The 144,179-nt window shown below is 40.3% G+C and overlaps 2 protein-coding genes across 3 annotated transcripts in view; one reads left to right on the forward strand and one right to left on the reverse strand.

Annotated features, from left to right (window-relative positions):
• Nucleotides 1-18,010: 18,010 nt before the first annotated feature.
• Nucleotides 18,011-79,466, reverse strand: LOC308107038 (cGMP-inhibited 3',5'-cyclic phosphodiesterase 3A-like; the record flags this gene model as incomplete). 2 transcript variants are annotated; one of them, XM_080459136.1, is made up of 16 exons in its annotated part: nucleotides 18,011-18,592; nucleotides 21,406-21,667; nucleotides 24,809-24,970; nucleotides 25,057-25,260; nucleotides 25,647-25,846; nucleotides 26,102-26,209; nucleotides 27,771-27,882; nucleotides 28,792-28,929; nucleotides 29,024-29,220; nucleotides 29,481-29,557; nucleotides 29,679-29,922; nucleotides 30,239-30,354; nucleotides 30,437-30,582; nucleotides 34,510-34,752; nucleotides 45,424-45,474; nucleotides 78,543-79,466. In XM_080459136.1, the coding sequence occupies 16 exons, from the start codon at nucleotides 79,464-79,466 to the stop codon at nucleotides 18,276-18,278; spliced, it is 3,501 nt and encodes a 1,166-aa protein (XP_080315262.1). In that variant the 3' UTR covers nucleotides 18,011-18,275. The 2 variants fall into 2 exon arrangements, with proteins under 2 accessions (XP_080315262.1, XP_080315263.1); XM_080459137.1 differs by lacking the exons at nucleotides 45,424-45,474; nucleotides 78,543-79,466 and adding an exon at nucleotides 43,293-43,543.
• Nucleotides 79,467-129,628: 50,162 nt separating this feature from the next.
• The window catches only part of abhd15a (abhydrolase domain containing 15a), a 16,331-nt gene continuing 1,780 nt past the window's right edge, over nucleotides 129,629-144,179 (forward strand). The window contains exons 1-3 of the mRNA XM_080459155.1: nucleotides 129,629-130,546; nucleotides 141,136-141,488; nucleotides 142,895-144,179. The exon at nucleotides 142,895-144,179 is cut by the window's right edge and continues 1,780 nt beyond it. Coding sequence (XP_080315281.1) covers nucleotides 130,046-130,546; nucleotides 141,136-141,488; nucleotides 142,895-143,552 — 1,512 coding nt within the window. The 5' untranslated portion in view covers nucleotides 129,629-130,045 and the 3' untranslated portion in view covers nucleotides 143,553-144,179. The remainder of the gene's footprint in view (nucleotides 130,547-141,135; nucleotides 141,489-142,894) is intronic.

The raw sequence follows: 144,179 nt of genomic DNA on the forward strand, positions 1-144,179 counted from the left end.
TCTTCTGATTCTGTTTCATTGGGCTCAGCTGATCTTCTTGCGGAATTCTGCAACCTCCACTACATTTAATGCATCTATTTTTGGCTGAAGCGTTGCATAAATGCATGAGTTCCTATTCAGTCTTGTGTGCGATATAAGAAATAAGCACATACTACAGAGAAAGAGTCCGTCTGCAGCGAGCGGATTTATGTCTGTTTGCTTGTTGCTCTGCGTCTCCGTCTCCGTCCTCGTCTTCTCTCTCCTTCTATCCCCTAATCTCCAACCAGAACAGCTTAAAGCCGCCACATCTCAGCCTGGTTCTGCAAAGGTTTCTTCCCGTTAAAAGGGAGCTTATCTTTTCTGCCGTCGCGATACAAATACAACTGAACTGAATGGAACTGAACTTGTTTGTCATGTCAGCTGCATTCTGCCTAAAAAGGCCAAAGTAAATACAATGAAAAGCCTTTTCTGGTTCACATATTTAAAGCTTCAAGCTGCGTTTCCATCCGTCTTTTGCAGAGACAATCCCCGCCAACTGCAGGTGAAAGCAAGGTCTCCCCAGATCACAAATCCCACCGACGCGATCACACATATACTTTGGACTCTTTTAGAGTCACCAATAAACCTCAAATGCATGTTTTTGGCCTGTAGTAGGAAACAGAAGGTACAGACCCAGAGGTAACCTAGATTAGCAATGAAATTCTTCTGGAGCCACAAAACAGTTTTTTTAAGTTATTTATGTAGTTTTGCTAAATGTACATTCATTACGTTTCATGACAACAGTTTGGAATGAATGTTGCTGTTTAAAACGTTTGTAGCCATTTTTTAGCAGTTTGAACTTTTTTCCCTGATTGAACTGACTCAGCAAGTTTGGTTGTTTTGGCCATTTAGACTTTTTGACAGGAGTGGCTCGGCTGCTCGAGCAATCGTCTCTCAATTGTCCACATGTCAAAGTGTCCTTGGGCAAGACACTGAACCTCAAACTGCTCCCAGTGGATGGACTCGGCACCTTGCACGCCGCCATTGGTGTGTGAACGCATGTGTGAATGGGTGAACGTGACTAACGATGTAAAGCGCTTAAGGACTGCTCAAGCGGTTGGAAAGCGTTGTACAAGGGAAATTAATTTACCATTTTGACATTTTCCTTCCTCCTAATGTTAGCCATGTTAAACGTTTGGCCTAATTTTGCTCCATTCTCGACCATTTCAAACATTTTAGCAACTTTTTTTTCAAGCCATTTTTCCTTCCAACAGTTTTTTTTTCTTTAGCAATTTTAGTTGTTTGCAGCCCTTATTTAAAAAATCTCAAATTTTGCCGTTTTAATCTTTTTTGAAATAGTGATTTTAGCAGTTTTACAGCCTTTTGAACTATTTTAGCCTGGAAAGTCTTTCTGAAAATAAACCAGGTATGCAAAAAATGTTTAAATAGATAAAAGGATGAAAATTGTTCTACAATATAATTTTCAAAACGCTTCAGAGAGCTGATACAGAGGAACATGTGGTTCCAGAGCTGCAGGCTGCAGACCCATGCTCTACATTATCACTGGCGGGGAATAAGAAAAAAGTGTAGATCTATAAGTACTCATTACTCTAGTTTGAGTGTTAAACATGTAGACAATGTAACATTTTCATAAAGTCAATGTGTAAAGACACTCTGACCTTTGACTCCCATAATCCATTCAGTTCATCTCTCAGCGAGACTGAAATTGAATGGCAATTCAAAATAAATGTCCTCAAGACAATCTCTCAATATCACTTCAAAAAGAATGCGACAAACACACTTGTGGGCCGAGTAGAGTCATTTGAAGCGTCACACAGAAGGATATTATAAATGTCACATTTCACCTGCTTCCTGTACTAGGATGAAGTCACTTGCATGGTGTGTGAGTGGTGTGACTCAGGTGAGCGTCGTGAAAAACCAAACATCTGTAATAAATGTGCTAAATGGTATTTGTGATGAATCTGACGAGAAAACAGTGATTGTGAACAGATTTATTGTGACTGATCTGGGGACAAGTTCACTTAACTTGATTGAATCTGTGGGATCATCAATAAAAATTCAAATTAGTAACTTTTGCAGACCATGGATAATTTAATTAATGTGAGCAGATCCTTTTCAAATCCACACAACGACAACAAAACATTATCTTTTTATCCTTACTGTGTTTCATTCAGTATTTCAAAACACCAAATACTAAAATACCCATAAACCATCAGTGTTCCCAAGCACCACAGATGGATAGAATGGAGATATATAGGTGGAAGATAGACTACAAACAATCTATCAAACAAACACTCCAGTTTATATAGATGCATCTAAATATCCTGACACTGGAAGAACACTAAGCTCACTTTACATGAATTGTATTTTTTATGCAAAATAAATAAATAAGTCCTTCAAACAAAGAACAATGTTGCTTGAGCACACATAAAAATACAGATATTGCAAAAAGTTGCCTTTTTTTAAGTAGATCTAGTAGAATATTTTTCTCAGTGATGGTTTGGGTGTTTCAGAAAGATTGTTTCTCAGATTATTAGGGATTCTGAAGACAGCTGCAGTCTAACAGAAATGGAGGAAAGTAGAACAAAATGTACGATATTTTATCAAACAAATAATGTTTGAACAAACAAAAAAAAAGCAGCAGGATCCAAGATCTCAATCACGTTAACAACACTTCAAATCAACTCTCCATGTTGTATTGCTGGCCTCACACAGCTCCTGCTCTCTCCCCACTCCTCAGGCCATTGCAGTTGTGACTCATGGAGCAGGGACTGTAATTACTCCAGGAGATCCAGTTTGTGATTTCTTTTCAGAAACGGCACACTAACACAACACCTTCGCCCTCGTCACTGAGACAGGCTGGTTGGCTTCCTTTTTCTCCCACAATGATTTTTTCTTTATTTTTTTCTTTCTTTCTATCTGCGGGTCTAAAGCAGACCTAAGGAGCAGCGCTAGTGCTACAGGTTTGACCTACTTTCAAGGAATTAGTCCAGCAACAGCTTTATGCACACCACTATGAAACAGTGAGCCACAAAACAGAGTGAAAATGGAGCTTGGGCACATTTGTTGTGTGCACGACCAAAGTCTGTACCGCTTTATGTGAATTTTTTACGAATACTATCAGTTAATGCACTGCTGGGTTTAATGACGGCTCAGCAATATGTCGTAAAAAGACAAACGTGGCAACACAGCAGGTTCGGGGGAACAAGCGGAGAAACAGAGAGCACGTTTAGAGGAAACAAGTATAATATATACGCCTGCAGAAGACAGAAGTCTATCCAACAGGCAGATTAATTTGACAGTGTTATAATTGTGAAGCATTATAAATACAAATTCTTTACATCAAACTAAATAAAAAATTCTTAAGAGGTGTTTTCCTCAAACAGATATTTTTGTCCATTTGACTTATAAAGACGATTAAAAATAATTTTTTCAACATTAATAGTCTCACCTCTAAGAGGGTTTGTCTTTATGAACAAACAAACAAATAAACAAATGCATCACTGCCAATAAAATCTGGATTACTGAAATCTGATATTTAGTAAGTGAGTAAATCAGCCAGCAATTAAGAGTAACTCAGACTTTGTTGACATCTTTACATAGTGAACATTAAAGTATATCTTTCAGGTTTCTGTCATTAATATAATATTTTTGTTATTTTTCTCACGAGATTTTACTTTAACTACCTTAAAATGGGACACATTTCTGTACTTTCCACCTCATATAACCAGTGAAAGGAGGTTGCAGGAAGTTGTTGAATTTATGAAAGATCAACTGACATTCATAAAGGCTTGACGCTAAGGCGACAAAGATTTTAGTAAGTATCAAGTTGAAATGAACACTTCTCATGGACACTTCTCTTTTCAACCGTTATAAGCCACCAATAAGAATCCATCAGCACTGAACTGACTTACAGTATGTGCTCTACAAATTTCCTTTCAGCTCCCCTGAAGGATGTTAATCAGCCATCATTTACTTCTTGGTATGCTGCTGAAAGGGAAACTTGAAGCTGACAGAGACAATCAGCTCCAGTTCGCCATATTAGTTTGCCATATTAATATGTAGCAGCGGGGAAAATATCCAGGAGAACAGAATCCTTCCACACACGACGTCTCCGAGCAGTCCTCCAGCAGTGTGAATGAAGGACTCATGGATGGAAAGTACGACAGCCAATGAGGTGGAGCAACGGAGCCAAAGACGCGTTAATAATGAAGAGGATACAGTTGAAAGCCATTAGTAAGACTTCTATTGTAGTAGTATTAATAAAGGTGGGTAAAGTGCTGTCAGTTTGTACTGAAGAAACAACTTCTGTTACAATGCAGTCGTGGCATTGGTCAGTGGACGTTTCACGGCATCCACAATATCAGTCGAACAAATCTAAATGTAAAGTTAAGTTCCTCCCAAATAGACTTCTTGACTACAAAAATGCACATAAAAAAGGCTTAATCATTACTTCAGATTATGGCAGTACTGAGTCGTGAAAAATAGCACATTATAGAATTGCTTTAGTATCACTGATCAAATCAAGGTATTTTTTATTATATGAGGCAATTTCATATATTCATGATCCTTCTCTGTGGCTCCTGAGCCAGGATACAGTGCAGGTACTCCCAGTGTCTCTTAAAAAGTAAATAAGAATAAGTGAGTATTACACATTGGCAGAGAGGATGGTTCACCCTTTAACATCTACTACAGGATAATAGTATTTCTTAAAGAGACCGAAATTCTCCTGAAATTCTCACCAAGACGACACTGGGACACTTGAGATATCAGAAGGACTTTTCAAACCATACCTGGACTCTTTGAAACTAACAACCAGACTTCAAGCTCAGCTTTAACTCCACTTGAATTTTAAAAAGATTTTTTTTGGGGGGGGGGGGGGGGGGGGGACACCAAGACTCTTCAAAACATGCATCTTCATGACTCTTAACAGGCAGATGGAGATTCTTTATTTCAGACCCAAACATCAAGAAAAAATTTATAAATATATACACTGTATATATTTATATATACTTTTTATACTTGGATTCTTTGGAACTTTTGGATACAAACTCAATACATTTGAACTTGTTTCCTTAAAAGGGAGACACAGATTATTTAAACAAGACTCTCAAAACTAGACATGAGACTTTATACAAACCTGATCAATTCCAGGTTTGCGCAGATAAAAACAGTGATGCCACTTCATAGTTGATAATCTGCAAAACCAGCATGCAATTTAGCACACATAATACAAGACCTTGGTAAATCAAGCACCTTTGTTTATCAGTCGGCATGATATAGAACCAAAAGTCCAGCTTTTTAGTGCACAGACTCTTTAAACTGACCTCCCACACTTGAATTCTTTCAACCTGACCTTTCCTGCATATCGTTTTTCTCTCAAAACCAGCATCTTCCAGATCTGAGCTGCACATTCAAGTGTTATGATGAGGTTTTGCATTTTGTTTTAAATGTTGTGTACGTCTTGACTTTGCATCAGTGTCGGTGCTGTTTTTGTTCTTTTCCTCTGTGATGCTGCTGCAACGAGGGAACCTGACCTGGGGAATCAATAAAGTTCTATGTAATGTGATCCATTTTATCCATTTTAAGGAGTTCTCTAAATAAACTTGTTTTGTTCCAAACATGTTGTGCGATATTCCAAACGACATGAGTCACTGGGACAGCGTGACAAGGTCAGATGGAGACGACGTGACACCAACGTTTCCATGCTGTGCGTCTTTTAACGCTGAGCGACAGGAGCGTGTGGGACGATAAAAGAAAGGACAGAAAGCACTCACCTCGCTGTCCTGTGGAGCAGTCCTCTACCAGCCCGCTGCAAGGGGATTACAGAGCCAATCGGAAGCACAGGTCGCCTCCTTTCACCGGCTCCGGTCAAACTTCTCATGTGGATGCGCACGGAGGAAGAGGAGGAGGACAGGCGCCGACTGAGACCGACGTGGACCTTCACAGTTCATTTCCAGCCGACTGATTATTGTCGGGCTCACTGGGTCCACGTTCAAAAAAAAAAAAAGAGGGGGTTTAAGTCCCGTGACACAACATGTCCGTGAAACGGCCGAGAGGCGCGAGGATGCTGCTCCCGAAAGTGAGTCTTGTTCAGCGGACTGACTGAAGTGAGCGCACGCGGAGGAGCTGCGGCGCAATGAGCCAGAGAGAGGAAGAGGAGGGTGTCATAATCTACAGCTTTCTCTCTCTCTCTCTCTCTCTCTCTCTCTCTCTCTCTCTCTCTCTCTCTCTCTCTCTCTCTCTCTCTCTCTCTCTCTCTCTCTCTCTCTCTCTCTCTGTCTCGCCCCTCAATTCATTGAAGCTTTATTGAAATGATGTAGCCTGACGCATCAGTCCATCACCCGCCTCTGGAGCCACATGGCTCTCTAGTTTGGTTCAAACTATAGGGCAATTTATTTTGAATAATTTTTCTACAATTTAAGGTCAAGCACCCCCCACCCCAAACCCCATACAACAACAACAACAAAAAAACTAATAAAAACGTGTTTTTGTTTAGTCATATGTTTATGGCTTCAGGAACCAACACAGTCCATTACATTAATCCCCAGCAGCCAGCATCGCCTTCACTTAAAAGCTTTTGAATGATGTCTAGCAATGCCACAATCATCGCCCATATAGGTCACTGTGTTATGTCCAACGACTAATGGTGCCTCAATAGTCGATGTCTTAAGCCTGTACTCTTTAGCCTCTTTTGTAGTGGCTCCCTGAAGTTTTCAGAATATCTAACATGAATAACATTTTTTAAAACAAATATATGTATTCCATACTGTTTGTTAAAAACGGGTCTCATCCCCAGGCTAAAAAGGGCAGAAAAGATAAAAGAAAAAATCAAGTAAGGGATAAAAACAGTCAAAACAGCTGAGGCGGTCTGCAACCTGCAGCTCTGGAGTCACTGCATAATATCAATAAAGTGGTGATAACTCTGGTGGGGCTGCTAAAAATTGCGATTAAAAAACAACAACCCTAAAATGAAAGGAAAAGGATTTCTAAAAGACAAAAAGCTTAAAAATGGGGAAATGTACATAAATATGCAACAAAAAAAAAAAGATACAAAATGGTGAAAACAGGTAAATTGTCTAAATTATTTGGAAAAAGAAGGTTGGAACCTCTAAATTCGGAAATATGAAATCTGTACCATCCTCCATTGTAATTGAAACGTCATCAATTCAATGAGATGGAATAAGTCACAGTTTATGCTCATGTAGTTTTCATATATCAAAACCAGAAATTGCAGCCACATTAAAGGGTCAAAGGTGTTTTGCTGCTCCAGTTAAATTTGATTTGGTAGAAAGTGACAAAAACTGTTCTGTTGTTCACAAAGGTTGCAGACCCCTGAGCTAAAGGACTATTTATGTTGTACCATGCACAGAAACAAACACATGGCCTTCATACAGACTGAACTCATACAACAGAGCTTTTGGCATCCAGTGCAATCGAGGGCACTGCTCTAAATCAACCGTTTGGCCAATTACCAATAAGTGGTACATGGATTTCAGTTATATAGCGATTTCCCACCGCTTGAGCAATCCCCAATAAGAAGAACAGTTTCTGTTTTAGAAGGAAGACGAAGGAAGTCAACGATAACCATGACAAGAGGTAGCACTGATATTGATATTGACAAGGAGCCAGGACCGGAGGCAGCGATGCACTCAGCGGGGGTTCTGTAAGGTTATTAAACACCCGATTCGACACACAGCTGCGATTCAAAGACTTTTACCATTTGCTTCTGATCTCAACACTGCCCCCCGCTGTCACTGGCAGCCCTGATCCGTTGGTCCTTAGACAGACGCTTTGGGGGGATGGAATGAACACAGTGTAAGAAGGCTATGAATTAGCATTAGGATTTAAGGTTCAACATAAAAATCAATGTCAGACAAATAACGTTAAACAAATGACTTTGCGGAATAGAGCTACACAGAAACACGTATAAGACAACAAATCCTTCTGATAGCACCTGGCTGAAGACATTTACAGGAAGCAAGTTAGCCCAGTAGCAGCTAACAGCAGCTAATTCTTCCATTTCATACATCCATGATAAAATCTAGCTGCAGTTCACAGTGCAGCGTGAGAGACACAAGGAGGAAAACCTGACTCATACAATCAATTGATCACTTTTATAATAACACAGTGAGCTGCTAGCATCCTCATCATCTATGTGTCGGCTAGTAGAGAGTTTTCATGTGACGTCACACTCCCACGTTGCCACCGAGTTCCACCATTGTGGAGGGCAAGTGAATGTGATCAAACCAGAGCCGCTGTGAAAATAATGAAATTGAGATGTGTTAGGAACCTGCGTACTGGCTAATACCCACTGGGATTCGTAATGTGAACTATGATTTGGTGCAAGACAAATGGCGCTTTTCCATGACACAGTTCTAGCATTAGTCGACTCGCCTCAACTCAGTTTTGGTCATTTTCTATTGCAATATAGCACCACCACGGCATGGGTGAAGTCATTGGAGCAAAGCGGGTGTTCGACCCACTCCAGCCGTTGTGGTCTTTAATTGTCCGGTTGTTGCTTTTAAGTTTCTTTAGCTTTTCCCTACTTACTGTCCGGTGGTTTCCATTGGTGGCCACCAGCTCGGAGACGTCCAGCTCTGTCGAGCTCCCTCTGAATCCTTTCATCGGCCACCAGGCAAAGAAATATGTACACCTCCTCTTTGCCCCACAGGGTTGATTGCTGTCCATCCATCTCTGTTTGTGAGGGATCCTGTCGGTCGCCTGACTCATCTCGTGACGTCACACTCTGGCCGATCACTTGCCTGCCATTGGCTGACGTCACATTTCCTGCTCGACTCAACTTGCTTGGAACCGCAGTCGAGTATGTACTAGAATATGTACTCTGGCAACCTATTGACCAAGGAATATGAGTGAATCGTTTGATGAGAGATGAACAGAAATGGCCAAAGAAGACCTCATACAAGAAGTTTTAATCATCTTCGTACCACTGCTGAACAAACAAATTTTGTTCTGGAGCACACCAGAAACTTCTTTTGGTTTTCTTTCTTTTATTTTTTGAGTGGCGGGAATGGTGTGGACTAGCTTGAACCAGCAGTACAACTTCACGGATGCCAACTGCCCTTGAGACCAGGTGACGAGGAAGAAGGAGGGAAACAGTCATCGGGGACAAAAAAGCTGCTTATAAGAGAGACAGAGAGAGGAAACAGTCATCAGGGACGACGAGAGCGGTGGGAAACAATGTAGAAAGAACCAGCAGATGGCGGCAATGCAACTTTATGGATGTAAACTGCCATTAAACCCAAAAGAAGAAGAAGAAAAAAGTATTGGTTTCAATTCACAGCTTCTTGCCTGAAAAAAGTGTCACTCAAGTAAAGGAACCAGCTGAAAACTTCATAAAGCCCATCTGCTTCCCAGAAATGGCCTGATTCTTCTCTAGAGAAACAAAACAGGTGCCTACTGTGTAACAATAAAAGGAAACACGACAATTTCCAGTGGATTGAAGCTTGACGTTTTTCACCAACATTCACCATGAAGAAGCTGCCGGTTATCGCTCTTTGTTTGCCCTCCATAATGGCGGCGACTGACTTTCTTCTGAATGGGTGATGACGTCAGTAAAACTGCTCTATAGTCATTGCTGTGGGTGCTTCAGGCATGACAGTCTGAACACTCTTCGTTCCCTTTCTGGTGCAGTACAGATTTAGATTATAATGCATGAAGCTGCTAGGCTACAAAGAGAAGTTGCAGATTGAAAGTTTGAATCACAATCACTACAACACTTTGCTGCAGCAACGCTTACTGCCTGTATAACAAGCAGTTGCGGTGTCTGGCCAGCTCCATTTCCGGAGATGACTCCTATCTCCTTGCCAGAGAGTTCCAGCTCCTGGCATCTTGGATTTAAAATCATAAAACTTAAGACTGCACACTATCGGAACAGGTTTGTCTCTGCTGCTGTTTCTCTTTTGAACCAGTCTTAGTGCACTTTACTTTTGGGTCTTATCTTATTCAACAGAAGTCTGACCTGGTTTCTACTTATCTATTGTTCCCTTTTTTTTTTAAATCATGCTTTTAACAGGTTTTTCATATTGGCCAATTAGTGGTTCTTTTATTTAGTTATCGGTTTTCATTCTGTCAGTGAGCCTGCATGCTTTTTAAATGTGTCAGTGTGAATTGTTGGATGGCTTCCTCTGCTACGGCTGAAAACCAATAAAGTCACCTTGACCTTGTCTGGCAAACATTGTTAGCTTGATTTCTATCTTTGTGAATAAATAAATAAATAAATTGTGTAAATTTCATTCTACTGGTTGTGTGGCCCTGGGATGTGTGAAGTCCGGTATTTTCACAACAAATAAACAGATGGCAGAACCATGCAAATGTGACCTGTTGTTTGTTTGTTTTGTCAAAACGTGCTTTTGTACAAAAGGTGGAACGTGGAATTAGATTGTGTTATTGGATCAATTCCTCAGTATAGTCTCAGACAATTATCAACATTAATCAACATCATGTTGTGACTCTCCCCGATTGACGTACACAAATCTTAGACATCTATAGTCAACTGTGTACCTGAACTTCCTAACTTTGTTATATACTATAAGAACTGTATGTACGTAGAGACTGAAGATGACAGGTGTTCCTGTAACACCTGTTCTGCCACATTGTGTCTCCTGGCAGAACATGTATATATGTGTGTACCGTTTAAAAAACATCAGAAGGGTTTCGTTGTCAGGCCTGCGATTTTTTAACAGCAATCATAACATTGACAGTATTTAGATCAGGTAGGGGCACCGAGAAGTAAAGTTTAGAATTTTTGCAGGGTGGAATCATCACAAACATTTACAAACTTGAAATAATGCCTAAAATTTGATCATGTTAGGATTAATCCTGGAAAGACCTGAAATGACCAGAAAATACATCAGCATATAGTTCTGAATAAAGAAGAAAATAAAATGGTTCCCAATCAATAATTTATGAACACTCTCAAAAACTGTAGTACGAAGGCATTTTGTTGTATTTACAAAGTATTTATCCAAAGTGAAAAGTGAAAAGTCATGTAGATGATCTATGATCTGGCCTTGAGGCAGCACTGATTGAGATTTTGCTCTTACTGAATAAAATTCAATTTTGTACACCAAATGGACACATCGATTTAAATATCAGGTAAATATCAGTGGTTGGACTCTTCTGTTGAAACGGAGCTCAGATTCACTACGAACATCCCAACATCCATGATGAGAATTTCCTATTTCTCTGCATCCTGAATGTGAACTTTAGGATTAATATCTGATGACGTGGGGGCCTTTTGAGTCCAGTGAACTTGCAAAAAGTATGTTTGATATGGTTGGAGCTTTAGGACACGGTGCATTATCCTGATGGTACACTGTATTATAATGGAACAGACATGGTCAGCAACAATACTCAGGTGGAATGTGGTGTTTAAACAATCCTCAATAAATACCCTGAAAGAAGCCCCACACCATTGGAGCTGCTCTCTGGATATGTTCTCTTTGTTTTTATACATTGTTATGTTAGAAAACCCCAGTAAATCAGCAGTTTATGAAATATTCAAACAGCAACAACCACGAGACATTCAAAGTCACTTAAATCCCCTTTATTCCTCATTCTCATGCTTGGGATGAACTTCAGCAACCTATCTTGCCCCCAAACACATTTCTGAATAAAATATGTGCTTTGTAGGACCCAAAACATTTGACAATCTACTTATACATCCTCTGTTCATGGATTCCAGACACTGGGATTCCAGTAAACTGCAGTGGATCCCAACTGACATCTGATGGATGCCAGGGCGCACCTTGGACAAGTTGCCTGTCTGTCACAGGGCAAAAAAAAAAGAAGAAGAAACAAAACTAACCTTACCGTGCTTCTTTGGATTATGGGAAGAAGATTGATCGCCAAAAGAAAATCCACTCTCCGACTTTCCCCACGAGTTGTTGGAGAAACATCCCATAGGACAAAGACGGACACACGTGCAGCATTTGTAAATTTTATTATTGAACAATATTCACATTACAACATCGACACTGCTCTGCTAGTGACAGGTTCTAATAATCCCAATATATTGTATAGTTACTTTGTAATACATTATTGAGAGGCACTTCCAGTAAGTCTGGCAATAGAGGAGCTACAGTATTGTGTCTAAATTACAAAACAGTAAAAATAAATTTTTTTTTTTTTCTAAAAGTCTTTTTTTTTTTTGTCATAATATACTTTTGTATCTGTACAGTATATATTTTTTTTATACAAAGTCAAACAATATCTAGAAATAAAACGTCATATTCCACTTAAACAAATACTGGTGAATCACATAATTTTCCCATCCTGTAGGTATTGCTACATGTGTTAAGTGCAAGATATTGGAGAGAAGAAAAGATTAGACTCAGTGAAGCGCCTGTTATAGGAGATTAGAAACATACCAGTCTTGTTTGTCTTGCTTTGAAAGTTGTGAAAAACTCTTGTTTTGGTTTCCTTTGTAACAAACAAGGAACGCTGAGGACTATACTGTAGCATTCAAACAGTGTTTACATACGTACATGTGAAAATGGTATGGCACAGGAGCATAGCCCCCTTTTAATATGGCTGAAACAATAAACAATACAAAAAAGAAATGTTTTTGGTTCAAACCATCAAAAGGAAACTACAAGGGCTTCAGTCTGGGAACAGAACACTTAGTCCGTTACATTGTAGTGCTACTGGTGCCTATTGACACGGCCGTGAAAGAATAAAAGACAGCAAGTATGTGGATAACATCGTGAGCCGCGAACTGTTCGGATTAATGCTGACAGTACTCCTTCACAAACACAAAATGCATTTTCACACACAATTATAAGGTTCTGAATAACCTTTAGAAAAAAACAAAACAAACCAACATGCTCTTTTCCAGGCTCATTTTGTGCAAAACATAAAAAAAACTGCAAAGTGGAAAAAAGTTTCTTTGGTTTGCACAGTTACTTCAGTGTGCAGCAATCCCCTTCTCGTTATTTCAAAGAAACCACTCATCATGACTCAGATGAACTGAGGGTTTGGTTATAGTTGTAGACCCTGCAATTTTCTTTCCAGCCAAGTTTGCTTTGTTTTGTAAGAACATTTTGTAAAAAGAAAGATAAGTGATTTTCTGGTTTGACATGACGACTGGGACCAAAAAACCCAAACGATGACACACGTGGTCACATGTAGAGATGGTCAAGAATCTTTATGCAATTCACAGCAATAACAAATTAATAATCAAAAAAAAAAAGAATTATTACTTTTCTTTTTCTTAGTTTCTTGAGATAGTTTTTGGGACCATACTAGTAGTTTTCAAAAATTTAAAGGATATATTTCACTTATCACTGCGGAGGTATAACGCAATATGCAGTTTACTGGGAGGTTGGGTGTGGCAAATCCAGTGGCTTTTACTTTAAAAGAGGAAGTGAGGCGGATGCGTCCTGATAAATATTGTTGCATCTGACCTGCGTGTTATGCTGATGGTTGTTACACTACAGCTTAGTTGATCATTTTAAATTGTCCTGATTGTGTTTTCATTCTAGTCAGTTAAAAAGATACACTTTAATAAGGCCCTGTTTACACGACAACGTTTCAAGTGAAAACGCATCACTTTTGCATTTTTGTTTACACGGCATTGTTTGAATAAAGGCAGAAATGCTGAAAATGATGTCGTTTCTGTGTAGGCCCACTAGTGGGCGCTGTTGTTCATTTATGTAGTGAAACCACACACACACACATGCGCATGCAGGAAAACAATGTTATTGTCCATCTACTCATGCATGTGCAGGAGAATAATTCACTGCAGGCGTGGTGTGCATGTGCGGTAGCAGCGTTTCAGAAAAGTTGCATTTTCTTCAATTAACACGGAATCGGAGCGTGTTTAAAAAGTTGTGTTTTCAGTGGCTCTGATCATTATTGTTAGACAACCAAAATGCAGTCAAGGTTTTTATATTTTCACCAGAAGACGTTGTGTAAACAGGGTTTAAATCAGAGCTTTGTTTTAAACTCAGCTTGTTCATTTTTATGGAACCATCTCATTAAAGGCATCTATTGGTTTTTTTTATCCACTGTGCTTATGCACCCCTCCCATTATTTGTTATAGCTGCAGTACAGTTGTGTTAACGCACTCACTCAATTCACTTACTAATTGAACTACATTGTTAAAGCAACAATCGTCAGTGAAAAAAATTTAGCCGTTTGAGTCATTGAACAAATTTCCACAGTGACCAAAAGATATCCACACCTTGCAGACATAATCAAAACTCACAGCCCAATAGAAATTTGCAAGACGTACTTCTAACATGTTGGAAACTGTATATAAGTATATAAGAATATGCATTAAAAAGTTAGCATTACAGGATGTAGGACTGATGTAACGGCACTTCTGTCCATTGGGTGGCAGTGGTGATTGTGGTTCTCAGAGTTTTGCCAGTTTTCAGTTGATAGATGCAAAAAGCTTCAGCCATTGTATTATATACAGTTGCAGCTACGTGGCAACTATCTGCATTTTCTAGTATTGTTTGACTGAGGACACATATGCACCTCAGGACGCCATCTTGTGGTAAAGAATTATATTGCAAGACTCAATGACCTGAGGATAGTTGGCTAGTTTGCTACCGTAACAGCGCAATATATCTTGGAGATGTTTTGACACAATGTACATATAAACTATAATTGTACATACAAGGTTTAAAAGATAAATGATCAATCATGTGAAAACACCAATATGGCCCTTTGATTATACTGTCAAATTTGTATAAACAACTCTGTGAAACTTGACCAAGCCAGATGAGACTCAGTTACACACCAACACATGACTGTCTTGGAGTATTTGTCAGGAAAACTGAAACAGGCGACGTTTTGACTGACTAGATACTGGCAAAGCTTAGTAAAATTCAAGCAGAAAAAAAAAGAAAAAAGAAGAAGTCTCAGAATATCCCCAAACACATTGAGGGGGCGTGCAGGATAGTACAAGTGTGCGACAGGAAAGAATCATTGTTAAAGCACACACATTAGATTGCAAGTGAGGTATTGATGTACTGTATAGTGCGAAAGGGTATTTACAGTGCATGGAGCTCATGCATATTCACCTGTATTCAAATTCCTGTAGCATTTTGTTGTTATGTAGGTTGTTTTTTTTGTTTTTTTTCCCCCGAATGACTTGAACACTACCTTCTGTACAGAGGTTGGAAATAAAACTCAACAAAAGACTCCAGACCATGTTTGGATCCACAGCTGTGTAGATCAATCACATATCGGCTGGTGTTTATAGGTCGCTTTACTGCCTTCCAACAAACTTGACAAGCCACTGCGAGGAGAGGCGACTGGAAGACGACGGGTGTAGGAGAGGACTTGCTGCATATGCTACAAATGATCGGTCAAGTGTTTAATTAAAATATTAGACCACATTTGCTTAAGGTTTCCCGCCTGATTCACGTAAATAGCGACCCTTTCATGTGTGGATCATGCCACAAGAAGTACTTCCATTTATTTGTAAGAACTTCTGAGAACACCCCCCCAAAAATCCTTCAACTTCAACTGAAGCTTTTTTTTTTTTTTCTTTTCCAGGCAATAATACTTTTTGACAACTGCCGCACACTTTTGCAAGTGCAGTGAATAAGTAGCCAAGGGCGTTTTTGCTGCACCATTTATCCCTCCTTCGCACAATGGGCAGTTTGATAACAGTGCAATGGATACAGCTGAGGATTTAGACAGCATTACGACAGTATTAGCAAAACTCTGAGTGAGTTAAGAAACTGGGTCACATTAGGGCAACTACAGCCAGTAACAATAAGCAAACAAGCCTTTTTAATAGTTTGCCTAATCTGTTTCCATCCAGTGTGTACAGAAAACCGTTTAACAGAAGGTTTGCATGTGTTGTCTTGGTTCTCACGGCTTTCCTAGTAATTTCTTGTGTTTTTCAGAGACATATAAGTGTGATCAGTCCTCACACAGCAAATCAATGCTGTTTAATTGTCTCTGACATTTAGAACCACGGCAAAAAATACCTACGTACATCTTCCCTGGCTTTGTCTTTCTCAGGCAACGAATCCCGTAAGTCTTCGATATGGACTAAAATGTGTGTGTTTTCTTTTTAAGTATACGTCGCAATACTAAGTGAAAATAAAAAAAGTACCCAAAGACCTCTGGCTGAGAACCCACATAGGGCCCCCGTTGCTCTTCCGATGTCAGATCAAATAAATCCTGCATATCACCGCAATACATTTTGCAGGCTCGGAAACGCGGTTCATCACATGATTTGACTCCGCATGGACTGGCTCATCTTCAAAGAGTTTCATCTGGAAGAGTCAGCTGAAATGTGAGAAAAGATCGGAGACCTTTCTGACCTTTCGAAAGCAGCTACAAGTTAAAGCTTAAAGGTTTCTCCTTGTCTGCTAAGCCTCATTACGAAGGCTCTCCTGTCCTTGTTTGTACTTTACTTCCATCGCCGGCAATCAGAATCACTGAGGACATCAAAAGAGAGCACAGACCCCTGTTAAGCCATACGTAATGTCACAGGAAAGCACCGCGGATGGAGGTAAAAAAAAATAGAACACAATCCGCCGGCTTGTGATCTAAAATTCCCCGGAAATGTTACTTACTGTTGGACTTCTGATCAAAGCACATCATCATTATATCTATGTTGTTTGAAATGTTGCTTACTCCTCTTTTTCTATCTGCTACTAAAGGACAGAAACATTTGGATTTGAGTGCACATTGAACTTCGTAGTTTTCAGAGTAAATTTGGCATCTGTCTTTAACTTGTAGAGCCAATAATATAAACGCTGCTTTGGCTTTGCCGTTTCTCGGGCCTCCACCGAGCTTCTCGGTAACACACAATACCTCCTGGATGGTAACAGGCGTCACACGGTGGTAATGTCTTATTAACGTAAATCTTCTTGGGTGATTTGGAGCTGTGACTCAGCTCTGGCCTGGTCCACTATGGCTTACTGGATTACTTCACTTTCTGAAATATTTGGCCTACATACCAGCCCATAAATTATATTGAGAAAAACATTGGTGCTACATCCACTATAGAGATCAAAGAAGGTGCTGCAGATATTGACACGAGGATATTTACCCAACAGAACACGCCACATTATTAGCCAGTTTTGTGCCTTGTGAATTTTGTACTAATGCCATTAACCTCAGGGTGCGCACTGTGTCGGGTGGCTTCTTTTGTGTTGCACAAAGTGGAAGCACACTTTTTCCTGGCACATCAACGAACTGACATCTTAAATAGCAGTGAGAGAAAAGCAGAAGCAGAGGCGTGTTTCTGTCTCTGCAGGTTTCTGTCTTCCTGAGTTGTTCAGCCTGGAAAACATACAGGTGGGCTGGTCTGAGTACCAAACAAAAGGTCAGAGGAAAATAATTACTGCCCAACATTGTTTTACATGAACAAAAACACTGTTTTGTATGTTTTTCCTTGAGTGCGTATAAAGCTTTTGGAGCAACGGGACTCTTTGTTACACTTCCTGTACGTCTCAATCAGGGAACATGTTTCTCCTGTAGTACTGTGTGTGTGTGTGTGTGTGTGTGTGTGTGTGTGTGTGTGTGTGTGTGTGTGTGTGTGTGTGTGTGTGTGTGTGTGTGTGTGTGTGTGTGTGTGTGTGTGTGTGTGTGTGTGTGTGTGTGTGTGTGAAGAATGTGTAGGTGTTTTTGTCTGGATACACAATGCACAGCCACAGGCTCTTTTTTTTTTTTTTTTCAACCTTATAAAATCCAGGAGCCTCAGTGGACACAGCCTTTCCCCCGGCCTTTCATCCCATTGTCTTCAAGGAGGAGGGGCTTGTTGCACATCCTCAACTGGCTCCTTAGTGTGCTGATCGCATGCGAGCAACAAAAGGAGTGCAGGCGGATGGGATGGGTGGGGGGGGGGGGGGGGGGGGGGGTTGCGTGACTGTATATCTCACTGACAGGGTGGATTTCTTAATCAGTGTGGTTGGCCCATAGTGCAGGATGGGTAGTCTGGGTGAAGGTGCGGGTGCCAGATCCAGACCAAAAGAAGCACAAAAACTAAAACAGTCTGTGTTTATAATTCATTCACTTTTTTTTTTTTTTTTTTAGTTTTCAGCTTTTTCTTACCCTTGGTTTACTTCATCTTCTTAAATCTCTCTCTCTCTCAGTCAGATGCACTGGGTAGGCGTCGTCGCTCTCCTCAACCCTGTTTTTGATAGGCACATTTTACCCAAAACATCTTCTACAGTGTTGTGTCAAAGTGATGTGCTGGCTACTATAGCAGAGTTTAGTAAAGAAAGAAAGAAAAAAAAAAAAAAACTAAATTTAGACACTGTTCAGATTCCCTGTTTAGGAGGAGGTCACCATTCGTGAAATCACTCTGGTTCTTCCTCCTTTTCTCCTGAAGTCTCTGATTGTGGAAGGAGTTCCTCTTCCTCCATCGCCGGCACCTCTTCCCTTTCATCGAGGCCGTCAGCCGACTCCTCCTCTTTGCTTGCTTGCTCTTCCTCCTCCTCGTGAATGGCTGTGATTGGATCGGCGGGGCTGCCGATGCAGTTTGGGCTCTCTCCCTGGACGTCCTCGGGGGATTCCGTGGCGAGCACTCTTTTCCACATTTCATGGTTCTCCAGAATATGCTGCGTGATCTGGCAGAACACTTTTCTCCGGCTCATCTGTTTGATTTCCGGTCGCTCTGTGAGACACAAAGCAAACTGTTAGAACCGCTCCTGGGAAAGTATCTGATCTTTCAGGCATTATTTGAAAGAACATGGTGGGATTGACAGTATTTTGATGCATAACAGGAGAAAACATGAGAGACAGTGAAAGAATCATGATCATAGCTCTGATGTGTTATACGCCTTAGCACAGATTTCAGTTCAACATTGGAGGTATCAATAGTTTTCCACAGTGATCGCACGGACAGTAAATAATATAATAATCAGAAAACAAATAATCAAAAAAGTGTCAACAGGTATTTGACTCAATTACTGGTAGTATGTGCTGTAGCAACCTAAAATATGCTAATGGTACCCACTTGATATTAAAAGAAAAAGAAAAACAGAGATGAAGCCTTCAACCTGATATTGACTTGCCTCGTATCTATATTATTACTGGAACCTTTGAAATGCTGCGCTTTCACTGGTATAACAACCTCAATATGTTAAAGTGTGACATCAAGGATGCTGATGCGATGTTTATTTAATCCCAAATTTGATATTAACTGGCCAGTCATGAAATGCCAAATTGCCCTGATCTCACTGCCAATGCACTAATACGTGACTGCAAAATGAAGTGATGTTTGAGACCAGTAGTGGGCGCACTCGTGCATCATTTCAATATTTCATGGTCCAACATGTAATCAATAGTGTGTGATCAGGCCTTCTGAGGAGCATCATGACACATTCATAACACTGAAGTGTGTTGTGGCAGAAACCCGTTGAAAACATGCAGGACTACGGCCTGCCTCGAACCCTTATGCATCCTCATTCATAAAGTTTCAATATTTTATCAACTTTGATAAGCCGTTGTTAATGGAAGCAGTTTTGTGGTTCAAAATAACTGCAAAATGCCACAAAATACCCTCAACATCCTGAGTGATGTGGTAATCCTGGCTGCCCGGCCTTCCTCTGCATTTAAAGTTCATCAGGTTGTTGGTTCAGTTTACTAATGAGCAGATTCAGCAACTGTTTTGGTGACTACTGCCAATGGTCTTCTTAATAACTGTAAATACGTGTCTATATTTGTGTGTTGTATGTGTGTTGTTTGTTGTTTAGGTGTTATTATTGGCTTGCCAAGTCGCCCTTCAGGGACAATAAGGTTCATCTTGACACTAAGTCATTGTGACAGTGAGCAACCGTTTGTATTAAAGAAATTTTAAAAAAAGGCCCCAAGTTCACAGATTTGATGTGACCAACAGAGGAAGGTGTGTAAACAGTGAAGGGGTGGCTGTGAATGAATGGCTCGACGAATCGCTTAACTTTCATTGTGCTTCAAAGAAATCCAGTGAGTCTTCTCACAGTGACCTTTCCATAACTGTACGTTGCTTGCAATGAAAATAAGTTCTTCTGATCTTTAGGAAGTCCCTTTTCTATTGTACTCTAGCCAAATTAAAGCAAAAATGTCCTGTCACACAGGAAAGAAAAGTTATATAAATCATTTATCTCTGGCTTGCTCATATTTCTTTTGTTTGGTGCCTGGCCCTGTCATCATGTCTTATAGCCCTCATTTTCCTTGGCGTCTTGTGGAACTCGGCCTGAATGTGTTCAGTGTCTTTCTGCTCCGCCCTCGTATCCTCCTCCGTCCACCCTCTCCTCCCCTGATTACTCTTGATTGTAGTCTGGTGCGTCTCATCAAGCCTCGCCTCCCAGTGTGTCTATTTAAGGTCTCACTTTGTCCCTATGTGGGGTTGGCCCATCTGCTTTTTCTTGTGTGTGTGTGTGTGTGTGTGTGTGTGTGTGTGTGTGTGTGTGTGTGTGTGTGTGTGTGTGTGTGTGTGTGTGTGTGTGTGTGTGTGTGTGTGTGTGTGTGTGTGTGTGTGTGTGTGTGTGTGTGTGTGTGTGTGTGTGTGTGTGTGTGTGTGTGTGTGTGTGTGTGTGTGTGTGTGTGTGTGTGTACTGCAATTTTCTTTTGCTAGAAATTGAGGCCATGTAATTATATATTTGGGTCCTCCTTCAATACAACATGTGTCCTGTTACTGCTACATTCCCAAAGGTCACATTAGAGCAGTGATTTCCAGTCTGGTGTCAGAAGCCACCAGTGATCACCAGTGGCGGTCCTGAGGCTTTGCCTCTGTCAAAGTTGTAAAACATACATTTCTATGCGTCAAAGAAAAACATTCCTAAATATTTTCCCTGAAGCAAGTGCTTTCATTGCTAAGTTCCTACTTTTCATTATTGGTGAGAGTTCACTGCAATGTTTCAGCAAAAAGGGAGTCCCCAGACTTTTCTTAAAAGCAATGCTGAGGTACTGCAACAAAGTCGACAATGCTTTAAATGCTTCAGTGCGCTACTCCAAGTATTTATTGTATGGAAGCCCACTTTTGCCAGTAAAAAAAAAAACAAACCCACAACAAATCTCATGGCAAGTTGATACTAAGTCAGAATTATGACATATTAAGTCGGACTTTTGAGATATTGGGTTGAAATGATAAAATACTATAAAACATGAGTGGGTTTCCACAGTATTGTTGATATGGTGTACAGAAATTTTAATTAAAATGATTTCACTTGCTAACAGTGACAAGTGGATCCAACTGTAAAAAAAACTTTCACTAAATTCACCAAACAAACGGAAAAACCTGTAAAGAATCAGCACCAGCTCTGAAGAATTTTCTTTTTACACTTCAACAGGTCGTATGTGGTCAAATGTCCTTACAGCCTCCCCAGTTACAAAACATTCACCTCAAATGCACTCCTGTTCTGAGGAAATATTAAAGCAGCTATTATAGGAGGAGGAACAAATGTTATTTAGGTTCTACAACATGAGTAAATAACAACGATGACATACGAGAGTGGTCAGAACTTGTAGAAACATCCTCCTCTGCTGTGTCTTCCTCTTCTGCATCTTGTTCTTCTTTCTCCTCTTCCGGCTCCATTCCTTCTCCAGGTGGCTCCACCCAACATCCCGGCATCAGGCCAGCAGAGTCGTAGGAGGAGCACAGCGGCCCGACTATGTGAGTGATGAATGACTCCTGGAGCTTAGCGAGCTGCGGAGCGGACCGGTCCATGAATGGGCTGATGGGAAGGCCCAGGCTTGCCTCTTCATCACCCTAGAAGGACACACACCATAAATAAAAGTTGCCAGAGGCAGGGAACTTGATTGTACAAGACAATGCAAGCAACTTTAGTCTGATAACAGTTGTACTAATTCACGTTTAATTTCAATGCAAATTTTCTCCCACTCTTTTATCGCCAAAAGACAATAATCAACAAAACCACCTACATTCAGTGAATGCAACCACATACTAGATATAGAACGAATGTATTTAGCCGCTCGACACGTGAAAAACATGTGAGTCACATGTGACTGGGTACTACATCATGAGAGGTGATGGTATGTACTCAGCTACACAGTCATTTGCATAACTCAGTTGGCAGGCACAGAGAGTCACAGAAATACTGCCTTCGGGTACAGGCTGCAGAAATTAGGCCAAGAAGACTACAGATAGTAAAACATCAGGTTAAGCTACAGTCGCTCCGTGGGTATCGGTGTCTGAAGAGATTTGGTTTACTTTGATATTTGCGTTTTTAACATTGGCCTCCGACTTATTACTAATGGCTGCCACTTAAGTGAGTCCTGGCAGGGTGAAACAAACACCTGATCCTCATTTCCTTTCAGGTGAATTGTTTTCTCGCTCTTTTAAATGGAGGTTAAATGAAGACATGGCACTTTAGGTACCTCACTTAAGTCCCCAAAGACCGAGGCATGATGACTGCTTGTCTAAAAGACACGTGACATGTTTGGAATCTGTTCATTTTAATTGTTGCTGGTAACCTTCATGAGGCCGGTCCAACTGAACTGACGTGCTCTATATTGTTCTCGTTTTATTATTGTTTTCTGACGCTAGTGCTTTCAAAGCTACTCACAATGGAGGATAGAGGGGCAAGAGCTCCAATTGCCATGGCAACCTGAGACCTGTGTGACGTCAGCGCAGAGCACTCCTGGAAAGAGCGTGTATGTATGTAGAACCACGGCGTGATCAGAGACAGCGATCCTGACATAACTGATTATTGCAAATATGTTAGGAGATTTCAGACGAGGCATTGCAGAGCATGATGAAAATTCCCGTGTGAGCGTTTACATCAGAAATGACTGTTCCCTTATTCCATCTGTGATGATCGTCTGGGTGACTGAGAGCGAGTGAGTGCTGTCAAAGATGGCACATTCAGGTCACCCGCCTGAAAAAGGAAAACGTACGCATACCCTCTGCCTCCTGCGTGCCCTCTCTGTCTCCGTCTCTCTCTCTCTCACTCTCTCTCTCTCTCTCCACCCACCTTCTGAGACTCAGGCCCAGAGAACATACATAATTCTCAAAGCTATTATGAGAATTGAACAGACGGTTTGTGAGGAGCAGCAGAATGCTGAGCATCAGGCGCAGATCACGGCGAGGACAATCTCCTCAGTTCATATTAGAGGCTTCCAGCTGCTGTACATGATAATATGCTGATTTAAAAAAAAACAAACAAAAAAGAACCCCTCATGATGACGAACTTGTTTAGTTCTGCGCTTACAGATGATTAAAAAGAATCAATGGCTCACTCTTGCCTCATAGTGGTTGAGAAGATTTCTGTTTCTAGGGTCTTTCTGTGCAGCGTTTGCATGTTCTTGTCTGTTGATTTTCCTCCACAGTCCTAAATCATGTGTTTAATTGTAAATCTTATTTTTGGCCTCATTCTTAGCCCTCTTCATTCAAAGTTTTATTATCTTCCTAAACTTTACCAATATTTTGAAAGTAAAATTATTGATGACACAATATGATTTTTGAGACGTCAAAAAAGGTTTGTCACAGTTTGTGTTTTTTTTTTTGTTTTTCATTTGTTGAGGATGCCGGCAGCTGATAACAACGTTTTGTACTGTGAAAATACAACAACAACAAAAAAAAGAGATCAAAAAACGAATTATTACTTCATAAGTACGATGCGGGGCATGTGAGTTTGGAGTTAACCTGGTTATGACGAGGACACTTGAATGGATTCTGTGTTGGGAGCACGTACACAGAGAGCACATCAAAATGTGCGGTGAATTTGGCAATAGTGTTCTATGACTTTTGTTAAACATTCAACAAACTGTTTCAGCAAAAAACTGCCAAAAATTGGCCACAAAATGGAGGGGATGCTGGTTGGCAGCGAGCAGTAGACACCAAAAATATTCATCAGAAATTGTCTAGTTTAGCCTTAAATTTGTTGAGAAATGTGAATTATTCAGTGCTTCTGCCAGTTCTATTCACAATACCTTCAAATTCCTCGTGGTTGTCCAATATTAGTGTGTTTTTCATGGTACTGAGAAGCTCATGTTACAAACGTAAGTGGAGTGTTTATTCTACGGTCATGTTGTGTCAACCACCATGTCCACCGCACAGTGTAGGGATACAAAGCTCTATATCTCTGCTTGATGGTGTTTCAGATTTATTTATTTATTTATTTTTTGATATCATAAACAGTCTGGGTTTCATGGTCATTGTAAGTGTGCGAGCAGCGTCGACAGGATTGGAACAAAAGGGTTAATCGGTTGAGTTTAGTAGTGGTAATGGTTTATTAGGTCAACCAGATAGTTTCAATATCAATGTATGGGTTTGGTGCTCCGATTCACTTTTTTGTTATATATATTATTTTATAATTCAGCAGAAGAGGAGATAAATGAATGTGTGTGTTTCACATTTCACACTTATCCGTGACATTTGTAAAATTTTAAAGACATATGAGCATATGATACTGAGGTGAAAGAGGAATTGTAACTATAAGAAGAATTAACACTAAGAAAAAAGAAAAAAAATCTCCACAAGCCTGAGAGTTTAAAACTAATGCAAGTCTTCTTACAATACTGTTTCCAGGCAAACAATGATATCTGTGCAACTAATCAGATTTTATCTTTATGGGCTGGGGAGTTCGGAGTGGGATTTGTTGCCAGGCTACGTCCGTCTACGGTGACCTCGAACAAATTCATGAGGTGGCAGATAAGTGTTTTGAATATTCTATTTGTGTTCAGAGGGGGACATGCAGTCACACACATAAAATCTTGATGAAGGGTCCTTGAGCAAGAAGCTAAATCGCCAACGTTTATCAGAGAAGCACGACTGACTTAAAGAGTCAGTGTTTTCAGTGTCACAGTCACGTCCCGTTAGATATGAATGGTTATTCTCTGAAACGAGCACAAGCTTGTAGACGTAAACAAAAAAAAGGAACCAACATACTTGCTCATAGAACTCATTGACGATCCCCTCGGTCCACTGCAGGTGCAGCTCTTTACACTTCAGCGGCCCGTTGACATCAGCCAGCTTGATGCACATCTGGCACACCAGCAATCTGTCGTTCTCATTGGTCCAGTCAATCCCAGCCACGCCTTCGTCGCCGACCTACAGAAACACCAAGATATTAATGTCTAATCTTTAATGACACGACAGTGAGTAAATGTGTATGTAAGATGCAGGGATTGACACACCTTCGCGTTAAACTCTGCCAGGAAGTCAAAGTGCTTTTTGAGGTCAGTGGCCAAAATGGCCTCAATGACGAGGAAGCGGAAACGCTTGAACTCCACGTGTTCCAGGTTAACCAGGAAGTTATACTCGGGTCGGGACATAAAGAGGTTCCAAGCTGAAGCCGCATGATGGTTTTCCAAGACGGATCTGTCATTGTAGAGAAGAGCCTAGGATGGAGGAGAAAGTATAAAGAAACATGCTTGGAGTTTGAGTTCAACAGATCTCAAACCCAAACTATTCTGTCACAGATCTGATTCTGGGTGATGTGGATTTTACTGACTGGAGACATCACAGAGATATTTTAAATTAAAAGTATCTATTTATGCGTCGACGCTTTCAAATCGCCTGTCTTTTTGTTCTTCATCTGCACAAACTTAAAATTATAGGATAGAATGGGGGATAGAAGCCCAACGGGCTTAAACGAAATCCCCCACATCAATAAACATTGTTATTTTTATTTCCAATTTCAATTCCAAATTTTGTACAAGAAACCTGTTTCAATATCACTGGACGTTACGCCGTACACAGTTACACCATCCAGCGGCAGGTTTACCTGGGGTGCACTGGTGGCTACGAGAAAGGCGTTGGTTCTTCCTGGGTGGTCGTAGTCATGCATGGCAGCAGCTACGTACAGGGCCATGAGCTCCAGGCCGGGGATCAGACCAGCCAGAGACCCATAACCCTCCTCCAGCAGAGAGTTCATCTTGGACACCAGGAAGCCCGTGGCTCCTGGCGTGATGCCGTTCACCGAGTCTATGGACAAAAAGAAGACACGCACACACACATATCACCATGGACTTAGTGAGATAAGACTTATTAACCAATAATATTCAGGGTACTCTCCATGGCCATGTCCGCAGAATTTCTATATTCTACCAGCAACAAAGTAAATGACAAGAGAAGATATCAGATTCATTTGAACAAAATATAGAAACAGGATATATTTGATCGTACAACTACATTAATATATAAAAAAGGAGAAAGGAAAAACCCACAACAAACACGCACCATTGTCTATCCCATTCTCAGTCAGTAGGATGGGCAGGCTGGGCACAGACTGCGTGGTGAGGTACCAAACGGCATGGAGCACGTCAGTGGCGTGGATCCGGTTGTGATCTGGAGATGGTCAAAGAAAATGTTCGGTTACATCGGTGACGATCCCAACAGAACCAGAATCCTGCAGTTCTGTAACGCAAACACTCAGTCCTTATCAAATATAATAACATTAAGGCGAATTTGCTGAGGATATGAAAATACTGAATATTTGAACGTAGATGATACCGGTTTAGCAGTTGACACAGTTTATGATCCCAAAGTATCAGGGAACTGTAAAAGTTGTAAACAGGATGCATCTCACACTTTTTAGGGAGCAGATACTGTATCCTGTTTTTACACCAAGTCTACAAATAGACAAGAACAGATTGCACCTGAGTGCTTCATTCAAGGCCATGACAGCAGTTCAAGTGGACTCTGTGTACGGTACATTTTGATCTTGGCTTTCAAATGATTTTTATTATTCTTTTTGTGGATTTTTATTATGATTGATTTACAGGTAGCACTTCAACATTTTAGCAAAGTGTAAAGCCCATTATTATAATTATAATAATGATGACAATAATAATAATTGTTATTCACTGAAATAACAATTTTGAAAAAACAGAGAAACACAAAACAAAGAGATTCATCAATAATTACTAAATCAATAAATAATAAATATATGAATATATCTAAATATATATTTAATTCAGCACCATAATTCGCTCATTTGATTTAACATGGATGCGTTGGTCTTGCTCTGTTCATATTATTAATCAACCATTATCTTCAAACAATCATATTATTCTCTATTTATGCTTAATGTTGGCAGTAAATTGGATTTCAGCCCCACAATTTTATTGACGTTTCAAACGCAGTTCTTTGAGAGCAACTTTTAACTAATAATCGGATAACGAACTACCGTCATACATCTATTTACTGTGACTTCATCCAAAGTTAGGACTTTAAAATTGATCACAAATCAACACAAATAAAATCAACACAAACACACTACTCTGCACACATATATTCACAACTAAGGACAATTTAGAGTATCTAATAACCCAAAACCCTCAAATCAGATATTTGGTAGTAAAAGGAAGGTGGAGTAAAAACAGAAAACCTATACAGCAACAGGAAGAACATGCAAACCCATGCAGTGTAACTTCAACCTTTCTACTGTTACAGCCGTGTTCATCATTTCACCACAAGCACCTAACATCAGGTTTTTTTTAGGGATGAAACATGACTTTTAACAATAATAACAATAATGTTAATTTTATATTATTTATTGTGGTTTCTCTTTTTTGTTTTGCTGTAATTCCACTAATACTACTTGATATAGTTTGATCTATTACACAATCCATATTTATATTGCATGTAAGGGCAGTTCAATGACAAATTAGCAGGAATATAGAAAAAGAACTGTAAAACAATAAAGCATTTATATAATTATTTTATAATAAAATGAGGGTAATAATATTCTGGTAAACATACAATAAATACGTGCCTCATATTTCTGAAGCAGAAGGCACACTACCCATTTTAAATGTTATCTGAAGAGCAATACATCCACCTTGTGGCGTCTATAGGTAGTGATGAGTTTCCTTTTTTTCTTTTGATTCTTATTTTTTTTACTTACATGGAATATCCCTGTATCCGTTCTCCAATGCATGGAAGTAGTTCATAAACTCTTGTACAGGAATCCTGAATGTCTCAAACAGACCCGTGTCTTCAAACAGCCTATAGGACACCTGAGAAATAACAAAGAAAACATAATCACCCGTTTGAATAGTTTTGTGTTGAGACATGTGGTTTATGCCTCATCTGAAACATCCAGCCTGTTTGTAAATCATTTAAACAGTGAGCAAGCACAACATGCCACTGTTATGTCTCCTTCCATATAATCATCTTGACTCGGAATAACAAAACGAGAAAAGATTTAGAGAATGTTGCACAAGGTGTATATTGTCGTTTAGAATTCCACCCTGTTGATCCAATCAACCTTTATTTATCATTTTAACAACCGCTGTGACGTATATGTATTGCACTTTAGTGAAATATTGTTGAATTGTTTGATGTTTTCTTGCCTCCTGCATACCCAGCCTCATACAATGTGGAATTCGTCATTGTGAGCATGTTTGGTTTTTTTTCCCTTTTATATAAACAACAAAAGAGCTAAATGGCAAAGTGATAAGAAGGACCAAGTAAAGACAAGAGGGGACAGAGAATAATTATTGTTAAAAATTGAATTTTTACACAATTAAATACAATTAGCAATTTGAAAGAAATTACAAATTAAATGAACAAAAATGAGACGATACAAACTTACAATAATAAGTTGTTAAAAAAAATGCCAATAAAACTGTGTACCTAAGCCTAAATATTAGCGTGCAAAACTATGAAGTGCTTTGAAGATCACATAAACGTTTTCAACATTGATCCGAAAAAGTCCCTGGTAACCAGTGTACCAGTGTGTTATGTTACCAATGTGTTTTATGAAGCATATTTACTTCTTACTTTGTATTTACTAAGAAGAGCTGCACCAGCAGAAAAAACAACACTGCTGAACTGTTGTATTATGTTTTCTGATTAATTGAATCAGTACTGATATACTTTTTTTATCAAACCATACAGATTTGCTCTCTTAACAAACTGTTCACCTGGCTGAGGATGCAGCCCGTCTTGCCATGCGTCTTCTCCACAAGACTGAAAATAGGGAAGTTCCAGTTGTTGAGTTCAGTCATGAGAGGCTCAATCTCCGGCTCCACCGGCTCCTCTGTGACCAAGACCGGCATGTCCTGTCAGGGGGAAAGGCGAGAGAGCCAGAGGAAAACATCAGACAAGAAACATTTATAATTCCTAATTATTTACAATTACGTCCCGATGACGTACCTCGGGCGAGGGCAGGATAGGATGAAGAACAATGCCCTCTGTTGGATACTCCCTGCAACTTTCCCTGGCTTCGGGCGGCTTCTTGCCCCCCTCTCCCTCCTCTTCGTTCTGTGCAAAGTCGCTGCTGTCACTGTGGTTGGTCTCGTAGGTGCTGTCATAGGTGCTGTCGTAGTCCGAAGATGCTACCACACGCTCATCTGTGGAGGAGAGGTGTGATATTTGCTGGGATCACGTGGTTACTATTTCAAATTAAGTTTTGTAAGACCAGTTTTGATGATCTTATAAAAAAATACCATGTTGCATAGTTTCCTGATGCATATATGTTACAGTATAATCAGTCAAGTTGACTTTAATCAAAAAAAGCTGACATTTGTAATGTGAGGTGCTGCTAAATGCTGAAATTAGTGACGGGCTCAAAAGAAGCATGAATGCTGGCATGCTCTGCGCTGTTATTCACCTCGATGGGGTATTCTGTCTCCCTTGTCCGCCGATTCTACCCCGTGGCTCAGTCGATTGTGGAACGGCCTGCCACAGCTAAGACAAAGAAAACCGGAGAGATGTGTGTCTTCAAACGACCGCACCAGGATCTACATGGACCATTACAAATCTTCTTGATTTCTCTTTTGACAAGATGGTAAAGGCCCGATGGTGTTACCTGACACAGAGTGATGGAGGATGCCAGTGGGTGGTGGTGGAGCTTGGGGCGCTTTGACTGTGAGTTAAGGCTCTGTGATGGCTCTTGGTGGCCACAGAGGCAGGTACCTGCTCTGCCAGGGGCCCAGCCGGCTCTGGAAGCTGTATTGAACACGTCTTTATCGTTGGGCTGGAGGCCGGGGTGCCCTGGACAGTAGGAGATGGGCACGGGGAGCTCAGAGGTGATATGTTGGCGGGAGGGAAAGCTGAAAGAAATGGTTCCCAAATTTGAAACTTTAGACTGGCACATGGATGTCACTTATATAGCGCTTTTCCACCACGTGAGCAGGCAGTCCCCAATGGGCTTTGCACTGTTTATCACATTCCTCTTCACATTAAATCCCGTTCCCACACCATTGGAGGCGGCTGCCACGCAAGTCCACCCGTTGTGAGCAGTAACCTTCCCATTGAGAGACGACCTCTCTACCAGCCGAGACATAATGTAAACGAGGGCTTCCTTACTCAGGGCAATGTAGTGAATTCATCTCCTAACAATTTTGACTCAGATCTGTGAACACACACCTGGTCTTCCCAGTGGTTTGCTGTAGAGGTGGTTGGAAGTGATGGAGGCAGCGTAGGAGGCGGACATGGAGCGGCTCTTCGAGATGGTCATCATCACGGAGTTGTTCCACGAGTCACTGGATCGACGTGAGAGAAACGGTCAAACGGATGACAAAAACGGTCGGACAACCAGCCGTACAGACGAGATAGTGAGTTTACCCGTCGGTAGTGTGTTTGATGCTGGCTGAGCGGTCTCTGCGTACAGGACCTGGCTCTATGGTCGGCAGCCCTGTAGCTGAGGTGGTCGTGGTCCAAGTTGATGAAATCCTCCTCAACAATCCTGGAGGCAGACTCCGTCTGAGACGCTGCAAGACACATACACGCTCACCATGACTTCAACTCATAGTAGTAACATGAGACACGTCGAGGGGAATAAACCCGTGGCGTCTTCAAAAGGAGACTGGAACTTTGGTTTTCATGTCATTTCTGGCGAACTTGTTTTAATTGAAGCACGTGGGAGCAGAAGAAAAGCTCTCATAAGGCAGAGGAACAAAGGAAACAGATGCTGGTGTGAAAAGTACAACCTGTCCTGAAGTGGTATGCTCTCATAGGCTGATGTTGAGCTGATTGACTGGTTAGGATTCAGGCTTAAACGTTTTTGCTTTAAATTGTCCTTCTTGTGTCCCACTGCTCTGTAACACTATCAAAGTGCTACATAATTTGGAGATAGATACCATCAAAATCAATGTTTATGGAATACAAAATGCTTCCTTGAATGTACACTTTGGTAAGCATAAAGTGTGTAGAATGAATTCTTAGGCATGGCTGTCACAACTCTGGCTTCTTGTTTATGTTTATTGCACTCGCACTTAAACTTTTTAAGAGTTTAAATTTGTTTCAATTAAGCCAGGAAAACCAATCTTGTGATCCAGCTGAAAAAAAAAGAAATATAACACCAAAGAATTCTAAAAAAAGCAAATAACATAAACCATCATCTTTATTTCTTATTTACATCTTGCATAGATGAAAATATGTGCAAGTCCAACCATGTTTGTTTAAACTTCCTGATCGTTGTGATTGGTAAAGCAATACGTTACCATAATATTGCACTAACAGCTATGGCAGACACTTACCACATGACATTATTCTGAGTAATGTCTGAAAATCAGCATACTGGGAGTTATTATGGTAAGAGGAATGGGGAAAAATATTGCTTTTAGTAAATGTTGCTTTTTTGTTAAGATTGACCTCATCAAAAAAAAAGTCTTGCATTTATCATATCTCCCTAAGTAAGTTTTTCTTTCTTCAGATCCTCAGATCATCAGATATCTCAACATAGTTTCTGAGGGTTTATAGGTTATTGTCTTGTGGTCAGACTCGCTTTTGAAGTTAGTGAACATCGAGAAAGAGAAGGAAAATAATACATTTGATGATCAAGCTAAATAAAATGGAACAGTGTGGTGGGGCAGGAAGTTATGAAGGGGGTGTAACGCTCTAGATTTAAAGAGGGGTAGACTTTGTATTGTTTTCATGTTTGTGTATTTCCCTAAAAGGAACATAGATCTGCTGGAGGGGAAAAAATGACATCATAAGCTAAATCAAGAGGAAAAACAAAAGATAATTGATAAACTGTTAATTTAAACTATAGCAAAATGTCACACATTGTCCAGCTTTACACACCCACAGAAATAAAAAACAAAACAAAAACAAAGGCAGAAACCTGAGTAATACTTAACAACTGTACATCAAAATGACAGAAGTAAGTAATATTTCTGTCCTTAGTTCAGAGTGTTATAACAAAACTCTGCTTCCACAACCACATGCAGACTCACAAATCCCCAATCAGCTAAAATGCGGCGGCGTCTCATTGAGTTCTAGTACATGGGTGGAGCATTTGAGTCCACTCAGGCAGTGTTAAAGGTACTAGTAACATTCCTGGTAGGCTATCCAGCGTCGCATCACACGCTTTATTTAGTTTCCTTGCCGCCTTAAGTGCCCTGCATGCATTTTGAAACACCGGCCTTGTAAAACATTAAAAAGGCCCCGAGAAGCTTTTGCGTCACAGTAAGCCACATTAGAGGCCCACGCTATACCGGTGTGAGGGAGGAAACGGGGGGGATGTATGCAGAAACTATTGCATCGATGTGGGCATACACCTCTGGTTTTCATATTCATATATTATATTGTTTAATTTCTGTTGTTGTTTTTAATGGGTGCAAGACAAATGACCTGATAGGACAGTAAAGCGACCTTAGAGTTTGACCTTTGACCCAATTCTGCTGAATTATGTTTATATCATCAAATCATCATGGTCTTTGTTCCGAGATAACTTTTAAAATCTGGCTGCTCTATATCAGGTTGGGTTTTTGACTGTACAGGAAAACTCATGTTTTAATTGTGTGACATGCTGGTGAATCGTGTTTGTGATTGGACAATGGCACTCTCGTAGTCTGGAATGAGAAGCGTTTAGGCACAAAGATTTAATTCTCTGCTTTGTGATTTTCTCTTTAAATGATCATACAGTAACGGGTTTGGGGGTACAATAATAATAATAATAATATTATTATTTAATTTAGTGTACAAAATGCAAGCTTGAGGCAACACCTTCATTTTGGCCTGATGCACTTCCTGTTCTGTCAGCACTGCAGAGGCTACAAAACACAATGTGTATAGTATGTTCATAATACTACTACTATTACTACTACTACTGCCACTAATATAAAATATTAATAAATAAATACACTCGAACTTTATTTATATAGCACCTTTCACAGACGTTAGTCACAAGGTGCTTATCGGCACTAAAAACAGAAAATAAATAAATAAATACTTCAATAAATAAAACAGCGATAAAAATCATTAAAGGTATAGACGCAAGAAAAAAAAATACATGGTTATACAAAAAAATTTAAATTGAGCGGCTACAGGTCAAAGGCCTGCCTGAATAAGAATGTTTTAAAATAATAAAACAATAGATACAAATTATGATATTCTTATGTTACAATAATAATATGATTTAAAAAAAATTGTAAAGCACTTTGCATTTTGGATAAAAATCTCAATGTGCTACAAGTGAAGAAAAGGAAATGAAAACATAATAATAAAATTAAATATAAAATCAGACAAAAGTAGGCATCGAAGTGCATGACTGAGGGATTAGGAAATAAAAGCCTAAAAACTGATGAAAAGATATCCTGGCTGGTAAAAACCATCAAACGGAGGAAAGGAAGTTGAAAATAGAAAACTCAAGTGCTTTTTTGAAGCTATAGTAATGATGCTTTACTAGCAGACTGTTCAAAATCAGAGGATGCATGTATTTTAAGATGTAAGATAATCATAATAATAATAAACTTCTATTAGACACTGAACCCCAAACTGCCTGGATGAACGCAGTGTGAGAGTGGGTGGTTGGTGGTGGTTGGAGGGGCTGATGGTGCAGTCTGGCAGCCTCGCTGCCATCAGTCTGCCCCAGGGCAGCTCTGGCTACATACTGTACGTAGTTTACCATCACCGAGTATGGAGTGAATGAATAAAGCAATGTAAAGCGTCTTTGAGTCTCCTGAAAAGCGCTATATAAAACCCAGGCATTATCATTATTATCATTATTATTTGGTCTGACTTGGAGTGAAAACTAAATGTTAAGCTTCTTACCAGAATATTGTTTCATTTAAATTAGAAATTGTTTGACTTATATTCACAATTATAATGCAAAGGCTATGTTTAAAGCCAAGACGACAGGTGACAAGGTTTCAGAACTGCACTGTGAGCACAGATTTGTTTCCATACTGAAAATATTTAAAAGCGTCTCGCCTGAGCTCAGCTCGAATTTCTTTAGTTCCATGAGTACCGTAAAGCTATTGATCTATGCAACCCTAACGATGCATATTAATCATTTCACCCAGTTCTGTCAAAAACTGTTTTTTTTCCCCCTTGACTTGTTCAGAATCTTATCTTCACATAGTCTGTGACATCACAAGTAATATCTGTGCATTCTCTCCCTAACGAGGTAAATCTGTGTCTGTACAGAGGAATGTTATTCTGTAGTTGGGACTTCTACGTACAGTGTCTTTTTTCTTGTAGTGTGGTTGATGTTCAGGTTGTTCAGGTTAGGGCCTTTATGATGCTATCCTGTGAATCTCCTCTCTACGTTGGTAAAACAGCTGAGAAACTATCTTATACTCCTTTTAAAGCCTTCAGTTTACAAACTGAGTAATCTTCCTGCTGATATCCCGATGTCCCGTGATTATTATTTCAAAAGAAGGGACATAAACATGACAAAAGCAGACATTAACCTTTGGAATGGCCAATCTCTCTGCTTTCTCCGGCTCCTCAGAGTCGGAGCAGGCGTGTGCGTCCGTGGAGGCGCGTGGTCGATGTAACGGCTGGAGGCTGATCTGGGTGCTGAGGAGGTTGCTGACGGCCTTCAGAGAGCTGCAGGTGTTCGGGGGCAGTGATGGGTCCGCCAGCAGGTCTGAGATCAAACCGTGAGCCTCGCCCATCACCGCAATGTCCACCACCACACTGGTACCCGACGACTACAACACAGGGTGAGAGGAAAGGGAGAATATGAGTGAGACAACAAAGTAGGTTGATCAGAACGACGCTAAACTTCTTATCTCGATATCTGGGAGAGAAAGTGTCTAATTGTGTATGTGACCAAATCCACTGTGTTAGAGCTCCGTGTGTTTACATCTGTGTTCACACTCAAATACTTTACAGTCCCAGAAGGCACAGCAAAAACCCTAACGATGCATATTAATCATTTCAAAGTCACTGAAACTACATCACCAGATTACATTAGTTCATGGATGTTACTTCAGTATATTCATAATACTTTGACCAATCGTCCATCAATATCCTTTTTTCCCAAAGCAAGGTTAAAGCTGATCTCAGTTGACGCTGAGTGAAAGGTTTTCATCCTGGACAGTTTCCCAGTACATCACAAGGTAAAAGCAATGATCACCAAGACGCACACTCACCCATTTGGACAAAATACGCTGCTTTCTACTGACATAACTGAGAAATAAAAGACATGCAACCTTTATGTCGATGTCCTGATGGTAAATTCAATGCAGTTTCAAGGACCTCAGTCTGGTTTTATCAGAGCGAGAAGTCATATTCCATGTTGGCAAGAAAGGTTGGGTGTTTTATAGCACATATAGGGTTTTTCATCAAATCAATAAGTCATACAGTATATAGAGCTCTTTTCAGGTGTTTCTTGTTTGTTTGAAATGACACTACCGTACTGTTTTCTGACTCAACATTGTAAAATAAACTGGACACAATTCCTGTTTTTTCAAGAAAATAATGAATGAAGTTCATATTTCTGAGGAAAGCAGCATTGCAGTCATTTTACCTTACAACCATGACTTTGAATTGAGGTAAAAAACAAAAAGCTGAGATGAGCATGGAAAACATGCAAACTCCACATAGAAAGACCCAAGCTGATAATTCAGCCCAGACCTTTAAGCTGTTGTGGAGTGGTGCTATCCAATGGACCATGGAGCCACCCAGTATTTATCTTTACCATAATGAAGAAAAATCTGAAATCTTTGTAAAAGAGCGAGACATTTTCAAGTGTTTCTTTTTTATGTTCAAAAAGAAAAAAAACACAGAAAACAACAGAATTCAAACAGAATAGAAAGACCTTTGTAGTCTTGAAATTAAATGCTGTCCGTGCCACAGGTGTGTTCAAACAATAGCTTTATAATCACCTTGTCATATGGTTTCCATGTTTATTTCTTTATTTTTCATGTATATATTCATTTTGTTTTGAAATTGGCTTTATTTTGGTGGCTAAAACACTGGTCAAATGTATTGCTGAATGAATCATATGAAAGCATGCATTAACTCAGACTCCTGAGGAGAAAGGTGTGTGTGTTAAAAAGCAGAAGTTGCTGTACTTATTTCATTTCCTTTCGCACAGCTGGCTTCAAATAAATCCTGCTCCAGTGGCAAGAGACCAATTGTCTCCATCCCATCCCTTCACATAACACAACACAGAGATTTATCCCAGTGAGACAAGAGTGGCAGGCAGACCCGGCTATCGATGCATGACAAAATACTGTAAAATACTAAATATATCAGTATTGACAAGTCGATCCATTAATGAAAAAATAATGTATTGAGTTTAGTGTCTCTATTTTGCGAAAGTTATTCATCCATAGAAAAATATTATTGTGATATAAATGGATACATTTTAGTGAAGAGTTGAGTATTATGACAATGCTGATGTCCTACAAACAAAACGCCACTCCTTTGAGCTCCGCAAAGCCAACTAACCGAATACAAAGCAAATTCTGATTACAGTCGTACTGATAGAGGTTTTCCAAGGTTTTAAAGTATTCCCTTAACAAAGCTGCAGTGATTTTATGTGGAAACAAAAGGAGAGGTTGAGGCTGAAGAAACAGTCTGCTGTGGAGAGCTGGAGGTGACTGAATGTGTTGAGAGTCAGCTGAGCTGTGCCTCTTCACTGAACCTGAGATGATCCCTGTTATAAAATAAATAGTCTCATCTCGTGACAGATCAAACAGGCTTGTCTGTTTACACTCTTCTTTTTTTCTGGCGGTTGTTTGACAGGTTTTAGTTCTTGAACTGTGCCTGTTTTAATGTGTAGTTGAGTTTTTATCTGCTTTGAGATAACTATGTTGTTTCTAGTGTTATAGAAATAAAACGCAATTGTTTTGATTCATAACATCAGCTAGACAAAACGCAGTGAGAACAATTAATGCTTGTACCAACTCTAAAATGAAATCAGTCTTTGTAACAATAGAGAAGCAATATATCCTCTATTTATTCATTTAAGGGCCAAAAAATATAGTTGATATTATAACACAAACAGCGATAAAATAACTTTTGGTGTATCCATGAAGCTGGAAACTGGGATACTTACAATTTGGGGAGGTCCAATTTCCCCATTTCCAAATTTCCAGTGTTTATATATGTATCAATAAATACACAACATGGCCGCCTTCAGCAAGAGGTCAGAGGTCAGAATAAAAAAAAAAGAGACAAACTAGCATCAACTGAGAGGGGGGGATTTAAGCTTGAAAAGTAAAATGTATTTATACAAATTTACTGATGACATACACTATGTAACAATAATAATAACTGTTGTAATGAACCTTTGAACTCGCAAAAAATATTATGGAAAATATCATGTGTGCATGGAGATAATATATTTTTTCACTTTTACCAAAGGCAGTGTCACGTTGAGTGCTTCTGAGCATTCACAAAGTTACTGCTTTCCCAGTTTGACATTTTCCCCACTCCCCAACCATCTGCGAGTTTTCAATTAAAATTCAACTCTCCCATTGAAGAAAGAATCAGAAAGAAATTGAAATATTCTCTTGCTGTGTGTTCAAGAAAGTCATTTGCAACCAGCGTGCAAGGTCTTCTGCACGTTTATCTGAAGCTTCTCCTGGACAGTTTTCCCATCTGATATCCAGATGTGATACAATAAAGTAACCACTAATTTGAGTGGTGACAATCTAATCAGAATCAAAATATTTCCACGCAGGGAAAATTTCTGGATATACTGTAAATGTGTGCTCGAGGTGCAAGTCAAGGCAGGTCAACTCAGACGACCAGACCCCCCTAACACTGGTCACAAAAACAGACCTGTTCTACTGAAGGTGTAGATTGTCTGGATTCAAGTCACCCTCCGTCCCCTCACTGCCCACAGACGGTTTCAGGACTGTGTCCGATTTTACCTGTTTGCACAATTTGGTAGGCTTGCTTAAAATTGCACAGACATGAAGTCAAATACCAGGAGAAGCATACCATATGTGTAATAGATGAATTTGTGATTTATGCTGTTTGAAACTGTTTCATGACTGCAACAATCTTGAAGGATTATTTAGCAGAGAGAATTGCCAGTATTGTGGTGGAATTCCTCTTCGTTCCCCCGCCATGTTTATTTGCAAAGATCTCATTGTAAGACATACTCTGTTACACTCCTTGTGTCTTGGATTTTTTTTTCTGGATCTCTTCATTTGCTTTTTTCCATTACAAAGCTTTGACTTTGTCACTGTGACTGTGAAAATTATTCCCCCTCCCCAAATAGTTACTTGTAACACCCACACTATATGTTTGATAACATCTTACATGAAATAACGTGTGCATTAATGCACACAGAACCCACCTGTGTGCACATGATGCCACTCCTGGTGTTATTCTTAGTCGATCACCTGCAACAATGCATGCAAACTATGCACTGTCGCGGCACACAATCTGGTGCTATTAATACATGATCAACACATTATCTTAATAAATTAGGGCCCAAAATGAAAAGTACTCCCCCTTAACTCAACTTACTACTAATCATGACAATGGCTGGCAAAACATGAATGAGCCCAGGCAGCCCAGACCTGTGTACTTGTTGTGTTGGCACACCCAGATACAGTGCATTGATAGAACCATAATAATGTTAGTATGGATGCTTCTATTCCATCAGGCCCGGGGCCGAGTTCCTCCCCTACATGAGTACTTAAAGTACAGTGACCTAGATCTTAGATTAGTTAGAAATATGTACATGTTTGTATTGACTATCTTCACTGTGTTGAAGATTTGTTGTCATAATGTTGTGAATTTATGAGCAAACAAGTCGAGGAACAATGGTTTCTTTGCGGAGCACATTATTGCAGCAGGAAAACAGACCAGGCAGCTAATCAAAGGTAAAATCTTTTGGAGTTTCCAACATTTGACTGCAAGTTGTGGCTCTGATAATACTGTGAATGTACTGTGATTAAAAGTAGTCCCTCAGATTTGGTTGTTGAATAAACATGACAGTGACAAGATATGTAACAATTATAATGCGAGGTTGTTGTGTGTGCAAATGTTCTTGTTTTCTGCCGATCATACCTCCACGAGTCCTCTGAAATATCCAACTGATAGCGCACAGCCCAAACATCTTGGATGAAATGTAAATGATCCTCATCACCCATAAGAAATGGCACGCAAAGTGGACAATAACAGCTTAGACAAGAGCTGATTATACGACTGTGCGAACCAAAGCATAAATCTCCCCCTCTGCTGTCTGTGCCAGCACATGACGCGAATAAGCGCACACGGTCACTCCATCCATAAGCCTTCGCTCGCCCATCTGCCAGACCCTCGAGGCTACTACACTTGGCGGCTGGCAGCAACCTCTGCTTCTCCTACTTTCCCTGTTTGTGTGCCAGGCTTTCTCACTTTGCTTGTAATTGCAGTCACGAGCGTTCTTTATCTTTATGTGCAAGCTATTCTATTGCATTTATGAGGGTGTCATGAAACCCACCTTTCTCCTGCCCCCGTAGATGTATTTGTTTGAGTCTGCAGAGAAAACAGGGGGCTATATAAGTTAACCACCCCCTCTGTATCCAAACAACGTGACAGGTGATTCTAATAGGTTGCCTCTTTAAACAGACTATCAGCTCCTCAAAGCCGCCACAGCTCGAAGCTGTGATGTGATGAGTAAATGCATCAAGTTCGCAGGAAGAGCGTTTCCTGGAAGAGCCTGCGTCTGTGCGCGCGTGTGCGAGCGTGCACGTGTCAAATCAACCTGAACAAAACCCATTAGACCACTCCAGAGCTTTATGACATCCTGCTATTGTGACATTCAACTATTACCTGGCAGTAATGGACTATGTCAGGCTAATGTGGGAAAGGAAGTGAGATAGTAAAAAAAAAACAAAAAAAAAACTAAACAATTTGTGTATGTGTAAACATGCACACAAGAAGTTATTGGGGTTTTTTTTTTTGTACTATTTTGAGTTCCTCCGAGATTCACCGACTTTGCTGTAGTTGGCTGTATATTGAAACCTAACGTGCACATTTTACAAATGCTCTAATGCAACATGCATTTGAGCTGATGGAGTGGAGACGCGGCGGAGAGGCACGGCAAGGGAGAAGGTTATTGATTCCTCCCAGCATAAAGGCCCACGGGATACGGCAGGACGAGCAATGGTCAATGAGTAAATCAACAGCGGACACACACACACACACACACACACACACACACACACACACACACACACACACACACACACACACACACACACACACACACACACACACACACACACACAGATGTCCACATACACACATCGACAGGCACGCACATACATGCACACACAGAGACGAGCATGCAGCAGAACTTCCCCCTGGGATCAGTCTGTCAGGCTCTCAAGGTAATGTAGTACACGCTGGACGCAGAAAGATAGGCCGTAATCCCTCAACAAATGCAGCGCGCTGTTGCAGGAGACAACATTACACACCGGCCTCTGATGATATACACAGATAAAAAAAAAAAAAAAAAAAAAAAAAATAGGATCAGGGTACATCATGTTGCTAAGAATAGAAATGATGATTTCCATCACAAGGCACATCATCATCATCAGCGTCATCATCATCATCATCATCATCATCATCATCATCATCATCATCATCATCATCATCATCATCATCGTCTATTTACAGTAGAGAAGGATTCAGCACGAGCAAAAGAAAAAGCTAACAAACAATTAAAAAAAATGCTTTATGGCATGAGAGATGAGAGAAAAACCACAAAGTAGACCACCTGGTGGTTTAGTCTGAAATGTTATTCCGTCAAAGGGGGAATGCAATTTCTCTGACATGTCTGTTATACGTACATAGTTGCACATCGCTTTGTCAATACCGGGGCTCTAAAACATGCTGCCCAGTCCGCAAGAGGGTTCCTGAGGGATAGCCTTGTAAAGTAAGGAGAAAAAAAAAAATCATTATTTGGTAGAAAGAAAAAAAAAAAATTCAACTGCTGTTTCTAATTTGCCCAATGTGGGTCACACTGTTTCACATAGATAGACATTGTCTGTCTCTCCTACAAGCGTTGCTGCCTTCTGCTGTTCTAAGACATTATCTTTGTGGTTTGAGTTTTCTTCTTCCTTAAAACAACAAAATAAACTTTGACATTGTGTTTATTTACATTTGACTTATTTAAGGTCAATCAACGAAAATGTTTAAATTTCTTGAATTAATCACACGTTTCTTTCCTGCATCAATTAAGCCTCTTTGAATTTGCAGAGTATTAATGCACCGAGCATGGATCTGTAACTTATCACAGAGCAGTAGGATTCAATAGGATTCCTATTGCAACAACTCATCATCAGTAAGGTAAAACTGTCTGGCGACAGTGTAAACCCAGCTCACGGTGGCTATTATTCCCTAACAATGATCGGAAGAGTCAACATTGGCAACGCCGCTCTGAACGCTTCGTCGCCACAAACCCTCGCAGCAACTTTTCTGACACCTCCTGCTGGAAACCCAATTTGCTCGATCTACAATTGCACATGTGGCTATAGTGTTGATGATACATTTTCAATATACTGTGAAGTGCTACTAGATACAGCTTTCGAATCAGCATTGGCATTGAAGGTTGCGTTAGAAGTCAGAATTTCTGCAGCCTTTAGCATTCATGATTTCACCGAGACTTTTTCTGAAGAGAAACACTGGCAGGTAGGATTTTACAGTGCACTTTCCTTTCCATAAGATGTTTTTTATAAAAGATCTTTATTAAAAGGATGTAATCTTTGTACTTAAACTAAGGTTAGACCCTGTCTGTAGTTATAAGCCATTATGTGATCACTTGACTGGATTGGCAGATCAAATTAGGACGTGTGTCTCCTGAACTGAACTGAACTGAATTTGACAGCTCTGGTTATGAGCATAAAGTTCACACACGAAGGCAAAACCACAAGCAAAACACACGCGTTAGTGTGTGTGTGTGCGTGTGGTTTGTTATCAAGGTTTCGAGACATTAGGCACGCGTGTGGATGATGCGTATCTGAAACGATTTTTTGTTTTCCCCCCACCCTCCACTTGCTCTGTAAAGACAGGCAAAAAGCACTACCACCCATTTTTGTTTTTACTCTTTTGCTCCTTGTCACAATTATGTTTTCCTCCAGTTTCCCAGATCTGCTATTTCCCACTGTCTCAGATTTCCCTCTATAACCCCCACCCCACCCCCTCCAGTCCCTCTCCTGAGAGACAGTTAGGAAATATCAGGCAGATGGTGAGAGGAGAGAGAGAGAGGGAGCGAGAGGGAGAGAGAGAGAGAGAGAAAGAGAGAGAGAGAGAGAGAGAGATGGATAAAGAGAAAAAAGAGTGATAGAGAGATAGACCCAGAAAGAGAGAAGCTGAGTCCACAGGCAGGCCATGGTCAGTCAAGTGAAAAAGAGAACAGCTCACTCTTGCAGACCAGCTGAGCTCCTCCACGGTGGAATCTACAACTGTAAATACGACACTACGGAGGGGAGGTGCCCCCCGTGTTTTGGTGCCATTGCATCAATAGCACAGATAATTGTGAAATATGCACCTCTTTCAGGTTTAAGAAGTCTTTCTGAAGCAGTGGGAGACAACATAGGGGGCCAAGTTCATGTTCATTTTATTTTTGTTTTTTTTGTGGGATTTCAGTGCTGGGGCTGCAAATGTTCCTGAGCAGAATGATCGGTTTAAAACAACAAAAGAAACCATGTATTTTGGACGAGTGGCAGGCCAGCAGAGTGTGTTTCTTATTTTCAAACAAATTTCACCTTATCTTAAATATATGGTTGACAAAACTGATGCTACCAGTTGCTATTAATTATTAAGGGAAAGATTAAAAAAACAACAACTATGCAAACCATTGTGTTGAAGTGAGACAACGCAAAGATAACACCCACACCCTCACAAGACATTTACTCTACAATAATAGTGACAATTTCCGCGGTGGTTTCACCCTCCTGCTCACGAGCAGCAGTCTCTCACCACGTAATTGACCTAAAAACTAGGCTGTAACAAGAAGCTTAATTTAGACGTTGCTTCAAGTTGTCCTATTTAAACCACCTCATCATTACTGATTAAATGGCTTGCCCACATGAGCATGCACAGACAATCTCTCACACACACACACACACACACACACACACACACACACACACACACACACACACACACACACACACACACACACACACACACACACACACACACACACACACACACACACACACACAGACACGCGCGCGCACAGAGCGGGCACAGGTACAAACAGCACACCGGAGGCTGATTTGAACTGAACCTGTTTTGAAGGATGTGAATGGTCCTGGTGCCGTCCCATGTTACTGGCCGAGTGCCTCCTCTGCATCGTTTGCAGCCGCTCAATCCCGACAGTTGTCTGAATTAGCACAAACTCAAGCAGCTCCGTTCTCTTTCTTTCCTTTCCCTTCCTTGAACCCCAAATGTCACAGCAAGTAAGACACAACAGTCTCAAGCCAAGGCAACTGACATTTCAGCAATGTAGCCCACAAACACTTCCTCGCCCTCTCCTCTGCTCTGCTGCCTCACAACCCCCCCCACTCACCGCGTCCCCTCTCCCGCCCCTGCCTTCTTTATCTGCCAATTGCAAATGTTCAGAGGAGGTTTCAGGGATGAGGAGACCAGCGGTACAAATCAGTTGAATGTATTGAAAATACCTGGTTGCTGGGAGACATAGGGACAAAGATCAAAAGGAATCATCAATGGACCATAAAATAGTTGTTGGGGGCTCAGTTGGCTACAGTCATACTACGCCCACTACTTGTCAAGTGTTTCCTGTGATAGCAGGTGATGCATGACAACCAGGTAGTGACTAATGTCTTTTACCGGACAAGCACTTTCTCAGGAAACTGAGGAACATATTGATCTGTTAAAAGTCAAAGTTAAGAGGCTGAGTTTGTTGTTTAAAGGAAAAACTGGATGTAAGTAATCCGACTACAATGCAGTGGGTGGCAGTGGTGAGTCACCTCAGTGTTCAGTCTCCATAGTCCTTTAAGCTCCATTCACACTGCAGGTCGTGACGCTCAATTGCAATTTCTTGCTGAGACCCGTTCACACTTCACTTTAACTGTGACCTCCGTCAAAGTGCAGTGTGGACATTATCCAACCCCAGAACGACCGCATGTGCAGAAGAAGGCGTGACATCATGCTCGTCATTACTTCCTGTTTACGGACGTAAATATGGATGTCTACACCAGTCAGCGCCATGGTTGGCAAATCTAACTCACTGCTTCCAACCCAAACAACGTAAAACTCGCACACCTCAATAAAAACCCGCCCAAACCTCAACCTCAACCTCAACCTCAACCTCAACCTCAACCTCTATAGAGGTCAAGCTACAACCAAAAAAACGATTCTATGTGTAATAAAGGACACGTGACGAGCACACAACTGCTCCATATAAACAAAGTTAAAAGGTAAGAGAATTTGGCTCCCCAAGTGGGGGATACCTGCCCAATCTGGCAACACAGGTCAGCGCGTGTAGCTCCATTTTCAGGTGGTTCTGAAAAAGGAGCCGACAGAATCTAGACAAAATAATGAGGGAAAGCAGAAGGAGGTCATCAATGACGTGGAAGTCGCATATTTGCAACTGGATCGTTCAGCCGGTCGTCGCATTGAAAGACGTCGGATATGTTTCAGATTTAGTACCACATATGATTGATTGGATATTGGAATTGCAAAGTTCACAAGCTTTGACATCATAACCTATTACTTTATCATATTTTAATGTTATTGATACAATGATATTTGTATTCAGAGTACCCTTAAAGCTGGGAACAAAATATGGAAAATATCCTGTACTTATTATTGTATTAAAAACATTATAAATGAGTGATTATTTTACCAAGATCAAATGTTAAGTTACATTATAAAAGATAGTAGCTCATTATATACAGGTATATTTTGAGCAAATAATACAAACAGAGGGGTGCTCTTTCTTCAGAACAATGGAGACCTATTTCATATGGAAAAATACTGTAGGGACTTGTGTGACCAGTGTAAGAAGTCGAAGACTTGGCCATTTAAAATACAACATAAAATAGAATAAAAGGATAATGTTAATTTTACCATGATTTAAATTAAACTGTAACAATTATATAAACAGAAGCATTTAAAGCCTTTTTTGTTTTTCTTGAATTCATTATAACTGCAGTGTACAAGTCATGAAAATTCGATCTGCAGTTGCTCAAAATATCTGAATATTTTATAGAAATTGGGATCTTAGTTAATAATTTCATGAACAAATGTGTGAAACTTTTTATTGTCAGGTAGTGAATTAAGTACACACACACACACACACACACACACACACACACACACACACACACACACACACACACACACACACACACACACACACACACACACACACACACACACACACACACACTAACCTGGGATTTGCTCAGCGCTCTCTTGTAGTCCCATTCTGCTTGACACATCATCTGGAGGTAGAAGCACAAAAAGTGGAGCGACTGTCAGAGATTTGTCCTCTCCATGATGACACTATACAAACGTGCCTGAACGCAGAACCCCCCCCCCATCCTGCATCCTCCTCTACCCACCATCCTTCTCTCCATCAACCCATCTAAAAATAAAACAAGCGCAGGCACCGTTGATGAAGAAAAAGAAAAGGACACATCACCCTTAATGCTGGAGGGTTGATCTACATACAACTCTCCTCACCCCCTTACCCCCTCACCCACCACCACCACTCTCTGTCTGCCCTTTCTGCTGTAGCTTTTATTCTTCTTTAAGAGGAGAAAAGTGTAAAATTCAATTTCACACTTGACTCACACACACGGCAGGTTCTCAGTAATTCTTTCCTAAATGTGACAGGATTATGTTTTTGGGCACTTTGAAGAGAACTTTTCAAAACCGGCACAAAAATCCAGCTTGATTTTTGCAGTGAAACAGAAACATAACATTATAGACAGTTTGGAACAGTACAGCATCGGAAAAACTGCAACGGAACTCAAAAAACCTCCCCAATATCTGAAATGTACCTAAATCCATTCACCTGAAGACACCAGAGAAATCATGCCATGTGATGTGACTACTGAAGATATACTCCTCTGACCTATATTTCATGCTGCTGAAAGCTGTTGTGGTGCTGAAGGAGACCTCAGAACTTTGAACTTCCCTCAGACTGAATATATGCAATGTGGAAGCAAACATTTTTATTCTTTCTTTTTTTCTTTTTTACCGTACAGACGGACACCACATTAGTAACCACGCCTGACAGCTTTCGTTTGGTGTGATCTGGAAACATTGTAGTTATGGAGAAATTCAATTCTGTGCTATTTTGAAAACTATGTAATCCAATGTTTGTTTTAATCATTACAGGACTAACAAATTAAAGGAGCAAAGCAAGTTTTCTTGTCTTCAACTGCTGAGGGCTGTCAAATATATGGCTTGTCGGCCAAAACTGGTGATATCCAACATGTGTAGTAACAGTGAAGTGGAAAAGTTTTTCAGCTAAGATACCCATTACTTCCCATTTCTCCTTTGGGGGTTTACTCTTTTAGTAGGATGAGCGACCATAAAATATTCACTATACTCTTAAATCCATCATTCGCGTTGAAGGTTTTTTTTTGTGTGAAGGTTGTGTGTTACGTTTGAGGTTAACTGGTGTCTGTGACTGTGTGTTTTAAACAAACAGAACAGAATAGAATAGAATAGAATAGAATAGAATAGAATAGAATAGAATAGAATGTCTTTATTACCATCATACATGGGGGCATGACTGAAATATAAATAGCTGCCACTGGATGGTGCAACTAAATTAAAAATAATATATAATAAAATCTAATGTACAGGTAAACAAATTCTAAAAAATATGCATTAAGAGGCAGGATATATACAATACAGTGAGAAGGGTAATAAAATCAAATAAAAACCAATAGAATAGAATAAATATGGGGAGGAGCTTGCAATTCATATAATTAAAACCATTAAAAGTGACACTGTACATTACTGTTTTGAGTTCAGAAGCCTGATGGACCACAAGCTGTTTCTCTGCCTGTTTGTCCTGCATTTTATACATACATTGACAATAATAATCAAAAGAAAGAGGTCTTCTGCGTGTGATTTCATCAAATGGGCAACTTATACATGGAAAATGATGCTCAGAGGTTTCTATTGAATAAATGATAATTAAGTAATCAGCAAGATAAAGACAAAGGTTTGTGTCTCAGTGGCTGGAGGTACTGGACGCGGTGGCTTTGTGGAGTAAGATGGTTGATAACAGGAGAGAGACCCCTGAGCACTCAAGAGGCACGTGGTCCGATGAGTCTGAGGCTGAATGAGCTCCTGCGCTGCCTCGGCTCGGCATAAATGGGGGATGAGAGGGTTTGTCCATGATAGCCTTCAGCTTCCCTCTCATCCTCTCCACCGTCACTTCCCCCACTACCAGCCTGCCCACCCACTGCACAGCTGATCAAACCACAGCACATCTGTGATATACGGGACCAATAATAACTTTCCTAAATAATAATTTCATTATTTGATTGAACATATGCTTTAGGAGAAATTTGAAGATCTTTAATCAGTAATTGTAATTGACTTTTGACTGTAAATAACAACTAAGCCTGTATTTACATATTCCAAGCAAGATGACTGCAGCTTTTAATAATGAATTCATTATTACTGTTTATTTAATGCTATTAAGAAGTAAGACATGTAAAACATGCATGTGAATCTTGTCCGTGATACTGTGATTGTCCTGCAGGAGACCCTAATAACTGTGTACAGGCACAAACCTTATTTCTAGTAGTCTTTCAACAATTTTCTGTTTATTATGAAGAGGTAAGGATTTATAGTTACTCCACTTGTCAGATCTTGTCAGCAGTGACAGTATATGAGAATATGTGTGAGTAAATGTGGCTTTACTGAAACTTATTTTTCATAAGTGCATGTTTAAAGAGCAGATTATGTGTAGATTTAATGTACACACTCCTTGGTTATCATTATTATTATTATTATAATTATTATTATTATTATTATTATTATTATTATTATTCCTGAATCACTGGTCACGGGCCTATATTGTGCATGCTCGTGTGTGTGTGGATTTCCAGGGCAAGTCATTGCACTGATGTCATAAAATGTGATGACCTGACAGTGCGACTGTCATCCGCTGAAGATGACTTTGCCTCTTGAATGGCAGATGAGATAATCTGCCTAATACGGTGGATTAGTGTTTAATGCTGAAGATTCCCCGTGGAGGGAAATTTGCTCGTAAGAATGAAAATTATTATTATTTTTTTAATATTTTCATTCTTTTGTCATGTAAAATTCTTAAAAATGAGGTTGTGCTATTTATCGACCGGGAGCTGCATTAAAGTGATGATGTGTTTGCATTTCTGCATCGTAGCAGAAATTAAAGTTTAGAATCGCAAATGAGTCCCCGTTTTGCAGTCGAAACCATTCCAGCCTCCTCCTTCCACCCAGGCCATTAAATCCTCCTCTGTGCTCTGCTGTCCCTTGACAGCTTCCATTACAGCTCAAACACACTCCTCCTGTCGAGTCTATGAGGGGCTGGGAAATCACGGTGACCTAATGTACCTCTGAGCCCCATAATCTTTGACAGCTTCATCATTCAATCTTAATGAGAGGGATACTAATTTCACTCATTCAAACTGCACACGAGTAAACAGCAAGCGGGGACGTTTCATGCTGTACACACGTGTATCTACACCCAGCAGTCTGCAGGGGGAGCTCTTTTTGTGGACTTGAACAGTCTCGTGTAGCAGAGTTTCAGTCTTTGCAATCATCTCCTGATTTGTGCAAAGTACTTTTATTTAGTAGGTGCAAATAACCTTGCGTCGTCATCACCATCTTCTACATCCATTCACTGGTAAAAGCTCACAGGGGGCTCATCTCAGGCGATGATGGTCGAATGTCAGAAATACTGCGGACAGGTCAACAGTAGACTCACAAGGCAAACACAGAGAGACAGACAACAACAAACACTCACTTTCACACCGACGAGCAATTTAGAGTCACCAAATAACCTGAACTGAATGGTTTTTTTTTCTATCGTGTGAGGAAGTCAGAGAAGACCTATCGACAGGGTAAACATGCAACCTATACACATAAAAGCCCACGTGCGTGGAATCGAACCCGGGATATCATAAATGCAACGAAACGTTTCTCATTCTAAACTGTACTTCAAACGTCATAAATGCACATTTTTGTACGTATATCAAAACTACACATGAAACCTTTAAGCTGCGCTTGAGTCATTTTAAAGGTTAAACGTGTTTTGGCGCTCCGCTTAACGGACAAAAAAACCCGGCTGTTTCGGACGGAAAGGTTGCAGATCTAATGTGTGATTTGATGGTCACAAAAGCCACAATAAAGACCAGCATAGTGACAAAAATCATTATTTATCTGCTTTACAGTAATATTTTGAATATTCTGAATATCATAAATGTCATTAGGGTTGTATTGATGAGAAGTATTCAAGTTAAATCTTGACAGCAGTGACACAATAGGAATAGATGGGTTAATAAAGTAAAAAATTAAAAATAAATAAATAAAAGAGCTGGTTGACAAATTGATACTGAAATAGACTATGTGTGTTGGCTGATATTCTGAGAAAGTGGAATCCAAATCAGCATATAGCCGAATCCTCATCACTGAAAACTGTGCCTGAATCATTTATGTTTAAAATAACATTTATTTGATAAGCTTTGTACGCATGGTGGTGAAGTAGCATTAATCACTCTGATTATCCCTCTGGCAAGCGACACACTGCTTACTGCAGTTTATCAGGTTTATTATGAATAAATTAGGATCATGTCAGATAGTCCTGAATATTCTAATGCTGCGTGTCCTTTCACAATCTCTTTGTTAGGTCAAGATAAGTCTTTAACAACACAATTATGCAGATTTTAAGTTGTTATGACCTAATTGTCAAAGCTGTCTGGGTAGCTAAAAATAAAAGCATGCACCGGCCTCAAAGAAAATTTGGTGGACTTGGATTGTTTAAAAAAACCAAAACGGTTTTAGCCTGTGACACACACACAGCGTGGCGTCATTAGGTGCAGTGTGATGTTCAGTTCTGAAGCACTTCATGAAACTCTCCGACAAAGTGACACCGTTTAGGAGTGTTAAGGAAACACAAGTGTGTGTGTGTGTGTGTGTGTGTGTGTGTGTGTGTGTGTGTGTGTGTGTGTGTGTGTGTGTGTGTGTGTGTGTGTGTGTGTGTGTGTGTGTGTGTGTGCTGTGACGTACAGCGGCAAATACCACGTAAGTGCTGCACAGATTAATGTGTATGAATTACTTAGTGCACGTGCACGCCCACACAAACGTGCAAGTACAGTTGAGGACACTCACGTGCATTGACGCACACATGAACACACACGCTCTCTGTCACGACTCAGACACGCCGGCCCCGAAAGGCCCAGCGAGCCAGATCAAAACCTCCTACCGGCCAGCAACTGCTCTCACGAGATCTTAGGAGAGGCCAAAAAAAAAAAAAAAAAGAGAGAGAGAGAGACTCTGTCACAGCTTGAAACAGAGAGCACAAGTAGACGGCTACAGAAATAGTTCTGTCAGGTTATGACTTCCTGTTTAATGAGAATAATTAGTGTGGAAGCAATGAGAGGCACAAAATGAGAATGTAATGACACAGATATATCATTGACTCGGCTCGTCTTATCTCACCTCTCCTCATCTCGTCTGTTGGCCTCCTGGTCCTCGTAAGAGAGTTGAAATCAAATCCACACACAGCTATATGTGGCGAATAAATGAGATGGAGCTCAGACTAGTTTGCAAAAGAGGGCATGTTTTCAATGCTGGGGATAAAAGAGGCCACAAGATTAAACTGAAATGAATGAAATTGAGCTGGATTTATAACACAAAAGCAGAGGAGAATTAGATTGTTTTTTTGTAAATTAAAGCTACTGTATATAAACAATTTATAAATGCATGCATCTCAATATTGACCAAAGATGGACCTTTTGTCTCTGTTCCAAATAGTTCCAGTTTAGAGGAGGGATAGCAGATTTTCTCTGAATTAAATCACCTGTGTTATGGAACCATAACTAGTGACAGGCAGACATTTCACTATTTAGCCAAGTAGCCCTAAAAAACAAGCATGGATGATCATGACGAACAATTCATCAATTGCATATATATAAACATTAAACTGTGTGGAAATGTTAATTAATTATAATAATAATAACGCATGGGTTTTATATAGCACTTTTCAGGACACTCAAAGACGCTTCACATTGCTTTATTCATTCAATCCATACTTGATGGAGGTAAACTACGTATGTAGCCACAGCTGCCCTGTGGCAGACTGATGGAAGCAAGGCTGCCATTTTGCGCTATCGGCCCCTCCGACCACCACCAACCACTCACTCTCACACTGCATTCACCCAGACAGTTTGGGGTTCAGGGTCTTGCCCAAGGACACTTCGGCATGTGGGCAGGCAGAGATGGGAATCAAACCTGCCACCTATTTTTTCGAAGCTCCTCCATACACACTAATCATTGGAGCCTGTTTTATTGTACTGTCATGTTGTTCCTCAGCATCCTATTCAACTGAAAGCCAAGCCAGTTTTTCTGTCTTTTTTTTTTTTTTTTTTTTTTTAATACAAACTGATGCATTTTCACCCCAAGAAGTACAGTTTAGCCAATAAACACAGTGAGCTGCCAGATGGATTTGGCAAAGCAGGCTGTGCACGTGTGCACGTGTGTGTGTGTGTGTGTGTGTGTGTGTGTGTGTGTGTGTGTGTGTGTGTGTGTGTGTGTGTGTGTGTGTGTGTGTGTGTGTGTGTGTGTGTGTGTGTGTGTGTGTGTGTGTGTGTGTGTGTGAGTGTGAGTGGGGAAACGGTGATGGGACTCCTGGGCTGGATTACGATGACTCATCCACACACACACACACACACACACACACACACACACACACACACACACACACACACACACAAATTCAAACATGCACTCATTACCATCATCACTCAAAACCCTGTTAGCGCTGCTCACTGATGCCAATTGTTCCCAATCAGCGGGGTCCTGTCAATGCACTGTGAAACCAGATCACACCAATGACGGCGTATTGATCTGATTACAAAGGCCACGTCACTCTGTCAAGAGAGCATTTGTGTACCTGCCGTGCAAATGCTCCACAGAGCAACGGAAATCATTCGTCACAATAATTATTGAAAAATCTGCTGATAGGCATCACAATTTCTAGGGACTTGTGTTATTGTGATGTTTGTAGATACAGTACACATATAAATAAAATTAAGCCTGTATTCATATGATCAGCTTTCAAATTAAATTATCATAACTCACTCTTCCTGATTACATTTCTACCTGACGGACACCGACTGCATGTCTGCTGCATCTTCATTCAGCCATCAGCCATAACATACTGCCTAACATTATTGTAATGGCTAAACAGCCCTGAACTGTAGATAAATGAAATCCAAAAGACCTCTGAAGATCTTCTTTGGTGTCTGACAACACAACCCAGCCTCACTTATAACTGTATATTACAACAACTCAATGTGCCTCAGCCCCTGCTGCTGATTCACTGCTTCTTCCTTGACTGGAGCATTTCTGTCACTGACCACTGGCTGGGCTGAAAGACTCAACAAGAGCTGCAGTTTTGGACAAGTTCTGGACCAAATTTGAAATTAACCATTTTTGATACAAATGATCAGGAGTGGCTTTACAAGACGTTTCTTTTTTTTTCTTTTTTTTTAAACAAAAAGTTTTTAAAACAGTACCACAATATAAACAGATGACAAACATCCCCATTAGGACTAAAAAGTAAACACAAGATGCCAAAAATGTTTGTCACTCCAGAATATCTGTTTACTGCTCTGCACTTATAGATTGCTGAAACTGATACGAGACCAGTTACCAAAGCAAGATTGAGTTTGATTACAAACCTATTTATTTATTTATAATAATGACTACTTATTTAGTGATTTGTTTCTGTTTCTTCAAACTGCGTTGTTGACAATCATGGCTGAGATTGAAAAAAAAGAAAAGAAAAAGGCCAACTAATTAAAATTGGTGCTGCTTTAGTGAGATCTTACAATTTGCGTGAATCAAGTCTAAGCATGACAGGAAGTCATGCTTTCTTTAAAATATAAACACGACATTTAATGGCGTAGATATGTTTGGGGTCGTATTTATTTGTTGTATTATATCACATTGTGGCACAGTAGCAGTAATTGAGTCAGCAAGCTTTTATAAACTCATATTCTACTACTCTAAACTGAAAAATATATCTCATTTAGACAAAAGTATAAGTTTAGATCATGACAGATATAAAAAGACCATGGACATTCACAATCCTGGTTGCATCATTTAAAACATTTGGCATTAAACCCAACTAAGGGTGCAAACTGCAGTGACTATACACTTACTTATTTATACAAATGAAATAAATAGTTTTCAGCTTTATAGCCTTTATATGTTTCACACATATATATAAAAATAGATTAAAAAAGGAGTGAGAAAATGTTTTGAACATATTTTGAATTAATCTATATTTAAAAATTGTAAAGAAAAGCTTGAGCCCTGAATATCCTGTGTGCACAGATTGTGGCCATGGCAGCAAGTAACATATCCTCGGGCAAGTATGTGTACACTTATGTGTTTCACAGTGGAGTTGCATGACTAAGGCTTTGCATGTACTGTCAAGTAGAGGCGTGCATGCGTCTGTCAGCGGGATCAGATGTGTACATCTCATATTTGTATTCCCCTTTTCATGTTTGATGCATGAACTGCTGCGTGTGGTCTCGCAGTCGCATGTGATCATGTGCACTGCAGCAGGATGCCTTGTAACAGATGATGGTGATAATGACTAATATGCTGAGGGTGATTACACAGCATGATTTAAAGATAGTAAAGGCAGCACTGCCAGAGAAAGAAAAAAAAACAAAAACCACATCCTCTTTGAAAGCCATCAACAGCAGTAGCACACGGTAGCAGTGTGGTGTTGAAAACCCTTTAGCTGATGAGCTGAAGACGGACTTCAACTGTCTCAAGATTCTGTTTATTTGATTTTAATGCTTCACAACCATGAAAACAAGAACAACGATTTAGCTTTAGCACCTTCTGAAATTTTAATATTGACCATTTTCTTCCCATAATATTATGTGTTTTTAACAGTTCAGAGAAGATTAAATATGTTTGACATGCTGGTGAAGTTCTGGAGTAATGACTTTTATACTGGAGTAAAGTTGGGCTGCTTCTTCTGAAACTTTTAAATATTATAAACCACTAAGGAGCAATGGTTCTGGTAAGTATCCATGCCCAACCATGTCAGGACAGGAGTTATGATGACCCGAGGCACAATTTCCATATAAAACACATTCAATAATTGTATTTTCAAACATAAGATACGTTCTTGCCAAAAGTTCATGTGACTTAGGGTGGCCATCTTTCGATGTCTAGAACGTGCTGCTCAGGCTCGTCTGGTTGTGCAACGTTTGCTCGTGGGAAGGTGTTTGGATCGATGTGGTAACTGTAACTTATATATTTCATCAACATTGTTGTGTGCCTTATAATCTTAATATATTTTAATGATGTCTCGTCTGTATGAATCAATGGACAATTCAGCGACATAACCGGAAAGTTGGACAGGCATCATTAGACAAGAAAAATCTGTTATTTTCAAAATTTTCAAACCGCTCTTGGACAGGATGTGAAAAGTGGACGCCTTATACTCTAAATAAGACTTTAGTTCAACCTCATGTAACCCCAGAGATGAAGCTGCGTGCTGAACCTCAGGGTGGTTGTTAATGCAGAAAGGTTGTTAATGGACAACATGGATGGATTGAAATTCTCTTGACATTATCTGCCTTGGCGTTATAGTTATGAGAGAGACACACACATCAATTCAACATAATGGTTAATTATTCGTCAAGAAATACTGCATAAAAATCTGTTTTCTCCTAAGACGTATGAAGAGAATTGTTTGTGGAGTTGTATTTGATTTTCTTTTGATCTCCATGAGCTGCAACAAATGCAGCTACTCTTCCCGGAGTCAGTCCGTGATCTGTGATTCTAAAGAAAGAGACTGATGATGACAGCTGAATATTAATAACTTTATGACACTCAGAGAGGTGAGTATTAGTAGCATTAGGACATGAATGACAGTAATAAAACCAATAATACATTAACTGAATTCCAAGAGGACAGCAAAGTATTTGATCTAATTTACCCTAGTTTTCTTTCTTTTTTAATGAAACAAAGGTTTCCACTTCCAATATAGTTTGCCCACTTTTCTCTGGCAAATGTCTCACACTCGCACTTACTGCACCAAACATCATTCAATATGAAAGATAAAAACAAAAAAAAGGCTCCATGTCCATTTTCAATACATTTAGTGTTTATTTTCATCTACAAATCTTAAGAAATATAATCCATATTCTAATGAGTATTCTAATGAATGTCCTAGGAAAAGGTTTAACTCAGGGTTTTGATGTGAATGCATTCAGTTTAATGGAGTTGCATTTTATGGTGTTGTGTAGAGAACCATGTTGCAAATATTGCGGGAGAAGACTTACGACACAGGGCCTGAGCATTGTGTTGAAATAATCGACAGAATCAGATCAGATGTGAAAAAAGAAAAAACAACAAAAAACGGTATGTTAATAAATTACCACTGAAAAGTGCTATAATCTCTTGAAATGTGCTCCTCGTGGAATGTAAGCATTTCAAATCAGAATGAAGTGACTGCAGTTAATGGACAAAAAACAAAAAACAAACAAAACAAACAAAAAAATATATATCTATATATCTATATAAGGGAATAATACAATAGGAGTTAATAACACTCTCAAGTTGAATACAAGCATACACTCTTGCATCATCTTCGTCATCATCTTTCCCTCACTAAGAAAGCTGCATCACATGCAAACAGGCCATCATGGATGCAAAAATACTCATCTGAAATGCACACACACACACACACACACACACACACACACACACACACACACACACACACACACACACACACACACACACACACACACACACACACACACACACACACACACACACACACACACACACACACACACACACACCATTTCATCCTCCTCCCTCCCGTCTCCCCTCAGAGGCTCAAAGCGGAGTGCTTTTCCCTCGCGTTGTTGTACCCATGTTAGGGCAGTGACGCCAGCGTGTCGTTCTCTACCCGTTCCTGCGATAGGTGAGTGCGTCACAGTTCCCACAACCCACTTCTCTCCGTCGGCTTCCTGCTTCTGCTGATCGAGGTTGACGTTGCCGGGCGTTAGCCGTTGAGGCTGAGGCTCACGGGAACAACGTGAGCAGCACCCAGAAAATAGTCTTCCATTTGAAGCTGCATGAGTAATGACTCGCATCCCATTTTGTGGTTATACTTTACAAAAATGTACTCTTTCATACTTTTTGAGGACGGCAATTGACAGAAAAGCTTGGTGCTGATGCACGTTTTAGATTAGTCCGTTTTGTCATTATTACATGTATCTTTATTATAAGTGCATTGATCTAAATAAAAATGTGAAAAAGCAAATATCCTGGATTGTCACAACCCAGTCTCAATACATGTTGTGTAATAACTACGTTTGTCCACGAAACAGCTCTGAAATTGTAACATGGGTACATTTAATCTGCCTGCTCATTTTTGAATGCATAAAAGCGTATTCGTGGTCAAATGTAGAACTGTAGTTTTAAGAGGCATGACACGACATCAGCTTCCTTCCGGTTGCTTGTTGACAGCATCCATAGCAACACCATAGCAACCACAACAAAACCTTTGTTTGTTGGGGAAACTTGAAAAATGTGTGTCAAAACAAAAAATGCACGGATTGTATACAGAAACTGACTCGATGCTATGAAAATAAAGTGTAAATTTGCAGTATTTGAAGATAGCTTGTGGTTTTAGCTTCGTTATGATAGCTTTTCTTGAAACAGTTTCCACTGGCAATAGAAGGAATGGCCGCCAAATTCAGTCTTCATGTCAGAAGAAGCTTGGTTGTCACGTGACCTGAAGTCTGCACGCAGAAAAGAATAGGCAATAAGAACAATAGGAAATAAAACAGGACTAATTCTAACTCACACTATTGGCCAGTCCTTCTACCGAACATTTGTGTTTTTCTTTTTATCAGCCACTTGTACACATAATACATCGAGCTAGGTGTGGCCTGCGTAAAGGGTGAAAACTTAGTTTATGTCTCTTTTGGCCACAAAGAAACACTCGTCCAGCTTCTCACTGTGCATGTCGCAAGGACAAAAACAGGTTTTCAAAAAACTCTCCAATTCCTCACCTCAATTGTGAAGTCATTTAACAGGACCGGACTCACCAGCCCCACATCCATATTGTGTCTCACTTTTTTACAATAGTCTTAAGTTGAATTACCGCGTGACACATATTGTTAGAATGAGCTATGCTGAATTTCCAAGGTCAGTATTGTTACATCACCCAAAAATCTAGAAACTGTGATTCATACTTTCACTCAGATCTATTCAGATTCCCGCAAATCCTTCTCTTCCTGTTTACTGAACTCAAACGTGACCAAACTCTAGTTACTACAACATTCTTTAATAATAACCAAACTGAATAATTCACCCCAATATTAGTGAAACTGAACTGGAATTTTTTTTTATTTACTTATACTTATAGTACTTATAATACTTTCAAAATAGACTGAGCGTAATATTCAAGGTTCAGTTCAATACAACCCAAACTATTATCCAAGGCCTTCTGGAAGGTCTTTATTAATGATACCAAAATCAAAATGAAAAACTAGAGGACACAGGACCATTCTTTATGAAAAGAAAAAACTAATTAAATGGCTGTTTGGGAAAAATACAGTTGGATGGTTTTGAAGAATTGGGCTTTTATCCTGAAATGCTAAATATTTAATAGAAAATGAAACCAATTGACAGTTTGAGTTATAGATGAACCTCCTACTTTGGGACAGACGCAGGAAGGTGTTGTTTTCAACTAACCAGCGTTGAAACTTTGATCAGTCGGTCGCTCTCACACTATCAGACATTTGCATTTGTAGGGCTCACAGGGATGCTGAGGCAGCAGAGGGTTGGTGTGTGAATATTCAGAGATGCTGGAAAAAGACCTCGTTTACACAACCAAAACGAGTGAAGACGGAGTTATTTGAATGGATTTGGGTCCCTCGTTTACTCCTAAATGAAGCTCCAAGTCACTGAAAACGATTGCATCTGAAAACTCTGGCCAAAATGGACATTTAGAAAAACTCGTTTGCATGTAGACACTCAGAGGGAGACGGAGTTTAACGTCACAGTATACACCAGAAGTGTCATTGGGATTATATGTGTGTTTACATTTACCGTTCTAGAAACAGTCCAACATGTCGCTATACTTGACCCTCGCAGCATTTTATACCTGAAGGAACAGGAAGTAGTTTTTTTTCTGGGATTCTGATTGGCCAGCACGGCTTTATGCTTCTCATAGAAACTCATAGCGAGGTTTTTATGCAGGTTTACGTGAATGAAAGGTTGTTGTTTTTTTAAACGATGTGGTGTAAACAATGTTGCTTTTGAAAACATAGATGGGGAAATATAATTTTTTGTAAATACCTGGCTGTGCGTGAACGTGGCCTAAAGCCACTAAGGACACGCAACAAACCCAACAGCACAAGATACATACACCCTCCGATGCCATATTTGTTTTTAAAAGATATTTGTACATCTAGGGTGGTGTGTGACGAAGGGAAATACATTCTTAAAGCTTTAAACTCGCACACAATCTGTCCATCCATCCATTCATCAGTAAATCATCCAGACCTACTTCATTCAGACTTGGATTGCAGCGGATGGACTCGTCTCACACTTAGCAGAAGGTAGTGTTTTGATCAATTTTCAATAATCAATTCATCGTGTTCTTAGTGGCGGGGTGCTGGAGCCAATCCCAGCTCAATACGGGTATAGGCAGAGTACACCCGGACAGACAGACAGACAATCACACACACACAGTCTCCTACTACCAGCCTTCTTATAAACTAACCTGACATGCATGTTTTTGACTTGCTGAAGTAAACTATATGTTATTGATAACACCATAGAAATGCAACCAGTCAACATGCAAACTCCACACAGTGAAAAGCCCAGAGTCCAACATGGATCTCCTTGCTGCGATGCACTGGAAGTCACTACTTGATAAAAAACACGCTGCCCATTACCATTGTGCATATTGGCAACGTACAACAAAAAAGTCTGTTGCACATCTATTAAAAAGTGTTCTACGTCGATGAAAGCTTCAAAACTAACAAGGACTAGTCTTGTTTTCACTGCTCTTTGCAACAGGAACGTCATTGTTTTTGGATTCGAGGGTCAATGGCGTTTACAAAACCCACAGGAAACTGTTTTATTAGTGTTTATTTGAGCTGCGTCTCCTGGGAAACATTAATCCGAATGCTTCCAAATGTACTACAAGTAAAACATAGCCACTGAAAAACACTATGACTAAGTTATTATTATATATTTTTTTTAAACTTCTCCTACTGCTGTTGCATTATGCATGTTTTTCCAAACTCACCCTGGCAGCATAACTTTGAGCCTGTTTGATAGCAACGATGGCGATATAGTATCTATCACAATGAAAAACAAAGGTCTTTAAAGTTCTATGTGGTGGGTTTTCTGAGACAGTCAATGACCAAACCAAAATCCTGGCCAATAGAGCATTGAGTAGCTCAGGACTTAAAAGATTAAAAACAATGTATGCAATTTAAGTTAACAACAAAAAAAGGACATTGAACCATTATTTAGTTGTATTTTGTGTGCGTCTACAGTTAGTAACATGACAGCGTAGAGTCTTGATGATGTGCAGAATAGTTTCGTCCGATCAGGACTTACATATTCAATGAGTTGTTTGTTGAATGAGAAGGGAGAGGAGAAGAAAAAAAACAAACACAGAATGAGGCTAAAGGGAATGAAAGCAAGACACGTGTTAGAAGAAAAATAACGTGAATGAAGAAGCGAGCACGTCGGCATTAGCACACGTTGCATCGAGCGTGAAGGAATCAAACAGCCCAGACATACAAGTCTGTGAATGTTTGTATTTGTACGATTGAGCGGTTGAGACAGGGCTGGACACAGAGAGAGAGAGAGAGAGAGAGAGAGAGAGAGAGAGAGAGAGAGAGAGAGAGAGAGAGAGAGAGAGAGAGAGAGAGAGAGAGAGAGAGAGTGTGGCACGTGTATCGTCCTGCACACACATCACAGCCCAAGGCTCCTTCTTCTACTATTCACATGAGAGGCGAACGCTCACTTTGTAATGGTTTACCACAGCAGGCTTTCAGTTATAGATTGGATGCAATTATTTCGGAATATTTGACCTGAAGTTCCCTCTCCCTACTGGGCTAAACATACCCTGAAAGCCATATCACACCAAGAAAAAAAAAAGATGTTGGTGGGGGGGGGGGGGGGGGGGGGGGGGGGGGGGGGGGTTAACTGGTTCAAAACTGCATTTTAAAAACAGGTGATTTTGCTCAGAAGTTGATTTCAGGATCTGTGCAGGAAATCCCACAAAACTCACTATACTGCATGCTCACATAGAAACAGATTCTGTGCTTGGCTTGCATGTTTTTTTGCAGCTGATCGGTTCACAATAATAGTGTGATTAATAACATCACGCACAAACAGGAGTATTTAATTGCATGTGTTACTACTTGTGTCCGCCATAGAGTGATCGATTAAAGACCCGAGTGCCTAAAAAACACCATTTATGCTGGAGGAGGAAGTTAATGAACATAATTGCTGTAAACAGCAACAAAAACAACAAAAAAGCAATATTCAGGATCGCCTTTCATAAAAGTCAACAACATAAGACATCAAAGAACAATGGTCCAAACAGAGAAACAAAAGGAGCAAAAGAGAAATAATCTTCTAATAAAACCTTTACCAATAAGACTTGTGGGGACCAGCTGAGGAAATGCCTCCCAGCACAAAAACTACAACATGGCTGCTTAAGCTGAATTGCACCTTGTTTTCCAAAGTATGGACGCAAAACAAACAACACATTTTCTTTTAGACATTGTAGATCATTTTATATCAAATTCATATCTTACCATAACCATCACCTGTATTTGTCACGTTTTGGCTGGAGTGTCCAATATTGGCTATTTCTCAAGGCAAAGATGCAAAATGAATGGTGTGTGTCATTTCAGGTACATTCATTCAGCATTTACACGTATGTCACGGTTAAAATGGTTTAATACATTTTACACATTTTTAATGCAAATATTTAATGTATCAGCCCCTATAAGAACTCAGACTTCACCGTCCAATAACAATTAGCCACATACAACTCATTTTATTACTTTTCCCTCCATATTTTACAGCCACTTTTAGCTACAAAGACATCTGCCTCACCAGAAATGTTTTCCTCTTCGTCCTCGGGGACATTCCCAGGTCAGCTGAGATGATATACTGTACTGTGTGGGACCAGTGGCTCAACTCCAAGCTCCCACAGGATATCTGAGCTCCTGACACTCTCGAGGGGTGAACCCAGCCACGGTGCAGAGGACACTGACTTTGGGCTGCTTGTATTCGTCATTCAGGCGTCATTCACAAGTATCGGAATGCATTTCAAAAGGAAAAGCCTTTCCTCTCAGCATCTTTTTCTGCCCTTCAATCTAATCCAGAGATTCTTGCTCACTTAGGGCACTAACACAGCCTGAACTCCTAAAGCCATTCGCCGCTTTCTATGAGAAAAGCCAAGGCCTCGTGGCCGGAGGTGCTGATCCTCATTGCAGATTCAAAGCACCTGAATGCAGGCTGCAAATTACCGTCTCATGAAAACACACCATCCACAAAGAGCCAGGAAATGGTTGGAGTCTTTACAACTCAATGCAAATCCCATCGACACCTGCCACAGGAGCTCGCTCAAAGTACGATAGGAGAGAATCCTTAGGGGGCAGCTGAGAACTTCAGGTGGACAAAGCAGCAGGAAATACTTTTCATTCATTTATTTGGACGGGACAGGGCATATTAATGAACAAGCCATCTCTTGATGAGGTTAACATAAATATGCCGGATTCAATTTCTGTCTGTTGCCCCACATAAAAACATACAGGGTTACAAACGTATAAACAATATGGGAAAAAAATAGACAAAGATGATGAAATAATTCTTCATAAAAATCCAATATTAAAGTGCTTACTTAGTAGTCTGACATAAGTAAAGTGCCTTTTATTTGTTTTGGATTTTTTTTTGGGGGGGGGGGTCAGAACACAATTTTAGTACTGAAATCAATAGAAGTGCATGAGAGACTGATTCAATGTATAAAATAGGCTTTATAGGAAAACCCTACTTCTGGCTGTTAGGAGAGCCGATATAGCAGATATCTGACATCAAAAGAGTTGTGCCTTTTATTGCCTGCAGATCCCAGCAGCTGTAGACAATAATATCTTATGATGTGAAAACCATTAGGAAGTCCCGCATTAAAACCCCACAGTACCGAGGCATGAGGACACTCGTCCTCCAACACTCTGAAATCCCGCACAGCGAGTATTCCTTGTGACCAATCCACAGTTAGCGCAGAAGTCCAAAAATAAAGCACCACTTGGGTTCAGATTATGCAGGCCATTCTTTCCAGTCAACCCTCACCATGTTTCTTTACACAGACACACGCGCACACACACACACACACACACACACACACACACACACACACACACACACACACACACACACACACACACACACACACACACACACACACACACACACACACACACACACACACACACACACACACACACACACACACGAGTGCTGAAGTCTTTCAACAAGAATATCCACACTGGTCCCCAGACATTATCTGTTCTCTGATCCCACCCAGATTCACCAGGAAATCTGAATACTGTGAATTGCTGCTAGATGCATGAGCCCAAACGGCTATCAGATCCATTCTGTCAGAGATTCATTGTCACGCCGGGGCAATCCTCTTTGTCCAGGGAAATCTTAGCCCCAAACAGGAGCTTGTGGGGACCTACACACTCTCAGCAGTTGCAATTCCTCATGAGGAATTAGGTTTTAAACATAAAGCTTTTTTTTTGGAGAGGTAAACCTCAGCTCCTGGTATCAATCTTGCTCTGGGTGACATTTCCCATCTCGACTCTGCCAAGGTCTGGCACGCCTCCCTGCTGCGACCAATTCTGTTTAGATTAAAAATAGAGTGTGGACACAGAATTAGAGGTGAAGGTCAAAACAGACCACACATCTGTAGAGCAGAGAACGAGCCAGGAATCAGTTTGTATATGGGACGACTGTCAATTCAGAGAAGGCATAGCAGGACCGGAGCCAGGCAAAAACTCAAGCTCTCACACACACACACACACACACACACACACACACACACACACACACACACACACACACACACACACACACACACACACACACACACACACACACACACACACACACACACACACACACACACACACGCACATGCTTGCATGCACGCACACGAGCTGTGTCTTACATAACACAGTGAGTGATGGCAGCTGAGGACACAATAATGCTGCCTTTGGCATTTGTCCTGTGAAAGTTGGACAGGGAGGAAATGGGGTGAGTGGGAGAGAAAAAAGAGAGGGACAGGCAGACAAAAAAAGCGACAAAAAGTGAATGAGAGAAAGGGGAAGAGAGGGGGCAGAGAAAGGCTGTGGTGAATGAGAGCGACAAAGAGAGACAAAAGAGATCTTCTTTTTTTTTTAGCGCGAGATGCCCACGGCCTCGGGCAAAATATCCTGAGAGAAAATATTGCCCAAAACTAATGCTACGGTCCAGGATTTTCTTCATGCCTTCTCCTCGTCGCTCCCTCGAGACGGAGTGCTGCTGCTTGTAAGTACGTAGTTCGGCACCAAAGAAGTTTTTTTTTTTCATCGAATGCACCATTTTGATACGATTCAAACCTTGAAGCAAATTAATACAATTAACTCACTATAATAGGCGGTAACAAATACCCACATTACTGTATTTAGGTCGTATTTTTGGGGGTACCTTATATTTAAAGTACGTATTTCAACTTTCTTACAATTTAGACCATTTACTACTTTTAAAATCACAATTCACGACACCAACAACTTGGTGTCTTTTAACAAAGAAAAATCCTGCTATATATCTATAAACATACTATAATTACATTTGCCAACGAAAGTTGAGCGACCAACGAAGTGCTCCAAGGTTATGTGTTCGTCTGAGTGTATTTGATTATTTGTTTGTATGCATGTATGTATTTGACTAACTTTTCGAAAGAAATCCTCACCTGAATTGCATGCATGTTCCGGGACGATTTGTCATCATTCAAGGATCAATCGATTCGATTTTGGGACGCTAACGGCAAACTGTTTCCGAATAAATTCCAAAAATTGCGAAAAAGAAAACCCTAACCCTAACAAATGTGGCGTTGGCAAAGGTATGAGCTCTACCGAGTGCCTGTTTCGGTGTTTATATTTGTTGTTGTTTGTCTGAGAAACGGGCCGTTCTATGACAGCAACTTCAACATTCATTCTTCAATGTAAAACAATAAAGTCACAGTGATACCTGAATGTCTTCTCCCTTGTTCTACAGGACTTACTGGGGAATTACTTTTCATTTATAGACTGGGTTGTGCAGATTTTTGAATCGTCTCATAAATGTTTGATCACAGTTATAATTTGCATGTCCCCTGAAAAAAAAAAAAGCACTTTTAAGATACAAGATCAGATGAAGCCCAAATTAGACTACAGGGGCTCCAGAAGGAAGCTGACCTAAAAGTTGCACAGCATTACACTCAGATTGAAATTCTATCCTTTTAAAAACACATCCATCCCATAATTATAAGCATTTTTGTCCAGTTGAGACCAATACAACAGATGACATGAAAGATGATCCAGGTTCATATAGATCTGTAAGGCTGCTACAGTTTTTATCAATCTTTTAAGTATACTACGAGCAACAACACCATCCCGTGAGTCATCAAGGCCTCATGAAAGAGGATCAAAATCACAGATGCAAAGAATAAGGATTTGTTCTTTAAGCAATTTGTGGACATTGTGTTGCAACTTCAAACATGATTTTTTTTAAAAGGTCACAATCATCCAGATAATAAACAAACTGTGCCTGCTTTTTTTGCCTAAATCAGCAAGTATGATGGTTAGTAATCATGTCACAAATCTAGTAAACCAAATCATATCAGAAAGTGCCAGCCAGTTAAATAAAAAAGCCTCGGTGAAATATCATTTTTTTTGTGTGTCCGTATATGACTATCTAATCTAGAAATTATTTAGAAAAAAAAAAAAAAAAAAGAATCTATAAAAGAATCGAGCAGTAGTGTGAGTCAAAATCTCTATTTTCCTGAAGCAGCAGAGTCACATTGAGATTTCCGACACTGCCAGACGATGATATCAAGTCGGGCTGAAACAACTAATGGATTGAATCAATTGAAATTGATTATTGAAATAGCTGTCAACTAATTTGGTCATCAATTAGTTGGTTAATAACATATTTAGCTATAAGCCACCGGTTTTTGTTTTTTCAAATTTTCAACCAATCTGTTGGAGCAGCTAACAAAGTGTGGCAGTAATGAGCCACCGGGGGCAGTAATCAGCGAATCAGCAACGAACAGCCAAGAGTTGGCTTTGTATTGCATCACGTGGGCGGCGTGTCAAAAGCGCCAAAAAACTGGAGCAAGGAGAGAAATCAGGAGAGAAAACTTTACGAAAAGTCATCTAAAGTGTGAGAGCGCTATACACTGAATCTACAACAAAAAAAACAAAAAACAAGACATGTGACCTGCAAACTGAGACTAGGTTGAGACAGCAGTTTATATTCATGTCCAGTTATTGCTCATTGAGCATTATTTTAGTTCATTATGTTTAAATAAAATGCTGTAAAAATCACGATTCTCTTGTGTTTTTCTTCATGAAAATATGTTCACAACAACTTACCTGGGTAAAACAAAAAAATATTTGTTTGAAAAAACAATTAATCGGGAAAATAATCAACAGATTAGTTGAATAGCAAAATCATTGTAAATTGCACCCCTAATCTCAAGTCGTCTGTGAATTCCTCTCACTGTCCAACACAAGACCGCAGCTTTTAAACCGCAACACCGGCTGACGTCATGGTTGCATAACTTTTGTCCAGGACAGACCGAAACTTCACAGCGCATGTTCCTTTAGTGACTTATCTGCCCAACGTGTGGCTGTAGAGACGGTTATTCAACGTGTAGTGCGGCAGTGCATGGGAAACACAACAAAGTTTGTGCAAATCTGAAAAAAGAAACGCAGGCCAAGTTTTAATCCTTTTAATAATAGACCTGACAAAGTGCAGACGGATTAGTGATTGGCCGACTCGACCTGGGTTTGTGGAAGTGAAGCTAATAACATCAGGAAATGGTGGCCTTTTGATTTTTTTTTCATGATTTGATCAGATATGAAGAGTTATTTAACGGATACATTACGAAGCTGATTACTTTACATCGTGAAAACATTGTGCTCACAATTAACGATGCCTGTAATAAAATGAGCAGACCTGCAGAATTGTTGAAAATAGCATGAGCATGAAAACATAAAGGAAACATAATACAAGACTGCAATATATGACTTCTTGAGAAACGCAGACATCACAAGCAAGACATCATGTCGTGATCTGATTGATCATCCCATCCCGCGATGCTCCTGTCACTCTCATACAATAAGTAAAGACAGCTTTGTGTTTTTAATGTCCAGACTAAACCACAAGGGGACCGACTGTGTCTCAGTGCAGACCGCCTCCGTAAATTAGCTGCTGTATTTACGTCATCGCTTTGTGTCTGCAGCGTGTGTGTGTGTTGAGAGAGTGAGAAAGAAAGAAATGGGAGGAAGAAGAAGGGTGGGAAGTACACATGTATGTGTATTATGAGGGATAATGGAAGGGAAAAACACTCCCAGATGCATGTGATGCAATTATACCCTTGATTATCTGATTGGGTAATCTACAGGCAGGCTGGAGGCGTCTAAGACAAACATGCTGTCCGCAGATTGTTGACCGAGCGCACACCTCGAGGAAACACACACACTCACACACACACACCTGTGCTTGAGCACGTGCTTGCCGATTCTTATAGCGAACGTTTGGCAGAATGTGATGAAGCCAACAGTTATTCGTATTTATGTCGTACTGGGAGCACATGTAAGGTAGAAGGGCCGAACATAGAGTTGCTTTTTTTGTTTTCTTCCTGGAAGTCGTGTATAATGGAAGGAAGCGGTTACACTCAGTAGCTGACTGTGTTGCAACCTTTGACATAAACATGCAGACATATTAGGCTGGAGCAGAAGTAAAACAGGTTCTTCTTGACTGCTTTAGTGGCCTAACGTACAATGGTACCTCACTCAAATCTTCTTCAAGGTCTTGCTTTACGAGGACAGTAGATTCACCAAGAGTGTGCGTGCGTGCGTGCGTGCGTGCGTGCGTGCGTGCGTGCGTGCGTGCGTGCGTGCGTGCGTGCGTGTGTGTGTGTGTCCAGGTTCACACGTGTCACTCGGGTACACATAATTGGCACCACGGAAACTGTCCCACTGCACATGGTTTGTCTCAAGCCAACTAGTGATAGGCTACCTAATGTATCTCACAGGACATACATAAATGTGGCAACAAAATAAAGCATAACTCTCTTTGGGCTCGTTAGATGGTTTTCATTTAAAAGAAAAAAGAAAAAAAAAAAAGGTAAGTATTTACCAATAGTCTGGAAGTGTCTTTACATCCTCACAGAGTTTCAGATGAAGGTTGGATTGTGGGAGCGTTTCTGTGTGGAGTTTGCATGTTTCCCCCGCAATCCCCTAAATTGTCTGCATGTGTGAATGTGACTGTGTGTTTACCTTGTGATGGACCAGGGATCTGTCAGGTCAAATCAGTAAATCACCATAACAGATTAGAATTTTCCAAATGCACCTTTTCAAAAAGACTGTTCTTTTAATCTTCATAGAAACTCCAGTGAAATGCAAAATGAAAATCATCCTCAAACACAGAAAACACGAAACACTCCTGCTCTTCAAAAACCCTTTGAAACCCGCCGACCTCAGCGACCAGGGCGAAGGAACTTTGTCTTTTTCTGTAAATTTAACATTTATGCAAATCTGTTTCTTAATTATTTTGAGATTATATGTAACTTTTTAGCATTGGTTTTCTGTAAACATACTCCTTCAGGTGTTTCCTATACATAAACCCTATAATCTTTGCTTAATTGTCTTGAAGTTACAACATCATCTTCATGAGAAAAATGACCACGTCGCTGCTTTATTGCTTTTCGGGGTAGATCCTGTATCCTGAACACTGCAGAGAGGAGACTCAAAAACTGATAAAACTATAACAAGAATAAATCTTCTATCACAAGGTTATATCTCAGCTCCGTTATTTTCTAAAATAATCTTAAAGGTAATTTGTTGATAATAATGGTAAGTTAATAAAGTTCATTTGATTTTTGTTTCTGCCACCATGGTTTGTGTTCTATATCAGACAAAAAAAGCATCTCAAGTGGCCCAAACTTTACGGAAACAGCGAGTGGCGTGAATAATGCTGCTTGAAGTTTGCCAAGTGAGGCAGTAGTGCTAAAGTTTTTACTACATAAATAATCCCAGTTATCTATGTGGAGGAACAAGTTCGGAGAAACTGTCATCACAGAATGCAAGATAATCAGGGCCAAAGGCAACATTTTTAATTGGTTCTACATTTAAATGAGGCTTCATACAGGAAATGGTGTCACTTTATGAGATTACTGAATACGTAACGCCCTCTCCTCCAATTTGAACCACTCCGGCTTTTGAAAGGATGACACATTCATTACTTTATATTTTCTACTGTTATTAATAAGTCACATTCAAAGAAAAAACAAACAAATAATCAACTCTTGTTGATTAGAAGTCACAGTGTGATATACACTAATGTTATATACAAAGCGCATAACTTTTTCATATTCAAAATGTTTCTAATGGTTTTGAAATCTAAAGAACATTTTTTTCTTCTCTTTTCTTTTTGCTGTTTGGTAAAGCTGAATAACAAGTTTTATTCAAAAAAACCAGTGTGGACCTTTAATGAGTTTTTAAGAATTTCTGGTTAAAATTGAAGAGTGCCTCAGGACTAATGTTGCTTCACTATGTAAATTCATGAATGTTCAGAGGACACCATAATAAAATCAACAGCATTAACACAGTCAATAGAAGTGTTGGCAGTTTTTACTTGTAAAATAAGACTTTTGTAAAAGTAAAAGCATTGATTTAATTGTATATTTCAGGTGGAAGTAAGAAAGCATTGATTCCAGAAGGTACTTAAGTGAAAAGATAAAACAATTCTTAAGTGCCATGATGCAAAGATACATGTTTCGAGGAATCTTGACTGAATAGTCAAAAAGAATCAACCAATGAGGAGAAAGAAAAAAAAAGATTGAAGGTAGAGTGTTGAGATGAGCTCACTGAAGTCAAAAAACAAGGTAGACAGAGTGAAGTAACAATCAAACATTTCCCAGCATGCCTTCTTTTTGATAATTCAGAAACGAAATACTATAGTATAGTAGAGATGTACCAATACCACTTTTTCAAGGGACAACCAAGGATCCAGTACACGACTGAGTCGACAGCATGTGGACCGACGCTACCCATTGTACTGCTCGTACCGTAGACTGTACACCAAGGTACCGAGCTTGTTGTTAATGAGTGTATCAGTCATACTTCAACCATGTTGAGCATGTAGCATTGCTGGTGTGTGCACCTCTGACTCTTTAGTTACCTGCTGAGCAGTTAAACTAACAAGCACCACCGGGCTAATTCTGCTGGTCCAAATGTCTTGGGTGATTAAGTTGCCGGTGTTGCATGAATTATATTTCACCTCTTGATATTTTCACAGAACATAATTTACAATCATGCTCATTAATGATAAAGAAGCTCCACGTAATACTCACCAGGTTGTATTGGGGAGTTTTCACGAGTACTACACCTGATACCTGTATCGGTAACAGTGTATATTATAATCCATTTTAACAGAACTGTTTAACGGACCACATAATGTAAAAATGTCATGACAACAAGGCATAAAATAGATTCATGGCATAAACATATAAGACAACTGCTAACAAATGCAGATTTAATGATACCTAATGGAGGGGGGGGGGGACTAAGCATAAGGTAAAAACATCTGAAAGATCTATCTAGGTATGGTACACATAAGTGCCCAGTTCCCACCTCGGTGGCACAGCAACACTTTTAATCAGCTGAGGAGCTCCCAGGTGTGGTGTGAACCGACTTTCTAATCCAAGGGCAAAGTTATGAAAGAAAGTCAGACGAGTGCATGCCAACCATTCCTGCATAGTTTTACAAATTTGCCCCCTCACCCCCAAAAATTGTTTCTGCGGAGTGAAAGAATAGACAAAATAGAAAATCCTGAAATTTGCTATGTGAAAGGACCGTGCACCCCTTCTGCTCTATGAGGCTATGAGGTATGATCCAAACAGAAAAAAAGCCCCTCTGAGGTGACTGTTTATAACACCCTGCTGCTGACAGTCTGTTAGAGAGAGAGAGAGAGAGAGAGAGAGAGAGAGAGAGAGAGAGAGAGAGAGAGAGAGAGAGAGAGAGAGAGAGAGAGAGAGAGAGAGTGTTTACTGTAGAAAAGTGGACAGACGTACACATGGACACATCTTGAGTCTGCTCATGAAGTGCTGCCCGCCCCCCTCCGCCGCCTAAGCCAACCATCCCACCCCACCCTTCTCCCCCAACATATTTTGGAGATAAAACACACCATTGAATGGAGCAACAAGGCGACCCTTGTCCCGGGCTACCAAACCTCATCTGGACAGCCAGCAGGGAAGCCACTGGACGTGTGTGTGTGTGTGTGTGTGTGTGTGTGTGTGTGTGTGTGTGTGTGTGTGTGTGTGTGTGTGTGTGTGTGTGTGTGTGTGTGTGTGTGTGTGTGTGTGTGTGTGTGTGTGTGTGTGTGTGTGTGTGTGTGTGTACAGTATATACAGAAGTGGCCAGGCAAGGTTAAAATTATTTGCTGTTGCTTTTCAGTAGCAAGCTGCAGAGGCCATGCTTTCCCCTTTTTTGTTAATCTTTCCCTGGCCTTGTCCCCTCTCGGTGGGAGCATGTGGCACAGAGCCACGCTCACATTTCATGGAGGCCAAACACACAAAAAACACTCCCGTATACAATATGCGTCTGGCAAACCATTAAAGATCAATGAAAACTCATCTGTCTGTGAGCTCAGAGCCTCGCAACCAGCAGCGGGGAGGGTGAATGTGTGGACCAGAGAGTCACCATCAACACTTGGGCTGTCGTTGACAAACCTCCCCCTCCACAGGAAATCGTTCAGTGCTCGCTTTCCACTCCTGTCACTCCTCTCCTCTCATATAGTGGCTTCTGCATTAAGTCCCCTAGAGCAGCACACGCACATGCACACGCACACACGCACGCACGCACGCACGCACGCACGCACGCACGCACGCACGCACACACACACGGACTGCAGCTCGGGGCTGGAGGCAGTCTGTCCTCATGCCACTGTGTTTTTCAGGCAATCTTTCCATCACTCTTCCACTATATCTCCATTCTCCAGTGTCCATCACCCCGTTTAGCTCGATTTGAATGAAATGATGCTTTCAAGGGAGCCACAACAGCAAAAGAATACAAAATAAATCAATTCTGGACACAATATTTTAACCAAACTGAAATAACTAATGTTTTTCTGTCAGTTCCTCAGTCATCATTGGGCCCCGGCTAATTTCATTTTTAATAACGTGGAGATTTTTTATTTGTTTGCATTCTTTTACTTTAGTCAACACACTCTGATCTTGCATTAATCAAAAATTATTCCTTTGCATTTTCCTCTTGTTCGATGTGATTTTCTTCATAATCTATTTTATAAGACAAGGGTGTGTTTATTTATTAAAGCATTTCACTCACAGGCTTTTAAAGAGAGGAGAGATGAGCCTTTCACTCACAAAGCTGGAACCACACTACCAACAAGCAAATCTCTTCATCTGCCAGTGAGATCTTTTTAATCAGAAATGTGTGGTGAGTCTTTATATATAGTCTCAAGATGTTAGATCTGCAAAAAAAGAAATGGAAGATATCGTTGCTGATATATTCAACCCCCAATGAAAGTACAGGGAGCAGCTTGAATATGACTTTGCAGATACACCAAAAGACATAAAAAAAAGAAAGGAAAAGAACTTTACAAAACCCCAAACCTTAAACCGACTCTTAGTGCCTCAAAACGACGCATTTCTGGCTCTAAACATTTAAGCTTATAACGTATGGATTCTGGCTGTTGCTCTCTGCAAACTGTAAAATCATTACGGAGATGGCTACGCCTTTTACGTTACTGATGAGGTACTATTTATATGTGCAACACTCCATTAACTTGAAAGGGCATGTCTAGAAAAAGCAAGAGGAAAATGAGGTATATTATAATTCATGAGCAAATGGGTGAAGAATTACTCTCTTCATAAGGTGAGAACGGGGTATCGAACATACGACATATGGCAAAGAGTATAATCTGGCCTGTGGGTTGCCTTTTATAAATGTTCCGCTAAAGGGGTCATATTATAGAAAATGTATTTTCAAATGGTTTTCCAACAGTAATATTTGTCCCAATATCCTGGAACGATGCCTCAGAAGTGAAGACAGTCTGCCATGTTTCGCTCTGGCTTGTTTGTTTGTTGCACCAACCAGCCAATCAGAAATCAAACCCTATATAGTGTCATCGGGGGTTTAGCCAATCCCAATCAAGGTAGGCTCTCCCTTTGACCCTCCCACAGCTCTGCTCTGGCACATGGCAATAAGAGAGCAAGTACTTCCTTCTCTTCCCAAAATGGGCATGTGCGGGTGGAGCCCGTCCAGCTCACACAGACACAGCAGATTCTGAATGCAGCTCATATGATCCAATATTCAAATGGATGAAAATCAAGGAACAGCTGGATTTGGGGCGATAAACTTTGAATACAATGTTTTTGGAACAACAAGACCATGTGGAAGTGTTGAAAAGCTGTATATGACTCCTCTAAAGTAATTTCTGTTACTAGGTCCATCCCACTGCTGTTTGTCATACTTTTGGAAGTAAGAGTCGAAGACATTTTCTAAAAATGAGAGCAACACCTGAAACGAAGATGGCAGTAAGGCTGAAAGCCGGGAGATCTCAAACTAAAACAGCGGCGAAAGCTCGCGCCCATGATGCTATCTGCGTAGCATTAGCATAAAAGCCACAATGTTCGGGGTAAGAAAACATGCCTGCTTAAAGCTACATAAACATTTTGTACAAAGAAGAGAACAATTTAAAAGAAACACTGTTGCAGACGAGATGAAGGATCTTCACCAACAGATTTGCCAAATGACGCACAAAGTCAACTCATTTGTTTCTTTTCTTTTTTTTTGTATGCAGCCATAGCATGTTTACCAAACCAGAATCCAGTTGTATTTGTAACAGACAGAAATACAATGTTTTTGAATAACAAGTTTTACTACAGAACCATATACAGATTTCCTTAAAAGATAAAAGATGTGTCTTTAACCCTCCCCAAAAGAAACCGTCTCCATTAGGTATACTAAGCACGGATGCCATTAGAAGACACCTCTGGCGACTGGAGCAGGTTGTGTGTCTCACTGGAAATGTATGTGCGTCAGTGAGAGAATGTGGGCCTGCCCTCAAATAGATTTCAGAGCACATGTTTCTGCTTTAAAACCTGCCTCTCTCTCTCCTTCACCTTCCTATGTGGCACAGATACTGTATATGGAAATAAGATGATGAACGTGCTGTACGTGCAGCAGAATAATGGTATTCGTGATTTTAATGCTGCGTTAGATGTCTTATCACAACACTGCTGTATCCTGCTGTCCTCGGATGAAACAAGTCAGCTGGCATTTGCGTAACAAAATATCGCCATGTTGTAAGAAAGAGGAAACGAAAACTTGCACGGCAAAGCATCAAAACACACTTTGAAATATTGTTGCTTTAAATAGACACTCTATTCATGGCTGTCGTTATCTTGTATACGGCGAATGCCTTTCAATTGCATGTGACCCCAGAAAAAACCTGCATTCCCTAAAATCCCCATCCCACTGAGATCCTGGCCAAACAACTTCTGTCAAAACAGAAGGCCTCTCTCTGTCCACAAAGATCATAATGGACTGCAATTTATGTATCCGCACGTGCCTTATGTTTCTTATCTGCATCATGTCGACTACATAAACTTCTCATTAGAGTCACATAAGGTTCTGCAAAGCAGTGCATCAGCAAAACAATAAATCCCATTCATGTTAGAGGAAAAAAATAGAGAAATAACGCCATGGAGCCGAGCCAATGCTATTTCCCAGCTTCCAGTTCAGCAGAGTGCCTGTCTTGCCTCTGGCTTGGCAGGCTGCACCAGCCCTGCTTCATAAATACTGCACAACTGGTGCTTGATGAAAAAAAGAAAGAAAAACCCTGCTTCTCTCAGGTACAACTGCACTCTGGAGAGCTTCATTATCTACAGTATGGATAAACTGTACCTACAAAATGTAAGTGTGTCAGAGAGAGAGAAGCTGTGAGATAAAAGGAGAAGAGTCTTAAAATGTAATTCTACATAAAATACGTATTGACAGAAATGTACCATCATGTCAGTTGGAAAACCTCCAAAAAATTGAGTGACACAGGCACTCTGTAAATTATGAACTATTATAGCATCAATGAGGTAAAATCGATGAATCGGTCAGTTTTAAGTCCTTTTTACCACCAATTTCACAAGCGACCGTGCAAATCAGGTGTTTGTGTTTCTTTCCCCCTGTGTCTCACATCAATCTTCATGTTCCTCTCACCGGTCTAACAGATTACACATCGGGGACCGGCTGCAGGAGGACACGGTGCCCTCAACATCTGGTGAGCTGCAAGGATGTTTCTTTTTCTTTTAAGTTTCAAGCTCAATTTGTCACCTTTCCTGTTTCAGGCATAGTGGGGCTGAATGTGTAATGGAGCTGTTCTAATAGTACAGATAGCCCACTAACTCGCCGTTCCCTGGATACCAATTATAGTACTAAACAAGCGAGCATCACGAATAAGATAGCCGACGTGAGAACACATCAGAAGACCACATGTGAAGGAAACCTGTTAGTTGGAACAAAAGCGATCAGGGCGAGGAGAAATGTGTGTCTGTTGAGCCAAAATAAGGTGTTTTTTTTGGCTCACGTGTTATCCACACAACAGACTTCAAACACAAGTCAACATACTTATATTGGGAGAACTTACAGAATCTGACTGGCACAACTCCTTAAAAGTGGCCACATGGTTTTATGACAAGCACCAGGCAAGTAATAATTTATAAGTTGTGCAAGAAAAAAAAATGCACACATGCAACTTCTACATCACTTTATCCAATTTAAGGTTGCAAGGGGGCGTTAGACAATCCCAGCTGAGTCTGGTTGGAGGCAGAGTACAACCAGGACAGGTCCCAAGTCCCAAGAGCAGTTTAGGGTCATCAATTAGCCTTAAAAGCATGTGTTGTTGTTTTTTTTTTTTGACTGTGTAAGATAAACCAAGAGAAAACCAACACATACTAAAGGAGAGCATGCAAACCCTGTGTCGCCCTAAAAGCTCTTGGAAAAAGATAGTTTAAATGTACCTTTTGTCAATGTCCCAGTATTTATTCTTTATCTATGCAGCAGTTCTGATCACTGGGTGGCACTCTGTACTGAGAAGTGTTTTTATTTTTACTTTGTTGTCCTGACAAATGCGACAATGTCTGAGTACATGGAGACCTGCAAGAGCTCCCTCTTCAAAACAAACAAACGAAATACAATGTCATCCTGAAGTAGAACATACAAGGTAATGAACTTATCACCTTGGTAAAATATAAAACTGTCACAACTATGTAATCGCTGCAATCAGGCTTTCTTTTCTTACCCACGTCTTCAAACGACAGGTGAAGTTGAGGGAAAAACACAGGCGCGACTTTACAGAGGTTATAAATGAGTGAGTATGGCATGAGCTCAGCCATCCAGGATAAGCACCAGATCCCTACGGTAGATGCACGTGGATAGATCTTCAATTTTCTCATGAGGAGAGTGATTCCAAATTCATCACTCCCACATTGGCTCTTGAAAGCATGAGAACAACTTTGGACACTCAGAACAGACAACACTGCCATAAGATGTAAATCACCATGTATTTAGAAGTAAACAAAGTGCAACAATCTTTAGATCATGTAGAAATGTTTGTATATTGTATATTGCATATTCACTTGTATATATCACTTGTTATTTGCATAGTTTTGATGTATAAGTTTATAATTCTATTGCTTAAGTTTAATATAGTTTTTATAGTTGCTTTTTTTATAGTTTTTCAATTGTGTGGTGTTCAGTGTGAGCAGCAATAAACACTTTGAATCTTGAATCTATCTATCTATCTATCTATCTATCTATCTATCTATCTATCTATCTATCTATCTATCTATCTATCTATCTATCCATCCATCCATCCATCCATCCATCCATCCATCCATCCATCCATCCATCCATCCATCCATCCATCCATCCATCCATCTATCTATCTATCTATCTATCTATCTATCTATCTATCTATCCATCTATCTCTCGCTACACACACACACACACACACACACACACACACACACACGCACACACCCACACACACACACACACACACACACACACACACACACACACACACACACACACACACACACACACACACACACACACACATACACACACACATCATGAAATAAAAACTATGGATCATGTTACATCTGACTGTTTTCAATGAATGTCCCTTTTCTTTTTGAAATATAATCAAACTTTACTTTTCGAATTAAATGTATTCCAGAATGTTGAAAGGAACAATGAAGTGGTTTAATGTGCTCCACAGATTAAATCTTTTTTCAACCTTGTTTAGCAGTACATTATGTGTAGAAACACTGGCAAATGCAACATTTTCATGTATTGCTTCATGTATATTGTTCTCAATATTTTCACTTTCCTCTTTCACAGGCTCTCTTTGGTCTCACGGTGGATTAAGGAGAAGAATATCACAATAATTACTGATTAAATCAGAGTACAGGTTCACTGAGGGTTGCAGTGATGATGCACAATTACAACAATGTAACTTATATATGTCCAGATATTGAAGGTGCACAAGTAACAAAGACACACTTCAGGCTCCACGTTAACTCACTGAACCACGACTGAGGGCGAGAAAAAACAAACACACATATACACCTCCTCCACTGATTTTTGATCACTTCACTGTCAAACATACAGCCCGCAGGCCAAAACCAGGTCTGGCCTGCGGGTTGACCCTCCAAAGAGTGAAGATCAAAACTATAAACTTCACTTTGAATTTTTAATAGAAGTAACTGCTGTTTCTGGTTTGTTTACTGGGAATGCCATCCGTTTTAGTTAGAGGAGCAGTGATAGAAGCGACTCGCAAAGCAGAATCTGCGCATTATAAAGGTAAATTGATCAAAAAAATAAAAAAAACAATAACATGCTGAAGTGTGTAGAAATCTTTTAGAATAAAGAAAGACTGCTGGGTTTAAGATCTTTCGACATATACACCAAAAATAAGAAAATCTTTTGCTGTATTTTTCATTTCCATGAAATGGAGAAAAGAACTTGGGATATTGACATTTCACTGCATTTTCCACAATAATTTATCATTAAAAATGCCATAATGTTTAAATTGAACTCCTTTTTCTTTGTGAATTCAAACCCTCACATATTTATTATGAAGGTATTAAACTAAATGTTCTTCTACTCATATTTCTTTGCACTAAAAATGGAAAACAGGCAGAGTTGTGGTTGTTTATGAACTATTCATAGGTTATCATATGCTCTCATTTTGACTCTGCTGCTGGAGAGGATTCCCGACACCACCTTGGAATAATCCAATCTTTATCTAATTCAAGGACAAGTTCTAACACCAGAATGTAAAATGTGACTCCCCACACCTTCCATCTGCACTTTCTCCCTGCTGCCATCACCATGATAACCTGCGACACAAGAGGCTCCATAATGTGTCAAGTCTGGCACCATACACAGCACTGGCCCGCACCCAGGATAAACAGAGGCTTTCAAAATATTTAGACGTGACTTCACACCTATGCGCGCGCGCACACACACACACACACACACTGGCAGGCACACAGTTTACTTGGCATGATAAATGCACCATCCATTTTCTTATCAGCAACACAAACAGTGCGCACTGCATGGAGATGGTGACCAAATTAGAGTGAAAGGTAAACACGAGTGATGTCAAGCACGCTGCAATCCAAATCACCGAAGCAAGCAGATAAATACAGTAAAACGGGATGTGTGAAACTATGTGCCAATCGGGTGAATATTGCATTGAGAATATATTATGATTTTGCATTTAAAATGATGCGGTGCAGAGAAGTAATCTGTCGCACATGGGGAACAGTGTAGTGTAAAGGTCACAAGCAAAGCAGTTATAGAAAGAAAAGAAGAAGAAAAAACGTAGTTTGAGGAGTCCAAAGTTGTAAATGTGTTACCTGGTCCCGCGGAATGCAGGGCAGCGAAGTCCTTCGGTGGGACTTGCTGTTGCTCTGACTGTGAGCCATCATCTCCGAGGCCGCTATGGAGCTGGACCTCCGTCTCCTTTTGAAGACAGGGATGTCCTCCTCCTTCGCCCCGGTCACAGAGCCACAGCACCCCGTCCCGCTGGTCCCTGAGGCCGGCAGGAGCCGGTCAGCATACCGCGCAAGCAGAACCCCCAGCAGCCCCAGCAGGTAGGCCAGGTGGGGTCTCCAACCGGCCCGGACGCGGCTCAGGGAGACGAGCGACACGGCCCTGACGACGCCGATGAGGACGAGGAGGGACACTCCCTGACCCAGCTGGACGACCAGCAGAGCCCCGCCGCCCAGCCAGCCGAGGACAAGCAGATTTGCGGGGAGGGAGAGCAGCTGCTCATCGGCGCCGCGCAGGAGCGTCTGCGCCGCGGCTTCGCCAAAGTGGCACAGCGCGAAAAGAAAGAGCGCGGGGCGGAGCAGCAGCCCGCAGCGGATCAGGTACAGCCCGACCCAGAAGAAGGCACATACGAGGGAGAACACGGGCGAGACGCAGTGAGATGCAGTCAAGAGCAGCTCCACAGCGCAGCCCGCTGCCGAATGAACCCCAGAGCCGGAGCCAGCCCTATATCCGCTGCTGCTGCTGTTGCTGCCGCTGCCGCCCGCATCCCAGTCAACCAATCTGAGCAACAGAGCGAGGATAACGGAGATGGAGGCGACGCAGACCCCAGACGACACTCCTCTGCAAGTCCATGTCACGGCGAGTCTCAGCCAGGACTGACTCCGTGCGTCCTGGCGCAGCGGGCTGACACATGTCTTCACGTAGCCGCTGCGCTCCAGCGCCGCCCGGGGATGTTTTTCATGAGCGCTTCTTGATGATTCCCTGTCGCTGTCCGCCTCCAAGGCCATCTTAATCAGTCAGGCGGAAAGCCTAATAATAATAATAATAATAATAATAATAATAATAATAATAATAATAATAATAATAATAATAATGATAATAATAATAATAATAATAATAATAATAACTGGGTTTTTTATTTCAAGTCTATGTGCGTGTCCACATGTTCCAGTAACTCCGTTCACCAAAAACACTGGTCAGCAGGGATGTTTTCCCTCCCAAGGTTTTTACCGAGAGTTTGAACAACATTTGGAAACACAGCTGAACTGTGGCCTGCGCAACTTTTCTTTTACTTATGTGGTTCAAAACTCCCCCATTATATTTGGAAGATTATGGAGTTGCCCCAGTAGTCAACCCCCCCCCCCCCCCCCCCCAAAAAAACAAAGCGACCCTTGGCGTTTCACACATCTAGGCCACTGCTCCAAGTCGTCCTAATAGTCTCTCTCTCTCACCCTCTCTCTCCTCATCTCCCCTCCCACTAGACACCATCCCTCTTTTGTGCCGCTCCGGTGATTCCTCCGTCACGCCCCCCCCCTCCCCCCCATCCGCCCATCCCATCCGTGATTCTGTTCATTCTGCAGGCTGCGGTTTGCCCGGGATGTGACTCAGTGCGCAAAGGATGGATGCCATGTTTACATGAAGATTTCCTGGCTTGTTCCGGAAGATGGAGAACCCCCCATTAAGTGAATTAACTGTAGTTATCCTGTAATACATTTTAGAAGTGCAGTGCAGTGTAAATATGGCACTAGGCCAAGAAATACGCATCTTACTGGGGGATAAAAAATAAAATACAGCAATATCAGATAAAAGAGCAATAAGGACTACGAAGATCTTAGAACTACATGTTTTTTGGGAAAAAACACAATATTGAACACAAACCAAATAAAATGTATGTCTATAATAAATTATCTAGATGCACCTGTTGTAGAAAATTTGCTTTTACTAACTGGCAACCAACAAATGCCGTGTTTAAGCTGTGATCAGCAGTTTTTGTTTTATAAATACATAAACTCCAGTATTCAACCTAAATTTACTTTTTATTGTGAGACATGAATGCAGTATGGATTTCATCTGTCTTACTCTGTTCTGATTTTGTTCTATTTTATTAATTGTATTTTCTTAATCTTATCCACTATTATTGGAATACACGTTATGGATTGAGGCAAATGAATGAGCGTGTTCATTCTAACAGAAAACTAAAAGAATAAAGAAACAGATTTCTGACGTCTGCCAAAGGTTGACCTGGACTCTGAAAAAACAAAATTAATTCCGGATCACCTCCAAAATTTTATGGAATCTTCCGTGGCCTAATATCTATCTGTGGTGAAAATTTCGAAAAGAAATCTGTGCAGTAGTTTGGACGTAAGCTTACTAACAGACAAACAGGCAGACGAACAAACAAATATTTGTCGACGATCATGTAACAGGCTCAGACAAACAATCAGAATAAGAAACATTATTGCCGGGTATAGTTTACACCGGAATTTGTTCTGGTTGCTTGGTGCAAACAATAAATACAGAGAAGAAAGACAAGAGAAAAGGAAAACAGTGTAAACACAAAAAAATAAAGAAATATATGTAAGCGCATTAAGAATTAAAGTGTCAAAGAAACAAGAGCAAAAGAACAATACAACATTTTTTGGTGGGAGTTGGTTTATATGTACACATATACATGGCAGAGCAGGGTACTATATATAATATTTACAGTGTATGTTAGTAATTCCCTCAAATGCAAAATACCGACTTTCATTTTTCTTTTAAATGTGACATGAGTCCCCTGGCTAGCTAGTTGGTAGAGCATGAGACTCACAATCTCAGGGGTAGTGGGTTCGTGTCCCACGCCGGGCGTCACCTTCCCGTGGGCTCACCACCTGCAGGAAGGTTCTTAATCGGTGCACTGTGATCTGGGTGGCGGTGCTCAGACTGTCACCCCCGCGACCCGGAAGCGGATAAGCGGAAGAAAATGAATGAATGTTCCGTTGGAAAATAATGTGCATTGTATGTCACATAAGCTTGTTGGCTGAAGATGCTCTCTAATGTCAACAGTGTTTCTTAGCAGAAATGGATTTGGGTGGGAAATGACAGTGAGGAAGCTGCAACCAAACAGCTGAGATAAACTCCCAACATGCAGACAAAGACAAGCTTTTTTTTCATTGTGTTTTGGCTGATGTAGCTGTATGTCCTATGTAGTAATTTAGAGAAGCCTTCCCATTCTTTGCTGTAAATTAAACTCTACTGGTACCACGTTGCGTGAAGCCATCATTTATCAGGGGAAGGTCACTGAAAACTCACACACAAAGGACACTCTGAAAGGAAGCCTGTGTGCGCTTCTAAAAAACAGGCATGATATGAGATTGCTATTTTTTTTTAAAAAAGTACAATCCAACAAAGAGTGATTTGTTCCCTTTCCTTTAATAATCATCTTGCTACTCTTCCCCCCCCCCCCATTTATTTTATTCATGGATTAAAAATCCTAAACCACATCATCCTCTGCCTCCCTTGTGGCAGACGGGAATAGGGTAAGTTTAGCAGCCTTTCACCTGTTTGCCCTACATTTCATGAGAGGATTTAAAAAAATGATGCGCTCGAATCACATGCAGCTATTTAAAGTCGGTCTTCCTGTTCCGTAGTATTATCAGGGAAATACAACAAAGACGAATGAAATCATACTTTTGAATAAGTAGCTAGAAAATAATACTGCATCATCTTTGATTAACTGTAAATATGCAGAAAACATCTGTCTAGAGATTTGTTCTGTGTATAAATATACCAGCATCTCTCTTATTGTATTACATTTTTTTGTGTTGCAGTGAACAGTGTTTTCACTCCGGCCCATGTTGTGTAACACCAACAGCAATCAGACAAGTGCAATCGGTGCATAAATCTCATGTTTTAGTCATCCCATCACAATGAACAGTGCGCATTTGCAATCATGCACTAGTCACTGTTATCTAAGAAAGCAAATATAGTACACATTAGACAAAAGTGCCTGAATTGAGCCTTTCTTGATTCGATTTCATTCCAGATTTTATCTTGATTGAGTCAAAATACTTACTGCTATAGTCAAAAACTGAGTCTTCAAGGGATGTAGATACTTTATTTGGTCACAAAACATCTGTATACATCGTGATATACACAGGTTTATTCTTTATGTGTGTTTATATATAATCTATATCTTTCTCTAACTTGTGTGTGTATTTGCATACATGTAGTAATATATTTTTTCCAATGTCTCCAATCAGTGCGTTTAATTTTAGCAATGGATTCAAAGTGCTCTCATCTGACATGGCATTATAGTCATGTGCAACACCACTGACCTATAATTAGCAAGTGTAACCATAGCTTTTATTAGCGATACACATATGATACTAATACAAACGCTCAACGTGAGACATTATTTCGTGAGTGAAAGGAGTTAAAGATGTTTTCTTTCAAACTGAGAACACACCAAGAGGGGCAGCATTCTTTGTCTTTAGCTCAACTCCAAACATGACTCTGTTTTTGGTCAGCCACCATCTGAACACCTCTGCCTGTTAGATGATGAATTTGAAAACCAGAAAGTTATGTGTGAAAGGATTTTATAAGATTTTTAACATTGCTGATCACATGTTGACGAAGAAGTATTTACTGTATTAACAAACCTTAAATAGGACATTGATACTGTAATAACTTTAAACATGGGTGAAAAATAGTGCAAATATTAGTTCTTTTAACATGAGAATCAACTCAAAAACAGACTTCACGTGTGCATCATATTGCAGCAATGCAAAAGAAACCAGCGTGTCTGAAGGGTCGTGCGCTCTCCCACATGGTGACATGATGCAGGATCCGGGTTCCTGAAGAGGTCAGACCTGCCTCTGCTGCACAACAGCATGAACACACCGTAAAGTCGGGAAATGTAGCCACGATGAAAATAACAACATTCTTTGTCCTTTGCATAAAGCGATGTTGTCCAGACGCGCTCTATCACTCGTACCGAGAAGAAGATGGGCTCTTGAGGGTTTTTTTTAATTCATTTATTTGTTTTTTTATGTTTTTCTGTACGCTATGAAAAACTATGACTTCTGTGCATGGCTGAGCCATAATTTAAATTCTGCTCAATCTCACTTTTTCCTATTGGCACAAGGGAAATAAAATGCTTTCAAAGTTCAAGTGGTGCATCAGGCAACACATTGTGTTTTTCTGTAAGTTTTGTCCTATAATACTGAGTTGGATTTTAATCCTTTAAATCACCTCTGTTTTCCTCAAACTAATCAGTCAGTTTGACCCTTTCACTTCACTAAATGAATACTTGGATATCCACGCATCTTGGAAAAATCTCAATGTACCATATGATCGTGTGCTAGTGATTGATGCTGGCAAACTTATCTACATTTGGGTAAATGTAGTTCAAAAATACATAGTATGTACTGTGTATTGAAGAAATTAAGCGACCACCTTCAAAATGAAAGCCATTCCTTTGTATTGCATGGATCTCAGCCTTCTTCTTACCAATTAAAGACAACCTAAAAGCTGTATATGAAACTACAATGTCCTTGAATTCAGTGTCCCCGCCACTGACCAATCACCCATTAAAATCAATCTCCCAAATCATTAAGTTATTTTAATATCTGTGCTCTTCTTTCTTTGTTTTTTGAATTAAAGCACAGTTTTCCCTTCCAAGTAAACGCCGATCAGGACATTTGTAGGTGCACTTATGGTGTGTGTGTTTTTGTATGTGTGGGTGTGTTTTTGTGTGTGCGTGTGTTAGTGGGGAGGAATGCCTGTGTCTCTGGGAGTCGTGCAGCAGTTCTCGCTCTCACCTCTTTCCTCTGTCCCCTGCATGTTTTTGCAAACCACCAGGAATCTTATTTTGAAGGTGCTGCTTTGACCCTTTTTGCTGCTCCGAGGAGGGAAAACTCTGCAAGTTGCGCGCGCGGCACACTGCAGTTTTTAGCGCAGTGTCACACTCAAAACTATGACCGTGAAGAGCCAAAGACACACGACTCGCTGCTCTGAACAGAGCACACCAAATTAGTGACTGCCTGAGGATCTAAGACAAAAAAAAAAAAAAGCTGAATGTGATCATATGAGCGGTTCAGTGCGAAGCTGGTCTAATTCTAATACATTAGGGAGATATCTTGGTGTTTGTTTTGTGCAAGTCGCTCCGAGGACTTATTGAAAGTACATATTAGCTTGACTGTATATCTCTTTAAGGTTGTGGGCCGCTGGAGGCAATCCCAGTTGTTAATGGGAGAAGGGAGGATGTACTGTGGACAGGTCATCATCAATCAGTCCATCTTCTACACACCATCTTATCCAACTCAGGGTGGCAGGGTACAGGAGCCAGTCCCAGTGGGTGAAAGGAAGGGCTCACCTTCCACAGGTCAGCAGGAGGTCATGGGGCAAACACAGAAAGTCACACACACTCACACCTACCGGCGATTTACAGTCATTGATTTGCCACAAGCACAAGTTGAGGATTGGAGTATCCCAGGAAAACAACGTGCACGGGGAAAACATGAAAACTCCAAACAGGGATTTTCTCGCTGTGAGAGTGAGTGCTAACCACTACACTGTCATGTGGCCTGAAGGTGTTTTCAATGGAGCATGACTGCTTTTCATTTGTTTTTTGATAATGACCAAGATGAAATCAAATTTGAGTTTCTTGTTTGTAGCCAAGAGATGCATGTGTTCCCCTTTTGGCCAGAAGCCAATATGTGCTGGGATGATTGTCACTTGCTCGTAGCGCCATCTGCCATCTCCGAGCAGCTGAAAACTCACAGGACGCAAAACTGACAGTGTAAAGAAATGTAGTCACACAAGCTGACTGATATGCACGACAGCTTAAGATTTTGACATTTCCTCAGCATTTCCGTGACAGACTTGCGGTTAAACTCAGCTGAGACATAAACTGTGTGTCGGACTAATGTCTGCTCAATCGGATAAAGCACACTATAAAATTTCAATCTATCTTCCGTCCTGCTCCATCCAACTTCAGGTCAACGGGGGCTGGAGGCAGATACCAGCTGACAACGGGCAACAGTGGGGTACACCGTCGGCAGATTGCCAGTCCATCAGGGCAAATGCAGAAATGACAGAAAACCAATGCCTTCAAGAAATCTCATTAATCTCAAACGCATGTGTTTTGACCCATGAGAAGAATCCAGACAAGCAAACAAACAAACAAACAAAAATGCAGTGGAATTTATTCCGTTTAACTGCGATATGCAATACCCAAATTTGCACCCAGGCAAAGATTCATACATACACAAACCTCACTAGGTCCACTTACTGCTAACATGATGACTTGAAAGCTGTTTATGAGGTAATCCAGCAGAAAATCGACGGCGTCCTGTTTGTTTCTCATCAGCTGAGATAAATCTCAAACAGAGTCCGTTCCCACTGCTAATGACTCGTAATGATGTGGAACATGAAATACCGGGCTCTTTAAGTGTGTGTGTGTGTGTGTGTGTGTGTGTGTACAAACATATCCAACATGTTTTTTTAATTTGACTAATCCAGCATAAAGGCCATAGGTTTCTCTTCCTAAGCTTTTTTTAGCTTATTTTTCCTTCCATTTTCACACTAACACAGCCATCCAGACTCGCATGCAGTTTCTTCTGTTAGTTGATTTCATCAGTTTGGGCCAAGATTTGCAACCAAAGCAGTCGGTCCCTGTTGGTCAGACTGAAGTCTCTTCATAGGGCAGCAGGATGGTGTTGCGTCAGCAGCGTGATAAGCTGTGCCTGCTACCCCTTCAGGAATCCATGGATAAAAAAATGCTTATCAGGGCTGTGATAGCAGAGTGCATGTGTGTGAGAGAGTGTGTGTTTGTGTGTGTCCTTGTCCTTCTATATTTGTGGGGACCTATTGTACACCAACTGATGGGATATGATGTCAAAGTGGGCACAAAAACAGAGATCCCCATGATGGCGCTCAATCAGCGTATTGTTATATTCTGCATACGGTTAGGGCCAGATTAAGGTTAGGGGCCTAGTTTTCATTAATCATTATCATACAAATAGATTTCTAGTTGCAAAAAAAAAAATTGCTGACAACTTTCAAGATCCATAGCCAAGCAATGAAAGTGCCACTCTTCTCGTCTTCATAGGATACATTTCATTTGAAAAACCTGATATGTCTTTTGTATAGTATGCAACTGCTGCACTCATCTTATCATTTCAATTCATCTTTATAACACCAGTTCTAAAACGGCAACGGCAGAAACGCTGAAAACGATGTTAGCATGCCAGGCTGGTGCTTATGTCATGAAATCATACACACGTGTGCAGAGAATAATATGTTATAGATATTAACAATAGCAAGTACACAGACATTTGTATGAATGGACGCCCAAGTTGGATCGTTATTATCGTGAGTGTCAACTATAAAACTATCAAGTCCCAGGAGAATGTGGCCTGGGAGTCATGACAGTCTGGAGGCAAATGTTGTTGTTGTTGTTCGTCATGTGGAGACGGACTGTTTACTACAGCTGTTGCGCGCATGCGGGGTAGCAGCGCTTCCGTCATCAACCTGGGATGTCTCCCGAGCATTTCAAGAATGTAATTTGTGCCAATTTACACGGAGATGAAGTCGGAACGTTTTCAAATAGACGAACGCAAAAAAACACTTTTTGTTTTCACTGGAAATTGTTGCCATGTAAACGGGTACTCATAGCCAGTCTATATCAACTTAGTATGTAGAAACATAAGAAACACACACACACTTGTGTATGTGTGTGTGTGTGTGTGTGTGTGTGTGTGTGTGTGTGTGTGTGTGTGTGTGGCGGGGGGGTGTCTCACTCAACGAACAATTGTTTTCACACACGTATGCTTCTGTTGATTGTGATAACTTCTCTGTTGGTATTCATCTGGGCCTTTATTTGTATTCACAGTGCAGAGTGACCCTCCCCCCCCGACTAAGGAGACAGAGAAAAGAAAACGTGTTTTATCAGGAGATGTACCTGTGTTTCCCAGCTGGTCTCAGCCCAATTTACTTCTGCACAGTCTCCCCCTTTTTGTTTGTGAGTAACCCTTTTGTCATGTGCCACCTCTGACTCATACTGTCTCACTGTGGATTTGTCCCGCTATCTACAAACTCTTATCCATAACACACACACACACACACACACACACACACACACACACACACACACACACACACACACACACACACACACACACACACACACACACACACACACACACACATCAAGAAAGAGAGAGACCATGCATTTTACACGTCCCACTTAAGAAGAATAAATATAAAACTGAACCCTGTGTGACTGTATTAGTGGTTTGAGATGAGGGGGCTTCATGTGTGACTGCCTACAGAAAATGAATTCTATGAAAAAGCCACATGTTATAAATATTAAACAGTCTGTCACTCTATAGATTAGCGACAAGACCAGACTGTTAATGCTGCGAGAGAAGATTGCTGCACACCTTGCCACACGTTTTTTACTGCACCATCGGGTCATTATCCATTGGGGGCCATCCCTGCAAGAGACACCTCTCACATGTAAGCAGTCATGTGATCTGCTGTTGAGATGAATGTATTTACTATAGCTGCTCATAGTCTGATGAAGGTGCCCATTCTGGTTGAGGTTTGTGTGTCATCATCGGTTGTTTAACCAGAATAGTTTCCAGTATGTTGCAGAAACAAAAGCCCTTACCAGTATTGGACAAGTTACAAAAAGGTTAGTTATTGCTTATAGTTGTTTTTTTTAAATACTAAAGTTACTAACTATTTAATGAAAAGTAACCAGGTATTTGATTTGGGAAAGTGGCTCATTATCAGGCTTTCTGCACATCTTCATGATTACACATTCACTGGATTCATGTGTGATGGAGCAGGAAGACACTAGAAACATGCAGGACCAGGATGGAGCACCTCTGGTCTAATGAGTGATTCAGTTTTACTCTAAGTTGTTACCTGTTATTTCTCAAGAAATGTACAAAGTGTTTCAAAGTATAGTCAGTAATCTCATGAAGCTAAGTGGTTAATGTGCATTAAATATACATCTTAATCTTACATAAATGCATCCATAATTTTTCACCCTTTGTTTTTAAGGATTTCTTGAATATACAGAATGCAAGGTTGTATGTCATTGCAAAACATAAAGGCGTATATATATGCACGTGCGTCCGTGTGTGTGTGTGTGTGTGTGTGTGTGTGTGTGTGTGTGTGTGTGTGTGTGTGTGTGTGTGTGTGTGTAATCAGTGCAACGAATGACAGAGAACAAAGTGGCTGTTTCTGTTCTCCCATCTGATTAAAAGGAAACAGTGCAGCGCCACAGAGCCGTTCTGTTATTGAAAACTCTTTTGAGAGCCTCTGAAGTGATAGCACGTGCACTCCGGTACACACATAGGTCATATTAACACACAGTCACACATTTATGTATACAGACAGCCAAACCAAAAGTGCATGTTTCAGTCATAGACACTACATTTAGTGATATTCATTCAAATGGGGGAAACATAACCATGGCTTCAGTCGAGCCTTGTAATCTTCAGGATCTGAGCGCCTGTACATACACTTAGAGACATAACAAAGAGTACACTTACATTTCCAGTCTCAGGTTAAATTTGGAAAGTCCATCACAGGGTAATCACAGAGAGACTGACAGCCACACAAACACAAACGTAGACTAAAACATGTTTGTTTTGGACTGTGAGAAGAAACTAGGGTGCCTGCAGAAAACGTATGCTCATACAGGGAGAACATGCAAACACAGAAAGCTCCCACCTGAAAACAAGTACTAACATTTTTACCCTTTTAAAACTTATCAAAGTCCCATTGTTGTCCTGTTAAATGTAAGGATTGCCTTCTTACGCCTTATTTTGACCGACAACTTCACTTCAATCAATTGCTGGACCGCATAGCAGCTCCTGAATGGACCGATTCACCTGTGAGTCCTGACACTATGGACACTGAAGGTTGTATGTCTACCACACAGCTGCTTGGAAATGTGTGAAGAGCTGCTTAAAACACCCCTTTCATACAATATGTGTCTGTCTTCAAATTAAAAGTGCTGCGGATGTGCAGGATGTGACTTGTTTGTTACGCTTCATGGACACACCATCTTTCCCATTGTTTCCTTTCACTGTGGTGAATTCAGAGTAAGACTGACACCTTGACAAGCAACACGCAGCCCAGCTGGCATCATCATAGACAACAGCTGCACATATCATACATGGATTAATTCATACAATGATAAACAAAAACAATACACCACAATCTCACATTGATATGTAAATTGAGACTCAGCAGATATGTATAAAATGGTGTGAGTGATTAAAAACTTGTCAAATTTGGTTATTTGGAGCTGAAAAACAGACCAAGGAAGAAAGTGTCATTTATACCCATCTCGTTTGTGTAAGCAGACGACTCATTATGTCCTCCGCACAAGTATTTCGTCTTGCTTTTGAGCCTCACGCTAAGTATCTTTTTTAAACCCGATTGCTTTTCACAATTTCCACAATACTGTTTTGTTAGTTGTTCGGCGAACATTCAGCCTAAGTTACTTTTAGCTGGCAGCTGCCTCTTTTAGAAGCTGGAGTGGTGTTGCATTTTGCCTAATTAATAGCACCGTAATCCCAATATTACATCAATAGAAATGTCTGCTCTTACCTGGTCCAGTGTGAAACTTTCCCTGAATTCTCCATGTCTGCAATCAGTCGAAAGCAACAAGCCCCTTTAATGTGGATCTCCACAGACGTAGATTAGGAAAAGCCTGGGTTAAGTTACTGAGTTAATAATCAGCTTCATTGTACTTATCTGGACAGTGGATGCCTGGTTATGTGTAGCCAGATAATGAAGGGATAGTCCTGGTATGTTAAGCCTGCTTTGTAGTACGGGCCAGGCCATGAATGGACACCATCAAAGTTTGACTTTTTCCAACGTTCATATTCGCTCCTTAGTGGTGAAAAAAAGAAGGCACTTTTGTTTTTATATTATGTCAAACTAAGACTTGACCTCAGTTTAACAACCATTGTTTTTTAACATTTTTTGCTTAACTCTCCATCAGAGACAATGACTTCTAAAGCTGTATAACTTCTGGAATATATGTCACTGTAGTATACACAAATCAGCCATAACATAATGATCATCTAAAATTGTGTAGTTACCACTTTTCTTGCCAAAACATCCCTGACACATTGAGGCATGGACTTGACTAGACCACTGAAGGTGGGCTGTGGTGTCTGGCACCAGAATGTGAGCAGCAGATCCTTCAAGTCCTGGAAATTGCAATTATGGGGCTTTTATGGTTCAAATACAGATGCTCTATTATTCAGAAATGGAGGATTTGGAGGCTACGTCAAAACTTCAAACTGGTTGCATTCCTCGAACCTGACGCATTTGAACTTTTTGACAGGAGCATTATCCTGCTGGAAGAGAGCACAGCTATCAAGGAGTACTGTTTCCACGAACAGGACTGAGACACACTCGAGGTAGCACATGTCAAAATAAAATCTACGTTGATCCGAGGACTTAGACAGACATTGCCCAAAGCATAACACTACCTCCATACTCCCATAATGCATCCTGGTGCCATGCGTTCTCCTAGTGAGCAGAGCACACACACACACTCACACACACACCCAGCCAACCATGGGACGTCAATGAAACTGTGATTCACACCGGACCGCCGTCTTCCCGTACTCATTTCATTTCATTTAATTTCATTTCATGTATTTGTTTATTTGGACGGGACAATGCATATTAATGAACAAGTCATCTCTTCATGAGTTTACTGTAAATATGCGGGATATAGCACAAGGTCTCATGTGCCCATCGCTGTTCTGGAGGTGGCTTTACTCAGCATGGGCCTTCTTACTGGTCTGTGACGGTGCCTCATATTAATAATTGTTTTTGTGGCTCATCTAAAGATTGTTATTCTAATTATATCTATATTTTTTTGTAATAGCAGCTTTATTTTGTATATTATCACAAATTGATTAACCCCATGACTTTATTCTTTATATTTCTTCAAGAACCTACTGCCAAGGCATGAATGGCAGTAAAAGTACTCCAAAAAGAAGTCCTAAAAAAAAACAAAAGACAAAATTCCAAAAACCCATTGAAATCAGAACGTACAGTCATGGTTATCAAACATTTCCCGACTCAGGCCAAACAAACATAGGAAGATGTATTCAGGCAGACAGCGAGAGACACTTGTACAAGCACACGCATGGTTGCACATGCTTGAACAGCAACACAGGTACACACAACTACACAACCGAAGATGTGGGTGCAAAGCCAAAGACACACAAACACTAGGAAGAATAAAAAAAACAAACATGAATACGAATACTGAGGGCGCTGCGCTTCACACTAAAGAGCCTGGATGCTAAATGTCCATCTTACAATAATAATTCTTACTATACAGATCCAATGGTTTTGTCTTTCTTTCTAAGTTTGTGTGTGTGTGTCTTTCCATGTGTAAGGAGGGCTGGCCATTTTCATGCAACATTCATTCTAAGAGAGTGGGCCCGGACTTCACATTCCTGCTGATGTTACTGTAAGTGACAGAACCAGTCCATTTAGCACGATTCTCCCTTCATCTGCACATCTTGGCCTCCCATCTGGCTTGTCCCTGGTTGAACTCGCATCAGCACAGATCAGGCGTGGGAGCTGTTATGTCCATCTTCATAAAAGTGATCCTTCTCTTCTCTCGTTTGCGGATGTAAGGGAGAGTAGCAGTCCCATTACTTTCTAAGGTAAAGTTTATTAAAAAAAAATTATACATATATATATAAAATGAGGAGTATGAAGAGTATGAACAGCCTGGACAAAAGACATGTTAAATTTAAATCTTTTGAAATTGTATTGACTGTATAAATGTATTAAGAAGAGGTAAAGCTTAAAAATGGTTGAATTCACTTACTTTTTTCAGCATGTGGAGAAAACAATAGGATGAAACATACCAAATCAGATGCTTTTGGATTTTCTTGCTACACTACTCTAACGGATGTGGTTGTGACTCAGTTATTTGAAAGAGTCTGCATTTATGTAAATGTGTATTAACCTTGTTTTTTAATAATAAATATTGTTGGTTTATAAGAAACCTCTTTGAACTTCAGCTACTTGGTTTGGCTCCTACCGTGCTCATCAGTTCCCACCTATTTGTTGTCCTTGAAGTTATATCAATTCAGGCGTGGGGCTTTTCTACGACCAACTACTCAGCTCTTCTGCACTCAACTCATTTTCAAAGGATTTCCATTGGGGGATGTAGACTGCCACCAGGTGCTTTTTCAGTAGCTACTCAGGCTGTGGTTAGTGGCGTCAGACCACTAATAGGTTAGTAGTGACATCACTGGAGGATTCATGAGAGTGATTCCTCCACGAATACCCACCTTGCGTTTATCAAACCAAAGCAATATGACCATGCATTTATATATCATCCCAGTGAAATGACTACACACAAGCCAACCCTGTTGTCAAACAACAGGGTGCAGTCAAACTGCATTTACACTACAAGTCTGCATGCTCAAATCAGATTTGCTTGCTGAATCAGATTTGTTTTTACCATGTGGTTACATGTATTTCATCAAGTGACCCATATCTGATTCTCATGATCACACTTGCCTAAAATGTCAGAAATATCACACATTCATACTTGTAGTGTTTACAAATTCCAGGCTACTTCATTCTGAACCAGGCTCTAACTGTGAAGGAGGATTTTTAGGCAAAAAAACAAGAAAAGGACCATAATTGCACAATGCATCTTATCCATATGCTGCAATTATTCCTTCCTCTCCCCAAAGACTAAGAAGTCATGTGACCTCTTGAACTGACCACTTTGCCGGATATTCCTCCTGTTCGATTGCCTCTGTGCTTCACATTCATTTACTGCATGCTAAAGTGACAAAATAAGCTAGATGGTTGGAAATTTTATGATGTTAGGGCTTTTCACATGGGAGAAGAGGGTGCTGAGAATTGTCACACCTACATTTGATTCGGATGGCGTTCACATTCACTTTTGTGACGGGACCAAACCGCCTGGAAAATGTCACACATTACAACAGCTGCTGGTTTGGGGGCGCTGCCACCTGAAACAAACACTCACCAGCAAGGAAGTATTGAAGAAACATGAACACAGGCCAGCCGCTTTAGCCAGTGGTGGCTACGCTAATTAACCCGTGGTTAATGGATAGCCACAAACAACTGTGATATACAGTCTTCAGATCAGATATCAATGAGTGCCTTTCTCACTACTTCTTCCTAGTTTTTCTTTTTGTGTCTCCTTCTTCTGATTCGCGCAATTGGCTTTGTTTGTTTACTACCCAGAATGCATGGCACACTACGAAAGATTGTTTACAAATGAAGCGAGACCTAGCATTTCAAGGGGACCAGAGATCACTTGCTAAATCCAGTTCAGAGTTTGAGGGAGATTTCACATTGCTCAAATGAAACAATTTTTGGGGAATGTGAACACGCCCCTAGATACACTATGTTAAGATAATCCGATCAGCCTGGTTATACGGTGGTCGCATTGGCATATGTCTGATATAATATATCCGATTTATGTCCACGGATGAATGAGGCCCGTATCAGATCTAAGAATATCTGAATGCATGCATGTTTTTCCTGCTTCCATTGTCCAAAAGCAGATCCAATCTGTGCCACATGAGAGGAAAATAAAATCTGAATTGGGTCACATGACACAGTGTAAATACAGCCTTTTATTTGATGTAGGTTGTAGCGTATTGGTAAGTACACTGTCTTTCCATACCATAATTTGAAATCAAAGTCAAATGCCATTTTGAAACGCCTAAAGCCAATCTGGCCAAACTGGCTAAGCAGCAGTCACACAGAACTACACCTGTTTTTCATCTTTTACACATTAGATTAAAAAAAAAACAGAAGTTGGCATGCAAACCTATGAGAGAAAATGTTATTTTGGTATTCCTATAAAGAATACAAGCTTAACTGCAAAATAAGCAAGAGGGGGCTAGACTTTTTTATTGTGAAGACAAACAGAGGAGGCTGCGGCTTTTTCCTCCCTGTATACGGACGCTGAGGCACCCAAGCCTCTGAGACTAAGAAAATCCATTTATGTCTGCATCAACCAGTGTTTTCTATAGACTCTGTCGATTGGATGTGTCAGACTGCAATTTCCACTGAAGAGTATTCACTGTTCACAGCCTTTAAAAAAATAAAAAATAAATAAGGAAGATGAACATCTCTGCAGTTGTCTCTGTTTCTTTCTTTCTTTCTTTCTTTTTTAATGGCTTTGGCCAAAATTACATAGGTATTGCACATTGAAGAGAAGCAGCAAGTTAATTATTGTTCTGGTGAGACATGGTGAGTGATGCAAAGTTTTTATTAAGATCAAAAGTGGAAAAAGAAAAAAAGTTGAAGTTTCATCACTAACTCAAATTAGAAAGAATCTTTGTCTACAGTGTGGCAGAGATTTATGAGATGTTGCCTCATACTGAAAGATAATTATTCAGGGACTATCACAGAGGTCTGGACTGCCTTACCATGAGAGGTCTGGATAAAGCGGGGATATACTAAATACGCACAAAACACAACAACAATGAGTAGCATTCATTCTGCTTCCAGGTCCAAAGTCTAAATACCGACGTTCATTAAATGCAGTCTTAAATCTGGATAATGTCAGGTCTGACATTCTGGCTGATTTAATGCTTTGAATTAGCATTACTGGTGAGTGTAAATAGCATATTATGAAATACTCATAGCCTGAGGAGGATTTAACTGGTAACAACAATTTGACCTCAACCTGACATAACTTTGAAGTTTTCCACTGAGACAACTAACCATAGTACCTTTTTCATGAATTCTGAGGTTTGTCAAGGTCAGAAGCTTTAAACTATGGCTAAAGGAGATCATTTTCCAGAAAGCCGTATGAACTAGAAGTTGTTAAGATCAAAATACGTCTACAACTCTGAACAAAAATAAAAAGAATCAGCAGTTTTTTTCATCGAAGGCACTTAAGCCCCCAGAGTATTTCATTGTGCGGCAAAAGCACCCGGCGAGTTGGAGATTCAAATAAAGTCAGAAAATACAATAATGAATCACGTTGGCTCAAACTGAATTACTATTTTGCATATGTTGCACAAACTCCCACCTAAAGTTGGGTTCAAGTTTCCTGTGGAGTTCCTATAAACATATGGCACAGGATGCTCAAGATACTGACTAGTTGCATTTGGCCTGTCATCAGATATCAGTGAAAATTGTGTTTTTAAAAGAAGTGCTGAAGCTACTGACTGATGAAACTCTGATCGACATGGTCAAGGGTTAGTTTGAGGGAAAACGTTGCTGCTCGTTCAAAATTCAAGCACATTCAACACATTTTGAAGGCCATGCAGGTCACGTGAACAAATTTGCAAACTACGGTGTGGGATGTTTTGGAAAGAAATCCTATTTTTTTGCAATCAGGTCAGATGCTGTCTTCACCCTGGAAACGGCAACTCTCATATTGTATCATATCGAACTGATCCAATATTTTCTGTTCTGCTCTAAATGCTCCACTCAAGCACCGTATTTTGATCAAAGAATTACAGCCAGAGGGACTTGCCAAGCCGATTTGCTCTGGGATAAAATATTCCCGTCTGTCTCTCTCTACAAACTTCCTCTAATCACCTCATCCATTTACACTGGCAGCCTGCGTAGTTACACTGAAATAGAAGACATTCCTTAGGCACAGATTCAGAAGATTCACTCTCTTTTCTGAACGGGTACTAACAGCACTGCTGTGGATTGACCAGGATGTTTCTAACAGGAAGATCTCCAAAGCATGAAATGCTGCCACGGTGGAGCAGACTGTCAGTATTGCTGGAATGGAATCTTTTTGAACCGTACTGAATGAATACATTTGTGAAAATGGTTGATTTGCCAAAGTCAGGTTCCTGTAACTTAATTTGATTCATAATTTGACTTTCAAAGTCCAAACATATTACAACTTTCTGACTCTCAATCTTTGATAATTTCACAAGCTGACAAATGGTGTAGAGCGGATCATGCAGTCACACATTGACCTTTTAATCCTCACACTGTTGTCATGGGAGGCTTGTTTGTGGCTCATTTAGTTTTTTTATACAAACGTACGACAGGCAAAATTTTACAATCACATTTTGCCCATTATTGAATTATAATAAACCAACTTTATTCATAAAACACTTTAAATCAACCACAGCGGACCAAAGTGCTGGACAACAAAGTAAGTAAGATATAGAAGTGCATGGTGCACAATTCACACGTGATGAAATAGATACAAGTTACAGACTGTACAAACAAAACAAAGACAGTTAAAACAGGTTAAAAGCATAAAAACATAGGTAATATTAAAGCAATAAAAAGATAAATAAAACTGTGTCGAGTAAAAAGTCAACAGCTCACATGGTGTTAAAGGCCAAAGAGAAAAGGTGGGTTGTATTGCGTGTTTTAACAACAGACAGGGCAGAGGCCTGTCTGATGGACAGACGAAAGTCATTCCACAACTCCGGGGCAATGACTGCAAAGGCACGATCCCACTGAGGTTACGCTTGGTTATTCTCAGGAGCAGTTGATCAGCCGCTCAAATGTATGGGCAGGCAGTGCAATGACACTAAAACCTGTGGAAAAGTCTTCATGTTTGATGTGTTTATGCGACCAACGGAAGCTAAACTAAACCCCGACATAGAAAGCATTGCAATGCTCCAGCTGACTGGTAATAAAAGCCTGGACTGCCGTTTCAAGGTGGAACTGTACACTGCATTTGCATCAACCCACCAGTCTATGCTGGGAACAGAGAATGAGTGCAAAAGAAAAAAGACTTCCAGGCTTATTGCCCAGCAAGAGAGCCATTACAGGCCCAGCACCCCCATGGTTCACAGTAAGCAGGCATGCCCTGATGCATCCGCATTGTGCCTTGTTTGTAAAGCCATAAACTCAGCAGCGGGCATCCAGAGAAGTGGGCAGAAAAGGCCTTTGGGAGTCATATTTGGAGCCGCTTAGTGATGTTGTAATTATGCACAATGAAAATAGAATAGAGAGAAGGGAGGGGCACACGGACATGAACAATGTGCATAATCACAGATAAAAATATGTGAACTGGAACAACAAACATTTTTTTATTTTTTTCAAATAGGCAGGAGGATATGTTAGAGGGAGGGGTGCAAACATATCAAGCGGACACCTTAGAAATAAGCAGAGGGTAAAACTATTAAAAGTGTTATTAAGACATTTTACACAACAATATTCATTTTATGTGTAATACACACCTATTAAAATGTTATCAACAAAGGGGGAAATTGATTGTGGGTTTTTCAGGCCAGCCTGAGTTCCAACAGTCTGCACTGTACAAACCTTGTTCTGAATGAGCGGCAAGCTGACCTCCCAGTGTTTTCTAACATCCAATAGCAAGAGAAACCAGAAAAATCAGGATAACCAAAGTCACAAAAGACAGATTGAGTTTCGTTTCGGGGTTCATTATAGAACAGAAGAGCTCGATCTGTGATCATCGACAAAAATGGTCTCTTGATCAAAAAAGCATTTGGCTTCACAGTAAATAACTTTTTCAATATATATCATTATTGTTTGATATGAGAATATTACAGTACTTGCCCACACTCACCCTCCACCATACAGACCCAAATCAAAGCTGTCAGTGCACATTTTCTGTCTCGTATGTTTCCTGTCTCTCGTTTAGTCTCCTTGACTTCGCCTCCTCACGTCTGATTGCTGCTCCCTGCCCAGACGTGTTTCACATGAGTGTATGATTGTCTTCACTTGGTGGCAGCAGTTTATAACGGACTTGAGGTCGATGTCTTGTCGCCGGTTTGTCTGTGTCTTTTCTGGGATGTTTGGCCTGTGTTCTTTCTGATACCATTTCTTGGATTTCTTTGGGTTGCCGTGTTCCCTGTGTTTCACTGTGTTACACCTGTTCTGGCTGGCCTTTTTTGAGTCCTTGCCAATGACGTGACAGTGATTTTCTGCGGTTTAGAACAAGTTTCAGTGGTGGGATTTTGCTTAATTTATTGTCTCTCTAAACAGCAGAAAGAAATAGTGACAGAGTGGAGAGTAATTGGGCAGCAATTCCAGCTGTTTTACAGCTGATATTATAAATGAAGCGACACCGAGCAGTTTTCAGGTCAGGAGACAGTTTTTTGTTTGTTTTTGCTTAAATTGCCAAATATATTACAAAGACGTAGTAATGTCATTACTTTTTATTCTACTTCTGTTTCTGCTTTTATTTTCTTCCCTTCCTTTATTTTTTTCTCCCTTCTTTCCCATTATCAGTACATTATGTTACCATTATCCCCTCAAATAAACCAAGTGTTAATCTGACACTCCAGTGAAGTGTGGACAAAAAAATAAAACACACCCAGTCACTCATCCTGATCTGTACGCCGTGTGTCTGTGTGTATATGTACACATGTGTACTTCCACTAAACCAGGATTTGTTTTGCAAACATCTGGGATTCATAAATAGAAAGAATAAACCACCAGACCCAGCTGTAAAGACCCAGATCGCTCCACTCCCCCACTCCCTTCCTGTCTCTCCCTGCTTTCCAGACTGGTTCTTATCATCCCAACACCTTCCCAAAGGAGCTGTGGGCTCACAGAAGCAGAAGCGGGGGGAGGGTGAGAACCCAGCAAAGAAAAGTGGATAGAAATGAACAGTGAGGTTTGGTAAATTCTCAATATTCACCCTCTCCTAACCCGTGTCACTGTCCTCATGGTTCTCTGTGGATACTGAGGTTGTTTAGTCTTAGTCAGTACAGACAGCTGATCAATATACAAACTGCTGATAACACTTAAAATACATCACATAAATATAATAGGATGTGGGGAAATGTGTGGACAGAGCAAGGTCTAATTTTCTGCACATTGCACATGACAGCAACAATCTGAGAACAAAGATGGATGAGGTGGCAGGTCCACCAGTTCCTCTTCAATTTCGCCCTGCTACTCTCCTCTTGAGACGAGCGGCTGGTTCACATCAGTCTGTTGTGACGCCATCGATTTCCCACAAGTCCCAGGGGCGTTCCTATACTAAGTTTGTGAATCTCTCTCACTGTGGTTTCACTGAGCTTATAGCAGAATCCCTAGAAAGAGACCTTTCTTTCTTGGTTTGAAAAAAATAGATTGAATAACCACACAAAGAAAACCACATCAGTATTCGATGTGCAAGCAGTGGATTTCTCATGCCTCATAAATCTCTTCGATAAGCAGATGTGGTGTTCGAGTCTGCTATCGTTGTTAGATATCAAAGCTGCGACTGTGTCTGTGTTACTTATGGTAGAAATAATTTGTTATTGTGTCATGTTTGCATATATTTATTGAGTTATCATGGTGGATGTTTCATATGTACATATCACCATAACTGCTCTTAAAGAGAAAGAAACAGACACTATGTTATGCACTTTATTTTTCACTTTCCATAATCTGATGATTTTATTTTTCTCTTTTTGCTTCTTTTCCACCAGATTCTCCTTCACAGTTCCTTAGTACTGATTTGCGTTATTTATTTATTTATTCTTAGTATTTCCTGACTAAGTTCATCTCTATACAGTATAGATACATTATACAGCACTGAAACCTAAATCTGACCACTGGTCTGGACAACACGCTCAGTTTTCTGCTCCCTGTAAAGATTGCTGGGATTTAAACCTCATTACAACATGTCAGTGATTTCCATCAAAGAGAAAGTCTCAGATCAATCTGAACTCTGTGTTGGCTTTTAAATGGGAACATGTCTCCTTACAGTATGTTCCACTGTCTGGGATCAATAAACATCTCCCACAACCAATGTTGTGACTGATGATTTAACCATGAAGTAACAACACTATTACTATATACACAACTATATGTACAGACATTCATCAACGTTAATGAATGGATGTATGTGCACTTGTTCCTTCTTGGATTGCATAGGATTGATAGAAATAATGATGGACACTGTAACTTCATTATGTATGTCAGTCTATATGCAATCCAAGTGTTCACTGGACCCTTTGCAGAATTTCAATGTATCTAATTAAGTTTAATGAGTGAAAGATTAAGAAAATAAAAAATGATCTGCTGATGATATTTGACTTTATTGCTGGATCCAGAGAGGATGTCATTGAGATCACAAACCAGGAGGGATGTCTTGGTATCAAGAAGAAGAAATGATATGACAATGGAGCACAACCAGACGGTAGATGACAAAACTCTTGAAGAGTTGAGCAACTTCCAATACCTTGGAGCTCTCATCACTGCAGATGTGACATTGGACACCGAAATCGAAGGAGGTTGGCTATGGCAACCGGACAGCCTGTCAAACAGGGAGGACCACAAACATACCTACACAACCAAATCAGATCAAGACCACTCATCTCTTTGATTGCCTTATATGGACGTGAGCCATGGACACAAAATACTAAACTTCCAAAATGTATCATGGCCTTTGAAATGCCCCGTCGTAGACAACTTCTTGGAATAACTTGGAAATATTGCATTAGCGACGAAGAAGTTCGACAGCAAATTCAAAATACATTTGGAACACGTGAGACACTCATAGAAGGAAGTTACAATAGTTTGGGCACAATACAAGAAGACCGGGAACTCTTGAACACACAGCCATGCATGGTTATGTGAGAGGAACATGCGCTCATGGAAGACCATAGAAAACTTGGTTAACTAATATCAAGAATGAAAGAAGTGGTGGACAGTGCAGTCATGAAAGGACTGTGAGAATGACATGGTAGACAGATAAATACACCTGAGGCTCAGAGGTCATTCGGATGATTTAAACCCCGATTAAAAAAATTGCATCTTTAAACCATCCATCACACATGCACACTAACACACTCACCTCCTAAAGCTAAAAACATTAAGCTGAGACACTGTCACATAATAACATTACTCTGTAAACAGCGAGTGTGTTACTGAAAGAGAATAAAGGAAGAAAAAAAATTGTTCTGTTGAAACGAGAAACGTGATCAAGTAAAGAATGACCAGGATTCTTTCATGGTTTCATGTGCTTGTATATATGTGGGTTTTTGTGTATGTCAACAAAAAGAGTTGGCCTTTAATTTACGTTTTTGCTCTGTGATCACTCTTTGAATATCACGCTCATCTATTTTCATATTAACTACGTGCGAGGTTGAATCTGGGCTGCGCACTGACTCAGTGACTAGCACACTTGCCTCAAAGGCTGCGCCTGGGCCTTTGTTTGATTATCTTTATAAGTTTGCACGTTCTCCTTGTGCAGATTTTAACAATGGATGGCCAAACCCAGCATGGAAACATTAATATTTGACATATTATTCAGCTCCAACCCCCATGTATGTAAGTAAGTTTGCAGCCGATCCTAAACATAAGCAACTATAAAACAAAATAAAATATAACTTATTAAAGTACTTTTTATAACTATTGGTTATGACCAAATTGTTCAGTAGATACAAACACACTGGAAATGACAATTTTTGTAGGATTCAACCCTCAGTCAGTGTGGAGGTCAGGCCTAAACATTCAGGCCACACCTGACTCAAAGAAAAAGAAATAAAAGAAAGTAAAGAATACGAAAGAAAGTATTAGGTACCGACAATAGCACATCAGTACAATAACACATCAGTTGCACACCGTCGTATGGTTGTACGATTTTGCTGTATTTTATGTGAATCAAGGGCTATTCCCAGTACAAGGAGGTTTGACTTGTTAATTGATCAGCAGTTAGCACATTCCCACTCAGAAGGGACCATGTCCATATTTCTGATTGGAAAAATCTCCATAAAGTTATTTTTTCTTGCAAAATATTAACACCACAACCTGACCAAATTATGTTGCTAAAATCCAAGTTGTGTTTCTATGATCCAAGGACGTAGAAACAGCCACAATGAAGTAACAGCCTCAGCACCAAAAATGTCACTGTTTTTTTGACTACATTATTTTTCTCTGAGTACAAGATGTTTTCATGTATTTTGAATCCAATGTGGGACCAACTGAGACTCTGTCTGTGAATCCAGACCACAAACTCATTCATCAATCTTTGGTATGGCTTTTTTTTGTGCAAGTTAAGGTCACACGGGTTGGAGATTATCCCAGCTGACTGTATGGGAAGGCAAGTACATCCTGATCACATGTCCATCAAGGACTAAATGCACACACACTCCCACGCATGCACAAACACACAGCCATATATTGTAATACTGTGTGCATGCCATTGTGTTGGAGGATGAAATTGGAGTACGCACACACACACACACACACACACACACACACACACACACACACACACACACACACACACACACACACACACACACACACACACACACACACACACACAGGACATCTAATGTCACTCCTGATCCATTTCAGCACACATTCAAGGCAGAAATATTTACCATGTCTGATGTGTGACTGAATTCTGAATGCATGCCATATGAACACATGACTGTGACTAAAAGAATGAAACCGCAGAAAGCATGCGGGCTGTGATTCTGTATCACTGATGACTGGAGTATCACTGCACGCTCCCTCCGTCTGTCTACTCGCTGGAAAGCTCCCTCATGCAGGCAACTCTCACCCCATGCCAGCATTGATGTCATAAGTGGCCCCCTTTCTCTGCCTCCTATTGGTCCATCCGCTGTGACGCTGCTCTCCTGTTTGACGCGCAATTAACAAATTCACGTCACTGTGGCGAGTGGCCCGATCCTTCTTCCCCTCACTGGCACACACCTTCAGGCATCTTCATCCTTTTCAGTCATTTGTTCCTGCTCTGCTCTTCCTCCCTCCTGCTGCAGTAAAAGCAAGCTGATTGGCTCAGACAAAACAGTGCAGTGATGCGTGCAGCTGTCAAAAACAGGAATAGACCTTGCTGCAGCCCGATTCCACACGTTAGTGTGTGCGACTGCATTCAGTGTTTTGTTTGTTCTCATCACAAAGCAGAGCCTGATTCTGGGTGTTTACCCTCTTTAATGATTGTAGCAAGTCCCCTTCCACTTTATCAACCTCAGGCTTGTTATTTTGCTCAAACGTTTAATCTGTATATTTTTCTTCCGATAAGATACAGTAACTGCAACTTGATCAAAAGAAAGACAATGTTAATTATTCGTCTGTGCATGTATGTACACAACTCTACTTCGATGTGAAGCAAATCTTAAAGCTGCAGTGTGTGGGATTGATTAAACGCCACTGTTGTGCACGAGTAAATCATTTTAATACCCAGTTTGTGAGCAGTCAAGTTCCTTTGAGTCTCTGTCACAGTTTTGGCATTTTGTTTTTTAGTTATTAATTCACAAGAGCTGCGCTCTGAGATGCTGCATTATTTACAAGACTGGAGCTGGATGGCTTTACTTATAGCACAACACAGACAATGTAATGTTATCATGCAGACTCATTATTTGCCTTTTGTTGGCTTCGTGTTTAAATATTCAAATAAAAGAAGAGAGAAAAGCAACGTCCCTTGGGGTAAAAGTCTGCACAGGAGAGGATGGCACATGATAACATTTATCAAGGAATCCATACATTACATTTCAGATCAAGAGAAAAAAAATACAATTCAACATATTTATCAATCACCAGTGCTTTTATTTATTTATTTTTTTTTGCATCTTAAATGAATTTAGTGCATTTTAAGTAATAAAAGGATGCAGGTTTTCAAAGAAACACATGACAAATAAGAAAAGGGAACAACAATTTTAAAGACCTGAATGCTAATAGTGTTAGGCGTGGCTTAGGGAATCCAGTACAGTTTTCTCACACAAGCATGAAAATGTATATATATATATATATATATATATATATATGTAGGTACACCAAAAGAATGGCAATAAATGTTATAACTGAGAACGTAATTGTTTTGTTGGTTACTCGTACACCGTCAAGCAGTTTCCAAAGCAATTTTAATTATGATAATTATGGCTTCCAGTATAATAACATAGGAAAAACTACATCTAATATTTTTAGACAGATTTATGATTTATATGACTTACAAACTTAAATTATAAAGAAAACTATCTAAAAATGCTTGATATTTTTCAGTTTATGTGTAACTCATTTAAAACATATATACATTTCACTGGATTAAACTATGGAAAAAAGTTTTGAATTGCTTTTTAAGATGCACGATACTGCGAACTATGTCAGAAAACGGCCATTATATGAAAATGAAGTCATGGCTGAATGCTGCAAGACATTTGATGTCATTGTGTTTCAGTTATTTTGCATCACAGTGGATCAGTGCATTCATCCATGAGCACACATTTCATGCTGGAGCATCAGTAATAAGAGCTAAATGTGATGGTTGATCCAGAAAGATGTGAGGATTTGTTTTGCTATTTTTCACCAAATTGTTAAAGTGCCTGGCTCATATCATCTTGTGATGTATCTTCCTTTTCACGTGGTGATGTGGGAGAAGGCCTTGTTTTGCTTCAGTGAATCTTCACATGCTTCATGATATTGAGCAGGTGTGTAATGGGGCTGCTGGTGCATTTGCGTGTCTGAACGCTGGAAGTTACATGAGAAGCACATTGCATGTGGGTCTGTTTTAGCAGTCATGCATACCAGAGTAAATGTCTGCATGGCACACAATGAGGACATGCACAAGGGAGCAATAGCCTCCAGACTGGAGCCTTCATGCAAATCAAACTTGGAGGAGATGACTTGAAGATTTACTATTTACTCAGACTGCTCTCTTTCGTCAGAGGAGATACTGATGTTATTTATGCTGTGCTGTTCATCCACATGACAGCAATGTATGTACACTTAAAGTGGTGTTACCTGCAGGTTACATCTTTTTTTTTTATAAGGGTGTGAATGGTTCTTCATGTTTCACAGTTGGCAGGAAACGCAACAGGTGACTGGGAAATGTGCTGGTTGACTCCTTGCGGACTCAGTGAACCAGGAAGAGGGGCAGATGAGCACAGATCTATAATTTACAAATACTGTATGCAATGTGGAGGGGGTGGATGCGATGTATGATGCGTGGTTTTAGCATGCTCACCTTAGGCAAGAATGTTCGATTTTAGATGTTCTGTGCGAAGTTTGCGTGCCCTCTCTGTGTGTGTGTGTGTGTGTGTGTGTGTGTGTGTGTGTGTGTGTGTGTGTGTGTGTGTGTGTGTGTGTGTGTGTGTGTGTGTGTGTGTGTGTGTGTGTGTGTGTGTGTGTGTGTGTGTGTGTGTCCAAAAATATCAAAATATGCCATTAATAACTGATGACTGTAAATTTCCAGTGAGTCTTTTGTCTCTCTGCAATGGACCTTTAGCTCATGTCAGCTATAATAGACTCAAGCCCCCTCGCAACCTTTGAGAAGGTGGTATAGAAGCTGGATGAATATGAAGAAAGAGATTTCCATTCAGGAAACCAATGTTTGGATTGCATGCATACTCCATATATACTCCGCCTTTAAAAAAAAAGAAAAGACAAATAAATGTGACTGTACAAATATATTGGAGAGTGCTTCAATACTGAAGTACACTCAGAGCCTCTCAGCAGTTGTACAGGGACATCAAACAGCCTTTAAAACTGGCCACATGATGTCAGCATTGCTATCACTGACAAATATCAATGTGCCATCATTTATTAATGTTGCAGGATTTATGGCTAAAACTAAATAAAAATAGGGAAAACATACAACTTGAACATGACTCAATGTTATTGTAGTAATAAGTAACAGGAAAGATAAAAGAGTAAAATAAGCAAAATAAAAAAACAATGCGAGGAATACAGTGAGTGAAAAGTGAGATAAACAAATGTCTTTCATGGAGATGAAAGCAATCCTACGTGTGTGTTCGCTTCATTCAAATGATGTTTGTCTTGAGGCGAGCGAGCTCGGTACACTGATGAGCTGCTTTCAGGCTTTTCACTGCTCAGGAAGAAAACCATTACGCTTCCATCTGTTGGCAGACTAAAAGAAAATCTTAGTTCAATAAAGTGTTACCTGTCATTGATGATTTGTGTTTAATTAAATCTCATTGCATCAGTGTTAAGTAAAGTTATTGTGAAAGTAGAACAAATTCAGGGAAAGTGAAAGAAAAGAGTCTTTTTGTTTTTGGTATTTAGGGAAAAATCTTTTAATGCTTCTTTTCAGTCCTACACTTGACCAAATTGAATGCCACTAGATTCTGGGGCTGCATTGGGTGAAGGCATCACATTTACACTTCTAACATTCTCACGTCTTCTTATTCTTGCACCGTTTTCACTTAACAGAATTCAAACACACAGCTGTGTTTATGCACCCAATAACCGCTGACCGTGCTCTTTTCAACGCTGGGAAAAGAGGACACTTTAGGCCGATCAGATAATTGTTCTCCAAAAATAAACCTTTGCAATGACAGATTACTTCATGATATTTTCAGAATTCTTTCTCCCTTTTAAAATGGTAAATTAAACCTATAACACAAAGCCAACCTCGTGTTTTCTTTAAATTCCAGCTTTCTGGTTGGAGTTTTCATTTTCTCCCTGGGCTTTCCTGCATTTTCTTCAGCTTCCTATTCATCACTGTAACATGAATGAAATGAGCAAAGAGGGGCGGATGCATGTATGAATGGATGGGTGAATGGAGGAACATGAGATGCTTGGAGAATCAACTGAGGGATAGATCTGCTGCGACAGTACCCCGGTCATCCACTAGCTGATGCTGCAGGACAAGACACACCCAAGAGCAAAGGAGAGCGTTCTGAGTCTGACCATCCATCACAAGTCTTACCTCACTGTCAAACAACCTGTGGTAGAGTCATGAGGGATAAAATGCAGGACATTTGGTGACTCCACGCACACATTTCTGGGAATGTTCAAGAGAAATTCTCTGGAAACAGTATTGGAATTAGAGGTCCTCTAGAGGACCTAGAGGTCGACATTTACCATCCATCAGAAGAGAACAGTTGCTGATTGCTATGAAAATGATGGAAGTGGAAAAATTTGCCCAAAATAGCTCAGTGCATACAAATACTCAGCTCAGCTTAATTCTTGGAACCGGTGACAGCCTCCAAATTAAAATGGACACGTTCAACCTGAAGGCTCCTTTCATGCATTATGAGAATAAATACGCAAAGTTGAAAGTCCTCGTCACCATCTTCGATCACGACTTGTTTAATTCATTGAGTTATATGTTTAGAATGTTCTGCTCTTTTTGCTTTTTAAATTTGCCAAAAAGTAAAAGCTAACACATTCCAAAAAGCTAAGGGTTTTTACTATAAGCAGCTGCAATTCCATGTTTAAATTCAGGATATTGCAACATGACAAATGCTGTCTTCTGTATGAGGTGAGCTGTTTCAGCTTGTTAGATCCAATTTCAATGCAGTAACAAGTTGTTTCCATGTGCCGACTCTACTCCTTTATGATGGATCTGAAACAAAACAACCCTGCAATCCAATCCGGCTATAAACGTTAGATTTTTAAAAGAACCACCCTCTGAGCTTCTTCTCTTATTGACTTTGTGAATTTGAATGTGTGCTGGAAACAAAATCAGAAACAGTGAAGCATGACAACAGTTGAGGGCTTTGATTTCCGTACTTCGTCAGACAAAAGACTTCAGACAGAAACAAATGAGTGAGCAAGAAGAGAAGAGTAACCGAGTTTCGAGGGCTTTGAAAAAACTTGAATCATTAAAATTTTTCATGGTGCTTTTTTTGTCCATTTTGTTTTCACTTACAGAACTGCTGGTCTCACTGTAAATGCTCACACACAAATTAATGAAAAAGATAATTTAACCAAGTTTTTACCAACCTGTTGAGAACACTACTTTTAGATAATTAAGTAGTAATTTAGGGTTGGAAAACATGCTTAACTTGATGTATTCCAGTTACATTAACTTAGGAAAAATGATTTATTTTCCCGGTGTCCTTTGCGCATTTTTTCAGATACTTTTATCCCACACCGTGAACACACACGTCTACAGTCATGGCTCAGTTGGTGGAGCGGATACGTAGTTTACCACCATCCAGTATGGAGTGAATGAATAATGCAATGTTTAGTGTCTTTGAGTGTTAAAAAAAAGCGCTATATAAAACCCATGCATTAATATTATTATGTTGACTTTAGTATGATGAATGACTAAAACTAAAGATAAGCTTTCAATTACATTGAGTACTGCAAACTCAAAATAAACAAGTTACCGTAATCTAAATTCTTTAATTTACTTTGAGTACTGCAAACTCACAAGAAGTAATTAAAGTTAATGTTAAATAGTTTTTGTAAGGCAATGAGTTTGCATATTGCTTTTAATTGAAGTCAACATGTTATTTTTTCCAGTGGGGTTGTCATAAGCATGTTGACAGAAATGAGCATCTCTGAGTTTGCTCTCCAGGACTTCAATCAAGTGTTGCCATAGCAACAGATAGGTAATCCTTCTATTCCACACAGTTGACTTCCATTCCCTCTCCTCGTGTGTGTGCGTGCATGCATGCGTGTGATCAGTGTCCTGATCAATGAACACCATCATTGCCGTCCATCTTGGTGCAGTCTGCCCCTCTAACAGACACGCACGGGTATTTAAACCACCGCTTTCATAACCATGTCACACAATTACTGCTTCATGTACACGCTGCTGTCATCTATTCAGTACTTTCCCATGTGTAATAAACTGTGTCTTTCTTGGTTAAGCTTTGCTTTTGCTTTTTTCTTGTTCAGGTTTGATCTGCGTGTTTAAAGTCATTGTGCACAGTTGCATACATATTATCACTACTTTCTCTTTCTAACGCTGACATACAAGGGCAGATGCACTAAAAAAAAAATGCAACAGTCACACCACAAGCACCGAGATACAGGACTTTAGTACATGGTAATATTCATCCACCTTTTATTTGTCTTGGACTCAGAGGCAGGTGGCGGAGTCCCTGCGTATATAATTGCTTGTTTGTCCGTGGATGAGATCGGTCCTCCTCCCCTGAGTCCCTCGGTGGGGCCCACCTGCTCTCACTGCTTCCCAGGGACACTAATGAAGTTACGCCACCCCTCATTCGAGCTCTTAAAAGCTCCGGCTGGGCCAAAGTGCTTCCCATAGCTTCCCCGTGCTCCCTCTTGCCTCAGTAAACTGCCTGTCATTTCACATCAGCAGCACAGTGACTGCCTCCGCTCCTCCTCTGTTCTCATAAACCATCATCTGTCTCTTTCCTATTTGGATATTAAAGTCCCCCCCCAATATACATCCAGCCCTGTTATGCTGCCCCTCTTGTTCTACATCACTCTGTTGTTCTTGTTGACACGTTTTAGCTGTTTACGCTGTGTTTCTCTCTCTGTTGTGCTGCACTGCTGGGACCTCTGAGCAGACGCAGCTTGATTCTCAAACCTTTTGTCTGAGCCGAATGGCTGTGTCAACTGTGAAATGCACAAAGTTCTCACCGTATTTGGTCACTGTTGTTTCAGCACTTGGTTCGGCATATTTCAGAAAAGTAATCTACTGTTACTCAGACTCAGACAAATTGTATAAATAAGTAGTTTTCAGTGTGGGAGGCGATCTTTCACTGGTGTTCAGGGGACAGCTGGAATCTTCTCTGGGTCAGGGGAATGCCTTTTCACAGGATTCTTAATTTTTAAGTGGAAATTATGATCAATAATGAATGCATTATGGGTTAAAATGTTCGTTTTATTTAAAGCAAACATTACAATTTACTGTAAGTGTAAAGAAAGAGAAAAGAAAGAGAAATGAAGCCTTCCCTCTCAGTTCTCACTTCTCTTCTATGGACTTCAAATGGACAAATATGTAGTGATTTCCATTTGAAGTTTGTTTAAGCTCATCTAACCTATGCCACAGATCCACCCCACATACTGAAACACAAACTATCTTATATTATTTCTTCAACTTCTACTCAATCGTAATGATTAAAGTGGAGTACAATGTGACTAAAGTCCTGCAATGGAGGATTTATCCATTTACACCCTGAAAATCATTGCTACAGATCTGTGTTGCATCTTTTGAATTGATGTTCTTCTGCTGAGGAAGGAAATTGTCTCAACCACATTTTAAAGCAAGATTTAATCCAGCTCTCTGCAGGTAAGCTGCCTCACAGTTAATTCTCTGCACTCAGATGCTGTTAACTGAATTGCGCTGTTCCATTGACCAGGTATGAATATTATGGAAATTAGTTTCTCGTAAAAGCAAACTAATTAATTTGTACACCGAAAAATGTATTTATACAGCAATTCAGCTCTTGATGTTGGACATATTGCCTGTGAGAGGTTCGCTAGTAAGAATGCAAATTCTTATCCCTACCTATATGTTTTTGCCATTTAAATTGCAATCTGCGCTGCACATGCTCACATCTTGCTGTGTTGCACTAAAAAGACGACCTTAAAAAGCCCGTTAATGGACATCGGCTTGATGACTCCATTAGTTTTTACAATCTATGGCTCATGCTACACTTATCTATCTTCCAAATTGCAGAGCCTTATCATGCAGTTTCTAGATGCTGCAGGAGAAAGGATGTCTGGGCCATTGCCCATGGCATATAGTGGTGCTCTGAGCAAACTCTAGCTCCTTTCCAGCTCATTACCTTGACCTCTGTGGCCCTAACAAACCAGGGATTTGATTTGCATCAGCATAAGAAGGAGGTTTGCTGATCAAAGAACTTCAAAAAAAGACAGCATTTTTATTTTTCTTTGCCATGCATTTTAAGATATTTTTTTTTAAATGGAAAGCTGCTGTGTGAATATGACACTGTGTTACTGCTCGGTTACAGTCAGGGAAGCAAACCCCGCTTCAGTCTTTGTGCAAGGCGCTCGATTAGCCTACACCGGATTTCACTCTTGAGTTAATCTGTGGCTATATACCAAAGAATGAGTAAGAACCTGAAAAAAGGATCATTTAGAGAATTATTGCAGAATCGGGTGTAATCATTCTACTGAATGATAACAAAAACACACATGCTTGTCACGTTCAATGTGTGTTTTGTAAAGGAATATCAAATGCAATCTTGTTTTTTTAATTTTTTTTATTTTTCAAAAACAAATCTACCCACAGGTACTAATAAAGTCAACCTTAACATATGTAGATTATTGTACATCTTAATTGTGGAGATGCACATGAGATAAAACAGCAAAAAGCCACAGTGCTGAAAATGTAGGTGTCATAACTGCTGAATATTGAATTTAGATTGCCAGAGCGACTCAGTATATTCATATGCTGTGTGGCTAAATGTGTCATGGATGTGTTTTATTGAGCTCCTGGTACACGTTGAACTGCAGCATATTAATGAACACCTGTTTTTACATTAGCGCTCATGACTCTCAGTCGTTCAGCCGGTGTTTTTGCTCTAGGGGTGGGTGTTTCCATACTTCATGTGTTTTTGGTTCAGTGGAAATGTTCTTCTTTCTTCTTTACAGAGTTTGATGGCGTGTTAAAGAAAAGGAACTAAAACATTACCGCCTTGCCACTACTTTCGGAAGTAACATGCAATGTATATGCTTAATAAGGTTACGATTCCTGAAGTGTCCATGAGCTTCTTACTTTTGTTGTACATGAAAACATTTGATGTGCTGCTGTTTCTCCCTGTTGAATGTTTGTTTTTCACCTTTTTTTATAGCGTCTCCGGATTATTTTATTAATCTGTTTCCTTTAAGAACGAGTGTCATTTCTTCTTATGATATATAAGTTACGCACAACAGCCAAAACGTGCAGTAGGAGACTTTTAGTCAAAAATACTGTCCTTTAATTGATCAACTCAAACTGATGTGTTGATGTCCAGCTAAATGATGTAACTTCAGCTGAACTGGAGGAGTGAATTAGTCATCAGATGGAGCCACACAGGGCTGACAGTTAATGTTTCACCGTAACACGGTACCGCTACGCGTTGTTAGGACGTCATCACACTGAGAGAGACGCCTAAAAGTAATCTTGTTTTCCTAGTTACAAGTAAATAAAAAAAATTTAAAAAAAAACTCTAAGCATGTACAGGATATCAGTCTCTTTCCTCGTGGAGTCGTTCTCTTCCTTCACACTGCAGCTGACTTCATTTTCTATTTTGAGAAAAGTGATGTTATCAGCCATCGCTCACTCCTTCACTCTGATGCTGACAGTACATTAGTGCAGGGATAGATTTCTATTTATTCTTTTACCATTGTTCATCTCAAGTCGGGACACATTAAAAAAAGGTAAAAAATGGTCACAAATAAAATGTTATATGGTCACGCAACGAATATTTGTTCAGGTGAGATTGATTAATGCTCAGATTAGCCTTCAGGTAACAGTCTTATTAAGGTCAATCGGCAATACATATGTTCTTTTGGGGTTTTTTTTGCCCTTGTCCTGTTCGGCAGCTTGGGCCAACAATATGACATGTTTATGACACATGTTTTTAAATGAGCAAAATCAATCCAATGACTCAAAATATCCGACTAATCCAGTAATATGTATCAGCTAAAGGCAGGACTCACAACGCAGACCACACGGAACTACTAAATACAACAAATGAAAAATATTTTAACGTGCACAAGGACAGTTAAGTAAGTTAACCTTTCATCAGGTTTTCAATTATTTCTTTTTTAATGTTGAGTTTTTCCGTTGCCTCAGGCAGGAAGGACGTTCACACATATTTGCATGCATTTTAGCAGATTTTAATCCTAAATGGGTGTTTAAATGGTTTGTTTGTTTGTTTGTTTGTTTGTTTGGTTTTTTGTTTGTCTTGTTTGTACATATCTTGATGTCGACAATCGTCACAACGGTATTTTATGTATTGAAATTGAGGTGAGAAAAGCCCGATCTGAGAGTAAAAAACAAATGAGGTAATTAACAGTGGCAGTGCTGCCAAAACATTTTCCCCAGATAATATGACCAAAACCGTTATACAAAGTAATTTTGTGTCACAAATTGTGACACAAATTTACTTTGTGTAACTGTTTTGCATCACAATGTAAAGTCTTTTTTTTTTTAAAGTGTACTCTGTTGCTGTGAACGTACTGTAAACTGAATTAATCTTTTCCCCTGCTTGCATCAGTACATTTATTGTCCTCACATGAACCAGATCGTTCAGCTTTAATTTCCCTCCACTTTCCTCCTCCTCCTTATCCTCCTTGCCTCGGGTCTGCGTTCATCCCACTCCTCACTTTGAGAACCTGAGCGGCAACATGATGCGGCTCTGGCTGTAAGCGTGACCAATTGAAAGGGATATTAATTTTAGATGTAAATATTTAGAGAAAAGTGGCAGGTATCTGCTCCTCATAATGTTTACGTGATATGTTTACACTGACATTACAGAGAAGAGGAGCTGTAATCTAATCTGTTACAGCCTTAATCCACAAGGCAGCTCTTCAGTCACATGCAGCTATTTGTGTGTAATGGATCCTAGTGATGGAACACTTTTATCTCATTTTAGAGCCAAACAGTTAAAACTGCTAAAACAACAAGTTTACTTGGGAATATATACACCTTTCTGAAGCAATACGGAATTTCTATAAGCTTTCATGAAATGGGTCCTGCATTTATTTTCATAGGTCATATGTTGACTTAACATGTTGCTAAAATGATCGATCCATTTCCTACACTTTGGAACAAGATCCACCAAAGCGAGAGAATGAATCTCACATAATAACAGTTTCATGTAGCACTGGTGCTTTATGTCAGATGTGTACGTCTGCATCAGTCAGTACCTTCTTATTTTGGGGGTCAGTACACCTGGCATGTTTTGATATAACACTGGGTGTCAAATGTGGCACTGATGAGCCTTTGATTATTTATAGCCTTGACTGGCTTCCATTCACATAAACAAGAAAATATTCATTGTAGTTTCCTCGAGCTGATTAAGACCAGTTACTATGATTCTAACACTGTTTTACTCCACTTGTTGATGTGGCCTTTTTTTTTTTATTTCCAACCTTATATTCACTGTTGGTCCTGAGCAACCACGTCATATACACACACTTACACACATTTGTCCATCTGTCACACACAATAGCTGACCCAGTTTCCACAAAGCTTTTGCATTACCAACATTTCAAACAGATTATCGAACAAATTACATCGCAGTAGCAACACATGCACGTCGCATAAACAAGAGAATTACCTCGATAATCTGTGAGAAAAAACTGGTGCAGACTACAGTTTTAATCTGTGTTTCACAAAAACACCGGTTGCTCTCGTTGCCACTTCTCAGCCTCCATTTCCCTTCAGTCGAATAAATTTGTTGTGATAATGACAACGTTTATTCGCAACCTGCTTCTTCAGTTCCTCTGTAGCGGCTCCCTGAAGCTCTCAGAATATGTAAATAAACATTTGTGTTCGTTTTTATTTACATTCGACACTGATTTTCAAAACAGCTGAATAAGGGTAAACAGCAAAGAAAACCAGAACAGCTTTGAGGAAAAGGAAAATAAAGGAAAGTTAAAAAAAAAAAAAAAGGCATACAATAAAATGGAAAAATGGAAGAAAACAAAAATAATAAAACAAATAGATTGCAAGGATAGCGAACCATTAGGAAACGCAGAGCAGCTAATAGCTAAAGCAAAGACATAACATAGAAAATGTATAAAGTGGAAAAATCCATGAAAAGAAAGCCTCTATATATATACAGTATATATAAAGTATATATACAGTATATATACAGTATATGTGTCTGGTCATAAAGCTGGCAGACCTCTGTACTGAATTCTCAGTCTGACCTCTGCTGTTAGAAGTGTATTTATTCTCTTACACCAGCCAAAAGGTTTAATTGGCACTCAGTAATATAAATATCCCTCCAAGCAGGATGTGTGTATCTGTAGATAAATGAGGAAGAGACATTATATGTATTTTGGGGAGCTACACATTGTTTATAAAGGCAGGAAGCCAACAAGGCCGGGGTTAACCCTCACGAGTGCAACGCTGGAGTCATGGTGTTTATTCGCTGATTATTTTTAAGTATTTACAGGCCCTAAAATGGCTGGACACATCTGTGACAGAACATATCGAAGTGTATTCTTTCTCTTACCATTTGTGGATATTTCTCAAATAAACACTGCAGATATAGAAAACGTTTACATGATGCAATTCATAAAGAAACCAGAAACAGGAGACTTTCTTTCTTTTCCAAGATGCTTTATTTCCTGTAACCTTTTTTAAGAAAATATGGTCAGAAATATGAATATGAAATATGAAGTGAGGTTGAAGCGATAGGATACAATGCAAATGTCCATATCTTTTTATTTCCAACATATCACCAGGGCTATTAGCAATCTTATTGTAGAAAAACTAAATCAAAGTGTATCACTCACTGTGAGAACATAGTGCCAAATGTGATCTTTATAGAGTGCATTTTAGTTTTGATGCAGTAGAGTGGGTTGTCAAATTATTAATGTGTGAGAGAAATTTTAATCCACCTTTGTCAAAGTAAATCACACAATAAATGCATCCAGGCAGATATCCTGCACATACGACAGACGGCGACATTATCTTTTCTTATATAAAATAGCTTTTCTCTTCAGTTGAGCCAAATCCAAATGTACATGGGTAATGTAATAGTGCAGTGATTTTCTCCATTTCGGTGAGATCCCAGAGAATCAGTGATCATCATGATTGTCTTTTCTTTTCAGTACGGTGATATAATCACACTCTGAAAGGAGGTAATCTTTATCTAATAGTTCTTATATTAACTTTTTTTTTTTCATCTTTGAAGTAGCAAATTTGAACTCCCGTTATTATGGATGTATCATGCTGAGAAGCAGAGTAGAAAAATAAATGACAAAACCACCATGCAGTTCATTTATTCTCATTTGATATGAGTGTAACGTCAATCCTGGCCCTATGCCATGATGCAATTATTAATAGGTGGTGGCTTATTCTTATAAAAAAAATCTTCTGGAAAAAAAAAGATGTTTTTTTTTAATGCTCTTCATGTTCTTCCACTTTTAGGTGCATGGATCTTTTATCTGTGGAGACCATAGACATGCCTAAACGCTAGACCGCGCATGCGGCTGGTTGAGGCGGCCAATGACCTCTGACTTCCGGTAGTGGCAAAACAACACTGAGGAGCAGGACAATTAGTGACGTTGGCTGAACAAGTCGCTTCTAAAAGGGTTCATCCATCACATTTCATGCGTAAGTATATGAAAAATAATCAGTAAGACTTTCCTGTATGTGACCATGATTACATTTGTTCATTTTAGTGTGTTATATTGAAGCATATTGAAGAATTTTGAAACTATTGTCGTTTCAGTGGCAAAAGAAACAAACTGACTTTTACATAAACACTTCATTTTATTTTTCTTTATTTGTATTTCTTTATGCAAAGCGTCTTGCCCAAAAAAGTGCTTTACTGGCTTGATGTAATATTCTTAAAATAAATAATAATCACTCTGAACTGATATAATTTGATGAGCATTAATGTTTAAGAGACAGAGGACATTGGGGGAGAGCATCATTGAATTGCTTATGACAGTAATTAGTCCTGTAATGCTCTTGGTAATCTTGTTCCTTTGTCATTGTTATGTGTTAAATAGCAGTTCATTACAAGCCAGGTGGGTTGTAAAGACTCAGTTTAGTTGTACTTTAACTCATTGTAACGGTGATGACGAGTGGCTTTTTGCCATGACCGGATATCAGCGCCTATTTGCCATGGCGGCGCCAGCCAGTAGCACTGAGTCTAGAGTTTACATATGCTTATGGTGGAGACAATCAGGCGGCACCTTCAAGGACTGTTCTTGTTGAGAACCATGCCGCAACTGTCAGTAGAGTCAAGCTGAGACTGCGTTGTGAACATAAAAGAACTTTTAGATGTTTCCTGTCTGAGAAAAATATATCTTGGTCTTTAATCCTCCTGAGACTGTGAGTCGGATCTGAGCTGCAGGAATTGCGTTTGTGCTTCTCTCTGGGCTCGAAAGTGGATGCGGGCTTTTATTGTTATTTTTCTTTATCGCATCGTTGTCGGGATGGGCTGGGCTCATGCAGCCCGATTGTTGTCGGAGACTCTGTTAAAGGCCGTTTTCCACGTGCGTTCATCCCTTCATGGCTGAACTTCCTTCCTGCTATTCACTGTTGATGTCACCGCTGCTATTTCAAGAGCACATTGCAAACTGTCATCATTGTGTAGTCTGTGAATAGTTAGAGCCTGATCTGTGTTGTGATTACACAACTTTAATCTGTAGTCTACCAGTAGTTCATAAAAGCTCAATTTGAAATAGTACAAACACTCTAAGAAGTGCGAATAACATATTGGTGAGCGGCAAAACAAATGAATGGATTTTAAGATGTTGGCAATGCAGAGGTGTCTAATAACGCACAGTGTCACTTTTAATGGTTTTAATGCTGCTTATGTGCAATCTCCTGATCATATTTGTTCTATTTTATTGGTTTTTATTTGCTTTTATTACCTCCGACACTGTATTGTATGCATCTTTCCTCTTACTGTATATGTTTGTCATTTCTTCTTCTTCTTCTTCTTCTTCTTCTTCTTCTTCTTCTTCTTCTTCTTCTTCTTCTTCTTCTTCTTCTTCATCTTCTTGAATGGACAGGGTCTTCAGGGTGAGTTATTGTCCGAAGGTATTTTTCCAGGGGTCACATTTCTACTTAAAACATTTGGTGTGCTGGAAGTTCTTTCTCAATTTTAACTTGCCTCCCTTATCCTTCTGTACAAACAATGTTACTGATATATATTTTCACCCTCGACCTTTTTATTTTTATCATGATTTCTTCTTAAAGATTGAAGAGAAATAAATCATGCTGGGAAAAGTAAACCTCCCTTGGCCATGGATTTTTCTCTCTTCCTCTGCTGACTTCCATGATGAGATTCCTTCCTTTCAACGCGTATTGAAAACTACTTTAGCCAGCTGTCTCCAAAAATTGACAGGTTAAACCATTGAAAACAACATTAACCGTGATATCTTCCTCTGGAATTAACATTTTGACTTTAAACCATCTATTTTCCATCCCTTCAAACTAAAAAAATGAAAGCAAAATAAGCTTGTGTCTGTTTCCTTCCCTGCAGACATTTTGGACAGTTGGAATCAATCTGCCACATTATTCACGACTCAGGCTTCACAGATGGGCTTCAAGCTCACATGCAGCTCATTTCATCCATTTTCAGCTTCGGCATCCACTAACTCTGAAGTGGCTGAAGATATCCTCGGACTTGAAATTCAAATCCCTTCCTTCCTACAGGCTAAAGGCTACAATTCTTCCATTGATTGCAGAAATATGTCAGGCAACCTTTAACCAAGTGCCTGAGCCCATACAACCTTTTCATTGACCAGGGTTGAGGGGACATGTTTACGGTACATTCAGTGCTAAAAGTACACACACACACACACACACACACACACACACACACACACACACACACACACACACACACACACACACATACACGCACACACACACGTATAGCCCCAAAGAGTGTGACCATCCATGACAAACATAAACAAAGCAGCTTGGATTTACGACAGCGCCTCGACTGTGACTGGATGAGACGCAGCATAAACATATGGGATTGGCTTTCATCTTGTTGATTGCATGTGCAGCGGTGATAAAAGCGGAGGGAGATCTGAGGATCATTCTGCTGATGGTGTTTATGACTGTAAATGTCATCCATTAGCCAACAGCGACTAGTGACGAGACACGTGCTGCGGCTGAGAGGAACTGCAAAGCTTCACTCAGGTGGGATCCGTTAATGTCTGTAGCATCAGGTAGACCGCTCCATTTATCGTCATGGTAACGCACACATTGGGACCGGGGTTTCAGACCCGAATGTCCTCTCACCACTCAGGCTTTGTGGGAAAAAAGCTATTGGTGTGCCAGGAGGATCACATCGCCTTGATTGAAAGAGCTTTCAGTAGCAAACCACATAAAAAACATTTCTAAAAGAGTAAAAGTGACAATTAAATGACTTGAAAAATATTCAATGTGAGAACAAAATCACTTTACATGCACATACTGTGCTGAGGGTTTTGTCAAATTTCGTCTTCTAATGGGAACAATTGACAAGCAGGCAGGTTGTTCAAAATTTGTATTTTGAGTGTTGACCGCAAACAAAGAATCCAATATTGTTTTAACTTGTAATGGTGATAGTAATGAATAGTCCTAACATACAGCAAGTACGGAGCAGTTTATATGTTAAAAGCTTTACGTTCGGGGAGCGTCCAACTGTTTACATGACAGCAATAAGTGCTCAACACTACAGTCCTGTTAACTTGTTACTGTGACCTTAAGTTCTCTTTTTCTAATTCACCATATGGATCTTTATAGTTTTGAGAAGGAACATGAGGACAGACGTGACAGAAGTCTAGTGTTTATTTTCCCTGTAGCGTAAAGAGAAATCAAGAAACCAGTATGTCATTCATAAAGTTGGCCTCAATGAGGATCTCATGAGAAACTCAAAGTATGCAGTCTCTGAGTCTAACTTTAAGTTAGTTTTGGCATCAAACAGTCCCGGCTGAACGGATCCCAGCAGTGAAATCAGAACCGGCCACACTTTTCCCTCCGTAGATTTACAAGACGACCTATTCCACTTGGACTAACTGAGGACTCTCACATATATTGCTTACCTCCATTATTTCATCTCTGTTTTCTATCGTACACACTGGACAAGACGACTGGGCAAAGACAAAGAGGCAATTTAGAGACACACATTCACCTAATACATAGTTTTGGAAGGAAACCAAGGAGCCGAGGAGAACATGCAGACTCCTCAGTATGACATTGTGCCTTCCATCATGTGACTGAATGAATTCATTTTAATGAAGCATCATATGGTAATTTAAGAATCAATTCACATGAGATTGTATGGCGGAATACTACATCCCCTCACCTTTTGTACCACTTTATCCAACTGAGGGTCGTGAGCAGTACAGCTAACAAAAGCTAAAATCTGTGTTGCTACATGTCTGTACAATGGAGCTGAGGTCTGTGGCCTGGTCTGGATACTCAGGGAGAAAAATCTAAAATTAAAGTGGGACACGGCAGCATTTGAATTTCTCCCGTAATGCACGGATGTTTTGAGCAGTGCAGCAGCTCTTAGTTTGCATGCTGAGGAAGGGTGGCGGCCTGAAATGTCCATGCAATGCGTCACAGAACTCTTTAAATGGGGCGGCTCACATGTCGGCAATTTAGAAACAATCAGCCTTTGAGGTTGGGTCGAGGTTTTTTTTTTGTCTTCTCCTTTCACTGTTGAATAATCAGCAATTTCCTCTCAGGGTCTAGTGGAGTAAAATGATACTGTGCACTCCCATCGCCCGAGTGTCCGATGTCCGCTCTGCTCCATTACCAAGTTAAATAAAGTAATCAAGATGAGGAGTTTTCACTTGAAAAAGCTCCTGCGAAAAGAACGACATCAGCAGACAGTTGATAGTTTATGAGTTCAGGCTGTTCACAGCTGGACTCCTGCTGATGTTTTCACTTATCATCTCAGACAATTGGGATAAAGTCAACATAATGGAAAGACTTAGAATATAACTTTGAATACATTTTGACCTGATGCAGCAACAATATGAGTTTGTTAAAAACACTGTTCATGTTCTTTTCATTTGATTGAGTGGCAGTGACATATATTTTCATTAACTATTATTTAACAATATAACTTTTGCGTACGTGCACATGGCCTATCATGGAAATCAGGGCTGTCAAACATCCTGCCCTTTTGGCCAATATAAGCTTGTAAGAGAGTTAAATCCAGCAAAACAACCAAAGCATCACTGGTCACAGAAAACGAACCAAAAACACCTTTAAACCCATTAATTAAACTGTGTGAAGGTTTTTCACTCTGTAAACATGTGGAAATGATTAAAGCAATAACGGTATATTTATTGCTTGATAAGACTTCTTCTGTTTCTCACAGTTAAACATGACCTGGTGCGACTCCTGACAGCTTCCTCAAGTCGAGCACAGGAATAGCAGGAGAAAAGACTGTAGCGCTGACATCCAAAATGTGCCTTATCTCTGTGTAATCTATTTCCCATGAAGGCAACGATTCAACTGAGAGGAAGGTCAACGGGCAATAAAAGCACTCAGGGCACATTCACATGCTTTGGTTTCCATTTCTCTCGCACCATCTCATCATTTATTACTCATGTGTTTTCATATTCTCTGTTGATGTACCAGTTTTTTCATCTCTTTCTCTCTTTGCTTCAACACTTTGCTAAAGCGCCTCATTGGCACTCGATCATTTTCTCTTCTTTAATTTCACGTCTCGCTCTAGAGAGAACGAATATAGCTGAAATAAGTCTCAGATTAGCTTTCCAAATGATGGGCTTTAAAATTAGAACAGGGCTTTGGGGCCTGGCTTATTGTCACCGGATGTGTTCCTGCTTCAGCTGCTTTAGAAGAGTTTTTACTATTTTATATCAGAGACTGATTATTATTATTTGAAAATAATCAATAGTGCGACTGAAACAAGGAGATCATTTCAGGAAGGTTCCATTCAGCAAAAATAGCATTAGAAATATTTAGGAACCACAACAATGATTTTAAATGATACTATATTAAAACTGACAGTGACAGCTCAGTGGAATATTGGTGTTAGCTTCATAAATTTAAAAAAATTTAACAAGCACTATTTTTCTCATAACACCACTGAGTGAATGTATTTGAATTTTCTGGCTGTAAAATCATCCGTTTTATAGCTGCTTTAGATATTCCACTGATGTCTTTACCTAACCAGTAACAAAAAAATGATCATTATTTCATTACAGTCAAAGTTCCAGTTGAAATACTGTGCTAGAAAAATTACTTTACAATCTGAATATCGACACTTGATTTGAGTCCAAATCCAAAATAAGGTTATAACTCATTTCTAATTAGAAGTAGTTTGGTGCTGCACAAACTTTGTTCTGGTTTGCTTGAGTTAATGAGACATGACAGTGAGTACCGATTGGTCATATTTTGACTCATTCATCATTTCATCAACGCCTCCTTTCTCATCCTGCAAACTCGTCTTGAGGCATGCTTGGTTTACATCTTGAGGCGGGGTGGTCTGCTCATGCAGGGGGCTCTTAATGCACTGCACATGCTCATAAAGTGAGGCCCCTGGCATGACGTGGGCCTCATAAAGTGAGGCCCCTGGCGTGATGTGGAGGGAGGGTCTGTCCTCTACTGAGACACACACATGTGAATGTTGTCTTCAGTTAGACATCCATGCTGCAGAGGTCCTGAGGGCAAATTGTAATGGATTGTTTTATCAAAGCAAAACATTATTTCTTTGCTGTTTGGCCATAGTGAATTTTCTTATGAGATGCATACTTGCCAGCTATTAAATGTATTCTATTGAAGTTTTTTTTACGTGATAGACCAACACAACATGCTGCATTATTGTGAAGTAGAAGTAAAATGATAAAAGGTTTTCAAAGTTTCTTTTTTTCCAAATAAAAAACGTAAAGCGTAGCGAGCAAAAATATCTGATGTCAGTAAAAATCCAGCGGTTCTGTGACGCTCATTAGACAACATTTGTGAACAAACAGCATCGTGAAGAACGAGGGACACACCAGACAGAAGTTGTGGAGAAGTGCAAAGCAGATTTCACTCATCCAAAGCTTTGAACAAGAGATCGGCACAACTTCAAACCTACGAGACATGACCGTCCACCCGAACTGACGAGAAAAGAGAGCACTGATCAGAGGATCAGAGGAACAGCCAAGAGGCTCATGGTAACTCTGGAGGAAATGCAGAGATCCACAGCTCAGGTGGGACAATCTGTCCACAGGACAACTATTAGTCTGCACTACACACATACATCGTCTTGATGGAGTAGGAGCAAGAAGAAAGCAGTTGTTGAAACAAAGCTGGAAGAAGTCCTGTTTGCGGTTTGCCATCAGCCAGGTTGAGGACGCGGCAAACATGGGGAGGAAGATGCTCTCATCAGAAGAAACCAGAATTTAACTTCATGGACTGAATGCAAAATGATGTGGAGGGAAACCAACACTGCACATCACCCTGAACACACCATCCCCACTGTGAAACACGGCGGTGGCAGCATCATGCTGTGGGGATGCTTTTCTTCAGGAGGGGCAGGGAGGTTAGTCAGAGTTGATGGGAAGATGGATGGAGACAGACACAGGAAAGACGAGACTGGGACGGAGGCTCACCTTCCAGCAGGACAACAACCCAAAACATCCAGGAAGAGCCACAATGGAACAGTTTAAGCATCTTCATGTGTTAGCATTTCCAAGTCAAAGAACTTTTATCGAATGGAAAATCTCACGTGTGATTGAAAATTGCGGTTCACAGACGCTCTCCATCCAATCCGACTGAGCTGGAGATATTTTGGCAAAATATGATGGGCAAAAGAAATTCAGTCTTCAGATGTGCAAAGCTGGTGGAGGCACATTCCCACAGACTTTCAGCTGGGATTGCAGCTATAAGTGGCTTCACAAAGTATTGTCTCAGTGAGGCTGGAAACATTTGCATGATCCACTTTTCATTTATTTGTTTAAAAAAAAAACAAAGAAAGAAAGAAAAAAAGGAATTGAAAGTCATGTATATGTAATGGTAAATCCCACTAAAATCCCACAAATTTTACAATCACAACATTTGCCGTTATAATGTGACGAAATGTGGAAAGGTTTAAGGCATATGAATACTTTTGAATTTAAAGGCATTTATAAGGTCGAACTATATAATGAACATTCCTTCACACACTGTCAGCTTGAAAAAAGTTTGCCCTTTGCATGAGTTGTGCTTCAGCTGAGGTGTTAATTTTCATGTCGCCGGAAGTTTAAATAGAACAGGAAGGCCGCAGCTGAGGATGTGGTCATATACTGACAAGTGAGAGAGAGTGGTGCAGATGTGTCGCTGAAAGGGCTCCTCATGATGAGCCAACATCTGCAGTTAACTCAAGATGTGTTCTTGTGGAGGATACAGTGTTTATGCTTTAAACTCATCAGTGATTTATTGATGTTATTGAAGCAAAAGTGCAAAATATTGAACCACTGCTTTGGATTTGTTTCTGTTTGCCCACATTTCCCCACAGAGTGCCGCCAGTCAAATATTCACAGAGAAAACAGAGTTTTGTTTGACTGTGGACGAGACTCCAGATTTACATGATAGTCAGGGTTCACGAGAAGGACATGAACTTTATCACCATGTGACTAGATGTTTATGTTTGAAAATGCTATTTCCACTGAAACTGAAGTGTGGCTGCAGTTGGAGATGGTTGGGTGGTAAGTAACTCTCGCTCTCGTGTCATCATAGAGCAAAGATGTCTCTCCAGTTTCCCTGAAACACAGTAATCTGTGCGATTCTGTGTGAATCTCTGGCACAGTGGCCATTTGTTTTGATGTCAGAGGTTGTGGCCGTGCGATGGTGACAGAGCATGACGATCTGAGCCCGGGGAGAAAGAGGCAGCAGGGGAATATTCCCTCTCACTGAGACATCATGAGCTCAGATCTTAAAACCACAGAATTAAATCAAGTGACCAGAGCTGGTTTACATTCCCAGCAGTACTGAGATACAGAATGTGGAGGAGAAGGGGGGGGGGGTGATTGAACCCACAAATTAGATCTATACATATAAACCATGACTCATGATGCTGTACAGAGGCCTCCGTGTCTTCCCCTTGGAATCAGCAGTGTCTTTCCATTGTTTTCTAATATGAGGAATGAGTTAGAATGTTCTATGATGTCAAAAAGTTAAATGTTTGTCTTTGAGCCTGGTTGGCATACAGCTGACAGTGTAAATGATCCCACACCAAATCTTAAATTTTAGTGATTCGACATTATTCTAAGTTATTAGTATGTTTTCAAGGTGAAGGAGGACGGCGTCATCTTCACACACTGCACACACTGGTCGTTTTTTTTTTGTTTTTTTTTACATTATATGGTCAACAGATGATAATTAATTTCTGAACTACTACTACTAGTAATAATAATAATAATAATAATAATAATAATAATAATAATAATAATAATAATAATAATAATAATAATAATAATAGTATTAAATGTAGCAGATTCACCATGACGCTCTCCCAATTAATTTACACTATCTGTCATTCTGTGTTTTATTTCTGCTGATGAAATGCTCTCTTCCACAATGAGAACTGTAAATGTCAGCACAATGCAGCCCAGAGACTTAATTTAGTGGACAAAATGCAAGCTGGAGGCTACATCTTCATTTTGGCCTGGTGCACTTCCTGGTCTGTCAGCGCTGCAGAGGCTGCAAAACACGACGCTCACACTTTGTTCATCTGTTGAGTAGATTCAGTGACCCTGTGTTCTTTTCACCCTTTCGTATAGCAAAGGAATAAAATTATTAGTCCAGATAATCTGGAAGATTATGCTTGATTTTGTTGGTTTATCAAATTGTTTTGAATAACATGACATTTTCCAGTAGCACCAGTTAGAGCTTTGTGTATCTGACATTCTTGAGGTTAACCTGGATCTGTTGGTCTTTTTTCCTCCTCATCTCCTCTCATCAATGCAAAATGTGTTATCCCAGCCCTCATGCCTCTTTGTCTCTTGTGACCTTTCATCTGGCACAAATCTCTCCTTGTGTTATTGCTCTCATGCTTTCTATTCTCAAAGGAAAGCGGAGATTTGCATAAAAATCGTTTTTGTCTCAACTCATTGCCAAAACGAAATGGTTCTGGCTGCATTTCATCACTGGTCGAAATGAACTGTGATGGAATATCTACTAAATCGCAGTGCACAATAGTTTCGAAAATACATTTTAATCATAGCAAATGATCCAGAAAGTACAGCGGGAGAGAAAAAAAATTGTTTTCTTGGTTTATCTTTCAAAAAAATCATTATAGTTGCAAAATTATACAGATGTTTGTCTCCGAAAATCCTCAAATGCTATGAGAGATCACAGGAGATGAATCCGCAGGAGTTTATGAGTTAAGCGCACACTTATTCACTTATTTCTCAAGTATGTTTGTTTTTGTAAGAGCAAACTAATGCCTTTGTTTCCAGAAATATTCAATGAAGTTAAAAAATCAGAAAAACATTTTGAGAAATCCATTTCAAAAAAATCACCAAGAGCTACATGGAGGTTAAATAAATACTAAACACAACTTGGTTCTTGCAGGCGACAATGCAGAGATGCCAGCATTTGACTTCCGCTTGAGGTGAGATTCATTTCTTTTCAGCTGAGGGTTACATATAGAAAGAAAAAGAAATTATGATGGAAACAGATTATTTTCCAGTGCCCTTCCTTATTTTCGAAAAGAAATCCCAAGGTTTGTGCAGGACAGAACACTAATAAAAGCTATGAAATAAGATACAAAATGTAAACTTAATAATTATAACTGTTGTATGCAAATTTTCAACCATTTAAATTGGGATTCTTAATGTGTAACAGGAGGTTGGGCATCGAGCTAAAATGTGCAGTATGGCAATGAAAAAGAGGAGTGGCGTGAGTTTAGAGTCAGCCTTGTGAGTCTTATGTGTGACATTTATTAGTCCTGAACACAACCAGTATCATGACTCAATCCCAACTGCAGATGTCAAAACATTGATAATTATACTCTTTAAACTACGTCACTCCTTCATGGAAAAAACATGCCCGAAACTACAAAAACCTGCATCGCCGATTAAAAAATTCGGATGATTGTAACATTTACTTAGCGATCAACTTTATTTGCATTTCCAAAACAACTCACAGTATAATTAAATAAATAAAGTAAAACAAAACAAAAAAGGCAGAACAATGTTTTCAGCTTCTTTCTGATCCTTTAATGACAGTTTTGTGTTGCGAAACAGGTTTTCTTTCAAAAGACATGAAGACGACAGTATTTCAACTATCCTACCACTATACACTGGAGTTTCTTTTTCTTTTTCAAGTTTGTTTCTGCATATCTGAATAGTACCTATGACACTTCATGAATTCAACCTTCTATGTAAAGATATTTTTTTGGTTCATTTCAGATAATTAGCAATTTTGTGACTCCAGACAATTTTTTATTTGATGGAAAATCGTGAAACGAGCTCTTGGTCTGGTCATAAAGGTTACAGACCTCTGGTCTACTGGCCAAATCCAGTCGGCAGTAACTGGACAGAAGTATAATGGTGAACATTAGCATTAGAATGTAGAATTTGCAAAGTGTTTTGCATAACTAAAGCTTTATAAGAATCATTTACACTTTGATTATGAAGGTATGAGGATCAATGTTCACTTGGGCCACTTTCTTTACCTGCATGCTCTCAGGCTTATTGTGGTATCTCTCTATTAAACGTTGCACCATCTGTTACAGAATCCCCAGATGCTTCTGTAAGATATACACAGATTGAAATGTCTTAAGACCCCTGCACTAAAACGGTAGAATTTTGATGTCTGTATTTAGTGCTGCTGGCTGCACACAGATTCAATCAAACCATCAACCCCCTAGTGCACCAGCTGGAGGCCGTTCTTCTCTGACATTTAGAGTGTCTCAGAGGTCATACTGGACCTTTCCAGACACTCATTTGTCTTTATTTTCAATTCCCAGGCGTGGCATGTGCCATTTTACCATTTGATTTAATCTACCAACTCCAAAATCTGAAGCGAATACCCAATGATCGACTGTCCTGTCCCTTCCCGGTTGGGTTTCATTCCTCTTGCTTGGATGTACTGTGTTTTCACAACACCATCAATGCGTGTTTGCATGGACGCAGCACGTCGCTTTGCCGTCATTGTTTAAGCAAGTTTTCAAAACATGTCCTCCAAAGAGATGAGGTGAAACCAGAAAATAGCTGCAGTGAGTGCGAAATGTTCTCAGATTTCTCTCAAATATTTTGGCATACATTATTTAGAAGATTTTACGATTATATCAAATTCGTGACATGCAAATGAGACCACAATGAATGGATTTAACATAAATCAGAATTATATGACTTGGTAAATTAACAAATGAGACGGATAGAATAAATCAAATAAAATGGAAGGTGTTTGTTCAATCAATTGAGGTGACCTTATTTTTAGTGAAATAATGATTACATTTTGATAAACTAATCATTGAAAGCAGCTTCCAAAAGCAAGTTAAAATCAGACAGATGACTAACTGAATAAATTAGCTGCTATAGGAAGGTGTGTAGCAAGAGTTGATGTAATTCTTACTTATCAAGTCCTCGGTAATACGTTTGCCATCCTAAGCTGGTTATTAGTGATTTGTTTCTACATGTGTTATCAGCATAAATGTTTGTTAGCAAGCACAACAAGCTGTCCAAGCCAAATGATACGAGTGCATCTCCTTATATCGTCTTTGGGTTTTTTTTTAACTTATATTATCCAGCATCATAGGCACCCAGTGTGATGAGGTCAGGACATACTTGCTTATGGGGTGTGTTTGAATTTCCGAGTGAAAATGGTGTGGCGTGCAAAAATAGAAGCTCAAGTAATCGTATTACATAAAGTCTGCATCGAACTGGATGTCTGCAGCTCTCAATCTGCATGTGCACAGGAATCTGGCCTACTTTCAGCTGCCGTTCCTCCACCCAAAAGTTATGGAACTGAGGGTGCTGCAAACAGGATAAAGATGTTACATAACAAACCTGTTCAACAACTTATGCTAATGGGTCGGTATATAAGATGTGGTCTTCTGGCTCTCTAAGTGCAGGTTACAGTGTGCATGATTAGTCAAATTCAATGTGACTGTATGTGGGACGCCTCAAGTAGTAAGAGCCTTCTTCTATATGGTCAGTGATGGGCAACTTTGATCATTCTGAGGAGCCACAACAATTCCATCCATTCTATGAGGGAAGCAAATTGTGGTTGTGATCGAGCCCTCGACCACAGGAATTCATCTATGGCAACTAAAACAATGAAAATGACCAATTATTCTATGTTTCAAATGTTATTCAACATGCTTGTATCTGATATTCAGGGGGAAAAAACCAACAATGCTTCAAATCTGCTAAAAATATTATCTGTTACTATTTTCCCAGAGGGGAGAGCAAAACTTTTAAAAATGTCCCTCTGGGATTGATATGTTCTACTTTTACCTGTGAAACTAATTCATCATTATTTTCTGGAAACATGGTGCATGTGGTCCACAGACAGTGGATATGAATCAAGTTCAATATTATCACATGTCAAGTGTAAGCTGGCAGAAGTGACTAATTATATATACATGTATATACTATACTATAGATAGATAGATAGATAGATAGATAGATAGATAGATAGATAGATAGATAGATAGATAGATAGATTCTGTGCTTGACAGTGCCTTCAAATGTTACAAAGTAAATCACTTTATTCTTTCAATTGAGTGTTTCTTTCTTTTCTTTTTTAAAATCAAGAGTACATTCAAACAATGTAACAGTAACTTTACTTGCCTTTCCACCTCTCGTGGTACTGTACCTGCTGTTCTTTCTGGAGGGGGTTGGACCTGGTGGGGGCGTTTCCAAACATTGGTTGAGTGCGTATTGCGCGCTCCCGGCTGTGAGGTGTAATCTCTGTCAGGTTGAGGGGCTGTGTGTTCGAAACTGTATCAGTGGCTCTGGACGCGTTAAACGTGACTAAAGACTGCTCTGTTGAAAATACCAATGCGCACTGTAAAGCGTGAAGACTCGTTTGGAGCGACTTGGAATGAGAGAAACGCCGCTTAACCGCGAGCGCACGCTTGAAGTGAAGTGACCGGGGACTGGTGCGCTCTGGCACCGGAGAGGAGCGCCAAGCGTCACCGACCAGCTGAGCAGAGAGAGGGAGAGGGAGAGGGAGAGAAAGAGAGGGAGAGAGAACCTTTCCTCAAAGTAGCAAAGTAGCATAATGTAAAGGCTTAGTGACCAACTTCTCCTGTACAGGGCTTTTGGAAAGTCTGTGTTTTTCTTCGTCTTTTTGCTCCATCCAACCTTCCCAATGCTGGAATGGCTTGTTGCTTTGTGCATTGCGATCCTGGTGGTCCTCGTCTGGCCAGGCTCCAAATATTTTGTTCCCGACCGCCAGCCGGATGCTTTGCTTCACGGACTGGGCTTTTCACAGCGAGGAGGGAACGATAAGAGGTGCGTCCCGGACCGAGAGGAGGAAGCGCCCCGCACCGTGGCGCTCGTATGCAAACCCTCCGCGTTGGCCAACTACCTGCAGAAACACTGCAGGACTTTCAGTGATTTCTCGCCTTGTGTCGGCTGGACGTGGCGGGCCAGCGCTCTCCTCCAGAGTGTGTACGAGACGTGCTGGCCGTACGAAAGCCCGGTCCAGTTCGTGCGGGACAACCTGCAGCTGAGCGATGAGGGGCTGGTGGCTCTGGACTGGGCTGTGCCATCCTACCAGAAGAGACGCAGGACCTCCAGTCACTCCGCCAGTCCTGTTCTGCTCATCATCCCAAACTCTTTTGGGAGGATCAGTAGAAATGTGGTGAAGGTAAGAAGAGCAGAGGGAGGGGCAGAAGGCTGACAAAAGATTAAGACAATGAGGGGGAAAATTTTTTTGTAAATGTATATTAAAGCTAGAAAAAAAGAGGGAACTCCATTTTCAACACATTGAGTACAATTGATACTTAAAACCCTGGTTCACAACCTGGGGGGTCTCGGTCCCCTCTTAGGCCGGCTACAAACTGTGCGATTTTAACAATCTTATAAGTTCACAGCTTGCCACACCGTTTGACGGGAATCTAATAAAGTCTGGACAGATTGCACGATGAAAACAACCAGAATGACAGCCCACTAAGTGCCTGGCACATTTACAAAAGGTATTTTTGTTGTTGTTGTGAGCAACAATAAATTAAGACAGTTAAATGGGAGGATTGTTTGGATAAACAAACCAGAAAAACATAGAGAATATGCAGCGGAGCTTGACAGCTCTGCTCTACGAGGCCATACAAAGAGGCGCAGTCCTGCTCACTGGTAACTGTTCAAATAAATGCATCAACCAAATACAAACGAGGAGAGGAAAAGCAGTCAGGCCATACGCCATTGTCTCACATGGATCTACAAGACAAAATAAATTCTGCTCAAGAATGTCCTGCTAAAGCTCCATGCAAAAAACTAAATGTGACAAGAAATACAACATACACTACACAAACTATAGAAATGAACAGGGCCTTGTGGCATTTATGAGTTTGGAGAGAAATACCTGCAAACTGCAAGGCTTCTGTTTCCACAGCTCTACTAGGCTGTCTTCTTTGTTTACATACCACATCCTTTTTTTTTTGAGGCGTTTTGCCATTGAAGCCGCAAAGCATCTATTTGGGTTCAGCACCATTGTCGTGGGGATCAGTTTGTCATTTCATACTGCATTTCTATTGGTCAGTTAGTTGACGCAGGTTGCAGCAGCAACAGTGACACTTTGAGACGATCAACCCATATTTTTATCAGAATTGTATCGCAGGTCGTCTTTGGTCGCAAGTAAAGACAATGACAACGGCCGCCGTTGAGCATGTTTGACAGTGCGACGTAGGACCACCGGTTTAGAGCAAAGACCAAAGATATTGTCACTATTCTCTATTGTCTGTTTGTTATTGTTATCTTTCATGTATGTAGCGGCCTTCAATCTCTCCCAGAGATCACAGCTTTGCCTTTTTTGGTATTGTAAAAAAAGAGAATCGCATATGTCAAGAGGAAGCCAGATTAAGACCGTTTCTGGAATCTAGAACAAACCCAGGAACAATTGAATGCTTTTTATTTGAAAGAGTCCTACTTCTGTGTGTTGTGAGAGTGGGCGTGTCCACCTGTGTTTGGCTTCACTGTATTGTCGTCTGCAGCTTTAATTAGAGGCAACATATAGGGAAGGAACTACTGGGAGTCACAGCTGGGCAGCAGAGTTACACACTCACAGAAAAGACTTTTCATCAACCAAAATCACCATGGATTTAGCTGATGTTTCCTTTCACAACATCAACAGTTTAAACTTGAAAACCAAAACACTAGAAGAGGAAAAAAACGAACATTTTCAAATCCAGAGGCTATATCAATTATGATCCTGCTAAATTCACAGATTATTTCCACTCCACATCGAAGAAGAGGTTCAGTTATTCAACGGAGATGTGTGAGGATGCCGTTACGAATCCATTTGGCCGTTTTTGGCGAAGGCAACAACTTGAGCTGAAGCCACGACAAGCTCAGACGCAGGAAGAGAGCGGAGCCGTTTAAAAAAAAGAAAAAAGAACAGATGCAGAGGCAGCGTCGGCCTTTCAACTGCTCTTTCAATACACTGATTGAGGTAATTGAGTGAGGGATTACAAAGCCTCGCTTGACTTGTGAAGCCTGGGGGAAATGCAGTGCCGCTCCACTTGAATGCCTGTTGGCTCTCCCAGCGCACCGGGCACCTGGCATCCTGCTATCCTGCTTCGTTTCATACTCTGAGCTCTGTGTGCAAATCCGTCACCGGCTTACTGTCAGACTCATGTCAGAAATAACAACTCTGCAGGAATATTTCAATAAAATCAAATGTGCTTGGGATTTAATTAGAGGAATCCGTCTGTAAAAGACACATTGGTAGCAGATAATTAAAAAACGAATCAAATTGAGGGTTTCGGAACATTACACATGAATTAGTGACTTAATTGTCATCATGATAGATGGATTAAAAGTAATTGTTGCGTTCAGACAGACATGTGCCTCCTTTTTTTTTTTAACTGAACATCCATTATGGGAGCAGAGAAGGTCTGAAGCTGTCAGCCAGTTTGCAGGACTACAGGCTGAGGCACCACCAGGGATTGACGCCAATTAAGTCACTGTCACCGGATAGAGAAACTTTGCATGAACCACCCGCAGTGAGAGAGAGAGAGCGAGAGAGATGAAAAGAGCTCATGTTTGTATTAATACACATATACATGTTCCCCAATCGCTGACACTGAGGAGAAACAGGGAAATGGTCCAATACTGGGAGCTCGTCTTCCTGCAGGCCATGTGAGCTGTGCATAACTCAGCGTATGAATTTATGAATGAGCTATTTCCCCTAAATTATTCATGTTTTTTTTTTACTCTTACTGCATTTTTAGACATCTTTGTTTAACCTGGTCTGGATTGGTTCCCATCAGTTTACATAATGACATGGAAAAATGAGACTTTGCAGGGGCTTCAGGCCAGAGTTACAGACTGATCCCAGCTGACAGGTGAAGGCACAGGCTGAACACAGAGAGACGCACAACCACACAGAGACTGTGGGATTTAAGTACAAAGAAGAAATCCACACACACACACACACACACACACACACACACACACACACACACACACACACACACACACACACACACACACACACACACACACACACACACACACACACACACAACATGCACCTGGGTTCCCCTCTTGGCGTGAAGCAACAGTGCTCACCACTACATCAATGGTGTTTGAAACATTCATCTCAGCATGTGCAAAATATGTTTCAATGTCTCTCACTGATTTGACTAACCAAATTCATAAAACAATGGAATAATTACAGTTGCTCTCTGTGTTGCTGTTTCTCATTGGTGCGGTTTACCTATTTATGATACTCAGCAACAACATTCAGGGCTTTTAGTTAGAGCATCTATAGTGCTCACTTCTTTGTGTGGTCAATATAACACAGCCAGATACCCGCTGCTTGTGGCTGGCTGTTTCTCACTCAAAAAAAAAAAAAAATGCACCTGTTGACATGGCCAAGCGCTCTAAACAACAACAACTCACATATTGACTGATCTAAAACTGGTTCACTGAGGTTTACAACCTCACACACACTCCGCCGTGCAAAGAAACAGCCTGGTAGCACAGCGAAAGAAGGATTATTAAACTTACAATAGGCACAAATATATTTCTAACAAAAAAAGAAATCAGAAGAGTCAATCTTTTATATCTTTTTTTTTTTTTTCAATTCATCACACACTGCAAAGCAACAACCTCTGTTCGATCTCCTGGTCTCAGCTGTAAGTTCACCCAAACTATCAGATCCACATCTTGAAATTGATGACTCACATCTTCTATACAGTGCAGATGTTTAAAGACATGTAGGAATGTGCCTCTTTACGGGCTACAGTTCCATAAGCCATAAATATTCCTGCATGCAGACATTCAGCTGTTGCAGGCGTCTCGCCTCATATCATTAACACCTGTCACAGCTTCCTGCCACAGCTGTTCTATGGACTTGTTACTGTCTTTTCATGTCCTATTTGCAGGAACCAAACTGATTTGGTAATATGGTTTTGGTGCTTATTTGGCTTTTGAAATTATGAGGTAAAACATACATCACCTGTTTCAGATTCCTTTTCAGACATTGCAAAGCTGCGGTGTTTACATTGTAAGCTTCACCATAAAGTTACCATAAGGTTGATGTGGAAGACTTGCTTTTTTGAACCCGCTGTATTTAAAAATGCCTGCCTGATCACATTAAATGAGTTGGAGTTGAGTTGTGCTGTTCTCATAGAAATCTCTAGTTTAAATTAGTGGATCGGCAAGTACTGAAATAATAAACACATGCTGGATGAGCATGTGCAGTCCTAGAGGACCTGGAGTCTTAGAGGGTATATGTGTCAGGATACAATTAACGCTTCTAATAATATTATTGTTTTTTAAAATCTGGTGCATCAAAAAAAAAAACACGAGAAAACTATGGAGTTCTTTTTTCCTATAACTGATTTAAAATTGTGAAACATTCATGTATTTTAGAGTTATTATACATGAACTGACATATATATATATATATATCAGTTCATGTATATATATATATATATATGTTTTTCTGTTGCATAATATATCATACAAATGTAATTTAGATTAAAATCATTCTTGAAACTGAGTTCATCGGTTAAGAGTGTGAAAATAGTGTAAAAATGTAATAATGTTCAGATTTTATTCTGATTAAAAAAAAAAAAAAAAAAAGATGGACCTTCACTCTGAATACTCTGTGCCAGACCTGTGAGTATGTATTTAGGGCAGCTATTGACCTAAACAAAGGACAGAGCTCTGCACCGACAAGCTCCTCTGTCGTTAAAAGGTTTTTAATCAAATAACATCCCGAGCTGAACTTGGGTTATGTTGACACTGTGATAGCAATGGAAGCATAGTTGCAGAAGTGATTCATGTTGTTTCATATTTTTCATTGTTATTGAACTTCAGATGTCTTTTGATATTAGTATGTTGATTCTGTGTCAGGTTGGAGGGTGCGTTGTCAGTGTGAGGAGACCCGGCTGAAGGAATTTGTCACTGAGCTGACAGTTTATCTGCCCGAGCAGAAAACAACTGGAGCAACACTTTGTATCTGGATCCCTGCAGTGAAGCAGACTGGTCTACTGCGAAAATCCTGCAACAAAACAAACCCAATGAGCGCAGATTTTTCTCTCTCGAATAAATAAAGCTTAAAAAAACTAATAAGTAAAATCTCATCACAGAAGTGGATTTTGAGCCGAGTTTCCTCTAAGCTGCGTGGAGGGGTGACATATTGAGGCTGTGTTCCTCAGTCTGGAGCATTTACATTAGTTTGGATAATGAAAACAAATCTAAAACCTTAAAACAAGAGTCTCATGTGTCACATGTGACAGCTGGCAGCACGACCCATCTTCCTGAAAGTACATTCATATGTATCAGGGCGGATTGTTTGTGTGGCTGCACAGCAATCAGGATAATTATTTGTGAATAATCCTTTGAGTGGGTCAATACGCCATCTTGAGGTGCACAATGGTAAAGTGAGACTAAGGGCCTCGCTCACTCCAGGGAAATGCGGCCCAATTCAGATTTTTTTGGTCACTAGTGATTCATATCCGACCTGTTTTTTTTTTTGCCATTCTGAAAGCCCCAATTCCGCTCCAATTGTTTTTCACACCAGACCCACGCCTCGATCATATGTGGTACCAATTCGGATATTTTTCTACATGCGACTGCTTCGTCACTGACGTGTGACTGATGTCACGGATAAGCGCCGGAGGAAGAGGCTCCGCCAAAATGTTAGAAGCTGTGCTGTTTTCCTCATTCTCCTTAATCTTTGCCTCCTCATTTTGTCTAGATTGTCTACGGCTCGTATTTAACAACCACTTGAAAATGGATCTACGCGGGCTGATTAGTGTTGCCAGATATGACAGGTATCCCCCAATTGGGGAGTGAAATTGACCTACTGTTTAACCTAGTGTATTTGGTGTATTTGTGTTTTTATGGCGTGTTCTTTAATACACATATAATAGTTTTTAACATGATTCCTACACAGGCTGAAATTTGGGCTGGTTTTTATTGAGGTGTTGGTTTTTACATTGTTTGGGCTGGAAACAGTGAGTCACATCTGGCAACCCTGGTGGTGACCGGTGTGCCATGAGTAAACAGCGTCCTGGGCGTGACTTCACGTTGTCTTCTGTGCATTTTTACGAAGTTGTTCTAAAATAAGTTAAACGAAAAATTCGACATTGCCCCTTTGAGGATGAGGGTTTGCTGCTTTGAATCAGGTCACGGCTGTTCTCCCGAGTACGACCTTTAACCCCCGAATGTTCGTGCCATAACAAATGTGCAGATATTCTGAAGGGAGTAACTGAAGGTTCATGTCAAAGTAATAACAAGAAGTGGTTCTTTTTCCAGCTCTGTGAATGCAAAGGATTTAATTCAGACAACTTCTCCTTGTGCCTGTGCTACAGTGGCGAGTGAGATATTGACTTACAGTGTGTGTGTCTGTAATACCTGAGGCAGACAGCCCCCCCCCCCCCCCCCCCCCCCCCAACCCAAAATAAAACTCATTTCACCTAATTTCATCTCAGCTGCATTAGAGTCATCCTCCAGCATCATGCGGCTCTAATATGCAGCAGAATCTATAAAATATGTAACCGAGTATGTCGGCGTGTTTGGGAATTGAACCGAGCTCCGAGGTGATTCATATTAATTTCCTCCCCTCGTGTGCTTCCTCTTGAAGCACGGCGACTGAAAGCACCACGAAACAATGTCGGGGATCAGGTTATAAATGAATGAGCAAATTATGTTTCAGAATATATTAGTTAAACACTGTGAAAATCAGCCCACATCTCTTGGATTAAACCTTATTTTAATGCAGACCAGCCAGAAAATGGCAAAAGTGTTACTGCGGTCTTTTCTCAGCTGGTAAATATTTAATGCAGTGATTTCTTCTTGTGTCCCGCGGGAAATGTGCACATTCATAGCAAAATATAACTCATTTAAAATGTGACGGAAAAGTTACAGAAAAAACACATCAAGAGCCCTCCACTTCTCGTGTGTTAAGAGAGGATGCTAATGACGCTCAAGATTTAACTAGAAGACAAATCTTCTTGCATTTGCAGACACTTCAACTGGTTATTTAACCTTCTCTTAAATCTCAGAGCAAAGACGGGGCCAATCTCTCATTTTCAATCCCGGGCTGAATCGAGAGCTCTTCTTATTGTAAATTGTAAATTCAAGTCATTTTCTTTCCTCTGCCAAGTATCAAAACCTTGCAGATGAGTTGGTCGTTTTAGATTGTCACTGTTTTGATGTGGAGTATTTTGAATTGGTAAAAAACAAGTCAATTCAACTGAATTAAGTTCATGGTTTAGTCCAGGCTGTGCCCATGCAGGTGGGTAGGAGCAGCTACATGACAGAATAATAACTTTTATATGAAGCCAAATCCAGTTTTAATTGACAATGTCTTCTTTTAAAGACAATTCAATTGCAATTAAATTTTTATCCTCCTCCGCATGTATTAAACAATTAAAAGTTCAAAAGGTCATGTTCTCTATTTGCAGCTCATCCTTGATTTAAATGTTGTTGCATTTCAAGAACTAAAAACATTATCTGACGTCCTGCTTTGTCTGGAAAAGCTCCTGAAAGATCTGAACTCTTGTCTGCCGCAGCCTGGAAAGAGCCCATCACTTCTGATATCCGCAGCCTTTCAGCATTCATGTATTCACAAGCACACACCCTCACAGTACAACACTGATGGTAATGCTTCCTCGATAGCAGTAATTTTCCTCACTGGATCACTGATCTCTCAGCTTGGCTCTCCTTTCTGTGTTACATCCACTACAGAGACTATAACAGTGCATCGTCCCCCAATAATTGAATTACAGATTTCAGTTACTTCAGTTTATTATAAAAGTTCACGTTTTTGTTATTTTAACTCTGTAAGGTTCTCCTGAGCTTTAATGTTTGGCTTGAAAATATTTAGAATGCATAAGTGAAACTGCAAACTAAAATCGATGATGCTCTATTTTTTTATGAATAAAAGATGTTCTCCAGCTCTTTAACGCGACTTGAGACACACCAGTTCCTATTCCTTCTGTTGCTATAAGAGCTTCCAAATGACTAAAAATAGCTCCGTTGACAAAACAATGAGCAAATGATATTTTTCTCTGCGGTGCAGCTGACTGAAAGGCAACACTTCCTCCCAGAAACATGAGATCACAGGTTTCCACAGTCAAAGTCCTCCCAGCTCGTCCGTGCCAGTTCTGCACTCTGCCCAGTTCAAGGAGGCTTTCTGAGGTCTGGGCGGGGCGGCTTGGCCAAGAGCTGCTTCAAATCATCTCGTTATGTAAATACTGTTTGTAATGTAAGTCTTCAGCAAGGCATCAAACGCACCGGAGAGAGAGAACGCTTTTCTTTTTAATGGAATCTCTTTTATTCAAATTTTTGGGGGGACAAAATCAGTAAAAGTAGCCATCCTGTAACCAGCCTGTTTTAACATCAGTTTCCTTGACTGTCTCTTTTTTTTTTTGTCCTGTGATGGATTTGTATGTGTGATTGTCTCAAATCCCCATTACTCTGAATTCAATCATGAGGTATAGAAGATGGATCAAGCTTTATAAAGCAAGAAATAGGTGAGACCGAAGGAGAGTAAGCAGGATAAGATTGCATTGTTCATAGCAAGCAGTTGATCAGTTTACCTGCATAAAATATCTACATTTAAAGAACATTTCTCAAGCAACAAAGTAGACACAAATGCCACTCTCATAAATAAATATTGATATAAATCATGATTTTTTGGGGTTAAAATAATCGACTCAGATCAAAAAGGTTTAAATATGAGTTCACATTGTGGCCATACTCCAAAGTGACTAATGATTTTAAAAGCACCAGTTATGAGTTCTATTAAATGCTTCACAAACCAGATGAGTTACATTACAGTGAGTGTTTATTATTTATTGCAGAATTTCTGTATTAGTGTAAAGTTGAGGCACGTTTAAACAGCTGGTTGAAAGGAAGCACTTGTTAATTCTAGTTTTTCTGTCAAACCCTCTCCCCCAGCAACTGCTCGTTCATTTTTTTCTGCACCATAAAAAGTCATACCAGGCATGTGCAGCTGGTAAAATCATAAAGACAGTCGGCAAAATGAAATGGAAACCGTGTTGTTAAATGAGCCATGGAAAAAAGGACCCAAGATCTTTTTTTAAAAGAAGTACATCTTCAAAACAAAATGGATTCTGAAAAAGAGGAACCAAAACCAAAGCATTCTATGAGGGAGGACCAAAAACATGCAGGGAGCAACAAGAGACGAGGGGAACCGAAAGAAGAACATTGATGAGGAGCAACAGGCAAACTGAAGAGAACTGACAGGATGAAAATGGCACATACATACACACGAGTGGTGCAACGGGACAGGAAGCCCACGGTTCGGTCTGAAACTCTCTTGAATCACACTTTCAGTTCAGCTTTAGTTCATGTTTTGTGTATAAAGAGAACTTTTATTTTTTTATTTTTTTTTTTTGAAGCGACACTATAGATCTCTTGAAAAGTGTTCTCAACTGATGGTAGTTTTTTTCTGCTTCTCTAGTGTCGTAAAACATTCCATCAGCCTGTTTCAAGCAACATTTGCAGACAGTAAAATGTCTTTTAACTCTTTTCACTCCCTCGTCGGTGTAACAACAGGGAAACTGAAACGATCCCACACTGGAGAGTTATATGAAGCCGACGCGGGGAGCAGATGTCCGGCGCATCGCGACACTTTTGTAAAACAGCTAAAATATGTGTAATGGAACAAAAACACCATTCTCAACGGAAATATTTTCAGAAATACTTTTCCCTGAACTGTTTTACTAATAAAAGAGAATTTCTGGGACTGAGCCGCCATCTCGGTTTGGTTTGATCCGTACAGGGCAAACCGAACGCTCCAATATTTTACAGAGAAAGAACCATTGCATCCCTAATACACACTGAGAGTGGAGGGACAACGAAGCACAGCAAATAACAATCAACTGTACTGAGACGTGAGGGGAGAGGAGAGCAGGACACAAGGACGGTGCAAGAAGATATGAACTAACTATAACTCTTAACTAAAACCAAAACCAGAACATCATTACATATAAGGACGCCAGAAACCTTGAGGGAATGCAGGGGACAACAAGGAATGGAATTGGTAAAGAGAGGAACCAAGAACTGGACCACACTTATCTCATCATTGTCTGCTTTCAAAACACAGGTTACCGATGTGCAAGGTGGAAATGTTAGATGGAAATAAACTTTTGTGAAAAGCAGTTTTTGAGGGTATCCACCAGTTGATAAATGGATGTATATACAGTGGCTTTCCAAATGCATCATGTTGTGTATACACTGTGCCTTCAGTCTCTATTAAGATAAAGTTTCAAACTGTACACACAGAACCTTGTTGTCCTGATTGTCTTCCAGTTCTGTTCGTCGTCTGCTAAATTTATACTGAAAAGAGCCATTTTTACTTCCGTGTCACCAAATGAGTTACTTTATTGTTGTTTGCTGATTTCTCTCCACATACGGAATGAAGCCAAATGAGTGCACATTCAACTGAACCTTATTTTTCCCTAAATTTTCTCTATTCTTGGATTTGTCCGGGCTCTCGGAAACTCAACAATCAATCAAATGTAATGAAGCTGCGAGTTTAAGTTGGCAAAACGTTGAAACATTCTTGTGTTTCGGGGTCAAAATTCTCATTTCAAACTGCAAGATAAGATCTTATGAATGACTGTCGAAAGATTTGCACGCGATGTTGTGAATGAGCGGCAGCGATGCTGCGCCTGCTGGCCTGTAACAGCCTGAGCACATTTTCTCGACATACGCCCGGACGTCTGAATTCATTCCCACCTTTTCTCTCCACAGCTGTGTGAAATGGCTCTGTCCCACGGTTACCTCCCCGCTGTTTTCAACCGCCGCAGCCACAACGGCACCCCGCTGACCACCCTGAAACTGCAGCAGTTCGGCGACCCCGCGGACCTGCGCGAGGCTGTGCGCTACATTCGCCACCGCCAGCCGGCGGGGAGACTGTACGCGGTGAGCGAGAGCTCCGGCTCGGGCCTCCTCCTGTCCTATCTCGGCGAGTGCGGATCGTCGAGTTACGTGACGGCAGCCGGCTGTCTGTCGCCTGTTTTCCGCTGTCAGAGCTGGTTCGAGGGCGGGCTGTGCTGGCCGCTGCAGTGGGCGCTGGTGCTGTACCAGAAGATTTGTCTGAGCAGGTATGAAGGGAATGAACAGGGCCTCGGGGAAAACATCCTCCAATCAATCTCAATTGACAGAGTTCTTGGAAAAACAGCAATACTATCTCCGTGTTGTTTCTTGGAATCCATTGACATCAGTATGACTAAGGCAAAAACAACAGACTGTCATGGGATTAGATAGTTCTTGGATAATTTGCCAGTTCTGGCATATTTATCCATATCTGGGGCAAAACATTGACAGCGTTGAAGTGTGAGCTCAACACACGGTACACAACACAAGTGTGTTTGTAGCTGAAACCTGAAGGGAAGTTCAAAGAGAGAACAGAAACAGGCTCGGCTCGCCTGGCAACTTGTTGAAAACAGGCCTGATACTCAGTTTGTTCATTTCTTTAATGTGTTCTTACTGATCATATTTCATTTTCGGATGTCATTATTAATCTTAGGACATAGGGTCAGTGTCTCGAATAACACAAATATTCAAACAAATATAGAATGGAGTCCATTACTCAAAACAATCCTGCAGTTCATAAAGCTTAAACACCACTTACAAAACAGAAGAACCTTTCTTCATTGTTCATTCCTATCTAACGCAGGAGTCGAGCTGGGCCACTGTCCTCGGTCGTTGTTTCCTTTGGTGAGAGGTCGGCATTCACTTTATTACCTGAAGGACACACTGGGATCCAGCATTAGCTTGTTTAAGTATAAAAAAAAAGTCAAATCCTGACTAAATTGATTTAAGGGGATGTAGATGTCACTCTAAAAGCTCTATATGTTCTTCAACATTGAAAGTCTCTTCCCACCATATATCCTAGCGCGCAGGCTAAAGGCACTCTTCCAACCAAAACAATGCAACTCCTCCTCTCCTCTTCAGTCCCTAGTTTTGAAGATCTTTGTATCCCACTCATCTTTTGATTCTGCTCGCTTTCCAAATCTTTTTGGAATCGGTGGTTCTACAGCAGTATAGTCTAAAATCTAAGTTTCCTTGTGAAGCTGACAGTGATATTACATTGTTTCATGCAGCTACTGCAGTGTGAATATACAGCAGCGGCGTATTAATTTGTAAAGAGAGGAGGCTGCAGCACAGGGGGACCTGTGAGACAAAACAAGTGCCCACAAATCATTTACTGGAAACGAACAAACAATTAGGAAAACAATCTAAGTTACTGTAGCAACAGATGGCCTGTTCTTCGTCAGTTCATTGATGCTGAGAAACACCGTGATCCAGGTAAACTCCCTCAAATCAAGGCCAAAGGAGAATCTGAGGCCCAGCTGTTCCATTACTGATTTCATGTTCTTCCATTTGTCTCCGTGTGTGTGTGTGTGTGTGTGTGTGTGTGTGTGTGTGTGTGTGTGTGTGTGTGTGTGTGTGTGTGTGTGTGTGTGTGTGTGTGTGTGTGTGTGTGTGTGTGTGTGTGTGTGCATAGGTACAAGACGGTGCTGAGTGAGACCATGCAGACAGACGGGTTGTTTTCCAGCTGTTCCTTGCGTGGCCTGGAGGAGGCGATCTTTTGTCAGAGTGACCGTTCCAACCCGGCGGCAGCAGCATCAACAGCTTCCAGTGGCGGTGGCGGCGGCGTCAGCGGCCTTCCTCCAGGTGCCTGGGATGCTTACTGGGAACGCAACGAACCCTTGAGAGACGTGGATGAAGTAGCCATTCCCGTTCTTAACGTCTGCGCTCGGGATGACCCGGTACGCGGGGACACACAAACTACCATACCCCTGGAGCTCTTCGAGACAAACCCACATTTTTTCCTGCTGCTCACTGACCGTGGAGGTCACTGCGGTTTCTCCACCCAGTCCGAGGGCGGCAGCGCTGCCAGCCCAGTCGGCCCTGTGGCCGCACCAAACAGACACGGGACGAACTGGAGCCACAGGGCTCTGCTGGAATTCTTCAGGGCGACCACAGACTTCTTCAACGCGGAGGAGAGGGCGAAGCAGCTCGCTGCGAGGAGGAGGGGGTTGGGGGGAGGGGCGGTGGGGAGGGCTTTTCGCCACCGCAGCGTGAGTACATGTAAAAGAGTGCCAGCTTGTTCCCATAACATCCACGCCATTTACAACTGGCAGAGGTCCTACACACGGTGAGGAGGATTAATGGACATTAAATGTGCCCCGTGGCATTTCCCTGTTGTCACGCAGATTATTCCGTTCTGGTCAAGCACTTTCAGGTGGGATTCTTCCCACTAAAACACTTTGGTTTTTAAAAATCCTGATTTCTACATTGTTTACATCCGAGTTTAATAAAAAAAGAATAGGATTCTTCCTCACCATTCCTGCATCAGTGTTGCTTGACGTTTGATGCCATTGGTTCGGCTGTTCGTCAATACCAACAGAAAACACTCGTGGAGCTGAACTCGCAGCACAACTAAGAGCCAAAGCCTCCACAGGGAACCATTAACGGTCTGCATTGATGCTCGCTGATAGCTTTTGGATTTGCCCTTTGCCTGTGTGACATTCATTCGACAGAGTGTCGTGACAACCCAAACTCAACCCAAACTCAAAAACACTGCCGTGGCTGTGAATTATTAGATTAGTGAGTGAAAGCGTTGCCGCTGTTGCCAAAAACCTGGTTATGTTTAACTGCCGAAGCGTTGACACTAAACTCAGTCTGAAAGCCTATTTATTTTTCTACAAACAGACTGAAGTATCTTCAGTGCCAGCTGGTAAACAGTTCTATCATCCCACATACAGTCCCGTCACTGATTCAGTTCA

The sequence above is a fragment of the Lipophrys pholis genome (genome assembly GCF_963383615.2).
Source record: "Lipophrys pholis genome assembly, chromosome: 3".
In the NCBI taxonomy this organism is placed as follows: domain Eukaryota; kingdom Metazoa; phylum Chordata; class Actinopteri; order Blenniiformes; family Blenniidae; genus Lipophrys; species Lipophrys pholis.